Consider the following 126,710-nt stretch of genomic DNA (forward strand, 5'->3'; position numbering starts at 1 on the left):
ATGTTAAATGTATGTTTACAAGCTGTGATGGTGGGAGAAACCTTCGACACATGCCTGACAAATCACTGTGCTCCATTTCTGCAACTATTCAGGACACTTTGAAAAGTCCTGGGCATGACTGGTTCACGTTGCAGGCTTCCAGCAACTTCCCATCCCAGTCGTGGCAGGGACCCTGGAGGGCAGAAGGAAGCTGGTAAGCTGCCTGAGGTCATGGTGATACCTTACCTTACAACCACAGGTTAAGTTCAAGTCCTTGAACTGTGGAACACAGAAACAGCAAATTGTGCCAAAGCACAATCCATTTTATGGCTTGACAAGATGATCCTTGTTTGTCTTTCCCACTAGGCAAGCTGACACATTAGCCTCTCTGTTGCTTAATGACGCAGTTGTTATTGTTGCTTTCCAAAATGAAGCATCGCACAGATACACAGACACATGTGCGGAAAATATTTACGGCCTCTCCCAGTGAAATACACGTCAAGGCAAGCTCTTCCTCTGAATGCATTCACTTATAAGTGTCACTCCATCCCCCATTTGCTAAGAAATAAGGGCCCAGGAATGGCAACATAACCCCATAAAGATGTATAAAATGCACGCTGTGAATTAGTCCTTAAAGATGAAAGGCCGCGTACTTGGAAGTACTTAAATCTTTGTTCAAACTTCACATTTCTCCTGCTTGAACTATAGACGCTGAGTGTGATTCACCAGGGCCTCACTCTCGTTCAGGCTCCAGACATGCTGGGAAATGACCCAATAATCTGAGAGGAAGATGAGCCTAAGCTTCTCTGTATTTTCAGAAACTCAATACGTGTACCCGCTAATGGCACAGAGTTGGAATAGCTCCTCGTGGTGGCCCACAGTGTCAGGGGTTTCCAGCCCAGGACTTAGGGTCAATAGGCACTGTACCAACAACTTTGTCTATATATTGATCTGGGGCCTTGTCCCTCATGGAGCTTTATGTGAGCATCACAGAGCCCACACGGAACAAGGAGCTGTGCGCACGTATGCGTCTGTTCATGGGTATTTGTGTGTGTTCCTCCTCTGGTATGAAGCCCTTGCTTGCAAACCCTCCCAAGCATGAAGAGAATAGGGAATTTATTCAAACGGGACAATAAAGAACTCGAAAGTGCTTTGTAAACCGTAAACCACATGCTACTGATAGTCGTTAGTTGCCATTTTGTTATTAGTGCCCATTTGAATCGTTGCTTGTCACAAGTAGTTATCATCATCACCATAGAAAGAGGGGGATTTTTGATACTGAAGAAGCTCCAACTTGGGTTCCTCTTAGGACAAGAGAACTCTCTTTGTTCAAGAAAATCCTGGGAACTTTTAGTGCAGAAGGTAAAACCCAAGGACTTTGCCTTAAGCGCACAGAGAAACAAAGTTAAGGGAAGAGGCAGTCTGTAAAGAGATGGGGAGAGGGCTGGAGGCTGGGGACTGAGGAGTTTAAAGAACTTTTAAGAACGGGATGTCTTACATTTAAATCTAAGTTGTGTAGCACTGCATTATAAATCCCCTCCCCTGCCCTAACACTTCAGGAAGCCCTCTATAGCTACAACCTTACAGATCAGAGGCTGCTGGGGGAGTAAAGAGATCAGAGTGGCAGGCAGCACGGAGTGGCAGTGTAGAAAACAATCAGAGAGCATGAGATGGCAGGACAGTCCCTAGAACTGGACTCTTGTAGCTGCAGGAATCTGGAGCCATAGTTACTAGAAGAAAAGTAAACTCATCCACAAGGTTCTTCTCATGGGGCAGAGCTAATGGTAACACTGTGTACCTGGCCCCGTTATTAATGCTTTATTTGCAATACTTTATTGAATCATCATCCCAAATATATAAAGGTATTCTTACGCCTATTTTATAGACAAAAAAAAAAAAAAAAAAAAGAAAGAAAGAGAGAGGTCAAGTCATCTGCACAAAATCACACAGTAAGTAAAGAGAGTACATAGACGTGGGATCTGGGCAGACGGGATCTCATATCTTTTTCAGTATGCTTTAAAGCCGATGTCATTTGAATCTCAAAGGCACAAGGATCCTAGTTGACATCTGGGCTGCAAATTCCTTGTGACTGACTGTTTCAAACTAATGGATTCAGGGCCATTTGGATGGTATTGTGAGTCCGTTGGCACTCTTGGGAAGCAGATTATCAAGTCAGGGCTCACAAATAAGCCCCGGCAGCCCATGGAGGTGAGAGCCCGTTGGGATGGCCTTGGCATGGAGGGCACGCAGCATTTCTATTTGGGGGGACTAGAACAGCTCTGGCTAGAGCACGAGGTGGGGGGGAAGCAGAGGAACGGACCATGGTCTAGGAAAGACCAGAAAACTGGGGAAGCCAGTTCAAGTTCCAAGATCCAGGGATGATGAACTTGGGGAAGCTATAGGCCAACCAGAGCAGCCTGGGTCCATAGGAGCCTGGAGTGGTTGCTTGGCGGGAGGGCTCCTGTGTTTGGCCCCCAAGCACCAGGAGCAAGAAACACATTGCGTCAGAGAGGTACAACTGAGACAGGTGGGCAAAGCAATGAGGACCTGAGGAGGGAAGCGGAAAACAAGGGATGTAGGTGCGACACGGGAGAGAGAAGTGCGGGGGGCGTGGCGGTACGAGCTCTTGTCTGCCTGTTCCCAGCCCTTTGGCATGGGAAGTCTGGGCCAACCGAAAGGACTCAGGCCACAAATGACAATAAGGACTACATGACTGTGTTTGGTCCTTCAAGGCCCCCTTGAAGGCCTCTTGCGTGTGCAAGCTTTCTGGTTTAGACCTGTGGGTCCATAATCAGCCATTAGACAGGCCTGCTTCCAAAGGAAGTATCTTCTGAAAAAGAAAGGGAATTTTCTTTTTGGAAGGAGTTACCTTTATTTTTTTCTTAACTGCGTTGAGAATAGGAGGAGGGAAGCGCAGGGGTATCTGGCTTTGGGCCGTCCACTGCCCGTCCTGAAGTAAAACAGACTTGAACTGGCCCAGGGCGAGCCATCATGAGGGAGGGCTAGCAGACCGCACCCCAGATAAGAAGAGCCAGTCCTCTACGTAAAAGACTACGAGGCAAGACAAAACAGACCGCAAATTAAATCCGTGACACTTCGATGAGGAAACAACACAAAGCTATTTTAAAACAGAAATAAATACATGTAGCCATTTTCATCCAACAAATCCAGAGAACTGCTTCCAAACCCTTTGAAGAGTCCTGAGACACAGGAAATTGGGAGGATGGAATTAGAGTGAGGGGCGCCTGGTGGGGGCAGAAAGGCAGATGGGCAGCTTTACAAACGTGTCATTTCAGGGGCATGTAATGGCACAGCGCTTCCCCGATGCTCCATCTTTGCCACCGGTGGCTAAATTCACTCCATGAATAATGTATCTCCGTCCAAAGGCCTTCTCAGGACTCCAGCACGGAGGTTTCTCAAACGTGTCAATCCCCCTGCCCTGAACTTGTAGCCTTAGCTCGCTGGTTACACTGAAACGACTGGAGGACGTTGGGGTCCCGTGATTACTCAGCACTGGGGAGAAGGGGGGGTGGCAGAGTGGATTTGAGGTAATTTTCTCCTCCCTCCAATACTGCCGATACATCTTATCCTAGGGAACAATCAGATGCCATCAAATGAGCAATAGAAACTAATATGGGTTTAATGAAATGAGGACCTTGGATTGACAGTGCTTTGTTTTAAGGACTCTCTGGGGCTCTGGCAGCATAATTTATTCATAACTTGCAACTCCCCAGGAAGGGAAAAACAGATGGTTCATCTCTGTTTTCAAATTGGAGGTTGAAGGACTAAGATCAATAGGCATGATCCCATGGCAAACACTGTTGTCTGGCTCTTCTCCAAATCCCCCTTCCCTTTTGCCCTCCTCCCATTCTAGAGTGAAAACGCTAGAGGCTCATGTTCCAAGCCCCCTCTGCCACTGAGGCGGTGCTAACAGAACACTGCTGGGAGGTCTCTGGGAAGGAGTTTTCCTCCCTGATCGAAGGTGGGAGGCACACAAGCCAAACACGTGTATGTGACCCTCCTTCCTGCCTTTTGGTCGTGATATAGGGCCTGGAGCTGTGGCAACCATCTTGTGACCACGAGGAGAAGGCCAAACACTGAATGAGATGGCAGTCGTGTGTCTTGATGCCATAGAAACGCTAAATGTACCCAGGAACCACCTACCTCCAGGCGTCTTGTTGAGGAAATAAAAGCATACTTATTGTGTAAGCCCCTGCAATTCAGGTTTTCTGTTACTTGTAGCTGAACACGTTATTTTTACATTTAGTTGAAATAAACAGAGAGGCACAAGTAATATACCTGAAAATACAGAATGACAGAATCAAGGGGGCAGCACAGGGGCAGTGGGGACTTCCGTTAAAGGCTGGGATACTGGTAACACTTACTAGGTGGTGGGAAGACATTTGTTTCAGACTCTTAATTTTCATGCCTGAGATTCAAACTGAAACAGAGAAATTAAAGGGACCCTGTGTAAAACTTTTCATGCTTCCTACATCCCTGCCTGGGTGGCTCAGTCGGTTGAGCATCCAGCTTCGGCTCAGGTCATGATCTCACGGTTTGTGAGTTCAAGCCCCACGTCGGGCTCTGTGCTGACAGCTCAGAGCCTGGAGCCTGTTTTGGATTCTGTGTCTCCCTCTCTCTCTGCTCCTCCCCCACTCGTGCTCTGTCTCTCTCTCTCTCTCTCTCTCTCTGTCTCTGTCTCTCTCTGTCTATCAGAAGTAAATAAACATTAAAAAAAAAAAAACAACAACAACCCTACTCTCACTTCCTCTAGGCTCATGTTTGATTTCCATCCTGTGTGAAGCCAAGGGACCCTCATGGCTGGTCCTGTGGGTCTCTCTCTAGGTCCTCGGACCCAGCCAACCTGTATCAAAAGCACATGCCTACTGAGGCTATGGTGTTACAAGAAATGGTAAGAAGCATTTAGGATTTGGGGTTATGTTGGCTACTTTTTGCAGCTTCTGGCAAGGTCCTACAAGAAAAAGATAAACACAGGTTAGAGATCTGTCGTGACAAAGGGAAGAAAAAGACCTCTTCTGGGATGTTCTCTGCTGATAACCAGCGATCTAAACTGACGGAGCATTTCACAATTCGGAGACTTAACTGGAGTCAGAAGCAGGGAAGCGTGGACATAGCAAAGGCTAAGCTGGGCAAAGTTAGAGCCAAACCTCTCAAACTCCTCTCGTTCAGTTTTCTTCGTCTGTGGGCAAAGGTCTGATAAAAATGAAGCCTCCCCATCCAACACTCTCGTTCTTAACTTCTTCACAGCAGCCATCATTAACTGATAAAGAGAGAACACAAACAAAGCCGGTCAACTATACTGTTGGCCGTATCCTTGCACCTCCACAGCAGCCCCATTCAGGACCCCTTTAAGAAAGAAGGCGCAGTGAGAATGGTTAGCTGATAGCCTCTGGCTGTGAGCCCCTTTGAGATGCTGCTCAGCTGTAGATCAGAAGCCGCAGTCTTTCCGAGAAGCCTCTAGTCAGTGACTAGATAGGGCTGGCTATTTCTGCACAATGTGGGGATCTTCTAATGAACTATCTTTGCTCTGAAGCTCCCTTCTGAGTTAGCAAAGACTTTATCAGATCTGTAGCCAAGCCGGAGGCTTTTCCTGCCCAATCCGACTTCCTTCACCATTTTCTCTCACAGAAAATGGGACTGAAGGCTTTCCTTGCCTTGCATCGTATTTTCCTTGCCTTGTATTATAGTTCTTACTGTGTATCATAGGCTTCCAGATAGGTTAACTAAGAAATTGAATCCTCTTGCATTCTTACTGTTTATTAAAGATCAACAGGACTGGGTATGTGCTAAAAACCAGGGACTATTGTGTGTTTCCCATTATGCCTTTTCCAAATGCAAGATTTTATTAAATACCATTTCTTCGTTCTACATCACCGTGTTCGAAGCAGGTATGTTATCTTTCAGTTGTAGGCTGTTGCACTTTAAGAGTCTACATGGAGACATGATGGAGATTACCAACCACCCAGAGATTGGGGATTTGGCGGTAGCTGTAGTAACTGAGTGATTCTGTACGTTTGTCCTCCCATAGAAAATGGGTGACAGCATTCCATCCACAGTGGCTATTGGGGAGGAGTCATGTCTAGAGATGGTGAGTGGCCAAGGAGATGGATTCTGGTAAACACTCTGGCAGGCCATCCACAGGCATGCCCAACCTTCTTTTCCCTTGTATACCTTCCCAAGTAGAAGCTGAAAACAACAATGGATATTCTCTTTATCAGCTTCCTTTGCCACTGAGATACAAGGGAAGTCTGGAGGGAAGGCTTCTGGAAAAGTGATCTTTCCAATAAAAGAGGTACACAAGGAGAGGTCTATTCTGCTTCCTTCTTGTGGTTACAGTCATGTGGGGAGTTGATATCTGGAGCTACGGTGGCCATTCTACAACTGAAAAAGCAAGAAAATGGCACAGATAGAAACCCAGGCCCTGAGACTTGTTGGGAGAGCAAGAGGTGTTCTTATGATTTCAGTCATTGGGTTTTCAGTTAGCTGTGACTGAATGCGTGTAACTGATCTCATTTCAGACTTCTTTGAGACAAGCATCTACAGTGTCTCCAGTTGATTTGGTTACCTATGTTCATCTGTCTGAAATTAAAAACAACCCAATCTCTATCTTCATATAGATCATATAAAATATTGGAAAGTAAATAAAATTTATAAGACCGTGAGCTAATTATTTCCTTAAGGCTTCATAATTACTAAGTAAGAAATATATCATCTATTCACTCTCGTCAAACTCCAAATCACTGGTACAGTTGAAAATGCTAATAAAATAAATATCCAGCCTTATGCATTAGATTTAAGATAGTATGCTAGGCCTTGAGATGTTTTCCCAGCCTTATAGGTAATGGAAGTGGCCAAAGAATGGCAGCAGGACAAAGCCCTGAGGTGTTGGGAAAGGACCTCCCATTTAACCTAACTTTGCACTGGATTCTTCCAACATTTGCACCATGAGAGAGGACAGTGCTCTCTATAGGCACAAAACTAAAACAAAAACAATAAAACAATACTTTGCCTTCCTGCCAAAAGGCTCTAGTTACTGGGGAGGGTCATCTGGCTCAATGACTTTCTAATCTCTACTATTCTTTAGATATCATCCAGTCTGATGCCCTAATTTTATAGATAACAAACTGATGTCTTGAGCTGTGGGGAAGACTTGTTAAGTTTGCTTTGCTTCTTAGTGACAGAACAGGGGTGGGAATTAACCCCAGATCTCTTGCTGTCTGTGGGGTGCCTTATCTACTGAACTTTTCTTTCCAAATGGGCAAGGACAGCATGATCTCTTCTGTCTCACTCCTTCCAAAATATCTAATCCAGAGCTGTTACGACCATCTCTAAGAGATGTCCAACAACGCCTTATGGAAGAAAGGAAGGGATGGAGGGAAGAGGAAGGGCTACACAGTAAACTTGAGAGAATCACTTTGCGGATTGTTCCAGTTGGACTTGGGAGCCCAAACTTGTTCAGAGATTTTTTTTTTTAATCCCAAATCACCCCACTGAAATGAAGCACTGTACTCCTACACTATGAGCCTTGGACATCATAGGCACTCAATGAACACTTACTGAATTGAATTGAATGAATGGAATATACTCTTTACGAGGTCAAAAGTAGCACAGACATACATACTTAGATAAACTTCTTTGCTTTTGAATTACGTTATTAACAGGGCCAGTGGAAATGAAGCTTACTAAAAATATTATTAATGGGAGAAGATGAAGATTCTTACATTTATCAGAAATCCATGAAAAAAGTAAATGCTTTCAATAATCCTTTGAATATGACTCAGTTCAATAAACTTCATAGAGCACCTACTATCTACAAGAGCATGATGGGGCATTGTTGGGTACGCAAGGGTGAAATAGATACAATATCCTCCTGCTCTCAAAGAACTTAAGATCTGATATATGAATAAAACATTGATGTCTGTATCAACAAATAATTGTTTTATAAGCGTTATAGAGAGCAATAAAAGATATATATGTATTTGTGACTTCCCAAGAGAGGGCAGGGTCCTTGGAAGCTATGTTAACGATTGATCTTCATCAGAAGAGAGGCAGAGAGCTATTGACGAATTTTAATTAAATGGTGTTTTGATGTGTATTTTAAAATGCATATTAGTGAAGTAAGGCTGAGATTATTTATTTCACTACATTAGAAATCTACTAATAGCACTAGAATACTGGTGATAGACCTTGCAAACTGTTCTCAGATGAGATTCCTTCTCCAGATTTGATGGTTGTGAAAAACCTCAGGCCCCCTTTGCTGTTCATCATCAAAAAACACTTGAGGAGCACTGACAGTGATCTGGTTGCTGATCTGGGCTGGATAAAAGTCTAGGGCTGTGTTTGTATAATGATAGATTTAATATATGCTGGCTCACGGCATCAACGCTTTATCAGAGGAATAAATGGAAAGTTATTCTGGGCTGAGAGGGTAAAGAGATCAGTTTATGGAAAAGAGAGCCTCCTTATGCACATATTCTGTAAACTACAGATCAAAAGCCAGAAGAGGAGCGCCAGCCATGAATAATGAAATCATACATCCAAAGGTCTGGATGGAGTCAGACATCCTGATGATTTCTTTTTAAGGAAAAATCAAGACTTTTGCCTAGTGCTGAATGCTTTGAAGATAAGTGCTCTGAAGGCAGAGCAAGATAGCTATCATATTTAGTAGAGATAGGTGAACTTTCAAATTGGGTTCATTTAAATGGTGTGCCCTAGAGTATCCTACCAGACAAGAAAGGTCAGAGTGGCTTTCACTGAATTTGAGGGACACTCTGATCCCCAGTAATTTGGTTGTTCCATGATGTCAGGTGGTTAGAGACTAAGCTGACCTTACTGAAGATCTCACTTTGGACTAAAGCCCAAGCCCACATCCTAACCAGTGAAATTCCCAATCTAGTGAAATTGTCAGAAAAACACAGCACAACCACGAGAGCCACAATCATACCCACAGGAGTACATTTCTTGATTCCTACTCACTCCCCAACCCATTAAACTTTATCCCTGACTTCTCTCCATCCTCAGTTCCAAAAAACTGCTGATGCTGAGGTAGGAAACCGGCCATCTAGGTGGGCCTGGCATTGGGCTGCAAGGGCTGCATCCAAAGCAGCTCCCCACCCCCGCAGGCATGGGTAAACGAAGATGGTTGGTCACCCTACGGAGGTCACCACTACTTCCCAATGGACACATGCACTGACCTATTTGAATCCCTTGCACTTGACCTCTCAACAACTATGGATGTGGGTTAGTAATTGTGCTTCAAGAAGTCTCTTTACTCCTCTGGCTTCCTTGCTTCCCCGCTCTCACATTTTTACTTCCTCTATCTCTCCTCTCATTTCTCTGCTGACACTTCCCTTCTAACCTCCAGAATGTTAGTGCTTCTCAGGATTCTGCCCTTAGCTTTCTTTCATTCTTTTCTTTACCTTTATACTACATTGAATAATGCCTCGCCACACACAATTCATGTTCACTCAGAACTTCAGAATGTGAGCTTATCTGGGACTAGAGTCTTGGCAGGTGCAATTAATTAAGTTAAAATGGGGTCATACTGGATTAGGTTGGGTCCTGAATCCAGCACGACTGATGTCCTTATAAGAAAAGGGGAGGACCCACAAAGATAGACAGACGCAGAGGGAAGGCCATGTGACAACAGAGGCAGAGATTGGATTGATGCAGTTGGCAGCCAAGAAAGACCAAAAATTGCCAGCAACTATCAGAAGGTAGGAAGAGGCAAGGAAGGATTCTTCTCTAGAGCCTTCAGAGGGAGTGTGGTCCTGGCGAAAACCTGATTTCAGGCATCTAGCCTCCTGCACTATAAGAAGAGAAAACATTTCTGCCCTTTCATGCCACCAAGTTTGTGATAATTTATTCCAGAAGCCCTAGGAAACTAATGCAAGCATCTTGAAATATTTTATCCGGTCTTCATGGTCTCAGTTCTATCTCTTTGCCTGTGACATCTAGCCCTCTCCCAAGTTCTAGAGCTGTGTTCTAAGCATCTGCTAAAACAGCAGAACAGTGGATCCCTGGGTCTTTCATGCACTGTCTGTGGTTAAGTCCAACTCTGAATTTATCTTTTACATACCTGCACTCCCCCTCAATAGGTTTTCTATCTAGGCTTGTGGCCTCACCAAACACCTGCCTCCTCAACCTTAAATCCTGATGTGACCCTTCATTATTTCTCCTCCTTCTCCTCTTCCTCCTCCTCCTGCATTTATCTGGCCATTGAGACCTCATAAACCTCTCTATACAGTATTGAGTGAAGTAGACGGTGTGTCCAGCCAGAGCCCAAGTGATCTCCACGTTTTAGACATGTGTCTGAGCTTGTCTGATGCACTCGGGCACCAGCAGGTGGGAGAGATCCAGCCAAGAGCCAGTCTGGGTAAGAGATTTGAGTGAATTTGTGATAGTATAACCTACATGTTTCCAGGTTTCACACGCCTATGATTATAAAACAAGGTCACACTTCCCTTTTACAATCCAAATTATTATGGCAGGAGACCTCATCCTGCTTGCCTGCAGGAGGCAAGTCTTCCTCAAAGTGTCCTCATGTTATTTCCCAAAGTCCCCAGAGGGAGGTGTCATCTGTATTCCCAAATCACACTGGCACCTGCTGGCATCAGAAAGTGCATTAGTTGGGGCCATTTTGCCACTTGTGTCAGAGGGCATCACAAACGAGCTTATGCAAGACGAGAGAATAAATGGGTCTCATGGTTAAGAAAGATGCTGAAGGTTTTCATTTAATTGAGGTGGCAGTGGAGGGGACCAGGGCCCCAAGGACCAGAACCCATATTTGGTGCCTCCATAATACTTCTCTCTCCTCCTGTCTCTCACTTCTGCCATCTTTGTTCTTCTTTATGTACTGGCTTCATCTTCTGTCTTCACTCGCATGGCATAGACCATGCCTACGTGAATCAATCCCAGGGACAGACTCGGATGAACTCTATACGGGTCTCATGCCCATGCCTGGGCTCATCACTGTGGCCAGGGAAAGGGAAGCTATGGTTATTAGGCCTGGTCACTTCCCCATCTCTGCAGCTAGGGGACAAAGTCTGTCACTGGGAGAAAGAGAGTGTCAGGCAAAATCAGTCGCTACCCCAGGCCACTACCCGTGTGTCTTCCTTTGTCATCCTTTCCTGCATGTCTGTGTCCATTGCTTCCAAAGCCTCATGGTAAAACCTCATCACTACCAATGCCGTCATGAGACCCGGAACACAAGCAACACTATTTAAGGCCCAGTGACGAACTGCATCCCCAAGAAGAGAAGAAGGGCATTCTTTCATGTGAAAATTCATAGTCTGATACCCAAGGACTCCCAGTAAAGTCAGCAGTGCTATCTAGCATTGGATGAGGGAGGAAGTAGGATGACAACGGTGACAATATCCAGTGTGTGACTCTACAAGAAGAGGAGGTGAAAGTTTTAGAATCAAGGTCGGTGTCCCAGGATTGGCTTTATGGACAGCTGTTCAGTTAGCACCAAATGAGATAGAGATTTGTGAACTCAGAGATCAAACCAGCAGATGAAGACTTATTGGCCCAGGGGTTTCTTTGAAAGGTGTGTGTGTAGGGGGGTGTATCTGTCCTTACAGGGCCAACTAACCCAACGAACAAGCCAGTTATCCTACACAGGTTCAAGATTCAGTAACCTTAGCATCCCTGACTCTTTACGTCTTTCTCAAAACATCAGGTCACAGAGCTTCTCCGGGGGTCCCATTGCAAGCGTTTGCCTTTTGCCTTCAGGCCCCATTGCCACTTGTCCGGGTAATGACAGTGCAGCCAGATGCCCCCATGCGGATTAGGGACAGTAGAGAGCCAGGTGGGGCGGAAATGGAGGCGTGTGAGCAGCCCTGCCTGCTCCCGGAAGGGGAGCCCTGATTCGGCCCGCGGCCTGGGTCGGTGGCCACAGAATGTGAGGCAGGTGGTTCTGCCGCAGCCCATTCTGGTCTCGCCAGCCCACTGCAAGCCTTGCCGTGGCCTGAGCCTTGACTATAGACAAGTCAATGGAGCCAAAGTTAGCAGCCAAGGCTGATTTAAAGCTACCATTTAGACTGATTCTCACTTGCGGCGTGAAACACAAATGATCGTTCTTACCGAGAGTCGTTTGGGGAATCGAAGTTTGGGGCTTGACAGAGTGTAATTAACACATCATCGGCACAAAGCCCAAAGATGGACTCTGTAGCATCACCGTGATCACTCCCAGGAAACACACGGTAATTGTATCATCGCATCCAAATATACTGGGACAAGCATTTTGTGTCTGGATGAAAGTCAAGGCAGATTAAGAAGCGCTTATGCCAGAAGCAGCTTCCCTGACCAGCATGAAGAAGCAAGAGGGGAGAGGAACTAGGAGGGCCTGGTTAAGTAAATAATTCCACAGCCACACAATAGAATGTGCTGCATAATTAGGAATTACGTTGCAGGAGAACATGTAACAACATGGAAAATTTCCACAGTCCAATATAAAAAGGGAAGAATAAGAAAATTGAAGAAACCATATAATTGCAAGACCCTCAAATGTTTATTATTTTTGTGTGTTTTTTCTGTATTTCTACAAGTTTTCTTGAAACCAACTTTGAACCAACTTTCTTTGTATAAGGAGAACATCTCAATTGGCCTGATTTGAAAAACAACAGTGAAGGTCAGAAAAAACTTTCTCAAACTAGGAATTTTTCTTTTTCTTTCTTTCTTTCTTTCTTTCTTTTTTTTTTTTTTTTTTATTCCTGACCTTCTTCCCAAGTCCCTGGCCTGAATCCTACCCAGGAGTCTTGCCTGAGAGGTCAAGACCTCCTGTCCCCTTTTCTGCCCCTACTAATAGTTGGAGTCACCTGGGAGCAGAAAGTCCCAGGGTCTAATGTGATATGGGACACACACAGAGACAGTAAACAGACAGCCATTCCAATGGGGACTTGAAAAATAAACCCTTTCACTTAATGATGTTCTACAAAAACTGATTACTAAAGAAAATAAATGATAACAAAAGCAACACCACAAAGGATGGCCATCTGCTGTCAATGTCGTTAAGGGATTGTCTGCATGGGGAAGGAGGTTGAGCCAAATTATCTCTAAGGACTCTTCTGGATCTCAAATTCTATGAAATAAATGGTGAGCATAATAAAGAGAGGTACAGGGGAAAAAAAAGAGGAGCCACCCCATTCTGCTTTGGTATATATTCTGCGACTTCTGGCACCACTGCGTGCTCAGCCTCAGACTGGTCAACTGTCCCGTGTTTCAAAAACACTCCCCCATAGATGGTCTGTTTCCCCTAGAAGGAAACGTGGGCACCACCATGCTTTAGCCCACTCTCCCTCTCTGTCCCTGGGACAGTTCTGATGACAACCCCTCCTTTGTCTCCACCGTGTTCTGTCAACCACCAGGTGCCCAAAGGAGAGCGTCCTCTCTGCAAAGGGCTCAACTTCAATCCTTCTCATGCCTCTTCCCTCATCCCTCGGGCTGAGATATCAAATCCCAGAATGTGGCCGGGGTGGTTTCTCACCGCGCAGAGCAATGGCAAAGAAACAAGCACGGCTCACACCGGAAGGGCTTAGGCCTTCGTGTCACATGTTTTAGGCCAGTGCGTTTATGTATAGTGTATGTGGGTTTGTGGCATCATCAGATCTAAAATGGATTGGGGGGGGCCTGGGTGGCTCAGCTGGTTAAGCATCTGACTTCAGCTCAGGTCATGATCTCACGGTTCATGAGTTCCAGCCCCACGTTGGGCTTTGTGCTGACAGCCCAGAGCCTGGAGCCTGCCTTGGATTCTGTGTCTCCCTCCCTCTCTGCCCCTCCCCGCCTCCGTCTCTCTCAAAAATAAGTCAACATTAGGGGCGCCTGGGTGGCTCAGTCGGTTGAGCGTCCGACTTCAGCTCAGGTCACGATCTTGCGGTCCGTGAGTTTGAGCCCCGCGTCAGGCTCTGGGCTGATGGCCCAGAGCCTGGAGCCTGCTTCCGATTCTGTGTCTCCCTCTCTCTCTGCCCCTCCTCCGTTCATGCTCTGTCTCTCTCTGTCTCAAAAATAAAATAAATGTTAAAAAAAAATTTTTAAAAAAATAAATCAACATTAAAAATTTTTAAAGAAAGAAAGAGGGGCGCCTGGGTGGCTCAGTCGGTTAAGCGTCTGACTTTGGCTCAGGTCACGATCTCACTGTTCATGAGTTCGAGCCCCGCGTCGGGTTCTGTGCTGACAGCTCGGAGCCTGGAGCCTGTTTCAGATTCTGTGTCTCCCTCGCTCTCTGCCCCTGCCCCACTCGTGCTCTGTCTCTCTCTGTGTCAGAAATAAATAAACATTAAAAAAATTTTTTTAAATAAGAAAGAAAGAGAGAAAGAAAGAAAGAAAGAAAGAAAGAAAGAAAGGAAGGAAGGAAGAAAGAGAGAGAAAGGAAGGAAGGAAGGAGGGGAGGAAGGAAGGAAGGAAGGAAGGAAGGAAGGAAGGAAGGAAGGAAGGAAGAAGAAAGGAAAGAAGGAAGGAAGGAGGGAAAGAAGGAAGAAAAGAAGAAAGGAAGAAAGAAAGTGGATTTTGTCCCTGGCTCATTTGTGAGAAAGGAAGGATGAAGGGGGTGCTAACACTGGCTGACCGCCAGGGACACCTGTTAGGTGCTTATCTGAATTCATCTTGCTCTTCTCGAGAACTGCATTTTATGGAGCAGGAGCTGGAGATCCTCGAAGACTCAAGGATCTTGCCCAGAGGTACGCAGCCAATAAGTGGCAAAGCAAAGGTTAGAACTGAATTTGTCCAGTTCTTACGGTTTATGTAGCTGGTTGAAAACATACGATTTTGTTAAATTTTCCTGAGTGTCACGCCATTTGAAAAAAAAAAAATAACGCGTGGATGTAAAGGTTATGCTTGTACCTCAACAATATTTCAGTTTAAATTTCAAGTTACATGTAATTAAATTGTATAATTTAGAATATAATGATGCCACTGTATTAGCAAGATAGACACACTTAGTGATGCTTACTACTGAACACAAAAGAGCCATTTAATTTAAACAAGATAATTCAAACATTTGCTTTGCCTAAAGCTCATAAAATGCCATTTCATTAAATCATGTTTTCATTTCTGTAAGATGACTGTCATATCAAAGCTATTTTATTGTTATAGGAGTTAGAACAGTATGGCGTATTGTTATTAAATTATGAACATATAATGAAAAATACTTTTTAGAATAAAATACACTGGGCTATATTAATTTATTTAGTCACTTAGTAAATACCAGCTGAGTATCTGCTATGCTGTGGGCACAGTCCTAGGTGCCTGGGGCAAAGCAGATTGCTCCCACTGAGCAATCGAGGGAGACAAATTGCAGGAGGCAGGATAATGCCCCTCCCCCCCCCCAAAAAAAAAATCAGGCCCTAAATGTCTGGAACCTGTAAATGGCAGCTTGCAAGGAAAGAGGTTCTTTGTAGATGTGATTGAGTTAAGGGTCTTGGTATGGGAGATTATCCTTGATTATCAGAGGGGGCCTCAAATGCAATTATATGTATTCTTCTAAGAGGGAAGCAGAGGGAGGTTTTGACACAGACACACAGAGAGGAGGTGACGCGGCCGCGGAGCTGAGAGAGCCGGCCTTGGGGGCTGGAGGGGTGCAGCCGCAAGCCAAGGAATGCTGCTGGCCACCGGAAGGTGGAAAAGGCCAGACCAGGTTCTCCTCTAAGAGCCTCCATAGGGAGAATGACCCTGCGGACGGACACCTTGACTTTGGCCCAGGCCCAGCGCTGATTTCAGACTTCCGGCCTGAGTTAACTGTGGGAGAACAAATTGCTGTGGTTTCAAGTCAGCAAGCATGTGCTAATCGGTTTCTGCATCCCTAGGAGACGAATACGCACGTGTACAAGTAAACACGAGTACGTTGGTGGCGACTGACAGAACTGTGCATGTGACAGATGGGGACGAGAGGTGCCAGCTCAGGCGACACAGCCTAGGGGCAGGCCTCCTTTACCAGTGAGCATTTCGGCGGGAGCCCGTGAGCCTGGAAGGATGCTGAGCGAGAGCAGCTGGCACTCGGCGGGGGAGGCAGGGCTCCGTGGGTGTGGGGAGGTGGCAGCCAGGCCGACCAGGGCAGAGGGCTGTGACGCGGGGTCAGACAGACTGGCTGGAGCCACTGCGGGTAGGGTTTTGTCAGCCGGAGTCGGGAACCCAGATTTTTAGAGTGGTGAGCCGTGAAGACACTGAAGGATTTTACCGGGGAATAACACGATGCGCTTCCCATTATGTAGAGCTCCCCGGGGTAAAGGGTGGCTGGTAAGGGGCAGGTGAAAGAAGGCAAAGTAGTAAAAAGCCTCTTGCAGGATTCCAGCCCCAGGGATGCTGGTCCCGGCCACCAGTGCTCCACTTTGCTCTGGGTGCCCGCTCCCCGTCTGGGTGTCCCCATTCCAGCGACACCGCTGCTGTTGCCCGGGGTCTATGGCAACACGTTGGATGGGCCTTTTCACTTTTCCTTCTCCCAACCCCCCACCTCCGCCCCCACTGCCGTCACACAGGACCAGGTGGCCTCTGGGCCCACGGTATCGCAGCCCGCCTCTAGCGCTCCCCACTTTCGCTCAGGCCCTCATTGTGTTTTGCCTGAATAAACAGCTTAGAGCATCTGGCGGCACCCTGGGTCTTCCACCTCTTCGGCGGGTGACCCCGGACAAGTGACTTAACCTCTCTATCCCCCGGTTTTGTTATCTGTAAAATGGTGAAAATGGCAGTCTCCCTCCCAGTGGTGGTGTGGGCATTACCTTAAGGACGCGAGACGTGCCTGAAACAGTGCATGCCATTCTAAGGCTTACCTGCCATCCTCTCCCTCCTCCTCCTCCTCCTCACCATCCTCCTTCTCATGCCTGCCATCCCCGCCGGTCCCCCTTCTTCCTGGCCTTCTGTCCCCCAGTCCGTCAGACGCTGCTGTGGGACTTGTTTGCCGAAGCACTGCTCTGATCGGGCCGCTCTCCCCAGACACCTTCAATAACCGTGGGGTGTCTCTTGTAGGGCCTCTGCCATCCCTAGCCTGGCTTCCGGCCCCCTGCACGGTCCGGCTTCCCACGTCCCTACTTACTTCCGGCACCACAGCCTAAGGGTCAGCCCCACCTTTCCCGAACACGCCCTGGATCTGCCTTTTCACCTCCAGGCCTCTGCCCTCGCGTGGGTTGTTCCTCTGCCTGCACTTCCCTCCCCGAGAGCTGCCTCCAGGGTGCATCCTCTGGGGCCGGCCTACATTTAAGCTTTTTTCACCTTTGAAACCTTCAAAAGTTTCTCAGCATTTCCCACGGAGCCCTTACCCTCTATTCCTTGAATCGGTTCACTTATCTACATATCTATCTGGGGATGAACCAGGGACGCTGCTTCCGGCCTGCTTTTATCAGAAGACCTGGATCAAGACAGTTTAATCCGAGACAGTGCCCCAGGCCTGGCACCACGTCTCCATCTTCCTCTGCACCAGCGAGCACCTCCTGATGGCCTTGGAAGGGCACCGGGCCTGGGGGAGTGGGGGAGTGGGGGAGTGGGGCATGAGCTGTTCCAAAGAAGCAAGACCAAAAGGAGACAAATTGGAAACGCGCCCCTTTCTCCAGGTGGGTTCTAAGATCAGGCTGTGTGGTCTCTGAGGAAATCTTGCTAGGTGCGACATCATAGATGGCCTGGTAAGGCGGTCAGCCTGCCCACAGGTTCCCCCGGGCCAGTCAGCAGTCCCCAGCAGGAGACAGCACTGCACATGGAGGCAAAGCTCTAGGTTAGAGGATTCTTGAAGAAACCCTTTAGAAAGGCAGAGCATTTTCCCAGTGCACCTGCGGGGCCCCTGCACTGAGATCTGGGGAGGTGGCCGTAGGGTGGATGACCAGAGGGAAGAAATTCAAGACCAGCGGTGGGGAGGGGCCGACGTGAGGGGACAACCTCCATGTACAGCCCCAAGTCTGGAAGGTGTGGCAGAAGGACACGTCTACCTAGAATTTCAATTGTAATCCTCCCTACATATTTGCAAACGCTCATCGGAGATTTTGTCTGGCAGTTGTTTGTCTTGCCAGGAACATTCCCGGCTGCCTTTCCTGCCCCATGCACGTACACATGTTCGTGGAGGAAAGGGGATTTCCACCCCAAGATCAGAAAGGAGTACTGGAATGCCTATTTTGGTCCTCTTTCTCACCCTTTCTTCACAATTCCCAAAAGAGGAGGGATTGACCTGATTGATGAGTGGACAGAGGAAGAAATTCCCGGGATCCTGTCCCATATACCAGCGGGTAGGGGTACGTGGCCTTAAGAGTGGGGAACAGGCTCAGCCCCTCTCTTGCTCTCCTGGCCCCTCTTTGCTCAGGCCAAAGGGTCCTTTGTATTCCCAAGCTGCACAGGGATGAGGTCACAAACCAGACAGGCCTGCTGCTGGAAGGCCTGGCTAGGTGTCTGCCCTCCTAGTTCCTTTTCCTTCATCTGTGACTCAGTGGGGGGTCTGCTGGCCTTCACCGAAGACCTTATAACTTCAATTCTGGGAAAGGGGGTAAGAAAGCACAACTGGGCCCTGGGTGCCCCACAATGCTATAGCCCAGAGTTGCCCAGAGACCTATATTGTCAGGGTCATTGAGCACCTTCCGGACCCGCAATAAAGCAGATCCGACTTTTTACTTGCCAAGGTGGCAATGTGTACCATTTCTGGATTGATTAGAACCTGCAAACAAATAGCCATGCAGTAAAGAATTTCACATATCTACATTGTAGTCTGAAGGAGTGGACCTGGAAGAGGCTGAAGCATGGGTCTATCTCACCTTAGGTGAGACAGACCTGGTCTAGCCCTTTGGGTGGGTTCCTTCTTAGATAAACCATGGAGCCAGCTGCAGAGAAGAGACTCATGACCAGGAGATGCTGGATAAGACTCCAGATTTGGGAGGCAATATGATTAACCTCTTGACTGTCCTCCAAGGATTGGTAAAAATCCCCCTTACGAACAGAAAATGAAGGGACCCTACCACACCTATGCAATTTATCTAATCCCTCTCCATGTTATAACCCCCTCATCATTTGCAGCTATGTTTTACTTGTCTTTGTATTCAACTCTCAAGCACTGAGTCTGGCATAAGGTAGGAGATCATTCATATTTATTGGACTGAATTAAAGCCAGACTGAATAAGACGTACCTCTGGGCGATAGATTTAAGGATGAGGTTGAAGGGCATGGGCTCTGTCAGTATCAAAAAAAGAAGCCACTGCTCATCTCACTTCAGTAAGAAGTAAATGACACCACTAAATGGAAGTAGAATCTTTAAATACAAAGAACAAGGGGTTGTGAAAGGAGAAACAAAATCATTAAAGGAATTGAGAACCTCTCTAATTAGTTCAATTTTTCATTCTCTTGCCTTCAGTGTATTTTCTTATACATTCTCTAAAAGATTGCAGTGTGGGTCCTCCCCAGTCCTTCAGCTCTGCTGGCTCTGGTTCATGCATGAACACACACACACACACACACACACACACACACACAGGCAACTGGTCCTCTCAACTGAGTATCTGCTAAGTTGCTATTCAGAAAGGAATCCATGAAGAAATAAAGACCCAATGAGACTAACGTCACAAATCTCTTCCAAGGCACTGGGTCCCTCCTGTCATGGCCTCTTAGGTACACACCAGTCATCCAGATGCCAGCTATTTGCAAGCGATTAAGAACCAGGTAAGTTAAATTGATGATCTGAGATTCTGCCTTGGGGCATTAACTTCAGTCAATTATTGAAGTTACTGCTAGTTCTGAAATAGTGTTTGCTTTAAATCTCCAATAATGTAAATCTCACAGGCAGGAAGAGTCCCCCAGCAGCCATTCCAGCTCAGTGAGTAACCGGAAAAGATGCTGAGGAGTTAGGACGCGGTGCAGACCAGGGTCTCCCGTTTGACTAACACGATGGCCATCTTTGCCACCCAGAGAGGAGATGAAGACTTTTGTTTTGTAGCATTCGTGCTGCAGAGAGAAGCCACTGATGGGTTTCAGCTTACAGCACAATAATTCACTTCTGCAAATCATAAGTGAGATCATATCATGTCGTAATGAATAAAATATACACACCGATCCAATGCAGGCAGGCATCTCTCCCTTGTTAATTCTTGTATTATGTTTGTATTTAACATACCATTAAGTTCTAAACTTCTAAAATGTGTCCACTCAACCAATATTTACTTGCAAGCGCTGTGATCTGTGTCGGGGAGTGGGCTGTAGGGAATCTTTGAGCTTTCAGTCTACTGAGTGAGATCGGGTATGCTCACAAGCAAATGCAATTCACAGTCACGCTGTAAGGACCCTAAGAGGCTGGGTTGGTTTGCTAGGACTTTGACAGCACAGTACCACAATCTGGGTGGCTTAAAACAACAGTAATTTTTTCCCTTAGAATTCTAGAGGCTAGAAGTTTAAAATCAAGGTGTCAGTAGGGATCCGGCTTTCTCTGAAGACTCTAGGGGAGGATCCTTCTCTTTCTCTTCCTCGTTTCTTTTTGTCATCGGCAAGCTTTGGCACTCTTTAGCTTAGAAGCTGCATCGCTCCAACCTCTGCCTTTGTGGCCATATGGCATCGCTCCAACCTCTACCTTTGTGGCCACAGGGAGACCTGTGTGTTTCTGTGTATACGTAGCTTTCTTCTTACAAGGACCCCAGTCATATTGGGTTAGGGGCCCGCCCTATTCCAGTATGACCTCAGCTGAACTGATGACATCTGTAATGACCCTTTTTTCCTCGTAAGGTCATAACTGAGGTATGGACGTTAGGACTTCAACTCCCATCTTTTCGGGGTGGGGGGCACAATTCGACCCTTAACAGAGGGATCTCGAAAATGATGCCTTCTGGTGAATGACAGCGAAGCATTAAGGTTTAACTCTTACTCCACTTACAGGGCTCAAGCATGACTGTAACGTGGCTCATCTGGCCAAAGTGTCAGCAATTGACATCGGGCCCAGTCAGGCATCTGTACTGTGAGTGTCAGGGCTGTCCTAGGGGAGGGCTGACCAGGAGGAAGGAAGGAAACTGTTTATATCTTCCTTCCAGGTTTCTGAATCCGGCTGGAGCTAGAGAGAGGGGAGCAGTTTAAATACGGTGACAGATAACAATTTTGATATCAGATTGTGGTGGAGTTTTTAACGTCTGCTAATAAGAATGGCTATTGTCACCTGGAAATAACCAGAAAAGCTATGCACTCTGCCTTAGGTATCGTCCAAGGGCAGGGAACAGCGGGATTGAAAGAGAATGGTAAGAAACCATTAAGTGGCACCCCATTGTGTGCAGCTGAAACATGTATGGTAGTAAGAGGATTACGATGGAACTGGTAAAAAAGCCTTCAGTGAAGGGTCAGGTATAGTTCAGAGTAGCACTACCATGTTGGAGAAACAGACGTTCTCTGTAGATTTCATTTGAGCATTGGCTTGCCATGGAAGGAAGGACCACAGACTTGAGTCTGGGAAAGGTTCTGGTAGAACAGGTGCTTCCCATGGACACCCCCACCCCCGTCCCCCCGCCACCTTCCTTTCTCCCCTGTTCCTCACTCTCCCCGTTGCCCCCACACAGCCCCCTCCTTACAGTTCCCCAGTAAGGGGAACCCCCTCCCCCCCATTCCACCTTGGAAAACCCTACCCTTCCCCAAAGGTGTCTCAACCCTTTGGTTTCTTCCCTTGTGTTGCAAAAATGAGTAGCCAGGGTGCAGCCAGATCCCAGAGGAGATGCCCAGCTCAGTCCTGTTGACACCAGAAAGAGAGGTTGTGTTTATCTTCCTGCGTGAGGGAGACGGTGGGTCCTGGGTGTGCAGCCTGAGCACTGCCTGGGAGCTTGATGGTAAGGAAAAATCTTGAGTCTCACCTAAAAACCACTGAACCCAAATCTGCATTTTAACAAGATCCTGTGGGATTCATATGCAAATTAGCATTTGAGAAGCAAAAAAATCAAAAAGGCGCTAAAATCTTGTGTTAACAGACACCCCAGATGATGTCCGTGACATTAGGAGAGGAACCCTAAGCCAGACAGCACTTCCTATATCCCATATGTTGAGGGGGAGCCTGTGTATTCAAAAGCCTTGCCCTTCTGGGTCATTCTCTGAAAAGCAACTTCTCAAAATCCAGATGGTGATGATGACGATGATGATTTTTATGTATAATATATCTACATGTTTTTTTTAATTAAAATTGTTAAGGTTTCTGTAGTCACGTGCCTCCATCCACCTAGGAGGGCCCACAGCCCTTATCACCTCACAACAGGCTATCGAAATCCATTCTCTAGTAAAGTACTCACACACCACTCAGCCACCTTCTAAGCTCAGTGCGTCATTCGAAAATAGCAGGTTGTGAGGAAGAAAGTTCTGGGCACAGCTGGTGCCACCAAAGCAGTAGAAACTTGAAAATATCGATTGGATGTTTCTTCAACATTCCTCAGAGAATGCATTTCACAGAGTGACTAGTTTAAAAGAACAAAACAGAACCTCTGGAGGCCAATGTGACGTTCTCCCGAATTCAAAATGTGTACAAAATCTAAGTCTGACTTTAAGTTTTGGAGGTTCCCTCCCCCCACCACCCAGTAAATATCCATAAAGGTCTCAAGATAGGAATGGAGAACTGTTCTCCATTTCCTCCTAGCATATTTTAGCACTTTATTTTAAAATTCTGAACTTTGTTAGGATCTCCTCCCCAGCAACATACAGCATTAAATCAACAGAATCAGCGGTCCCAGCCTCAAACCCCTCATACAGGATGGGGAGCAAGATACATCCCAGATCTACTCCAAGATACATGACACACAAGAACCCCTTGAGTAGTCCATGCCCTCGCTCTCAAGATGGACTCTAACAAAATGCATGCCCAGACATAACGAGCTCATTTTTTCTCGGCCAAATTGCAATTCAAGTCTAAGAAGTGTATTCGTTTTGCATGAAATATTCTTTCCAAGAAGTTCCTCCCAGGTGAGGAATTTTAAATGCGCCTGCCTCGACTGAGAAGGCAGACAAATGGCTTTGGCTGGTCAAGGGTTATATTTCTCACAGCCAGGATATTCCAAATGGTTTCTTATTCCATGGGATCAATAAACAGCCAGGCTCATATGCATAAAACTGTCTTAACGTCGCCAATGTTAACACAGACCATTTCTTGAGCTTCTCCCAAGGTGGAGCCTTAAAAAAGCCTGACATCACTGAAATATGTACAGTAACAAAAACAATAAAAGGTTGAAGATGAGAGAGACAAACTCAGCTCTGGACATGCCCTCAAGACAGTTGTTCAGTGCAATTCAGGCTTTCTTCTTGTGCAGAAGGAACACAGGCCAAATTTAACTCTGTCAGCAAGAACAAGCCCAGATTTCTGTCACAGTCATCGTCGCCCCAGATAGGACCTATAAAAAACCAGCCGATGTGAAATGAATTAATGTGACAGGGCAATCACTGTTAGTCATAAAACTCCTGGAAGGACCTCGGGCCTGCAGAAGATCACAAAGATCAAAAATGTTTAAATGCCATGATCTCCATTTATAGACCTCACTAAGTGCTTGAGAGTCAGGTGGCTAGGCTCAAAATCCATGCCACCCCCTCAGCCACAGCCTGTCTGTGAACATCAACCATCAGCTCCACAGCCTGGCCCCTGAAGGGCCAGCGTGCACATGGGATACCACACTTCCTTTTATACACACATTTCCTTCTGGAAGCAGAACCATGAGAAAATTTTGTCCGTCTACTTCCTGGGAGGTTTTGTGGGAACATGTGCTCTTTTCAAATATAGGGTGACTTTTCCTATGAAGCTCCTGTGAGGAAATAGGATCAGAAATGATCTGTCATTCTCTTTCATTGTGTCTTCTAGCCCCTTCTCTTGGTATCCCATCCCTGTATCACCATGACCGAAAAGACATTGGCTTTAAGATCCTAAGTCTAGGAAGTTAGGCTTCCCGTCGGGTTTGCTTCCCTCCAAAACCTCCCAACAGATGGCAAAGAAGGACAACGGGCTTCTGCAAAGATAGCCATTTGTCCATAGTTTGACCGCGGAAGAACCTTCTCCCAGTATTGATATTGACCAGTCAGTTGAGCCCTCGGTAAGAACAAACACATATAAAACTCACTGTAAAAAAGTAGATTAAGAATGCAGAATACCAGCAGTCACAAATGAAACACACGAACATGACGGCATCCTTGGACATCACTGCACAAATGGGAAAAGACAATTGGAAATTATAACGGCATTCAGGGGCAGATACCTATTGAGTCTACCGTGCGCTGACCAATATCCGAGGCCATGCAGGTAGAAAGGGACACACTTGATAGAAAAACACTGATGCTGGCCTTGAGGACCTCAGGGATAAGTGGGAATACAGAAAAGCAAATGTTTCTGCGGCACAGCGGGGTGGCGGGAGCCAGGCGTTGTTTAACAACACAGGTGGGAAGGAAATCGTGCGAGCGCAGAGAGAGATACCTGATCATTTTCAAAGCAACCAGGAACGGTTTCTCAGAGGATGTTTATCACTTGGGAATTTTAGAGGACCGGTTAGTCTAACAAACCAGTCGCGTGTGTGGCATATCTGGCTCCATGAGCAGGAAGTAGTGTTAAAAGTCAAATCGGCCTGGGTTTGAACCCAGGCTCTGACCCACTAGCGGGATTTGCCCTGAGCAAATCACTTCGCCTTGCTGACTCTCTACTTCTAAATCTGTAGGATGGGCAGAGTACTGCATATCTCCTAGAATTCCTATGGGGATAAGATACCACCATACGTCCAAGATGCTCACTACCGTGCTCGGCACATTCTAGACTTCCAACACAACTTCTGTTCCGTTTCCCACTTTGCGCTTCGGTTCTTAAACTGAGTGGCGGACCAGATTCGCGAGAGACAGAGTCCTGAAGGAGAGGAGACTATTGATTTTCACTGCTGCTACCAGTCTGTTGGCAAAAGTCAGGGCTGCGGTGCTGAACTCCAGAAGGGCAGACTTGGGGAGCTGCAGCTGACCCTTGAGGGGACAGCTGGGGGTCCACCAGTTCTTCTAAGTAATTCAGACTGGAGTCATCAGAGTGCTGAGGGCCAGCACCCAAGGTGGCCAAGACAGAGCTCTCCAGGCCAGTTAGTGTCACCGGAGGGGGTTCGGCCCCAGCTGGAGTCCACAGCATCGAAAAGCAACACTTATTCAATACTACATACTAGGATTGCCAAACTTAGCACATAAAGACACCCGATGTCCAGTTACATTTGGACTTCGTAGAAACAATGCATGTTTTTTCAGTATAAGTATGTCCCAAATATCCCATGGGACATACTTCTATTAAAAAAAAAAAAGTCCATCGTTTATCTGAAATCCAAATTTACCTGGGTGTCCTGTTTTTATGTCCCAAATATTTCATGGAACATACTCAGGCCGAAAGATTATCTGTTGTTTATCTGAAGTCCAAATTTAACTGGGTTCCCTGTATTTTATAGCCTTGTAGGCAAGGCTACAACATACATATACACAGGCCTAAAGGAAAGAGATATGGTTCTGTCTGCTATAACCCTGCCGTCCAAAGCACAGAATCGCCCTGAGAAAAAGTCCAAACTTCTCCATCTGGCATTCCAGGATTTCCGCTGTCTGCCCTACTCTTTGCCAGCCCTTTTCCTACTCCTTCCCAGTAAAGCAATTCCATTCTAACCTGGGCAGTCTCCTTCCTGAGCCCTGAACATGTACAAAACAGCCTGCTGTCCCTCACACGGGGACATAAATTTGTAGCGTTCTCCCTCCTGCTCACGGGTCCACATCTCAGCCATGTGTCCCAACCTACTCAAATCTCCCCCTCCTCTATGTGTTCCAACATAATCCCTTCCCAACACTCCCTGCACTCCCCCCCACCGCCACCCTAAGGTCACCTTGAGGTCACCCTCTCCTGCGTGGAACCCAGGGAACATCTGCTTTCTTCCTCACTCATTTGGCCTTGGGTTGCTTTGCCAGGTAATTTTCCTATTCCTTTGTCAGCTATGAACTGGTGACTCTAACTCTACAGGGCAAGAAATGACTCATTCCCTTTTCTTCTACATCTGCTCTGAGCACCCCCCCAACCCCTTGCCCAGCTGGTGGGAAAAGTAATCTCAGTGACCTCGTGGATTTCCACCACAGGACCATACGTGATTCCCAGGCTTGTTAGCACAGACGCACTTGGGGACAGGGTGGGGCAGGGGTGGGGCAGGGGATAGATGCTGACTCCGGTCAGTCTTCCAGTCTGCAAACACACCCTGGTACACGCAAATGTCGCCTCCCAAACCACACGGTAGGTCTGGCAACACCTCTTTCCGTGGGAGAATGCATTAAGACTACTCAGCCTTTAAGACCAAGCTGATGAAGCATTTTCTGACTTCTTCAGAAAGAAGCCAACACCCACACAAGTGCCTGTAGACCCTCCCTGGTACCCCATCCTCCCTCCCTCCTTGCTGCATTGCCCATTGCTTCCGCTTTGCTCACTCTGCTCCAGCTACCCTGGCCTGTTTGCTCTTTTTCAAACATGCCGTGCATGCTCCCTCCTCATGGTCTCTACCCTTGCCGTTCCCTCCGACTGGAAGGTTCTCCGGCCTGTTATTCACACAGCGCCCTCTCTCTCCCCTGCCGGGTCATTGCTGGCAACGTTCACTCTTCAGCCAGGTCTGTGCTGACCTCCCTATTTATAATTGCAGCATCCTTCCCAGCCACCCCCATTCCTGTTCCTGCCTCACTGTTCTCCTTCACACTTGTCACCAGGTAACGCACATCAGCTTCTCTTATTTGTTGTTTATTGGACCCCCTACTGGACTATAAACTCCCTGAGAGCAGGAATTTTTCAATCTGTTTCGTTTCACTGCTGTAGCCCTAGTCCCAAGACATAAAGATAATCAACACATTTTGTTGAGTGAACAAATGATTTTTTTTTCAATATGTTCACAAAACATTATACAAAATCTGTAACCCCACTTAGTTTATTTTCTGGTGTCCGTAGGTTGTACCCCCTCCCCCCCCCCCCCCCCCCTCCCGCAACAGAGCCTTCAGTTTTCTCTAGTGAATGAACAACGAATGTGCCGGGGATTGAAGCAAAGGAAGTACGTCACGGTCCTTAATGTATGGCAAGTACTTGGCAAATACTTACTGATTAAATACAAAAGGAAAACGCCAAAAACACATGCACAATTAGAGAGGATCAAATAGGGAATCCTGGAGAAAACCAGCGTTGACCTTTGCAGAGGGCAAAGGCACCACAGGACGTAGCTACATTCTTCAGTAGAGGTGTAGACAGTGTGTTGAACCGTCTATCTCCTGCTGCTCCCTCCTTTCTGTTGGCGTGCCCTCCCCCTAGTGTCACACACACAGGCTCTAGCCAGAGTGGCTGGGTGCAGCCCCTGGCAGTGGAGGAGAGTGAAGTTAACTGGCCCCCAGGGGGATTGAACCCAGACTTTGGCCTCATTAGCACCAGCTGCAACCCACCAGTCGCACACAGACTCCGCAAAACAAAGAGAGATCACAGGATGGTTGGGCCAGGCCCATGAATAAACCAACACACCGGTAAAGAATGAAATATTTACACGAGCCACAGGATTTAGCAAGACTTTGTGAGGAGAGCATTGAGTGGGAAAGGGAGAGCATCAGGGTTCTTTCCTCTCAACCAGGAAAGGCAATGCCCCCGCTGTGTGTTTTGAAAGTAGGCACCAGGTCTCTTCAGTCTGATAGCCCCAGCAATTTGCGACGGGGTTTTGCTGCTGTTGGTGTTCTTTAGATTATTAAAATACATTTCTTTTCTGTTTTAAGAGAAACTGATTGCAAACACCTTGGGTGCAAAGACGCTTAATTTTCTCCTAGTTCAATACCTTTGTTGATGAATAAGAAAGGCCCATTATGCTATTTCTTTTCTTATTAAATTTTTTAAATGTTTATTTTTGAGAGACAGAGAGACAGAGTGCAAGTCAGGGAGGGGCAGAGAAAGAGGGAGACACAGAATCCGAAGCAGGCTCCAGGCTCCGAGCTGTCAGCACAGAGCCCGATGTGGGGCTTGAACTCACGGACCTCGAGATCATGACCTGAGCGGAAGTCGGACACTAAACAGGCTGAGCCACCCAGGCACCCCTCATTACACTATTTCTTAAGAGCAGTTAACCAACCCTTTCTCACACCTCGGCCTTTAGGAAACTTGCAGCTTCCAGAAATCACTGTAGAGTCAGGGATCCTGCAGCAAATGAAGGCGGGGTGGGCAGGTGGTCTATAGACTCACTGAAAGAGAAGGATTGCGCTTTTCCCCACCCATTTATTTGCCTGAAAGCTGTTTAGAGAACATTGCCACAGCCCTGATGACACTTCTAGGCGATTTTCTCAGTCACGTCCTCCTTGCAGAGCCTGAGACAAGGATTATAGTACAGCTATTTTCTTTGGGAAGTAAAACCCTAGAGAGGTGGGGGTGAGAAGAAAAGGGGAAGAAGGGCAGGGAAGACAAGAAGCAATGTGATGCCATGGCGCTGTCCCGACACTGCTTCTTGGTGGGTGGCCAAAGACACAGGCTGCTCTGTGGTGTGTCCCCTCAGCCTGAGGAACGGCTGTAGGTTTGCCAGGAGACGCCACCCCTCAGAGACAGAATAGGTTCCCCATCTCCAGTTACCTGAGTCCACGTTCACTCCCGGGGAGGCAACATCCTGCTCTTCTGGGTGTCTTCTGGTCCCTGAGCAGCCACTCTGGAAACCAGGTCCCATGCCCCTGGCTGTAGCATGACATCTAAATCCTGGAGTAGACGGCATCTGGAACGAATGTGCTCCACAGTGAGGCTGTGAGGCTTAGGGCCTCAGCTCGGCAAGGGGTCCATTCCAGAGCTTGGCAAAAACAGCGATGCCGTTGGTGGGGGATGTGGGGACGGGCGGCCTCTTCAGAAACAAGGTACTCCTGAAGGGCATCTGAGGGCGCCTCCGATGTTTGTGTCCCATACAGGGGGGATCTCAAAGAGTTCTTCCTACTTCCAAAGTGGGTGCACAGTTTCTTCACAGAACACTTTTTTGAAATCCGTCGTCATCTCTTTTGGCTAATTTGTTCGCTTAAATCCAAGTCGGGACACAGATTCACTTGGAACGATTCTGCTACCTTCCCCTTCTTAGGCCCACGTTGTTTCGCACTTTTTCAGTACCGTATTCCCAAATTCCTCTTGCTTTAGCCCAAGCGACACCTTGTTTTACTCTCCCACCCAGGCCCTTTCCTCAGCAGAGGACTAAAATTCTCCGAGACTACACCTGGGAACCTGGGTTTCAAGATGGTGACTTTGAACGATACACAAGCCTCAAGAAAGATCGTTCGGCCTGTCAAGGTAGCAGTTGCAATTAAGTTGGCTCCCATGGGAAACGATTCTGAGATGGGAGATGGGGAGAACGAGACTTGGAGGCGGCCCCTCCAGGTTCACGGTCTGTCTCTCGTCATCATTGTCCTAGTGTTCCTTGAGGCTTGAGTGCCCCACTTCTCACTTGCAGAGACTGGTGTCACAGGTAAGCACAGCACCTCTGCGAGGTGCTGGTGAGATGCTGCAGTGACATTTTAATCCACTGACATCCAAGGCTTCCAGAGAACTCGAGATGTAAGACGAGAAGCGGTTTGGATCCAGTTAGCAGTTTCTTTCAAAAAGGTGATAGAATATGCATATTTTCCCAGATGGAACACAGGCATGTTCCCACCATTTTCCACAGATCATTGATTATTTTGTACTTGAACGCAGCTAAGGTAAGGGTGTGGGGGGGGGGGGTGTACATGCACACGTGTATGAGGGGTTATGAGGCCACAGAATGAGGCAGGAATAAGATCTGAAAAAAGTCTCCACCCCAGCCCCGTGACAACACAAAGGAAATCAATGCAATGCAGTAGGCTATTTTAGAGGCAGCCGATGAATAGAAATCTCTCCGCCATCGCCCTGTGCTCAGAAGAGACAGGGACCCCTCCTGCCCTTTCGCTGTTCTGCCTCCAAGACCCATTGTCATGCTTTTTTTGGGAGAAGTTGAAAATTAATTTGGTTTCCCTGCATCTTGTCCTATTTTTGTCTAAGTGCGAACTGTTCACTCAAAAATAAAAATAAAGGATCACGCAAGATGCATGCAACTGCCTTTTCTACGTAAGGATGAAAAACTGGTTATGAAGGAGGTTAATGTTGTTATTCCAGAGAGATAACCCCGGTTGCTATGGCGAGGAATCTTCTGTCAATCACCCCGATGAAGTTGGCTCTTCTTGTAAGAACAGCCTCAATCAGAGCTACAGTTTGAATATATTTGCCGCTGAGCTTTGACTCAAATGTTTAACTTAGTGGACAGGTCTGTGTTTTAGCAATTGGAATATTGTAGACTTTAAACGTGATGCCTATAGAATGTGGCTGAGTGAAACCTCATGCTCTCAGAACGGGCCAATGTAACCACCAGGCCGGAAATTCTTCAATCTCTGAAAAAGTGTGTAAGGATTTGGGCAAGAATAGAGCTAACCGTTGACCAACGGAGGAAAAGACCCAAAGAATATGTTACGAGATGTGGTGTGATTTGGTTTGTAAAATGGGAGTTCTTCTTCATGGATTAGTTGATTGATTTTTTTTTTTTTTTAATTTCAATGGTTTTGATCTGTGGTGTTCACGGCTTAATGATCTGCCATTCCTGCTGAAATTTATTCAGGCAATAATCCACAAGAAATTGGTTGTTTTCAGCGGTTTATGACTTGTTATTTAACATTTAACAGAATGGCTATTTATTTTGGAAACAACCAATTGTGAGAGGTTTATTGCTATTGTAAACCATAATCAACTGCTTGTATCATTGCTAGTTTTGCACGAGATAAAATGGGCAGCTGCGAGGGGAAATTGTTGAGTAGCTTTAAAACATTTGCATCTCCCATCGTACAGGGGAGCCACTTCACCTTGGAGTTCGCCTTACATTCGCAGCAACTATGCACTTGCCTTTGGTGCGAAATGTTTGGCCTTCCGGTTAAAATCGGATCCAAAAAAGATAATGCTCCAGAAGGTCTCTGCGATGTTTTTTTTTTTTTTGCAATCACTTACATGGAAAAAGAAGATACGATTTGGATGAGCTAGGACAACGCAGTAGGTTACATTTTGTTTATCCCAGTATCATAGTAGGAATGAAGTTTCACGGCATCTTGAGAAACCCAAGCGTTTGAGTAATTTATTCCACCAAACCCTCAGAGAGCTCCTACTGCCACCAGGGTTTCTGCTTTGGCTCTTGCTGTTCCACTTGCTGTAGATTCACTGCAGTGACTAAAACTGCAGACCTGATTAGATCTCTGGGTGGCACTCAGTTTGGAGCCCTGGCCAGCGCATGTGGCCGTAGGTGACAATTTAGAGAGAACACTGTGTGCATTGAAGCCACCCAGACTCTCTGGGGCAAGTTTGGTCTGAGTTGTTTGGAATTTCTTTTTTTTTTTTTTTAATGTTTATTTATTTTGAGAGGGAGAGAGAGAGAGAAAGAGAGAGCATGTGCGTGAGAGCAAGCAGGGGAGGGGGGCGGGGAGAGAGAATCTTAAGCAGGCTCCACATTCAGCCTGAAGCTTGACCCAGGACTCAATCTCATGACCCTGAGATCATGACCCTCAGCCAAGATCAAGAGTCAGATGCTTAACCGACTGAGCCACTCAGGAGCCCCTTATTTGGAATTTCTGATGGGAACCAGAGAATCTGGGAGCTGGGGCCATGGAGGGGAGTGAGGGTCTCAAGGTCCCCAGCAGATGGGGGTCCTGGGGCAATGAAACTTCGTGAGGGTGAGCAAATCACGGCATCTCTCTGAGCCTCAATTCCCACCTTCAAAAATGGAGACAATAATAATACCACCTCTCCTACTATAAAAAGGTTATCCTAAGAAACAAAGAGTAGGGTAGTAGATCAAAAAATAGATTATGAAAGGGCTAGGATTTTAAATGCAATGCTATAATTATAAACATTTTATTTGTAGTTATTCTGCATGTTTCCAAGCAGACTAAATCAGTTAAACAGCCACAAAGATTTTGTTTCAATACAACTGATATATTTGAAAGTTTGTTTTGTGATGGGACCTCCTCACCCAGGAGGTTTTCCCAGCAAGAGCCCATGTACACTATTTCTCTTTAGGAAAAAGGGCTGTCAGAAGGAAGGGTGCATTTTTATCTCCTGCCTGGGAAAGAGGAACCATTTGCTGAGGGGCAGCCCCCTTCCTGCTCCTGCAGCAAATGTCTATCAAGGGTGTAGTGGAGGTTGGGGGGTGGCATGGGTTTTATTAGTAGTTCCAGACCACAGTCCCCAGAGGGGCTTTGAAGACTCCAGGGACACAAGGAGCCAAAGAGTGACAGGCAAGGGAGGAGGGAACAGAAAGAGATGCACGGAAAAAGACAAAAATACACAGAGAGAGAGAGAGAGAGAGAGAGAGAGAGAGAGAGAAGGAGAGGAGGCAGCTCTTTGGGTCCCCCCCAAGTTGCTGACTGAGGCCCTTATTAATAGCTGCTGGATGTGGGTGCACCTGGGTGGCTCAGTTGGTTAAGTGTCCAACTTTGGCTCAGGTCATGATCTCGTGGCTCATGGGTTCGAGCCCCACGCTGAGCTCTGTGCTGACAGCTCAGAGCCCGGAGCCTACTTCAAATTCTGTGTCTCCCTTGCTCTCTGCCCCTCCCTGCTTGCTGTCTCTCTCTCTCAAAAATAAATAAACATTAAAAAATTTTTTTAATAAAAAAAATAGCTGCTGGATGTGAAGGGAAAGGAGGAGACAGGGCAACGAAAAGAAAACTGGAGAGTGTGTTTGTTTTGAGTGGGATTGCTGTAAAAGACAAAATCATTTGCAAAAATGACAGACTTATAATTAAAAAAAAAAATCCCTCCAAACCTCCATAGCTTAAACCAAGAAGTGTAAAATGGTATGAGAAGCCTGGCAGCGTCCTCGTGCAGGGGGCACGCAACGGAGACTTAGCACAACTGCCCTGTGGGCAGAGGGCTGGGGCTTTCAGGATCCAGAAACCACCCCCAGGCCCAGCACCTTTTCATCCCTGTCCCACAGGAAAGGGGACCAAAGTCATAACACAACACGGATGCCAAGGCTCCTTGATCTTTTATTATCCTGAAGATTTCTAGAGCAAAATAACAGTAATTGCCATCTTGTATTAGCATATCTGATGTGCCGAGGACTGTCCTAAATATTTTTCATGCATTATCTCATTTATTCATCATACAACCCAGGGAGTAGGCACTATCACTGCTCTCATTTCACAGAAGGGATCACATCTGTCTGAACATATTCTTAACCACTCTGATACATATATATCAGATATATATAAATATATATATCTGTATAATATGTATGTGTATATATATCTGTATATAAATATATATATCAGATATATATAAATATACATATCTGTGTATAAATATATGTATATATCAGATATATAAAAAATATATATGTATATATTTAAGGAATTTTAGAAGAAAAAAATCCCGTAACTCTCTCTCTCTCTCTCTCAGGAATAAAGAAACATTAAAAAAAAAATTTTTTTTTAATTGGGGCGCCTGGGTGGCTCAGTCAGTTAAGTGTCTGAATTCGGGTCAGGTCATGATCTCGCAGTTCGTGAGTTCAAGCCCCGCGTCGGGCTCTGTGCTGACAGCTCGGAGCCTGGAGCCTGCTTGGGATTCTGTGTCTCTCTCTCTCTGCTCCTCCTCCACTCATGCTCTTTCTCCCTCTCTCTCTCAGAAATAAATAAACATTAAAAAAAAAATGAGAAAAAAAGTCCCCTAACTCACGCATGCAACCTATTTTTCCATAAGCCCAATGATAATAAGCTTATACCATATACTCCCATTTTCTTCATACATCATCATGTCATCATTATTACAGCGTCTCCCTCACCCCTAAATGAAAGATATTTGGCATGAACATTATTTGACTGTCCTACATAAAGTTCCTTGGGGTCTGCATTAGCTCTGTGCCAACCCAATGAATGTTGGCTGGGTACTTCCAATGTCAAGTACTGTGCCAGATCCTGGGTAAGCACAGGGGGCCCCACCGCTAACACATGTCTCTACATGAGGCAGCCTCTGCCCCTCCTGGGCTGCAGAGCACAGTCCAGGTCCTAGAACCGTGAGCATGATGGTCAGGACTAGATTGAAAGTTGCCTTACTTTTGTTTACCTAGGAAGCAGCCAACAACAAGCAGTACAAAGGACATAAACAAGACAAAAATGCAGGAGGTTAACTGGGGCTCCCCATACCTCTGCCTATTTCTCACAGGGCACACCCAGTGTTTCCGGATCCTGCCAGCCGGTATGGATTTGAAGTCCACCAGGATGAAGCAGCACAGAACTACTGCCTCACTGCCTTTGTAGTCCTAGCCTCATCAGCCACCAGAAAGATGGATGTGACCAAACAAGGCAGTAATCCTGACACTCAAGGGTTTTTTCAAGGGTTAGGCCAGCATGGTCCAATGGAACTTTCTGCAATGATGGAACTATTCTGTATCTTTCCTGTGCAAAATGGTAGCCACTAGGTGCAGGTGGCTATTGAACACTGGATATGTGGCTAGTGCACCTGAGAAAATAAATGTTTAGTTGTATTTAATGTTAAGTAACTTAAATTCATATTTTAACCACCACGTGTGGCCATTGGCTACCATGTTGGACTGTGCAATTCTAGGCTTTGAGATTTCAGGTGGGTCAGTGCTGGAATAGTCTTCCCTCTGTTCAATTCTTCTCTCCATGCCTCTTGGGGACCCTCTGTGGGCAGACGTGAATCGTGTCCTTATGTTTTTATACAATCCTGATTTTCATAGTAGGTCAACTTTCCTTCGCTCTGTGTGCAAGCAGCCAGGAGGCAGAGTCGAAGAGCTATGCAAATCAGGCAGGCCCTTTCATGCAAGCAACTGGAACGAACTCAGGCTGATTTAAGCAGAAAATAAACTCATTACGAGGATATCAAGAGGCACACAGAATCACCAGGAAGGCAGAGGAACTAGGTTCAGGGGCCTGCAGCCAGGACAGCGCCTTGGATCAAATGGGGAGGTCACAGTCTACATTACAGATACTGCTAACGTCAGTCACTGGGTGCCACCAGTCAGGGCCGTTACCAGCGCTTGCCCTCAAAAGGTCGTCCTTCCGCAGCTACTACCAGCACCTACGTTGTCATAACTCTGGGGCGAGTTAGAGGTCTGCCCACCTGCCAGTTGTAAAGAAGGCTGATGGAGCAAGTAGCTGCCATTTTCAGCTTCTCCAAGGGCAGGCAGGATTTGCCCGAGCTCAGGGAATTCAACAAGGCTAGGAAGGAGGCTCGGATGCTCGGTAACGAAGACAATGGATAGCCTTCACGACCACCACACGACACGTATCCAAATCTCCACTGAGGCCAGAAAGCCCTGCCGTCCCTCTGATTCGGTAAAGCCCATCTGTGAGTCTAGCCAGGCCAACAGAGCCCGTGTAGCCAGATCTGATTGTATCGGCCTCCCCGCAGAATCGCTTACCCTGAAGGGCACTCGGGTGTGATGTCATAGGGGGACAGTAAAGGATGTCGCATAACACAGCCCCTGAAACGTACTATGCCCGCTCTGAGGACACTGCTGAGGACACTGTTCGTGACCCCTAAAAGAGTTGGGTTGGCTGCTATAAGGCTTAGGGCTGAAGCCGTGGCCCATCTGAAGCCTGAGTAGAAGACCCCAGAGTATGTATTCTACGCATAAACCTCATTCTTCGTTTTTTTTTATTCCCTCTCTACCCCTTATTTCCTTGTGCCCTGATTTTGTCACCTAGTTTAAAGTATGTGGCTTATTTTACATTTTAATTGTATATTTGAAATCCACCTTACCTCCCTCTTAGAGGACGTCAAAATTAAAAATATACAATAATGAGAACTCACAATTATGTCAAGAGGTCATTTCAAAATGCTAAGGATACACAAAGAAGCACCAGCGGGCTCTGCCTGGTGGGGTGGGTGAAGGAGGGGCAGTGCTGGGGAAGGCTCCTGAGAGGGGATGACCTTTGAAGGATGGAGAGGTAGACATTTATTCGCAAAAAGGACGAGGCAAGGGAGAGCCTTCCAGGCATCATGAATAAAAACCAATATTTAATTTTGTTGTTCGGCCTTTTTTTTTCCTTTTAAAGAATTGCTGTTGCGGTCTGGAGGTAAGTTTGCAACGCACAGGCTCCTGGATGGTTTTCTCTGACTCAGGTTCTTGCCTTCCACGGTTTTCCTATTTCCAGAGGCCCTCGGAACAGAGTGGGAAAGGACTCTGAGGCTAAATTAAGAGGCTATCTGTTGGCCCTGTTTGGATTCCATCTGCCCCATTTGGCCGCCATCCTCTTGACAGGTGGGCCTGGCACGGCACTCAGGCCTTTTGGCTAATCGTGGGCAGCTCTGAAAAGGCCTGTTCACTCACTTCGGAAGGAAACACCCAAATAAATCCACCCTTTTGGGGAGATTTAGCAGCCAAAGTAGCTTTCCGGAGAGCAAGTGGTGCCAGACCTATTTAATTTCCTTGTCTGCTAGAATGAAAGGACACAGAGATAAGGAAGCAACAACAGATGCAATCTCCAAGGGCTGCAGGAGAGCTTTCAACTCGGCCCCATGGATACTCCCATCAGCAGAGCAAAATGGCAGGCGTGCAGCACAGTGAAATATGGAGCCGGGTCAAGTGGAGCTTGATGACCAACGTGCCTGAGGCCCACAGAGAGCCCGAGTTCCATGCCAAGATCAAAGTGGGATGTTTCAAAGACTCTCCTGAGACTGGAGGGCTCCTTTCTTTGACAACTTGGTGACCCTGATGGACCTCAAGCAGGCTACAGAGGGTCTCTCACAGGCGGGGTTGGTGTGGCTACAGGGGCCCATTGGTGGTAGGAAGCACCTTCCGTGGGAAGCAACACCTGTTTTAAAGAGCCTGGCCTTGGTTGTCCTGGGTGTCAGGCAGACCCATCAAAGTCTGGATGCCAACTGTGTTCCTTGTTGCTAGCTGGGTGACTGCCAGAAAGTCATTTACCCTCTCTAGCCTTCAGGGGTTTTTTTGGTCTGTGAAATGGGCAGAATTCTTTTCTGTAAATACCTTTTTGTGTATTAATAAGTAGAGGTTAAAGTGAATGTAAAATGCACTGTGCTGAGCACTCACTAAATGTTATTTCCTTTCCCTCCTAACCCCGGGCTTTCTCAGTGCTCCCTAAATGGTCTGTGCCCAGTAAACCAGCACAGTTTACGTTGGCCTAGTTAGACCATTGTTATGAAGGGTCTGTAATGAAATAAAAATCTCTCAGGGGCCTAGAATCCTGGAATCCCAGGCCAAGAACCACGGAATAAGACACAATCAAACAAAAGGTAAAGCCCATGGGTGCATAATCACGTGTGGATAGAGTCAATTGGACTTCATGATTTTCGTTGTTGGTTTTTGTTGTTATTGTTGGTCTGGCTTTGTTGAGATATAACTGACATACAACATTGTATATATTTAAGGTATATAAGCTGATAATTGGATCCTCTTATATACTGTCATTGCAGAATAATTACAATAGGCTTAATTAACACTTCCATCACCTCATATAATTACCGTTTTATATTTTTGTGGTAAGAATATTTAAGGTCTACTCTCCTAACAACTTGCATGTATACAACACAGTACTGCTAACTATGACCACCGTGCTGGACATTAGATCCCCAGAACTTATTCATCTTATAACTGAAAGCTTGTGCCCTTCGACCAACATCTCTCCGTTTATCCCATGCACCAGCCCATGGCAACCATTCTACTCTCTGTTTCTACGAGTTTGGTTTTTTAGATTCCACATATAAGTAAGATCATCCAGTATTTGTCTTTCTCTGACTTAGTTAACTTAGCAAAATGCCTTAAGGTCCATCTGTGCTGTTGCAAATGGCAGGATTTCCTACTTCCTCATAGTTGAATGATTTTCCATTATATATATATATATATATATATATATATATATATATATATAAACCATATCGTCTTAATCATTCATCTGTCGATAGACATTAAGGTTGTTTCTGTATCTTGGTTATTGTGAATAATGCTGTACTGAATAGAGGAGTGCAGATATTTCTTCAATATCCTGATTTCCTTTCCTTTGGATACCCTCCCAGAAACGGTATTTCTCGATCATATGGTAGTTCTATTTTAAATTTTTTGAGGAGTCTCCATATTGTTTTCCTTCACTGCACATTAATTCACACTCCCACCAATAGTGCTCAAGGATTTCCTTTTCTCTACATCCTTGCTGACGCTTGTTATCTCTTATCTTTCTATTAACAGGTGTAAGGTAATATATCATTGCGGTTTTGATTTGCATTTCCTTGATGAACCTGCTGGCCATCTGTCTTTTCTAGAAGAATATCTATTCAGATCCTCTGCCCATTTTTTAATCAAATTGTTTTTTTGTTTTTTTTTTTTTTTGTTTTTTTTTTGTTTTTTTTTTTTTTTTTTTTGCTATTGAGGTACATGAGTTCTTTCTATATTTGGGACAGTAACCTCTTCTCTGATAAATGATTTGCAAATATTTTCTCCAGTTTGGTAGGCTGCCTTTTCATTTTGTTGATGGTTTCCTTTGCTGTGTAGAAGCTCTTTAGTTTACGTAGTCCCACTTGTGTGTTTTTGCTTTTGTTGCATTTGCTTTTGGTGTCAAATCCAAAAAACCATCACCAAGAGCTTTCTCCCCATGCGTTTTCTATATATGTTCTATATATGTTCATTGAATGTATAAGAACTAAGAGATTATAGGTGTTTAGTGAGCCAGCTGATATCACTTCTGCTGCCTTCTTGAGCCAGGACGATGCAGGAGCCCTTAACCTATCCCCCTACACCTGGAGTACACATAGCGGTGTGAAGGTTGAATGCCTGCTTTCCCATTCCTGGCTAGGGTGAGTCTCGACAACTTTCCTTCACCTCTCTGACACAGAGCAGACCCTCAAAAAAGAATAATTTTCATTCCATAAAACCAGAATAAACCAGAAAGATGCCTGCAGGGAACGCTGACTAGACACAGTGTACAGGGAAAGGCTGGGGGATCCTTTGGTCCAAGTGTAGGACAAAGCATGATGATGCCAAGGAGGGCAATCAGGTTGCTTTCATTCACATCCCTGCTAAGCGTTAGACACATTGGATTTCCTTGTGTAATCATCAAACTTGCAAGGCAGGAGAGGGGTTTCTTAAGCTTTTCTTGTGCCCCGAACCATTAAACCCCTTTTCAGAATAAAGTTTTCAAACACATACATAAAATAAATAAATAAATAAATAAAATTCCAAAGGACACCAATTAGTTTAAAACACAATTTTCAAAAAGATAAAAACATTTACGACGGAGTAATGTAAGTGCCTCATTATAGTTTTAAAAAAAATTTTTTTTAAATGTTTATTTTTGAGAGACAAAGACCCACAGTGCGAATGGGGGAGGTGCAGAGAGAGAGGGAGACAGAATCTGAAACAGGCTCCAGGCTCTGAGCTGTCGGCACAGAGCCCGACTCAGGGCTAGAACTCATGAACTGCAAGATCATGACCTGAGCTGAAGTCGGAAGCTTAACCGAGCCACCCAGGCGCCCCAGTGCCTCATTATTAATTCATTAAATACTGAGAACTAGCAGTGAATCTAACAACTGTAATTTTGAAGTAGATGAAAACAAATGCATGTAGAGATATCTGCAGCAATGGTAATGTGAGATGTGAATCTCTGTGCCTTCTACTGCTGACAAAGTTGTCGATTGCTAAAACTCCTGTGGTTTGCTGCCTACATTCCTAGTTAAAAAGCATGCTAAATTTCAGGTATAGATTAGTGAAAATAAAAATGCTTTTGTTCCTACCCAAGTTCACAGGCCCCCTGGACTCCATCCACAATTCCCTTGGCAGTCCATTATTATGGTAAAAAATATTGACCACCAATTTTCAGATGAGGAAACTAGAGTTCAGAGAAGTTAACTTTTCAAAAATCACACAGTAAGTGACCGAACCAGGGTTCAAATTCAGAAGCACGTTCACCTCTAAAGCCTGTTTTATTTTTAGTGTAGCGGGGCTTCTCATTCTTTACTGAGCGCAAGACTCACTTGGGAACTTTGTTCAAATGCATAGTCCTAGGCCCCATCCCTAGAGATTCTGACTCAGGTTTGCCGAGGGATGCGGGTTTGAGAGTCTGCATTTCTGACTAGCTGCCCGGTGATACCTCTGGTCCTGCGACAGACCACACTGCACTTCCCAATAATGATTCGGAGAGACCCCATTCAGTGTAATGAGTCTATCAGCGGTCCTTGACTCCAGAGGAAGAAAGAGAGGGGAACTCTGGGCACCTTCCACTGAAAGTCAGAGTGCCTGTGATGTCAGGACCTGCGGGGAAAGGCTTGCTCTCACCATCTCCTTCTGCTGTCTCTTCTCCCTCTTTGCATGCCATCTCCCCTTAAGCAGTCTGCTTTGGCCCTGATTCTTTTCCAAGATGCCCTCAAATTCCATGTGAAGCTGGTCTCACTTGGATAAAAGTGCTGTGGGGGAAGGAGAGGCCCCAGGGTGATTAACCTCCACCAGGCCCTGGGGACAGCTCTGCCCACAGCCCCCAGGGAGAGCAGAGTCCCTCCCACACTGCACTGCGGCCCTCAGGCCCCACACCTGCTGGATCTGTGTTCCTACAGAGCCTGGGCACATGCTGGGTCACTCGTACTGTACCCAGCCCCGGGATGCCCAACCTTGGCTGGACAAGGAAATACCAGAAGAGCTTTAAAGAAACTGTTGCCTGGCTCCCATCCCAGAAAGTCTGATCCGGGGTGCTGCCTGGGCATTAAGGGTTGTAAAAGCTACAGACGTGATTCCAAGGGACAGCCCAAATAGAGGAGCCCTGGCTTCGTGAAAGGAAATCGATGATGTGCAGTTAGGGAGTGCTGGCTGTGCACCAGGAGGTTTTGCTCGCATCACTTTCTTTCATCCTCATGGCAATTGTGTGAAGTGGTGACACGATCCCCATTTTACAGATAAGGAAACTGAGGGCTCAGAGAAGTTAAGTAAAGTCTTATTATGATGAGCCCTGAGTAATGTATAGAAGTGTTGAATCACTATATATTGTACACCTGAAACTAATATAACACTGGGTGTTAACGACGCTGGAATTAACATTTTTTAAATAAATAAAGACCTTGTCAAAAAAACAAGAGTGATATAATGGCATATAGCAATAATTTGTGATCTCCTTTTACTTTAAAAGAAATAATTCCTTAAAACTGTAGACCTGCATCTTTAAACAAGAAAGAAAAAAAATAAAGAAGTAGTTAAATAACTTGTCCAAAGCCACACAGCAAGGAAGTGTATGAGCCAGAATTTAAAACCACGTTAGTCTGTCTCCGAAGCCTGAGTTCTTGGAAGCCTGCCGTTTCCCAAAGGAGGGGACTTAAAAGGGGTACCACTCTCTTTTGCCCCCAGGCCTGATGCTATCCCTTTTAACTCACAATGTTTATCCTCTTTGCTGTGATCAAGTGCTTAGAAAATGCCATGGATCTGGAAATCCATCAGACGGCGCCTGGAGGAGGCCGGCAGATCTACAAGGTCTTTTCCGGCTCCAGCTTCAGCTCCTTAAGTCTATTTGTCACAAAAGGGCCTCCGTTCATTTCGCTGGATGCCTCCTCTGGCATCCTGAACGCAACATGACAAGTGACAGATGTCTTCAGAGGTAGGGAGGCCCTTGGACTGTGATCATGTTGGAATGAATGACCACCCCGAGGAGACTTCATAAAATCCCCAGCCTCCTCTCTAACCCAGGAGTGAAGTTTTCGGGAACTCAGGCTAAAAGTCTTGAGGGCGAGTTTTGTACTTGGCTGGGAATGCTTCCTGGGAGGCAGCTGGACAAGGGAAAGAGGACGGACTTCGGGGTTAGTTGGATTGGAAGCAGAGGCAACGCCATTCCTTCCTAACTGGGATCCTGAGCAAGTGCTTAAGCTCTTGAACCCCCCTATTTATGGATGAAATGGGGATAAAAATACCTAGTTGAGTGGGTTGTTGTAAGGATTAAAGACATCATGTATATAGCATGTTTTGGGGGTGCTTGGGTGGCTCAGTCGGTTAAGTATCAGACTTCAGCTCAGGTCATGATCTCACAGTTCATGGGTTCGAGCCCACATCGGGCTCTGTGCTGACAGCTCAGAGCCTGGAGCCTGCTTTGCATTCTGTGTGTGTGTGTGTCTCTCTCTCTGCCTCTCCCCTGCTCACGCTCTCTCTCTCTGTCTCTCTCGAAAATAAATAAACACTAAAAAAAAAAAAAAATTTTTTTAAATACTGTCTGGCACAAATATCAGGCACTCAGTAATTACCAGTTGTCATACCTGGCTCTGCCGTAAAGCTGGCCAAAGGACTGTTTTTTTCTCTAAATTCTCTTGGATCGATTTTTCAGCTGTTAAATAAATAAGAATAAATATTCTTATTTAGTCACAATTATTGATAATCAGTTATTCATTTCAATAAAAACATTCTAATTTTATTACAATGTCATTGTAAAATATAGTTTGATTTCCCATCTAGAGATCTGTGTATTTGTCCACAGGGGTTTTCTAGAAGATAAATTCCTAAGGCTCTATATTAAGATGCACTCGAAGGGGCCCCAGAAAAAAGAAAATGGTTGATGTTCAGATGTTGGAATTATTGGTAATTTGCTATTCATTCTTTTATTCTTTTATTTTTTGTTTGTTTGTTTGTTTGTTTGTTAAGAGAAAGAGAAAGTGCAAGCAGGGGAGGGGCACAGAGAGAGGGAGACAGAATCCCAAGCAGACTCCACGAAATAAAAAAAACTAGTAAAGTCAAAGAGACAAGCAGTAAAGACGAACATTTGTGGAAAAGCTACCATGCACAGGCGCTAACAAGCACGCACATCCGTATCTATGAAATCTTTAAACTCTGGAAATAACCCTCTGAGGTACATAATATTATACCCATTCTATGGGTCAGGAAACAGAACTTCCACAAGATCACTCTACTAACAGAAGGTGGAGCAGAGATTTAAACTTAGGTCTGTGTGACTCGGGAACAAGTGCTTCTCCAGGTTGCATGCATCTGAGAAAGCAGCGCATTCAAGTATTTCGAAAAGGCTGCGTCCTGCCCAAAGTCACACAGCTCATTAGCTGCGGAACCAGGGCAATTAGAACCCAAGTCTTCAGTCCTCAACGTTACAGGAACTCAGGTGTGTTCTTTTCTTTGAGGAAAACCGCCATCTTCAAACACATTGTCCAAAAAGAACACAAAATCCTCAAATAAATCCTTATTGGGTAATTTAGGTCAGACCTACAGGATTATCAGAAAATGCCTTGATAATTAACATAAGGATTTGTCGTCCTGTCCCCTCTGAAAGCACTTTGGATGGGCAGATAGTTTTCCAAGAGGCATCTACAGAAATACTAGCATCAGGAAGAGAAATTCGAGGCACCATCCTCGTCTGAAAGCAAATCAAATCAGCAACATGTGTAGGTGCGTCTGCTTAATGGAGTGGGTGGAGAACAAGACCAAAGATGACTCAGTGTCAAGTGAAAAACATCTTCATATAGGGCTGAACATATGCAGATCCCATCAGAGCCACGCGAGTCACTTACAGATGTTACCTGGCAGCTTTGCACCTGGCTCTGTGAAAAATACTAATTGGCTTCCAGGTATAGTTGGACACCTGACTGGCTGGGTTGCAAGGACAATTTTAAATCCTTGCGCCTGGTGAGTTTGCAGCATAGATGCACAGAGCATCCTGTGCACAACGGTGTATGTGCTCGACATCAGCTCACACACCCAGCCCTAGGTAGAAAACTTAAAATAATGCAGTATTATCTCCCGGCCACCCACAAAATGGAGCAAAGATTCATGCCTGAAGCTGGAAATAAAAAATAGCAACTTCAAAGTCTGTGCTATTAGGCGGTGGGCCTAATAGGTACTTCGCCCATTTATAAGAGAAAGGTTCAATTCAACATTCCAACTCTGTACACATGCAAAATGGTTCTCAGATGAAAAAAAATCAATGTTGCCATACTTTGCAAAAAATATTAATAATGACTTAAATAAACATCTCTCTTCAAGGTGTCAGAACATTCAACGTGTCTCTCATTATTTCCCACTCGTTTCTCATTGGTCTCACCGTCTCACTCTGTGGGCAGGTAGGTGGATGGTATTCCAGCAGGAGCAAACGCGGCGAGGCAGGCTGGGGAGCTGGGCTGTGGGCCCAGAGCTCACCGACGGCCCAGCAGGAATCACGCCCCGGTGCCCCGATGCCGGATGCTGCGGCGGCTCCCAGCCTGATGCAAGCGTGACTGGCACGAAGGTGAAAAAGAGGCCAAGAGTAGGAGATGACAAAGGCAGTTTGGTTTATTAGGAGAAAGAAAAACTCTGACTGCCGCGTTGTGGATGTGTAACTCCCAGACAGCAAAGACCAAAAGCTCGGATTCAGGCTAGGCAGCCTAAGAACCAGAAACGGATGCTACTGGGGGAACACAGGGGGAACACAAAACCTGAAGTCAAGCAGTCAACTGCTATGCATTTCCTTACTGAATCCAGAAAGTCGAAACCGTTACTGTAACACCAACACTGAAAAGCTTTAAACCTCTTTCGGTTGATCAATATGTCCCCTAAAGTCACATTATTCTGATAATTCCACCACCGCCAATGAATGGGGCTCTGGACAATTACTGCCTAAACTCCTGCTGATCTCCACTAACTAGGTTGTTTGTGGCTCCAGATAATTCCTTCAAACGGGTGACAGATTCGTCAGCCAAGTTCTTCTTCTTCCCCCAAGAGTAACTTTCAGCCAGGCTTTGGGGGAAAGCACACTATTCCCTGGATAGTAGGAAGTAGGAGAGACCCTCAGACCTCCTGACACCACACTTTACTCACAGCCCTACGGGAAGAAGCTGTTAACAAACTGAGAGTGTTACTGAGCCATACACCAGACCCTAGGAACTGCCCGTTAGGCATTCTTGCTCTGCGAAAAAATTCAACCCCAAAAGGAAGATGGTAACATATTAAAATAATGTATTTGTCTTTGTATTTCTGCATAGAACATACGTACTTCACACGTGTTCTGAGCAAAAAAATTCAAGTTAATGTTATCAGTTGCGTTGTTTTCAGGTTTCTCTGATTTTCCCCTTCGTTACATTTCTTAAAACTTAACATCCCACACACCATACGTATTCTTGCAGTTCTCATACCATGGTAATATGTACTCAATTATGTCTGTTCAGAAAATTGATGTTCCATACATAAATCCTATCGGCAGAGCCAAATATAACGCGTTCACCGTATGATTCTGTATACTGTTCTTAATTCACCAGACTGCTGTGAGAAACATCCCTCCCCGACGAAACAAAATTCAAGCTTGTATTGTATGACAGACACACCCTATGTTAGCTCAATACCTTCAGTCCTGGTTCCTCCACCGATCTGAAGAACAGATCACAGGATGGGGCCTCGGGACAACACGAGACCCTCCCAGAACACTTAAGTGACTGCTGCACGCTCTGGCCGTGGGAGGTAATTACGAAGCGACCACTTTATGGGGCATGGCATGTGGGGGGGTGGTGGGATGATGAAGGGCGAGATTGGAGAAACAGAGGGTCCACACCTATCTGGACTCCCCTCCTGTCAGAAGCTGGAAACTGAACAAACAGTAGGAGCCTTATCCTTCACTTACACTAAGTACGGAATCAGGCATCTGTGCCCACATACTCGGTAATACATTCTAGGGGTAACAGTTCGGGTTGTGTCCGCATTTCCACTACCAATGCCTCCGTTTCGAGTTGTTTAGGCAGTTAGAAGTGCCGCAGACCAAAAACTGCTAGGGATACACCCGAGGCAAGGAAGAAGTAAACCAAGGGAACAGGCATTCTCTTTGGTATTTGCATTACAAGATACTACAAAAATAAAATTTAAAGTATTACTGGGCTGATTTCTATTTTTTTTCCCCCCTTGCTTATTTTGGTATGCAGGGTAAAAACCCAAGTTTCACTAACGGCTTCTAAGAAAATCCGCACGTTCACAATTTTGGTGCCTGACAGTTATCCTTAGAAGTAAACCAATCAATACCGTGTCCTGAGGGACACCCGGCCAGGCATCTCCTGAAGTAGAAATAAAAGAAATAAAAGCAGCGCCTGCATGAAAGCTCAGTATAGACGAAGTTACGTTACATATAAGATTAGTGCCTTTTCTACAAGGGTTGTACGACAGAAAAAAATTGAGTGTAAATTCAATTTTAGCAAGTCAGACTTCATTTTTAACTGTGCTGGGAAAATGAGACAGCTAAAAGTATCCTACAGTTTATCCTTTACAATGTTAAAGCGAAACAAACACAAGTGTGTATGTATATATGTATGTATGTATTTAATTTTTACATATTAGGTTAAAAAATCTGCTTGCAAGGGGAGAAAAGCCCAAACAAGTATATAGTATGTAAGCGTAAACCAGAACAGAATCAAGTGCTAACTGAATACCTATGTCCCAAGAAGCTGAGGAACAAGGCATAAAATCAGACCCAAGCAGGGTTAATTAGGGAAGGTTGCATTTCTGTGTGTACATGCGGCTTTCTGCAACACTGTACTACAGAAATGTGCCGGCACAACTTGAAAGATAGAGACCACGCAGATACAGTGTGGCATCTCACCATCACAGGACAAACACTATTAGATTTCATCCTACTCCAGAGGCAGAGAAGCCAAAACGTAAACACTTCTGAAGTCGACTCCTGATTATCCACATTAACAGAAGGAAAGAACAAAGGCAAGGGTAATCTAAGAGTAAATAGATGGAAGATGCTGGAGTTGGCTTTGGAATGTACTTATTCTTGAATACATGTGTATCTAACATTCAAGGAACGCACAAATCTCCTATGAATAGGAGAGTCGTGCATAGTTATAAATCTCTGGAAGTTTGAAACCTTTTCACCATTTGATTAGAGCACCTTTCTGAAAGCATAGAAAATTAAGTGATAATCTCAAGACACATTCTTAGATTGGCGACTAAAGATCTATGGGTCCTACTAGACAAGCCTATAACTGTGCAAAATGTAATTTTGGAATTTGGCATAAAAGCGTGGCATGAACAAATAACCCAGTCCACAGCTGGGAATATTGGAAAATGATTTTGAAATGTTCTTCTGAGCACTGGCAATTCTCTTTCAAATGCTGTAAGTGATCTCTTCTTGGTTCAGTTGTCTCTCTTGTTAACCTTAATTTTTTCACTACCTCTCTGTTCCTTTCAATAAATTCAGCTTTCTTATTCTCATCTTTATTATACCGAACAATTTCTTCATTTCTCCCCCAAGGTCTGCTGATTCAATTTCACAAGCCATCTTCTGAACGTTGCTCTAGATGTTTTCGTAGGAAACTTCTGCCCATGAAAGTTTCAAATAAAATCTCATCCCCACTGAAGTCAGAAACTCACGCTGCTAAACTCCTTAAGTGAACTTTCGGTATGTGCAGTTGGATGGATATCACAAGCTTCCAGGGTAGAATAAAAGACCTTAGGCACTCCTTGTTCATAACGCCAAATGACACGACCCTTCCCATAAGCCTTTCACAATCTATAACCCAAGGTTCACAAGCAAAGAATGAGTAAAGTCCCTCCATTTTACAATGATTCCCATGTGTCCAGAATTAGTTTAATACAATAGAGCATGGAAAGAGCATGTGCTTCAGAGTCAAGCCAAACTGGATTTGGATCCCAGTTTCACTGCTTACTAACTATGGAATTTTTGGCAAGGTTCCTAAACTCCTCTGACCTTACCTCTCTTTCTCCATCTGTGAAATGGGGGATACAGATAGTAACTATCTCTTAGGGGTACTGTGAAAATTAAAAGAGAAAATGTAGGTAGGAGGCTTGACACATGGTGTTCAACAAATACTTGTTATTATTAATAAAATCTCTTAAACTTACACTAACAAGCCGATTCTAATTTCTTAGTCTTTAGCACTACTGCTTAGATGTCAATACTGAACCAATATCTCAATGTGATTTCCATCTTGTCAAAATCGAATTAAGTTTCCCACTGTTCATTTAAATTTCCAGGGGCATCTTCCCCACCTTAAGTTGAGGAACTAATGTGAAATTTATGGCCAATTTTAGCCTGAGTGATCATACTCTGCCCATCTGAAATAAAACTCTTTCTTGATGTTGGAGATTGCATATCTATATTATATAATAGTCTGTTCAGACTTAAAGTGTTGACCAGTGCGGCTAGGCTCTATTGAATTGAGCAGAGGGGGACAGGGGGTTATTATGGCAGGAAGAGAAATGAATAGTACTTAATGAACTTGCATTTCAATTGAGCAGGGTTTTTAATAAAAAAAAAAAAAAGCTTTTTATAAATTCTTTTGCTCAGCAACAATAAAAAAAGGAAAAGAGCACTCAACTGGGAACAATAGCTGCTCAGCTCATAAAAATCATTAGAAGGAACATTTTCTTTGTCTACCATGCCCAGCAATTTTACTGGTGGGCAATGATCCAAATCACTTAGATTCTACCTAAAAAAATGAGTCCAGAGAACTTCTCAACTTTTCCAGCTAATAAGTTAAAATTCTAATTTCCTAATGTGTATAACTCTGCCATAAATAAAATTCAGCTGGTAATTGACGGAATGCTTTTGACAAGTAGATGATACTGATCTAGTGTTAACGGGATATGCTCTTTGGGTTGCCTGTTAGGAGGGAAGCACAATGCTGACACATTCACTTTGCTACCATCAAATCCTCCTTGGAGCCAGAGGCCTTTAAGGAGGTGACTGTGGGCAAGAGGCTGAGTGCCTGTGGATGGCGTGGTTGCCAATGTGCAAAATGAGCCGATCTACTTAGATATTTAACTTTGCATCACGGCCCCTGTAGTTCATTCTAAGTGAGTTGAGTCAGGGAAACTTCAGTATTTTTGACATTAAGGGCCTAGCTGATTCATCTTCTCCTACGTATGTCATTAAACCACCTTAAGCTAATTGCCAAATGTGTCCGAAATATGTCATTGAAGGCTCTTTTCTGTGTTCAAGGTTCCCCATGACAACAAAAGAATTTCTGCCCTTGGATATGATACGTTATTTCTAATGACCATGCTGGTCATCACAAGCATGACTGGTAATACGACTCTTAATATTTCTTATTTCAAAAGTATCAGGCAAAAAAAAAAAAAAGGTCTCTGTTTTTAAGAATCTGTTTTTCTATTTAGTTTGAGCATATTACACATTTTAAGAATAAATGTATTTTATAAATTTACTGCCTGACATAATTTTCAAACCAAATAAAGGAAATGGTTTGAAGACTAAAACAATGTCTTCCAAAATCACTATCCTTTTTTTTTTCCCTTACTAGACTTCTCTCCACTTTTGACTTTAGGCTGGAGATTGCACCACCAATTATAGTCTAAGTGGCATTCTATGCTCCCTTTAATTAACTGTCCATTTGACTTACACTTTCTCTGGAATCTGGGAAGTAATTGTTTTTTTTTTTAAAAGGTCTTTCCCGCTTCCTCAGATTGCATCTAAGATGTTAAGAATAAACAGAAACTGCAGTATCAACAAAGAACCTAATTAAGAAGAATATGCAATGACAGCAAATATGTAAAAGCCATCTTTACTGAGGATAAGTTGACGATTCAAATAAGCTTTTTAGATAATAAGGAGTTGAGGGTGGGTAGCTTTTAAAATTCTATTCCGTAAGTACAATGCCATTTGCAGAATGACTACTAAGTTAATATCTACCTAAAGTAGTAGTTGTGTCACCTGAAACTACTCTAGCTAGTTTACTTGAATTCTACACTCCTGACAACATTCTGAAAGCAATGCCTTAACTGACTTGAGTAAGGAGAGGAAAATCTAAACCCTGCCCTGCTACATATTAAAAATGGCCACTAATCCACTAATTCTTTCACTATCCTCTATATCCTCTCCCTTGGAGACTTGGCATTCTCTGTGCCTATCGGAACCACTGCCGGTTTTCAGACCCGGCCTCAGTTTGCAGCTTCTACTTCCTGTCCCTTCACTTTCTTTGTAACACGGCCACCAGAATGTGATGATGCTTCTCTCCACAGCTCCATGGAGAAGCCTATTTGGACAGCGACTGAGGCTCCTGGCTGACTTGTCCTGGTGGACTTCCCAGCCAAAGCCGGTCCCGGCTTGCCAGCCACGTGAAGTGGCTCCTCCAGAGACAGCTGATGCTGCACGGAATAGAGACGAACTGTCTCCACCATGTACCCAAACTGCAGATTCAAGAGTAAAATTAATGATTACTGGAACACACCTTCAAACCTTAATTCAAGGTATTCTGAAAGATTTTAAATTAAATGGGCAGTGAACAACGCAATAATTCTATTTTTTGAGCATTTGCTATGTGACTAAATGCTTTACATATCCTTATTTCCTACAATAACCTTATTAAATAGGATTATTTTCTCTATTTTACAAATGAGGTCACTACAGACTTGCAGATTAACTGCCCAAGATCACGTAACAGAAGGAGAGTATTCAAAACTGTATCTTGTCAGACTCTTAGGCACATGCTTAGCAGGAAAATGGGATGAAGGAAATTCCAAGCTAATGCTACAGGCTCAAATTCCCATAAAATACAGTATGGATTAGAAAACAGAATGTCAATTAAAACGTATATCCTGAGGGGCGCCCGGGTGGCTCAGTTGGTTGGGCGTTCGACTTCGGCTCACGTCACGATCTCGCAGTTGGTGGGTTCGAGCCCCGCGTTGAGCTCTGTGCTGACAGCTCAGAGCCTGAAGCCTGCTTCAAATTCTGTGTCTCCTCCTCTCTTTGCCCCTCCCATGCTCATGCTCTGTCTCGCTCTGTCTCTCAATAATAAATAAACGTTAAAAAAAAATAATTTTTTTTAAAAAAGTGTGTCCTGAGAACACCCCAATATTGCTTAAGATAACTTTTCAAATCAGTGGTAGCATTTTTTAAAGCACACTATTTGGAAAACAACATTTTCTCAGTGCTCACAACTTCGTATCTGCTGTGTGCAAGTGCTCCATACTAAAAAGAGGTTATGAAGATGAACGACAAGATTCTTGCTCCAACGGTTCTTGCATTTTTGAGAAATAAGGCATGTTACACAAAGAGTTTTTTTCCACAAGGTACCAAGTTGTAACTATCATGCGTGAGGAATAAAGTGCTATGGGAATTTATTCATTCATTCAACAAATATTTATTGAAGGCCAACGCAGCAGTGAACAGATAGATATAGTCCCTGCTCTCAGAGAACTGACAATTCGTGGTATTTCTTTTGCTGGAAACGCCAGAAAGACAGGGATACATTTTAGCTTGGCCTTGAATATTCCTGGGCTTTTGGCAGGTGGAGATGCAGGGATTAGGGCATTCAAGGTACAGGGATAACAATGACCAGAAAAACGAAAAACCCTAATGCACAAGAAAATTAGGACATCCATGGGGACTTTAAAGTGAGAACAATATTTTAGTGATCCTAAGATTCAACTGATTTTCAGTGAGATCATTATTTTATGTCCCAAAGGAAAAAAATACTTAAAATTTACAGCAGTGGCTCTCAACCAGGGGCGATTTTCCCTCCAAGGAACATTTGGCAATGTCTGCAAACATGTCTGGTTGTCACCCTGAGGGGGTGCTATTGGCCTTTAGCAGTTAAGGGCAGGGATGTTGCTAATTATCCCACAATGCACAGAAGAGAGGAATTACTCAACTCAAGATGTCAATATTGCGAATATTGAGAGCCATCAAACTATATAGGATGTCATAAATTGAGAGATGCAACTAGAATATTAAAAAAGTATTTGAAGATAGATGAAGTATAGTGGCTCAGTTTACCTGGGATGACCCAGGATTTATAAAGGATTACAAGGGGGCGCCTGGGTGGCTCAGTCGGTTAAGCGTCCGACTTCGGCTCAGGTCACAATCTCGCGGTATGTGAGTTCGAGCCCCGAGTCGGGCTCTGTGCTGACTGCTCAGAGCCTGGAGCCTGTTTCAGATTCTGTGTCTCCCTCTCTCTCTGACCCTCCCCCGTTCATGCTCTGTCTCTCTCTGTCTCAAAAATAAATAAACGTTAAAAAAAAAAAATTTTTTTTTAAAAAATAAAGGATTACAGGAAAATATTGCTGGTACCCTGTATCTGAATCCGTTTTCTCAATGTTGGGATAGTAAAGTGATGATGACTGGGGCTCTATGAGATAATAATTCCAGGCAGTATAAAAGGCTGGCCCTTCATGATCATGCGTCCATCTATCACTTTTGAGAAACCTTGTACTGTAATCACACTAATAAATCTTATTTCTGCTAATTGTGACTGATCTCAGGGGAAACAACACTGACTCACCAATCATGTGGTATATTTCTTACTAACTGTATTTAAAGCCCAGCTCTTAAGCCACTTATTCTCTGAGGCTCCTCCTTATGCTCTCAGCTTAAAATATTCTCTTTTTCTTGGAACTTCTTTAGCATATCACCTGTACTTCCCTAATAGTGTTCCTGTGATTTATCTTTCCTCTAAATCTAATTTTTGGGGGGTCAAGATCCATGGTTAGTTCACACCTGTAACTCTCAGAGGACCCACTATAGTGCCTTCACATCATAGGTGGTCAATAAATACTTGCAAAATGAATAACTGAATAAATATACAGTACTGGAAGGCTATAATTAAAGACAAATTCCTCAGACTTTTCCTACATCTTTTCAGCCTTTCCTCACAGGGCTCATTTTGCAAATCTTTAATCATTTTAGTAGCTCTCCAAGTTCTCATGCTTCACTTATAGGGTCTCAGAGAGAACAGAGTTCTTTAACAAGTCCTAACCACTACTTTACAAAACACCATTTAGTAAATTCGATTGAGTTTCCGATCATTTCCCCATGGGATGGCAGTCAGTGTTTGATCTCAAAACATGTAAAGCACCTTACACAGGCAGAGTACTAAAGTCCTCTGAGGAAACAAGGGACAGTGTGAATATAAATAGAAGCAGCAAGAAAATCTCTACTAATTGCTCACAAATCCCACATTACTGATGATGACACTTGAGTGAGGGAGGGGAGATGGGGGACCTTAGGACTAATGAACAAAAATCTTACACTGTGTAACTACCACAGAGAAAGGAGGAAAATAAGCAAAGTGTTCCTTTAAAAGATAATAAACAGATAGATTATTAATATTTTATTATCATATACCTTAATATTGAAATAAATGATTGCGGTCAATACATGTACGGAAATTGTGAAGGTCATGGCTTAGATTAATTTGCAGGACTTTCTTGCTTTAAATTCCCCCTTCTCTTCCTTCAGAGTGCTTCTTGGGCATCAATCAATGTTTGGTGGTTGCTTCCAGCAAGTCTTTTGCTTCATTTATTTTGGTTGCTAAGTAAGGAGATCCACCTAGGAGGACAAAGAAAAAACAAATGGATTAAAACTTCATCACTGACGTTTTTAAAAGTCTCAAATAAAGAAAAACACTCGTAATTGGAATCCTCTGATATTTTCCCACACATTCATCCTGTTGACAAATTATTTTACCAGCTAAGTAGAAATCATAACAGCATAAATTAAATTTGTTTAGTGAAGCACTACAGATACCCAACAATCAAAGATAACCTCTGAGGAAAATAATGAAAGAAAGCTATGATCAGGAATAATTTGAAAAACACTCAAACATTTCATTGGTCAGACACTGCCATTCAAATATTTGATCACAGAATTTTCTGAAATTAAGTGGATGGTTAGGTAAATAAAATAATGGTCTCTGTCCAAGACTTTTTTTCTGTAAAGAGAAGAATATTCATCTATGAAGGAAGGTATCTTTCTGAAGGAGGTAAAGCAATCCACAGGAACTTTCAGAGATGTATCAAACCATACATTCCCACAAAAATGAAAAACATGTTAGAAAATCAACTATGTACTATCCAATCCTAAAAATCATATTTCCTAATGTAGATGAATGAACTAATAGATGAGTGGTAATAAAAATAATGTTTAAAGGAAATGCTCTCTGTTCTCCAAAATAATCCTATTAGGATACTTATGTATACTTGAGTATACATAAGATTAGATTACATACATTAGATTCACTGTACCCTAAAATGAAATTACATCAGTTCTTTTTTTTAGAATTCTTTCTAATGCAAATAATAAGAAGGAAATTGAGCTGATTTTCAAACTCAGAATCATTATAAATCACAAACAGAACCTAACTGACATACAAAAATACGAGCCCCAAACAGTCACATTAGGCTATTTAAGCATTATATGCCTTCTCATTTCTACCCCTGAACATTTTTACTGCTTAATGCTTGAGCTAACAATCATATTATGGTTCACCTATCTCTCTGTTTGTTTTTATTTTTTTATTCTCCCCTTGAGTACAAACCATCTACGGCTTTTGAAAACCTCATAAGACCTCACTAGCTTACAAAAAAACAAAATACACCTAGATAGCATTGGTGTGTAAATTGCCCAGGTTTTATCCAAGCCTTTTATTAATATGATACCACCCACTTATATAGGAATAAAAAAGCAGGGAAACAAATCAACAAACATGGTTATAGCAGAAAGGGCAATGCTGGAGGAAGCTATATTTAGCTTTTTGCCCTTGAGGATAATAATGACATTTTTACATCAAGATTTGAACTGCTATAAACACTCATAGAATATATCAAGGAGTGTCCTTGAATATACAGTAAGAATTACAAGCAACGTTGATGAAAGTTTCCATATGCACTTGGTTATGAAATAAACTGATTTCATGATTATCTTTGAAAATGATCTTAACTTAGGTAATGTCAATCTTGGAAAGCTGTTTAAATGTTTAGAGTTACCAAGGCAATGCCAGGCATTCTGCATGTCCTCAACAAATATTAAAATATTAATTGAATTCAAATATAACCTGTAATTGATTGATATGCACTCTGGATATTGAAATCGTAACATGCTCATTTAGCAATTAGCAGACAGAAAAAAAGCCCACACTGGGCTCTGCACAGGGCGTGGAGCCTACTTAAAAACAAACTGAAACTTTCCCCTTATCTCACACCATATACAAAAATTGATTCCAGTTTATTACAAATACAATTATGTCAGGTAAAAGATTTCAGAAATTATCTTCATGACCTTGAGACAGGCAAAAATTTCGTAAACAGATAAAAAATGCACTAGGTATAAAGGAAAAATCTGACAAACTGGACTTTATTAACATTGATGTTTTTTTCTTAAGTTTATTTAATTATTTTGAGAGAGAGAGAATGTGTGCAGGTGTGCATGAGTTGGGGAGGGACAGAGAGAGAGGGAGAGAGAGAATCCCAAGCAGGCTCTGTGGTGTCAGTGCAGAGCCTGACACGGGGCTCAATCTCACAAACCAGGAGATCATGACCTGAGCTGAAATCAAGAGTCAGATGCTTAGCCAACTGAACCACCCACACACCCCTAAAATTAAGAATTTCTGTTCAATAAATGGACACCATTAAGAGGCAAAAGCAAGACACAGAGAGAAGATACTTACAACACAAAAGACTCATGTCTAGAATGTTAGAATATATAATGTTCTCAAACGTCAATAAGAAAAGGAGACAACACAACAAAAAATGAATAAATGGAGAATATATATTCGTACCATGGAATACTATACAGCAATACAAATGAATGAATCATTTCTATAACATTCACTGCTACATAAATGAATCTCACAAAGATAATAAATGAAAGAAGATGAATACGGAAGACTGCACACTACAGGATTCCACTTACATGACATTCAAAAAAAGGCAAAGCTAATCTATGGCTATAAAAGCCTGACAGTGGTCACCTCTGAGGAGTGGGGAATGACAGGAAAAGTACCTGAGGAGAGATTTGTATGGTTTTATTTCTTAATCTGGGTAATAGCTGCATAAATGAATTCATTTTGTGACAATTCATTGAGTTGTATACTTATCATCTATGTACTTTCATGAATGTATATTTCAATTTTGAAAAGCTTATTGAAAAATTTACTGAGGTATGTCGACCTCCTGCAGTCTGATGACACTACAAACTCATACTGTCCAAAAATCACTAGGTTCAACAAACCTATGATCAAGACCATGATGATGAGGGTAGTGACTAGGCATTATTTGGTGTTTCCAATTCTATTTTCATAAATTAAAGAGTCTAAATCACAAAACAAAGTGTAGTAAGTTGCCCAACACCAGCCACAGAGTTCATATGAAGTGGAACCAGGATTCCTAGGAAGCCTGGCTCCTGAGCTGCCCATATTCTTTTAAAATATTTTAAAGTAATCTCTCTACCCAACGTGGGGTCAAACCGACAACCCCAAGATCAAGAGTCATACACTCCACTGACTGGGCCAGCCAGGTACCCCAAGCTGGCAATCTTCTTGATCACCATACCACACCATTTTGTTTACAAGATTTCTTGGGTTTTAAATTCCTATCGTATCGAACATGTGGTTGTTGTAGACCTTTTCTGCTTTCTTCAAGCCCATAATCCCATCCTAGGCCATCCCCTTCCTTCTAGAGAAGATTGAAATCGTGAGTGTGATTTATCACTTGAAGTATATATCTAATGTATCCATTAGATAATAAATACCTTGAAGGACAACCTTATATCTCTGTATTATCAACACAGCTCTGAGTACACCGATGGGGTTTGAGGTACTCTTTGTGGAGGAGTAGAAAAAGTGATGAGTTACTATCTATTATTTTCTTAAAAGTTTTTCTTTAAGTTTATTAATTTTGAGAGAAAGAGACAACAAGGGAGTGACAGAGAGAGGCAGAAAGAGAACCTCAAGCAACCTTCACATTGTCAGCATAGAGCTAGACACGGGGCTCAAACTCACGAACGTGTGAGATCATGACCTGAGCTGAAATCAAGAGTCAAACACTTAACTGACCAAGCCCATCCAGGTACCCCATATTATTTTTCTTGCATCAGGTACCAGCTTCATAGAAGAAAAACCACTCCAAAGACCCAAAGATATGGAAAACAGTAACAAGAGTGTCACGAGTAGGTGCTTTAAAAAATAAATATCTGCAAAACAGCAGAGTAAGAAATCCTAACAAGTACAAAAGAAAATAAATATTCTATAATTAGTAAGTGTTTCAAAGTTAGGTATAATTATTAATAATTATATATAACTAATAATATTAGTTATAACTTAATAACTATACCTAATTAAGTAGAATAATTGTTACTAATGTGAGTTTCATAATTAGCACACCAATCTGAGGATTAAGAAAATACAAGTTCCCTTATATCCTTGGGCTTTCCTTAGGTAGATCTTTTCATGGGTTTTTACATATTCTTTAACCTTCATTAAAACTTATGAATGTCTACATTCCAAACCTGTTAAGACAGAAGTAAAAAGTATTACCATCTGCTGATTTGAAGGATCCTTAAAGGCTACCCACAATTCTTAAAAGAAAGATGTTAAAATCATGCGGAGACAGATGGACTTCTGGCATGAGGAGTTCCACTGATCTGCTCCCCAGTGGAACCGGTGAAAACTATGTAAATAACCCCAGCCACTTAAAACCTCTGAAAATGGTCTTAAAAGCAAAAGTAAAAAAGAAACATCTATTCAAGAAAATCTGTGACAATTCAGTAAGAAAGGCAGGAAACTGGTATTTGAACCAAAACAGCTTCCCTCCTCTCCTCTCGGCTCAGCCAGACAAACACTTCTGCTGGATTGATGCAGCCAAAAACACAGGGCTCCCCTCTCTCCCTACCTCCTGGACAAAGGGTTTTCTTTCTGGGAGGAGCATGATCTCCATTATTTCTCTTCCTTCCCCCAGCTGCCTGCTGCTGAGGCTAAGTGCTAAGCAAGTGATACAGAAGCTCTACCTTAAGTGTGGCTCCTTTAGAATACTGGGCCTCAAGAGTCCTTCTCCAGTCCATAAAGCGTGGTGGTTCCACACAAGAGAGGCAAGCCAAGAAGACCTCAGGCTACTGCTCCCTGTGTTGCATGCTTAGATCCTACAGCGGGGGTTTCATTTGGAGAGAAGACTGCCATAGTTCCCAGTCTCAACTCCAGAGCCCTGGCAGATATTTTTCCTATCAAGTAAACAGGCCATGAAACAGAGAGCCCCAAACCTCTTTCCAAAGGAACTGACTTCATTTACAACAGGGCATGGAGGGTGCTCTCAAGGACGGTACAGGGAGGGACAGCAGAGGTTCTGAAAAGCAACTGGGAGAAGATTCATGAATCTAGTGAACATACACAGTGACTGTATGTTCACAGGACAGAAACAGGGAACAAACAGCAGAGAGGAGCCCTCCTAGGTTCAGAACAAACATCAGACACTGACTCCAGAAACTGTTTCATCAAAGATGCAACTAGTTGATTGCATTCATTCGTAGAGAAATTTGTGTCCCAGGGCATTATTGAGAACAACTGAGCAACTGGTCAGCAATTAGTGGAGTTTACAATTGGGTGTGATCAAGAAAAGAGAGGAAGAGTGCCCGACCAATACCACTGTCATCCCACAGTGGCTGAGTTGCATACCCAAAACTATGCCGCCTTGAGGAACAGTGTCAAAAGCTTAACAAGGGGAGGGGGGGGGGTGAGGGTATCGACTTCACTAAAATAATCCAGTTACTAAACAAATAAATAAAAACAATAAGCCCTCCCTGGGGTGGACAAATACCCTGAGCTGCTACAATACATAATCTAAAATGTTCAGTTTCCAACAAAATACTATGAGGCATACAAATTAACAGGTCATGACAGTATGACCCACACACATACACAATGAAAAAGCAGCAACAGAAACTACCTGTGAAAATAATCAGATGTTGGATTTATAGGAAAAGATTCCCAAGAAGCCATTATACATCCACAGAACAAAATTGAAAAATCACTAGAGGTGCTCAAGAGTAGACTTGAACTGGCCTAAGAAAGAAGTAGTGAACTTGAAGATAGAGCAATTGAGATTACTCAAACCAAAGATCAAAAAGAAAAAAGAATGAGAAAAAAAAGAACAGTCTCAGACAAATGTGGGACATCATTAAAACCACAAATATACATGTAATGTGAGTACCAGAAGATGAGGAAAAAGAAAATGGAAAAAAAAAAAATCTTTAAAAAAAATAATGGTTAAAAATGTCCAAAGTTTCCCGAAAAACAATAACCTACTCACCGAAAGAGCTCAAACAAACTCCAAGAAGGATAAATAAAAAGAGATCTAAACACAGACACATCACAGTAAAAATGCTGAAAGTCAAAGGCAAGGAGAAAATCTATAAAGCAGTGTTAAATTAATTAAGTAAGGTGGCCATTGTATGGAAGTGGCTTTAATGCCTCAGTAGCCTACATAACCAAACCAAAACCTAAGCCTGTAAATCCCTCAACATTAAGAAATTGAAACCTGAGGGCAACTAATCACCAACAGCCAACCAGATTCTTCCAAATAAAGCAAATGCTTAAGTTGTAGTCAATCAAACAATTTCTTTGTTTTGCTTCTGCCTCTTCTCTATACAAGTATTTCCCCTAGCTCCTGTCAGTGGCGTGTTCCTAACCAATTGCAGTTTGGTGCTACCCAATTCAAACAGATTTTTGCTCAAATAAACCTTTTTAATATGCCTAGGTTTATCTTTTAATTTTTTTTTTAACGTTTATTTATTTTTGAGACAGAGAGAGACAGAGCATGAACGGGGGAGGGTCAGAGAGAGAGGGAGACACAGAATCTGAAGCAGGCTCCAGGCTCTGAAGTGTCAGCACAGAGCCCGACGCGGGGCTCAAACTCACGGACCACGAGATCATGACCTGAGCCGAAGTCAGACTGACCCACCCAGGCGCCGGCCTAGGTTTATCTTTTAAAAGTAGCAACAGGAAAACAATGTGTCACTTATTTAAAAAACCCTCCAATAAGACTGATAGCTGACTTAACAGAAACAATGGTGGCCAGAAGCAGTGGGATACATAATCAAAGTCCTCAAAGAAAAAAACGGTAGGCCAAGAATCCTAAATGCAGCAAGGCCTTCATTCAGAAACGAAGGCAAAACAAACACTATCCCATATACACAAAACTGAAAGAATTTGTTGTTAGCAGACCACTTGACAAGAAATACTAGAGGAATTTCTTTAGGCTGTGAGCAAATGACCATAGACAGCAATCTGAATTCACACGCACAAAGAACACTAGGTAAAGATCACCATAATTATAGAAGACAATATAAACACATATTTTTCTTTCTTCTCTTAATTCACTGAAAAGGCAATGAATGGTAGAAGATAATACATACAGAATGTATTGTTGAACCTATAACATTTAGAAACATATGCAAAATATATTTGCTAGTAATAGTACAAAGGAGATCTGTGAGAACAAAGCTAATATGGACTAAGGAAATAACATGAGATGATGAAGTAGTAATACCAAGCGTACTGTTGGGTTTGTAACATTAGTAGATATAATACGTGTAACAATAATACCACAAAAAGGGTACACAAGGAATAGAGCTATGTAAGACTAATGTTTCTAAATATTACTGGAATCTAGTACAAATATGAAACAGAGTCTGATAAAGGAAGGGTACATATGAGAAACCCTACAGCAATCACTTTTTAAAAACCTCAGAAACAGTGAAAAAATAATTAATGAAATTAAAATGCTAGAAAATATTCACTCCACGTAAAAGAAAAAAGTAAAGGAGGAACAGAGGAGTAAAAAAAAAAAAAAAAAAAAAAAAAGACATGAAACATAGAAAACAAAAAGTAAATCAGACATAAATCCAACTATATTATTAGTAATAATACATGTGAATGGGTTAAACAATCCAATTAATCAAAATGTTGTCAGATTTTATTTAAAAAAACATGACCCAACTATATGCTGTTTGCCAGACACAAAAACACAGATTGAAAGTAAAAGGATGAAAAAAGATATATCATGAAAAAACCAACCATAGAAAAGCTAGAGTGCATATTCTCAAAATAGACTTTAAAAATGTAAATGAGATTTTTAAAAGGAACACCTAATAGGATCAAATTCATTAAGAAGATATAACAATTATAAACACGTATGCATCTAACAACAGAGGACCAAAATATATGAAACAGAAACTAACAGCATGAAGAAAGAAGCAGACAATTCAACAACAAAATTTAATGCCCCACTTTCAATAATGGATATAACAACTAGAAAAAAGATCAAGAAAACAGAAGAATTGCACAACACTTATACCAACTAGATCTAACAGACATCTACAGAACAAAACACTCCGCCCCCCCAAAAAGCAGAATATACATTCTTCTCAAGTGCACATGGAACATTCTCCAGGAGAGACCATATGCTAGGCCATTAAACAAGCCTCAATAGGCTAAAAGGATAGAAATAATCACATTATGTTTTCCAAACACAATGGTATGAAATTAGAAATCAATAAGGACAGATTTAGGAAATAAATATGTGGAAATTAAACAACATACTCTTGAACAATCAATGAGTCAAATGAGTCAAAAAAGGGAAATTAGAAAGTACTTGAAGATAAATGAAAATGAAGACACAACATACTCAAACTTATGGAGCACAACTAAAGCAGTGCTTACAAGGCAATTATAGCTATAAATGCCCATGTTAAAAAAAGAAAATCTTAAATCAACGACCTAACCTTCAACCTGAAGACAATGTAAGGAGAAGAATAAACTAAACCCAAAGCAATTATAAGGAAGAAAACAGTAAAAATTAAAACAGAAATTAATGAAAGAGAGAACAGAAAAAAAAGAATTACAGAAAAATCAATGAACCCAAAAGCTGGTTCTTTGAAAAGAAACCTTTAACTTGTTGATCAGCAATAAAAACCTTTTTCTTGTTCGACCAAGAAAAAGAGAACAGATTCAAATTATTGGAATTAGAAACCAGTATTACTATCAACCTTAGAGAAATAAAAAAAAGGTTATAAAAGAATACTATGAACAGTTGCATTTCAACAAATTGGATTACTTAGATAAAATGGACGAATTCCTTGGAAGACACAAATTACTGAAACCTGACTCAAGAAGGAATAGACAATCGAATAGACCTATAACAACTTAAGAGATTGAATCAGTAATCAAAAAACTATGCACAAAGAAAAGCCCAGGCCTAGACAGTTTATAGAAGAGGAGGAAACACTTCCTAACTCATTTTATAAGGCCCACATTATCTTGATACTAAAACCAAAGACATCACAATAAAACTACAGATCTATATTTCTTATGAATATGTATTCCAAAAACCCAAGAAAATACTAGCAAACTGAATATAGCAACATATAAAAAAAATATACGCTAGACCAGGTGAAATTTATCCCAGGGATCTGAGGTTGGTTTAACAACTGAAAATCAATTAATGGAATCCATTACATCTATAGAATAAAAAACAAAAATAGAAGGGAATTTCCTAACCTGATAAAGGGCATCCATAAAAAAAAACCTACAGATAATACCATACTAATGTGGTAAAGACTGGATGTTTTCCCCTAAGATCAAAAACAAGACAAAAATGTCTGTTCTCACAACTTCTTTTCAATGTATATAAATATATATATTCAAACATCAATAAGTACATTAAACATAAAAGAACTAAATACTTGTATTAAAAGTCAAAACCTGTTAGATCTCATTAAAAAACTAAAACCTGCTGCTTAGAAGCGTCAAACTTCAAAAGTTAAAAAAGGCTGAAACAAAAAGACAGGAAAGGATATACCATGTAAACGTTAACCAAAAGAAAGCTGGGGAAGCTACAGTTTCAAATAAAGCAGACTTTATGGCAAGGAGCAATACTAGATATAAAGAAGGATATTTCAAAACGAGGAGTCAATCCACAAGGAAAATATAACAATTCTAAATTATCTGTCCCCAAGATACCATATAACCATACCATCACAGTAAGTGAAGCAAAGTATATAACCATACCATCACAGTAAGTGAAGCAAAACAAACAAAACCTAAATGGAGAAATAAACAAATACACAACCATAGTAGGTAAACAAGAAAACAGCAAGGATATAGAAGATCTAATCGACAAAACAATTTACCTTACTCATATATGTTTAATATTGAATTCAAGAATTACAGACTATACAATGTGTTCACAGATTACTTACCAAAAATTAACCATATATATGCTGGATTATAAAGTAAGGTTCAAACAACTTCTAAAGAACTGAAACCAGAGTATGTTCTCTTCCCAAGTGGAATGAAGACAGAAATCACTAACACAGATAACTAGAAAATATTCGGTCACTAGGAAATTAGGCAATATATGTTAACACATGAGTGAAAGAAAAAAACTTTGAACTAATGTTAGCTAAAACCAATGATCTGAATATTCAGTTTAAAAAACAGAAAAAGAACAGCAGGGTGCCTGCGTGGCTCAGTGGGTTAAGCATATGACTTTGGCTCAGGTCGCAGTCTCATGGTCTATGGGTTTGGGTCCCGTGTCGGGCTCTGCACTGATAGTGCAGAGCCTTCTTGGGATTCCCTCTCCCTCTCCCTCTCTCTCCCTCTCTCTCTCTGCCCCTCCCCTGCTTGCTCTCTCTCAAAATAAATAAACTTAAAAAAAAAAAGAAAAAAGAAAACGAACAGCAAATTAAAACCAAAGTTAGAAGAAATAAAAATAACAATTCATGATACAGAAAATTAACTTACAAATGCAGAATAACAAAATACGACCATAAGTTTTTAAAAGACTAATACACATATATTGACCTTTAGCATGACCTGTCAAGAGAACAAAGGGGATGATACCAATGAACAAATTACGTTAACACTGAGAATGAAAAAGTAGTGAAAACCACAGCTACTACAAACATTAAAAAGGTATTAAGGGCAGGGGTGCCTGGGTGGCTCAGTCAGCTGAGTGTCTGACTCTTCAATTCTCTCAGGTATGATCTCACCGTTTGTGAGTCGGGCCCTGAGCTGATAGTGCTGAGCCTGCTTGGGATTCTCTCTCTCTCTGCCCCTCCATCGCTCTCATTCTCTTGTTCTCTCAAAATAAATAAATAAACTTTAAAAGACAAAAAAGGGTAATAAGGGGATATTATAAACAACCTTGTGCCAATCTGAAATTTTAGGTGAACTGGAAAAACTCCTATAAAAAAGTTACCCAAAACTAGGGATAAGGAGAAACAGAAAATCTGAAGAGATGTATATTTTTTAAATGCTGAATCTGTAATTTTAAACCTTCGCACAAAGAAGTCTTCAAGCCCAGATGGCTTCATTGGTGAATTCTTACAAATATTAAAACAAGAAGTAACACATCTTACACAAACTCATTCAGAGAACAAAGGAGAACACTGCCAATTCCTTTAAGAGGCTAGAGTGACCCTGATAGCAAAATCTATTAACTTTCTAAAAAAGCAAAACTACAGGCTAATTTTTCTCACAAAGGCACATTTTTCCTTGTAAATACCTTAAGTACTATTTATGCCTTATTTAAGAAATCTTTACCTACTCTGTGTTTTGAAATATAGAGATGTATTGCTGTTTCGTATCACACATTTACATTAAAATCCATTAAGAATTAACTTTCTATATGATGTGAGATGGAGTCAACATGCATTTTTCTCATATGGGTGTACAGACACTTTGGTGCCATTGCCTTTACTGGTGCTAGGGCACTAGCAGTTTACACACCAATGATGTTTTTGCAACATCATTACAAATGTCCACACAGTAAAAGGAAAACAGTTTCACCTAAGAGCTCCTGAAAGGGTCTCAGGAACCCCTGGTGGCCCACAGAGCCCACCTTGCTAAGGCTGCTATATATCAGTGAGAATGAACACACTATTGCTTCACATTACAATATGGATAATTCTCACAAGGATAAATACTGAACGAAAGCAGCCAGGTGCAAATGACTACACACATTCAAAAGAGGCAAGATGAATTTGTGATACTATGAATCAAGACAGTGGTTCTTTTTAAGAGTGAAGTAGAACTGGAAGGGCTCATGAAGGGGTTTCAGGGGTGTGGTGACGTTCTAGTTTTTGATGTAGGGGATGGTTATATAGGTGTGTTTGTAAAAATTTATGTAGATATATACTTATGATTTGTGTACTTTTCTGCTTGCATACTTCAAAACGGAGTATATTCAAAAAAAGAAAAAGAAGCAGAGATTGAGGAGAAAAATTTCTTAAGAAGTAAATTACATCACTCTACTGCTTAAAAGCTGACAGAAACTTCCCACTGTGTTTAGAATCAAGTATTACACACCACCTACAGCATTTCATTATCATAAAGCACACCTGCAGTTTTCAAAATGTGGACACCACCTCATCTCCTGCTCTCTCTCCCCTTGCATATTACACCCCTATCATTCTAGTCTTCTTCCAAGTAATTAAACACCCTTAGAGCCTTTGCTTATGCTAGTTCCCTGGCCTTGCAAGCATTCTTCACACAGCTGGCTTCTTTTCATCCTTCAGGTCTCCTCACGGAGGCCTTCCCAGTCACTGTATGTAAAGCTGCCTCTTTCTCACACCCTTTACTACACTAACCACAATGTGAAATAGGTTTACTTCTTTTTTGTCTGTCTCTCCAGTAGAATTCATGCTCCATGAAGCCAAAGATCCAGTTGTCCTGTTTTACAGTTAAAGCCCCAAGATTTACCGCATCTGGCACATTGCAGAAGTTAAATAAATACTTTCTGAATGACTGAAAGAATAGTTACAGATGGTTTCATATCAATCAATAAGTATGTAAAATATTTCATATGATCATTATGTATTATCAATCCCAATTCTATTTTACCTGTAAATTTTATTTGTATGCTTGCTTTTTATCCATTTTCTTATTCATTACTCATGAAAAAAAAAGTTCAAGTGTCAGCTATACAGACTATAAAGATGAATAACCCATGTTCTTTATGTTTTAAAGATCACATCATCTATTTACCAAGGAAAATCAATGTGGATAAAACAAAATCATACATTTACTAAAAAAGTTATTAACTCAAATACACAGCCTTAAATCTAACTAAAATTGTTGAAATAAGGGGAAGAAAAGAAGAGCCCTTTGAAACAAGTATGAGTCTAGTACATCTATCAAAAAAGGAAATCAAGCTAATTAAGCACCACTTTTTCTTAGTGAATCCATTTTGACTCTTGGTGATCATGTCTTTTTTATAAATGTTTGCAGTACATGTTCTAAGTGTAACATATTGTAATAAATTGCAATATCTTATTACTAGGGCTATTTGTCAAATTTAGCTTCTTCTACAATGAGAGTAATTAGGGGAAATCCATTCAATGGTATACTTTGATTTGTCTGTAGCCCCAATATTTAATTTTTATTGAAACACTGTGAAAGAAGAGTGACAATAAACAATGTTTATTGAAAGAGGGCATAAATGAGAAAAGACGGAGAATCTCTGCTGCAGGCAGGTAAACTGCAGCTAAATGTAAGAACTTTCTAGTAGTTAGAGCTGCCTACCTACAGGCTGCTTGTAAAGCAGAAAGCTCTCCATCACTAAAAATCTTTCAGGAGAGCTAACAGGCCATTTTCCCCAGGATGAGCAGGAACAGTCCTGACTTAGGAGGCAACATTGATCAGATCAGTGTCTTTCAAACTATGGTAAAAACGCACCTTTTAAAATATTTCCAATTTGTAGTGGACCGATACTTTCACAAATTACAAAAGTATCACACATTTGGATGCCACCACAATGTCAAATTGCTACAGAGGCTTCTAAATGCTTACTTTGATTTTTGTTTGAAACTCACTGCATACAGGTGACAAGCCGGCCTGCATGCACAAGCAAACTATCCTCTGAGTAGCACTGGATTAGAGAGTTTGTAAGAGATCGTTGAGGTTCTACAGTTTTTCAAATTTACCTAGTCTGTCTTCCTTTCTATATTCATTCATGAGGCATAATATCAAACTACTTATTTCCAAACATCTAGCCTCTCCAGCAATTTCAAAAAAAACATAATCTAATCTGAATACATTAGATCAACTGAGATTTTATCTCCCTAAATTGAATAGCAAAATTTACTTTTTACCAAAGCACATCTGAATGCTTATTTAAAACTGGTTACAAAAAATGTATTTTCAGCCATTACCACACCTACTTTTCTGGTGTCACTTTCTTTGCATAATCTGATAATGAAATGTGTGACAAATTATAGTTGATCACACATCTGAAGTTCTAACTTTGTTTTACTAGCTGGCAGTAAAAGTGACTTGGGGATAAAGTGGGGGTACATTCATGAATTTCAGAAGCATGGAGTAGAGGATTTAAGTTTTTTCAACTACCTATGTAACAGTCAGTGCTGATCTGGCCAAAGCAATATGGTGAAGAATTAGAAAAAGAGGAGACAAAATTAAGAGTTGCCCATTCTCGTATTTCCCCCAATACTTCTGGCTTTCTCTGAGGACAGTGAGACATTTTTGTTTAAAATCTGTTATCTTCTTCTCATTCAGAACAAAACAAAACAAAAAAATAAAATAAAACAACCTTCCTTCTCAAGAGACAATTTCAGGATTTATGGACTATTATCTCCCAACTCCATCATCTATGAATATTCTCCCTTCAGTAATTCCAGTATTCCTTAATTCACACTACTTGTACTAGAGCAGGAGTTCTTTTTTATGTTTATTTATTTGAGAGAGAGAGAGAATGTATGTGCATGTATGCAGAAGAGGGTCGGGGGTGTGGGGTGGTACAGAGGATACAAAGCAGGCTCTGTGCTGATAGCACAGAGCCCGATGTGGGGCTTAAACTCAGGAATTGTGAGATCATGACCTGAGCCAAAGTCAGATGCTTAACCAAGTAAGCCACCCAGGTGTCCCTAGAACAGGAGTTCTTAACTGTGAGCATATGGCTGGGTGTTGAGAGGTCTATGAACTCTCTGAAACTCCAAATGTTTTTTAAAATTGTGGGTGAATGAGCAATTATATGGACAAAATGTACACAGTTGCCAACATATTCTTAAAGGGTACAATAATCCAAAATGATTAAAAGTATCTTTCTTAAAAATGTGATCTGGGGGCACCTGGGTGGCTCAGTCGGTTAAGCGTCCAACTCTTGATTTCAGCTCAGGTCATGATCTCACGGTTTGTGAGTGTAAGCCCCACATCAGGCTCTGTGCTGACATCATGGAGCCTACTTGGGATTCTCTTTCTCTCCCTCTGTCTGCCTCTCCCCATTCTTTCTCTCAAATATGAATAAACTTAAAAAAAAAAAAAAGTGATCCGAATAGAAATACAGAGTACAAGGGCACCTGGGTGGCTCAGTCGGTTAAACGTCCGACTTCAGCTCAGGTCATGATCTCACAGTTTGTGGGTTCAAGCCCTGTGTTGGGCTCTGTGCTGACAGTTCAGAGCCTGGAGCCTGCCTTGGATTCTGTGTCTCCCTCTCTCTCTGCTCCTCCCTCATTCATGCTCTGTCTCTATCCCTCAAAAATAAATAAAAGTTAAAAAAAGAAAGAAAGAAAAATACAGACTACAGGTTTTTCATTAATTGAATAGGTATATAAAGACATTACATTCTATAACCAAAAGGACTTTAGAAATAAATCCCTTCATCTTCCAGAACATAAAATTGACATTTGGATAGTTTAAGGAAGTGTTCAAGGCCATAATGCTGGCTGGAAGGCAGAAGCCAGAGAAAAACACCAGCCTCCTGCTTCCAGGTCCCTTCCCTAACATCCTGCCTCCTACACAGGGCCAGACAGGATTATCAGTAAGCAGGCTACAGGCAATCAACAATCCCACCTCTGATAAATATATGACCTCAACACAAATCAAGTAATTTTTTGAATACTACTGTATAAGATACACATTTTCTTTTTTCTTTCACTACAGGTAGCTAAAAATAGATGTTCTCTTAGATCCATTTTAGAACTGGTTTCCTTGCCAGTAGGCACCGTCAACAACTTGTCAATCGTCTGAAAGACCTGAGTGCCTGATCCCACTGCAATCAATCAGAGAAGGGCACACACTTGACCTGGAAGGGACAAAGGATGTTTAGGAGAAAGAGGGCTTTAAGGAGGCACTTTAAACACATTTCTGCCTGAGTCGATTACCTCAGAAACCCCACAATACAAAGTAATAGTTGAGTAGATCTTTCAGTAACTGTTAAAGCTATTTGGAAATTTTAAGCAAAACCTCTTTTCAAAGTTTATTTTCTGTTTATTCATACTAAAGAATAGCAAATGCAAAAATCAATGATGATGTTTAGTGAAAAGAATTTTTATAGGAAATAATTAAGTAAGAAAACTCAAAAAGAATGCCCTACTTTGGTGTGAGTTAGGATGTGTAGAAATCCAAAATTTGTTTTTAATTTTTTTCAAAATAATTAGAAAACTGAAATCCTGTAACTAAGAATCCAAAAAACCCTTCACTCCCCCCCGCCACCCTTGACTTCTGAAATACAGTGCAACTTTCTACCATCTGTTATTTTAGAGAAGAAACAGTAATGAACATATGGGCTTTCTCTCTCAAGCAGCTGTAGTGTAGTTAAAGTTATAATAATTGTCTTTCTGTAAGATAAATTTACATTAAAAACCTGGCCAGTTAAAAACAAATGGCTCAGCCTCAGAGCCTTCCAGAATAAAATTAAGAAATACAGAATTATCTATGACATATTACAGAGATTTAGAGGATATCCTCTAAATCTTATGTTTTTATGTTTAAGGTTAAACCAACATAACTCATGATGCCCAAATCAGTTTATACAGAGTCTACAATTCATGTTTTCTCTTTCCCAATCAAAATGCTAGGAGCCTCAAACAGTAGTTAGGTACACATATATAAAAATCAGTAACTAAATTCTTGAAAGCTTATGATATAAACCCAGCACTTCTGTGGGTCAATGAACTCTAATCCAAAAGCATATTTATTTATAAGAAAAATCACAATACATGTGGCACATAATCTTCCATTTCAAATATATGTATGTATGTGTGTGTGTGTGTGTGTGTGTGTGTATACATATATCACTTATAATGAGTTTAAGTAAACTGAAAAGAAATTCAAAGCAGATTCACATCCACATATTTTGAAAATTAGGAATTTTGCCTACCTTTATCTGGGTGATTCAAAATCATAATTCTCCTATGAGCTGTTCTAATCTTGGCTTTGCCAGCAGATGGGCTGTAAAAAGAAATTAAAGTGCTTATAATAAATAGTGTCAAATGCAGATTATAAATTAACAGTTTATATGGGTTTTAAGGAATTAAAAACTAATGAGAATTTCACCATCTTGTGGATAAATATGAAATTACAGCTTGTCACTTAATTTTACTATCAAAATAAACCGTTGATTCAATGTCACATGCATTTTTCTTCCTTTGTAATGCCAATCTCTATTCTTAATCACTTTAAAAAATAAAACACAATATATAGGGTAGGACAGTCACAGTCTATAGATTATACTCAGTTTGAAAACTTATGCTTCAAGTTATCTGAGGAGAAGGTATTTTATTTAGTGTAAAAGACACATATTCAGACTCCAGAGCTCCTAGACTACCAGATTTTAATCCCATTCCTATTTAGGATAGGGGTAACCTTGGTGAAATTTTTTAACCTCCCTGTATTTCAGTTTTCTCATTGTAAAACAGGGCTCAGAAAGACATATGCCTCACAGAGCAACTGTAAGGACTGAATCAGTTAAAGCCAACAAAGTGCTAGATCAAGTGTTCCAAACTAGTTAGCTTTTATTATTATTACATTTCAACAAAGCATCTCAAAACTCTTCATAACTCATAATTTTTTTAATATAATTTATTATCAAATTGGTTTCCATACAACACCCAGTGCTGATCCCAAGTGCCCTCTTCCATGCCCATCACCCACTTTCCCCTCTCTCCTACCCGCCATCAACCCTCAGTTTGTTCTCAGTCCTTAAGAGTCTCTAATGGTTTGCCCCCCTCCGTCTCTGTAACTTTTTTCCCCCCCTTCTCCTCCCCCATGGTCTTCTGTTAAATTTCATAGCTCATAATTTATTTAGCTTGGGAGAAACCTATGGGAAAAGCCTAGCTGTTAGAGCCTATGCTGTAAACAAAAATTAAAGGAGAAAGTTAAATAAACCTAAAATTATTTCAGTAAAAACTAATCTATCCAGTATTGGAAATGTTTCTCACTAGCACATTCTCCAGGCAAGGAAACAAAATTAACACTAACAACAACAAAATTCTGGTATTGCTTATTAATAGCTATATTATCTTATCTAAGCTACTTAGTATTTATGGGTCTCAAATGGGGATAATAGCAACTGACTTAAAGTATAGCATGGCTGTTGCAAAACTCAAAGTAATTTAATTCATATGAATGAACCACACTGCAATAGCTAAAAAGTAGGTACTTTTAGAGAGATATTCAGACATAGGTTTAACATCCAGATTCCACCACTCATTAGCTACAAAACTCTGTCTTGCTCACTTAAACTCTCCTAAGTAAAAGGGACATAATAAACCACCTCCCAGGATTATTCTAAGGATAAATCAGATAATGCAAGTAAAAGGATTAGCATAACATCATATACAGTGTTCAAAGTGTTCAAAAATAAATAGTTTTTAGTAATTATTATGAAGACAAAGGATGGTTATGAAAGTACATTACATATTTCCTTTCAAAACTGGGGTATAAATAACCTAATTTGACATCTCTTGAAGGACTCAAAAGTATTATCATGAGTATAAATTAAGTGCAAAGAAATTCTTAAGGTCTGCAGAGATTTGCTTACCCTTGTTTTAAAGAGTTCTAGAATGCTTTCCATTTAAGTTTTTCTATTTACTTTTAGAACTGCCTCCTTTGCTATCAGCTGTCAAGCCTTGATTCTGCCATTGTTCCAGTCTCTAGCTATTCCTTGACCATTACTTACTACTTCTAATCTTCTGAGGTTAAATACCAGATCACCAAACATATTAAAGCAATAAGCATATAAAACATTCTTCTATGAATAAAAAATGTCTTGAGTCAAAGACGAAATCAAAAGAGAAAAAATATTTTGAGACAAAAAAATGGAAATATAACGTAACAAATTTATAGGATGCAGCAAAAGCAGTTTTAAGAGGAAAGTTTATAGTAATAAATGCCTATATTAAGAAAAAGGAAAGAGCTCAAATAAATAACCTCCTTTATCCCCAAGGGAACTAGAAAAAAAGGAAAAACTAAGACCAAACTTAGCTGAAGGAAGGAAATAACAAGGATTAGAGTAAAAATAAATGAAATAGTGACTAAAAAGATGACAAAAGATCAATGAAACTAAGTTATTTTTTTAAAGATAATCAAAATAGACAAACCATTAGCTATACTCACCAAGAAAAAAGAAGACAGTACTCAAAATCAGAAATGAAAGAGAAGACATTAAAAGTGATACCACAGAAATACAAAGGATCATTAGAGACTATATTAACAATTATACATCCACAAAATGGAAATGTAGAAGAAACAGATAAATCCCAGAAACATACAACCTACCAAGATTGAATCAGGATGAAACAGAAAAGCTGAACAGAACAATTATTAATAATGAGATTAAATCATTAATCAAAAACCTCCCAACAAAGAAAAGCTCAGGACCTATGGCTTAAATGAAATCTACCAAACATTTAAAGAATACCAATTCCCCTCAAACTTTTCAAAAAAAAAAGAAGAAACATTTCCAAATTCATTTTATGAGACCAGTATTATCCCGACACCACAAGCGGACAAGGACACTATAGAAAAGAAAATTATAGGTCAATATCCCTGATGAACATAGATGCAAAAGTCCTCAACAAAATATTAGTAAAAGGATCATACATCATGAACAAGTAGGATTATTCCAGGGACGAAAGGATGGTTCAACATCCACCTATCGATGTGAAACACCATAAATGTGAAACGAAATACAGGATAAAAATCATATGATCTCCCCAAAGACACAGAAAAACCATTTGACAAAATTCAACACCCACTCATGATAAAAACTCTCAACAAAAAAAAAACAAAACAAAAAAAAAACAAAAACAAAAACAAAAAAAAACAAAACTCTCAACAAAATGGGTATAGAGGGAACATATTTCAACATGATAAAGGCCATATGACAAATGCATAGCAAATATCGCACTCAATGGTGAAAAGCTCAAAGTTTTTCCCCTAAGATCAGATACAACACAAGGTTGCCTGCTCTCACCACTTTTATCCAACATAGTACTAGAAGTCATAGAGCAATTAGGCAAGATAAAGAAATGAAAGGCATCCAAATTGGAAACCAAGAAGTAAAACTGCAGATTACATGATATTATATAAAGAAAACCCTGAAACTTAGAACTGATCAACAAATTCAATAAAGTTGGAGGATATAAAATCAATATACAAAAATCTGTTACCTTTCTATATACTAATAACAAATAATCAGAAAGAGAAATTAAGAAAACAACCCCACTGGTGCCTGGATGACTCAATCAGTTAAGTATCTGACTCTTGATTTTGACTCGGGTCATGATCTCAGGGTCGTGAGATTAAGCCCCGTATCAGGCTCTGTGCTGGATGTGGAGCCTGCTTAAGATTTTCTCTCTTCCTCTCCCTTTGCTCCTACCCCTGCTCACATGTACACACACACTCTCTCTCTCTCTCTCTCTCTCCAAAAAAAGAAAAAAAGAAAATGATACCTTTTACAATTGCATCAAGAATAAAATACCTAGTAATAAACTTAATCAATGAAGTTAAGACCTGTACAATGAAAACTATAAAATTCTGATGAAAGAAATTGAAAACACTAATAAATAGAAGACATTCCATGCTCATAAGTTGGATGAAATTTGTTAAAATGTCCATACTATTCAAAGCAATCTATAGATTCAATGAAAGACCTATGAAAATTCCAAAGGCATTTTTCACAAAAATAGAACAAACAATCTTAAAATTTGTATGGAACCACAAAAGACTCCAAACAGCCAAAGATCTTGGTAAATAACAAAGCTGGAGGCATCACCCTTCCTGCGTTCAAAGTATATTACAAAGCTATAAAAATCAAAACAGTATAATATTAACTTAAAAAGAAACACACAGATCAATGAAACAGTTCTGAGAGACCTCAGAAATAAACCCATGTATATATGGTCAATTAGTTTATGACAAAGGAGCCAAAAATGTAAAACAAGTAAAAGATAGTCTTGTCAATATGGCGTTGGGAAATTTGGACAGCTGACATGCAAAGGAATAAAACTGGACCCTTATCTTATACCATACACAAAATCAACCCAAAATAGATTAAAGCCTTGAACTAAAGACCTGAAACCATAAAACTCCTAGAATAAAACACAGGGGGTAAACCCCTTGACATCGTTCTTGGCAGTAATTTTTAAAATCTGAAATCAAAAACTAGGCAACAAAATTAAAACAATGGGACTCCATCAAAGTTTAAGAAGTTTCTACACAGAAAGGAAAACCATCAACAAAGTGAAAAAACAACCTATGGAATAAGACAAAATATTTGCAAATCATATATCTGATAAGAGGTTATATACAAAATATATAAAGAACTCATACAATTCAATAGCAAAGATAGATAGACGGACAGACAGATGATAGATAGATCTCATTTTAAAATGAGTGGAGGATGGGGCACCTGGGTGGCTCAGTCGGTTAAGCGTCCGACTTCAGCTCAGGTCACGATCTCACGGTCCGTGAGTTCGAGCCCCGCATCGGACTCTGGGCTGATGGCTCAGAGCCTGGAGCCTGCTTCCGATTCTGTGTCTCCCTCTCTCTCTGTCCCTCCCCCGTTCATGTTCTGTCTCTCTCTGTCTCAAAAATAAATAAACGTTAAAAAAAAAAAAAAAAATGAGTGGAGGATCTCACTAGACATTTTTCCAAAAACATAAAATGGCAAACAGGTACACGCGAAGGTGATCAGCATCACTGGTCATCAGGGAAAATGCAAATCAAAACAACAATGAAATATCACATCACACCTTCTAGAATGACTACCATCAAAAAGACAAGAGACAAACAAGTGTTAGAAAGACGTGAAGGGAACCCCTGTACACTGTTGGTGGAAATGTAGACTGGTACAGCTACTATGGAACAGTATGGAGGTTCTGAAAAAATTAAAAATAAAACTACCATATGATCCAGCAATTCTACTTCTAGGTATGTATCTGAAGGAAATAAAATCACTCTCAGGACGCCTGGGTGGTTCAGTCGGTTCACTGTCCAACTCTTGGTTTCAGCTCGGGTCACGATGTCTTGGTTTTGTGAGTTTGAGCCCCTCATTGGGCTCTGTGCTGACAGTGTGGAGCCTGCTCGGAATTCTCTCTCCCTCTCTCTGCCCCTCCTTCACTCATGCTGTCTCTGTCTCTCTCAAAAATAAATGAATAAACTTAAAAAAAAGTATCAGTCTCTCAAAGAGATATCAGCACCCCCATGTTCACTGTAGCAAGACACGGAAACAACCTGTGTCCATCAGCAGATGAATGAGTGAAAAATGTCACACACACACACATATACAACAGAATATTTTTCAGTCATTAAAAAGAAGAAAATCTTGCTACTTGGTGACAACATGAATTGACCCTGACAGCATTATGCTAGGTAAAAAATCAGTCAAAGACAGACAAATACTGTATGATCTCATTTATATGTGGAATCTAAAAAAGCCAAACTCCCAAAAACAGAACAGACTGGTGGTTGCCAGAGGCAAGAGGAGAAGGGTGGGGGAAATGAGTGAAGGCAGTCAAAAGGTACAACTTACAGTTATAAGATAAGTGAGTCCTGGGGATGGAATATACAGCATGGTGACTACAGTCAACAATGCTGTAGTTTATATTTGAAAGGTGATAGAACAGTAGATCTTAAAAGTTCTCATCACAAGAAAAAATACATCTGTAACTATGTGAGGTGAAGGATGTTAACTAAAGTTGTTATGGTAACCATTTTGCAATCTGTACATATTATACATGTCAAATCATTATGTTATACGTCTTAAACTAACATACAATGTTATATGTCAATTATATCTCAATGAAACAAGAGGGAAATTTTTTAAATTAAAAAAACCTTTTTAATAATAAAAAAGTCTTTTAGTATAAGGACTTTAGGGTATTCCTCTTGGCTTATGAAAGTCCTTTGGGGGACCATTTCAAACTTAACTTTTTGGTTTGTAGATACTTCCCAGATAATCAAGACAGTGTCTGATTCTAAAGACTACTAAGTTTTGAAAAATAAGTCACTAAAATTACATCATGGCTGTGAATACTTTATTAATTGCCTATTAAGAAATGAAACACACATTATTTTTTTTAATTCCAGTATGGTTAGTTTCCTGCCGCAAACTTACATTTCTCATTCTCTTTTGTGGTGCTCTACAACCCTTCTTTCCTTTATTAGTTATACTTTCTAGTTGTTCTGCAAGTATTTAACATGTCTTCTTAAGGTAGATACTAAAGAGCAGAAGCTATGATTTGTATCTTAAAATAGCATCCAGTATTGAATATGCAATATGTGCTTAATGCATTTTATATAGTCCTCCAAAACAAAATGGCTCTAAAAGGTAAACTCCTTCAAATAATGGCTCTATATTAGCAAACACTGACACTATAAAGGATTACTGTATTGCAGAAAATCTTAAAATGGAAAAAGAGGCGCTTTAAAAAACATTTCATAAAACAAATCAAATGTGAACCACTAGATAATGAAGATGTAAGTTGGGTAAAATCCAAATGTACATTCTATGTTCTTTGGGGGGGCGTATAAATGGTAAGTTGCATCTTATTCTGGATATTAAACTTTAATTTAGCATGTAGGACAAAATCTGAAAATTATCCTTGATAATTATATCTCATAGATTATCGTTCATAATCACTTACATTGCCTTTAACACTTGGTTTTGTACATAAAAGTCCATAAAGCATTATGTACAATGTAGTCTGCCAACCACTGAACTATACTGAAGGAAGTAAGAAACGCAAGGAAAGTTTCTATGTACAAGTACGGCCATTCAAAACATTATGCCTTTAAGATAATAATGATCAGAGTCCTAGTGGTGAGCTCTGGGGATAAGGGAAATATTCTTGTGTGCCTGCAGAATTTATTCCCTTTTCCTGACTGCTATATTAAGGCTCTAGGAATCTAATACACTTTAGTACCTTTATTTGTTAGTCTAAAGATTAAACGGGATGGGAGAATCCTAGCTCTTAAACAGTACAAAAATTAAATAAAGCTCGGATATATCTCCAGTACGGACAATTTCACCGTGAAATTGAAATATAACTTTAAATATCACGTTGCCTACATCAAGGAATACAAACTGTTCCCAGGAATGCATGTGACTGGGACTTGGGAAGTGGGGTTCACGGGACCGAGTGGTGTTCTCTAATCTCGTGGCAAATGGAGCAGTTTTGGTTTCATCACTTTTACTATTGGTCTTCTGAATAACATTTAGCTTAACATAATTCCACAGAAGTGTTCAGAAAGTATGAAAATCTCAAATGTGCATCATTTCAGAAAGTAACAAGTATGAACAATAGTTTTCCTGGGCCGCTTGGTAAAATATTTTAGGCTTCGAGAAATCAATAAAAATGCATAGACTCATCTAATAGCATATAGAGTATTTTTTTAATAGGTCATCAACAGTCAGCTCCACTGTGCCTTTACCTACTTGTTACATAGTCTAAGTAGTTTAGATTCAATGATCACAGAGAAGGGAGCCACAGCGACGTATTCACATCTTGAAGAGTCTTCTCAAAAACAACACTACCTGACTGAAAGAAAAGGCTAGAGGAAAGCAAATAAGGGTTACCTTTCTGTTTAATATGTAAAGGGCAAATATTTAGCTTCTGCATTTGTGATACAAACGGGAAGAAAGAGGAGCCAACATTTATTTAGCATCTGTTATTTGGTAGGCACTATTATAAAAAGGTATCGTCATATCATTTTATATTATTTCAACAAGCCTAAATATTACTAACTCCATTCAAAAATGAAGAAACTGAAGGGCAGAAAAGCTAAAAATAACTTGACTTGGATCCTATAATGCAGTGCTTCAGTGACAGAAGCAGGATAAGAATCTGTTTGGCTCAGCTGGTATTTGTTGTTATTTGTTAATACATAAGACATTTATTTGTTATTCTAAAGATTAAACAGGATGGGAGAATCCTAGTTCTTAAACACAGTACAAAAATTAAATAAAGCTCGGATGGATCTCCAGTACAGACAATTTCACCATGAAATTGAAATATAACTTTAAATATCATGTTGCCTACATCAAGGAATACAAACTGTTCCCTGGAATGCACGTGACTGGGACTTGGGAAGTGGGGTTCACGGGACCGAGTGGCGTTCTCTAATCTTGTGGCACTAAGTGCTGTGTTTACGTGCAGAATTATCTATGTATCGGTCTTCACAACAACCCTACCAGACAGAAACTATTACTATCTCTATTTTACAAATGAGGACACATTCACCTGTTAAGAGCATATACTTTTCAGTTTACATTGTGAGAGAGAGCACATGTGCATGCAAGTGAGCAGGGGAGGAGCAGAGAGAGAGAGGGAGTGAGAGAATCCCAAGCAGGCTCCACACTGTCAGCGCAGAGCCAGATCTGGGACTCACTCTCATAAACTGTCAGATCATGGCCTGAGCTGAAATCAGGAGTTTGACACTTAACCAAATGAGCCACCCAGACTCCCTGAGAGTATATACGCTTAACCAGCAAATCATCTTTGTGAAATTTTCTACAGTTTCTAGGTTAACAAGATAAACCTTTAAAAACAGAAATCTTAAGTCAACTCCTAATTATCTGTTGTAACAACAGGAATGCTTTGGATGATATCGACTGACAGTCTCAAAAACCTTTGTGTTTGGTTTTATAGTAAGTTCCATATTCACATTTCAAGACTATGAATGGGATGCTATGGGGGTCCAATAATAGTTCCAGAAAAATAACAAGGCCATCCTGAATAATATTAAAGCAAAGAATGGTCAGAAATAGAGCCAACTTCCTAATTTGGTTCCCTCCCCTACCTAAAACCTATTCTCAGTAAGAAACTTCATCTCTTATATTTAAATAAAGCACCAAGCTCAACCGAACCATTTCCTTTGCTCCCTACCCCTTATCTTTTCTTGCTAAGTCAAAAGAAATAATAACATGTTTTGGCCTTAAAAATGTGCAAATCTACAAGAGATCCAAAAAACTGTATCAATACAGGACTTTATGACCTATTCTGCTTAATGATGTTGATTAAATCATCAGAAGATCTGCTGCAGATGACATACTGTAACCAACCCCCACAAAAATTTGAGTGGGCTCTAAGGGAACATAAGGTAAACAAATGAATATAGCGACTAGCAACTAAATGGCAGGGGGCATATTCTTAACTTTAAGTGTTAAATGTTATCACAGAGCAATCACACAACATCATTAGCTTTCTCCTATGTGGTCCAAAGTCACACAATAGATACTAGGGTGAAACAATTATAATAAAATATGCTAGATGTCAAATTGTGGAAATAGAAAAGAACTGTGAAATAGATCCTATATTATAACAGAAAATATGATAGATAATAAATCATAAAACTGAGTTCAGAAAGAATGGGGTATCACAGTAAGGGAGATTTTGACAATTGCTTTGAAATTTTAGTACTGTATTCCAACATAAGAGCTCAGAGCCCCTTGTTAAGGAATAAGGACACATCACATCTTTGCCTGATATTTTTAGGGATTTGGGCTTTTAAAATGTAAAAATTTTGTATTTTTTCCTCTGCTTCCTATTCATAATTTAAAATATAAGGAAAACTTTACTGTAACATTTTCTCCCTTTTTCAAGACAAGCTTGGCCACAGAATAAAATAAGACTTATGTAGCTCACCTACCTTATACCCAAAATAAGACTAGCTTCTCGCCTACTCATTTTCTGTTCAAATCCTCCTTTATAGTAGGATGAAAGGCTCTGTACAGGAAAGAAAGAGCATGAAATAATTAGTTGCATGTATGAGGCGGCAGGACCTCAAACCTATCATAGCGGCAATAAGAGTAATGCATTTTACTACAAGGCAACCTGAAACTGTAGGGGGGGAGGGCACTAAACAAGGATCCTTTACAAGAAACTATGACCAAGACGAACTTAAAAAACATTAACAATTTTTTCACATTCAAATACATTGATTTTTCTACACTAAGATAAAACAGAATCAAAGAAATCAACAGAAGCAAAGGCTTGAAGTCTTCCTAAGCTCTGCAATAATTTTCTCATTGGGTAACCTTGACAAGTCATTTAATATTGATATGACACACATCTTTTTTACCCACTGGACTGGTTGATAGAGAAGGAAGAGGAAGAGGAGGAACTGACAAAGTGGGGAGGACGTCAGAAGAGCAGACAGCAAGGCCAAGAGAGAGCACAAAACTGGACTGAAAGGTCACTGAAAGGTGGCTGGAAATGCATGAGCAAGGAAGACCGTAGTATCAGAGAGGCAACTAGGGGCCAGATTGTGGGGGGCCCTGTAAGTGGCAGCAATCTTTAGGATTCTATTCTCAATGGTAGGAGAAACCAGGGCACTGGAGTCATGTCATTTGGCTTTCGTTTGAAAGGATTACTCTAAATACCACGTGAAGAATAGGAAGAAAGGTGCAGGAGGGAATCAGGAGACCAGTTAAGACGAGATAACAATAACCTAGGCAAGAGATGATGGTGGTATGGGCCAACGTGGTAATAGAGGAGGTAGTTTGAAACTGGTCACATTCTAGATGTATTCTGAAAGGAAAACTAATAATTTGCTTGGCAGATTACATAAGGGATATGAAAAAGGGATTAAAGATGATGCAGTAAACACTGCTATACACGTGCAGCTCCCCCTTCAGACGTGAAGGACTTACTTCGTGGACGTTGGGGCTGTTGCTGGCAGACAGCACTCAGCTGTCAGACTCGTTAGAGGAGTTGCCTTGGCTAAAGAAAGTCAAGCTCAGGCCCCCTTCCCAGGGCAGTTTTCTATTTAATGACTGGTTGATATGGGGGTATAAACATTGTAGTTCATTGAGTTCAGTCCTTAAACTTCCTATCTATATTCACTTATCGAGTGACATCATTCAGTCTTGTGGCTCCTTGCCCCAACCTGGGACAACCACAATGAGCTACCCGTGCTTCAGAGCTCACTATGGGGTTGGCTGAGGCCTACTGCAGCCTAAATTGTCCTTCTGTCCTTCCTTCTCTTCCCTTCTGGAGCTGTTGATCCTAAAAGCACTCCCTGATGAACTACCAGCTTGCTAATTTCTGTCTGTCTGCTTTGTCTCAGTTCCAAGGAACTTAAACTGCAAATGACTTTAAGGTTTCTGGCCTAAATTGCCAAACTGCCACTAAATGACTTAGAGAGGGAGCAGTTGTTTATTGAGGGTAATAGGTATCAGGAGACTGGTTTTGGATATATTGAGTTTGAAATGTCTGTTAAATATCTAAATGGAAAAGTCTGACCTGGAGATAACATTTAGGAGTCACGAGTATATATAGACAGTATGTAAAGCCATGAGACTGAATGAGATCACCTAAGGAGTAAGAGTAGGTAAGAAGTCCAAACAGTGAGCCCTAGAGATTGCAGGTTTTAGGGGCACACAAAAGGAGAGGAATCCGTAAGCAGACTGAGTAGGACCAGCAGTAAGGCTGAAGGAAAAGCAGCCCAAAGTAAGGAAGGAAAAAAGTTTCAAACACTTCTGTAGGTCAAATCAGATGTGAGCTGAGAACTGACTGCTAGATTTATCAAAGAGGTCAAAGTCTTTGACAAGAGTCGCAGGGAGTAGGAGTGAGAGTCTGATGAGACTGGGTTTGAGAGAGAACAGGAGAGAAGGAATGGGAGACAGCTCTTTAGGAGCTCGTAACAAAGCAACAGGATGCACGAACTCAACTTTAGAAGGAAAAAAAAAATGCATCGATGACTGTATTGTATACATGTTTCTAAAACATGAAACTCTATTTTTGTAAGGAAAGATAAATAAGTGTATGTTTACATAAAACAAACTCTGAAAGTATATATACTCTAAAATGTTACTTCTGGTTGGTGATGTTATGAATAATTTTTTTCTTCTTTATTTTTATTTCCTAAGTTTTCAACAATGAACACAGACTATTCGTATAATTTTTTTAAAAAGGAGGACTAAATAAAAGACCAAGAAAACAAACTTAAAAATTAAAAATGAGTCCCAGGGAGCCAGATCTGGTCATTTATATAAGCTGCTCTCTTTGAACAGCTTGATATAAATTTCCACCTGGGAATAATTCCCTGGCAATTAATTCATTTCACAAACACTTCAGCACCTATTACATGCCAGCAACATTTCAAAAGAGACAGGTCAAGTTCCATCCTTATCACATAGATGCTAATGTATCAATGCACCAGTGCCGTGAGGGATATGACGTACTATTTCAAGTTTCAAGTAATTTACAATCTAGAAAGAAAACTAAAAATACCCGTCTCTAAGTTGTAAGGGGAGCAAAAGAATCAAATTATGGAAGTACACATAGTAACCTGGACAAATTATACACACACATGCACATGGAGATTATATAAAGAACAAGGGGACTTCACAGAGGAATAACAGCTAGTTTTAAGTTTTCTCTCAACAGATCAAAATTTTTACTAGATACGTACCTTACTCCCTGACATTTCTGTAAGTATTTATTTACCTTAGGGAACTCCAAAATCTCAGCATAATAAACATGATAAACTGATGTTTCATGAAGTGTCACCCCACGAGTCAGAAACTCATTAGCCCTAACAGCAGGTATTGTATCAGAGCAATTGATTTACTTTCTGGTTTGCCCAGGTAGAAAAGGAGACACAGAAAAAACTACTTAAATTTTTTTTAAATTCTTTGTAATGTTTATTTATTTTTGAGAGAAACAGAGACACAGCAGAGTGAGTCAGGGAGGGGCAGAGAGAGACAGAATTCGGATTCCACAGAATCCGAAGCAGGCTCCAGGCTCTGAGCTGTCAGCACAGAGCCTGACACAGAGCTCGAACCCATGGACCGTGAGATCAGGACTTCTGCTGATTTTGGATGCTTAACCGACTGAGCCACCCAGGGGCCCTAGAAAAAGCTACTTAAAATATAGCATCTAGATGAGACTCATACCCTAAAACACTGACCTTCTTATGAGTAAGTTAATCTCTGCATATCCATAAGGAACAGTTTAACTATACAAAAACTCCATCAAATAGAGTAAATGGTTATATTTTTCTAACAGAATTTCCAAGAACAGAAACAGGATGCCACGACTTTTATGCTGCCATTTGAAATATATCCTGCACCTTACAAATTATTATTTTGTGTTATTCTATCTATAAAGCATACACATAAACAACATACCTCAAAATCATTTTCGTTCTGAAATTAGCATTAAATGCTATGGTGTCACATATTATCAAAGGAGATATGAAATGAACCAAGTTCAACAAAACTTTGTTAGTTGGCTCAGCCAAGAGCTTGAAATACAAAAGCCCTCCACACAACCAAAGAAGAACTATATCATTCCATAATCTTAAGAAGAAATAAATTTACCATAAACTATAATCTCCTATTATTTACAATAATCTATTTCGTTTATAGAGCCACAGAGGTACGATTTTAATTTGCGTTGTTTCCATGAAATTCACTTAACCATAAAACAAAAGAAGTCCAATTTTTAAAAACTGTATTCAAATAAAGGGACATTTTCACAAATAGAAAAATAAAAGCCTCGGGGTGCCTGGGTGGCCAAGTCGGTTAGATGTCCAACTTGGGCTCAAGTCATGATTGCACAGTTCGTGAGTTCGAGCCCCGCATCAGGCTCTGTGCTGACAGCTCGGAGCCTGGAGCCTGCTTTGGATTCTGTGTCTCCCTCTCTCTCTGCCCCTCCCCTGCTCATGCTCTGTCTCTCTGTGTCTCAAAAATAAATAAAAACATTTTAAAAAATTAAAAAGAAAAAGAAAAGCCTCAGAAGAAGATGAGTGACTTGGGTTTCTTCCCCAGGAAAAAAAATTAGGGGTAAACACTGACTGAGTTTATAACAGACACTAACATATGAAAGGTCAAGCAAAAAAACTACTGGTTCAAAACAGAAGATTGAATAAAAAAACGTCTTTTGCTTCCTAAAGTGCCTCTGAAATAAGAAGAGAGATATTTTTAAACAGAAAAGTCCATATGAGGCCTAGAAAACAAGAAATGAGACAAAGAGAAAACCAGAGAGCTGAAAACAGGTAAGATTACAATTAAAGACACAAAAACATCACTGCAGCTTCAAACACCAGAGGAAAGTGGAAAAGCCTTCCCAGGAAATAAAGAAAGCACTAACTTTAGAGTCCACAAATATAATAATGACATCAGGATAATTAATTAAACCAGAACAGCAGAGATGACCATTTCTAACTCCATTAACACAGAGCATAAGGGGCCTACCACCTGCCATTTTTGCCCTCTGGCTAAGAAAAACAACTACTAGCCTGAGATGTATCTCATTGTGGGTGGTAGGTCCCAACAGAAGCAAAGGAGAGTACTAGCAGATCACACTACAGAACCCAGGAGGCCAGTGAGGGGGACAGTTATGCCAAGGAATGAAATATACACAGTGCTTAATCTTTCCTCAACCTCTCTCTGGAGGTCTCAAGCCTGCCTCTGGGTGCCTTGCTTTGGAAAACATGCCTGTTGACATAAACCACCTTTGTATTCACAGCCCACTATCAACACTCTTGTTCAATTAAAGTGAATGTACAGGGGCGACCTGGGTGGCTCAGTCCATTAAAGTGTACAACTTTGGCTCAGGTCATGATCTCATGGTCTGTGAGTCCGAGCCCCATGTCAGGCTCTGTGCTGACAGCTCAGAGCCTGGAGCCTGCTTCGGATTCTATGTCTCCCTCTCTCTCTGCCCCTCCCCTGCTTGTGCTCTGTCTCTCAAAAATAAATAAACATTAAAAAAATTTTTTTTAATAAAGTGAGTTTACCAAACTGTTATACTATTATAACACTTACATTATTCAACTCAGTCCTCACAAACATACACCAATAACCAAGGATTGTCAGACATTTGAACAAATCCAATACCACGGGGGGCAATAAAACAGAACAAAGATGAACAAGTAACAACTGGCTTTTGGAGGAAGGAGGTAAATCAGAAAGCAGAAGAGGACTTGACAATTTTCAAATTAGTATCTTATATCCATAAAAGAGTAAATTGCTATGAAAAGAGATATTAAATATTACTGAAGTAAAACATTTAGTGATGGATTAAATAACAGACTGGCCATTGCTAAAACCCAATCTGGTGATCTGGAAGATAAGCTATGGAAATACTGTGGAATGTAAAACAAAAAGATAAGAAGATGAAAAATAAGAAAGAAACTGTTCAGTGACATAAAGGATAGACTCAGAGGTCCAATGTGTCTCTAGTAAGAGTTCCAGGAACAGAAAAGAGAGAAAATGTAAAAGAAAAAATAATTAAAGAAAAAGTATAGGAGAATCTTCCAGAATAAAAGATAGGGAATTTTCACTTAAATTTCACTGAGAATACCTGTGAAATTTCAGAACATCAGTAATAAAGAAAAAAAAAACCCAAAACTTCCAGAGTTAAAAAACAAATAAAAATTACCAAAAAACTAAAAACCTAAAACACAAACAACAAAAGAAAACCGAAACAGGCTGCTTACAAAGGAGTAAGAATAAGAACACAAGAATATCTGGCTAAGAGTCTCAGTTACCAGAAAATGTGGCTGAGAGTATACAGGAAAGCATGTATGTGGGCACTGAGGTTCAGTCTGAGCAGAGATTTTTTTTTTTAAGTAATCTACACTCAATATGGGGCTCAGACTCATGAGCCTAGAGTTGTAGGCTCCACTGACTGAGCCAGCCAGTTGGCCCCTGAGCAGAAACTTCTGTTCTTCCCTCATACTGGCTCACCAGATTTCCAAGGAGCCAGCAGCTGATGACTAACAATGAGAGAAAAGAAACAAACCGTTTAGTAGAGAAGAACTTAAAACATTTACCATCCACGCATTCCATATGAAAAAATTACTCCAGGTAGTATTCAAGAAAAATGGGGGGAAAAAAAGGTATGAAAATACAAAGATGAGATTTAAGGACAAAATGATGTTAAATAAAGTACAGAGAAAACAAACTTCAAGAAGAAATTTAAAAAGAACCCATAGAGGGGCGCCTGGGTGGCTCAGTCGGTTAAGCATCTGACTTTGGTTCAGGTGATGATCTAGCAGTTCCTGTGTTTGAGCCTCACGGGGGTGGGGGGGATGGGGGGGGTGGGGCGGCTCTGTGCTGACAGCTCAGAGCCTGGAGCCTGCTTCAGATTCTGTCTCTCTCTCTCTCACTGCCCTTCCCCCGCTCACACTCTGTCTCTGTCTCAAAAATAAACATTAAAAAAAATTTTTTTTTATTTTTTTAAATTTACTTTTGAGACACAGAGAGACAGAGCATGAGCAGGGGAGGGGCAAAGAGAGAGGGAGACATAGAATCCTAAGCAGGCTCCAGGTTCTGAGCTGTCAGCACAGAGCCCGAGGCGGGGCTCTAACTCACGGAGTGTGAGATCATGACCTGAGCTGAAGTCGGATGCTTAACCAACTGAGCCACCCAGGCTCCCTTAAAAAAAATTTTTTTTTAAAAATATAGAAACTTGAACCTTGAATGCTTTCCAGGTTCTCTTGAGCGACAGAGATTTAGTGGCACACAGTTACAAATTCCTATTTTTTTTAACAACCCTATTTGGTTTAATAATGAATCATATTAATAACATCAAAACATTGTAAATGCTGTGTTTTATGAAGTTTGACTTTTTGGAATCATTAGTGCCAAGAGAAAGCATGCACATATTTAATTTCTCAGTTTCCCTAGAATTATTAATATTTAAAGAATTGTTTAAAACACCCTTATCTTCACAGAGGTATAATTATGATGACAGTGATGATGATAAAGATGTTCTAAAAAATATTTTCACTGCAAACTGCAACAGTAGTATTTTGTGGGGGAAAACAGGGCCAGATTTATCAAAAACTGTTTCTTAACTCAAGCCCACAAAGGAAAAGGAAAGAGGGACACATTATTTCTCTATTTAGTATACCCATGACAATCTCTTAAATTATTCTACCTTATCCGTGAGCCTCCACGGAGCAGTGAAAATTTTCTCATTTTCTTGCTCTCTCTTCCTTTACAATGGTAAATAATGCCGTTCTACAAAACTTGGGAGTCCTTTATTTATAATATAAATATATCTACTGAATATCACCTTAACAGAAGAGAAATAATTTCTGAAATTCTCTCCATTCATTATTTATAAACATATGGAAAGACATAAGTAACACTGAATTAAGGAATTATGCCACTATTTTCATTCCTGTATTTCAAGCCACCATTATCTATTACCTGAAGTATCTCAATACCCTCTTAACTGGATTGAGAGCTTTTACTCTGGCTTGTTCTTGTTGACCCTCCATGCAGCAAAGTGATCATCTAAAATGCAAATCACGGGCACCTGGGTGGCTCAGTTGGTTAAGTGTCTGACTTCGGCTCAGGTCATGATCTCATGGTTCGGGAGTTCGAGCCCCGCATCGGGCTCTGTGCTGACAGCTCAGAGCCTGGATAGAGCCTGCTTTGGATCCTGTGTCTCCCTCTCTCTCTGCTCCTGCGCCGCTCACATTCTGTCTCTCAAAAATAAATAAACATTAAAAATAAAATAAAATGCAAATCACGTTGCCCCCATGCTCAAAACCTTCCAAAAGCTTTCCATTATACTTGAAGTAAAATTCGCAGTTTTGATCATAGTCTATGGGGCCTCAAATGATCTGGTCCCTATCCTACCACTATTCCCTTTGCATATTTCACTGGAGTTATTCTTGCTGCAAAGCTCATTTCCACTTCAGGACCTCTGCAGTGTTTCAGTCCCTAGATAGCTCTTTCTTCAGAGATTCACATCTGCTCTCTCATCTTCTCAGTGAGGCCTTCCCTGACCCATCTAGTATCAATTCCTCTCTGCTGTTATTCTTTAAACTCTTAGCCTGATTTAGTTTTCTTATAAGCAGTCAACACTTCTACATAGTATATACTTTACTTATTCATTCACTTGTTAATTGTCTGTGTCCACTAAAATATACACTCCTAAGGTCAATATCTTTATATGGTCCTTGACTATACCCCACTCTCCACAGTAATGTCTGGCATGTAGAATGAATAATTACTGAACGAATGCTAAATACCTATTAATACTGTAGCCAAATAAAATATAAATAGGAACACAGAAAAAAAAAAAAAAACAAAACACACATGCTCCCTCTAATCACAGACATACATTTATAGGTCTGCAAAATCACTTGCAGTTCTTTTGGACCTGAGTTTAATTATTTGTCAGTATGTCATCCTTTGAAAGTGTGGTCATTGTTCACGGCTAACTAAGCCTCACAAGCCTGTAATGCCTTTGCTAAAACAAGTCATTCATTCTCCAATTGCTGCAAGCCAAGTTGATCTATCCCATATCTGCTTCTATTTCCCAGAAGTCAACGATTATGCTGCAACGCTTCAGTGAGTTTTCTTTGCATTGTGTCCAGTAGTTACAAACCAGTCCACTACGCAGTAGCTTTTAAGTATCTACTATCATTCATTCTTCACTTACATTTAGCTCAGCAGAGTAGCTACAATGCCTATAGATGAATGTATAAGCCCTATAGGATTTCAGGATTGGAATCTTATAATTTTATGTTTGAAATGATCAGGCGGTGGTACACGGGGATCAGTTTCAAATTTTATGATGAAATAAACTCTTGGGTAAGCTCCATCAGGGCAAGGAACTTGTCTGTTTTATTCATCAACTATATCCAGCTTCTACCACAAGAATTAATATAGACAATCACTAAAAGAATTAATATTAATTAAACAAGGAAGATAAATTACCTCAAAGTTGGTGTAATACTACTAAGAGAGATATAATAATTAGATGTCAAAAGCAGGAATAAGATTAGAAATAAAAATAACGTGACTAAGAGACTGAAACAAATCAATAAATAAACACCCCAAGGGTATCATGAAGAAAGTAAACTACAAATGTTGAAAAATCTAAGACATTTTCTAAATTACTATCAAATATGGCATATAAACAAAAATCAAAACAAGCCTTCTAACTAAAGCCATCTTTAACTCACAGGAGTGGAAATCTTCTTTGCTGTTTCTGTGATTACTTGTTCTAGAGGTTTCCAGATCTGAAATGCATAGCGACCTAAAAAACAACAGGAATAAGAGCAAACATATTTTCCATAATATGGAAAGACAATACCCACAAGGTAGTAACTATAATATTTATTGATAGTTTCTTTTCTATGTATTATTTCAATAACTATTTCAAAATTTACCAGAAAGTTCTATTTTTCCAAATGTCTAATTTATTGAATGGAGGAAGCATTTCATTTTAACATAATTAAAATAGTTATTAGATTGAGGGATGTCTGGGTGGCTCAGCTGGTTCAGCATCCAACTCTTGCAGGTCAGGTCATGATCCCAGGGTTGTGGGATCGAGCTCCTGCATTGGGCTCTGTGCTGAGCATAAAACCTGTCTGGGATTCTCTCTTTCTCCCTCTGCCCCTCTCCCCAGCTCACACATTCTGTCTCTCTCGAAAATAAAAAATAAAATAAAAATAAAGTTATTATTTATCAAGTTCTAATTAATGATTATAAAATTAGAAAATGTCAATGTTTATGTATATCTTCTATTTATACCATATGATAGGTAACAAAAAAAAAAAAAAAAAACATCCTAGTACTCTAACACAAACTATAGATAAAGTCCTTTTATGTATGTGTAGATTCACACATCTGGTTATTTGTACTGATTTTCCCAGTGATAATCACTTTGAAATACTTAAGAGAACAAATACTATCTAGGATCTGTAAAACATAGGAACAATTTTAATGGAACTATCTACAAAGTAAAAAGCAACTATGTAAGAAATATTCACCAAAGATATTTACTGTCAATTTCTCATCAAATTTAACTATTCTCCTAAAAGCATAATTTATTTTGGTGCTTTCTTTTCTTAGGTATCCTAATAATTAAAACTCCTGAGTCATCAATAGCAAAACAGGTCCCAAACTATTTTGAGGGCATAGAACAAGAATAAAATATTACCTGATTAATTTACCTTTTATACCCTAATCAGCATTATGTACCGATCAACAGTAGTGTCTCTCTTCCCAAAAGTCTTACTAGAAAACCCACTATGATACTCTGGATTTTATTCAATTTCCAACCATAACCTTCTTTGCAAATCAAGATTTCCACTGGGAAAGCTCAATTACATACACCTCTTAGAAATTTCCTGTCTAGGGGCGCCTGGGTGGCTCAGTCGGTTAGGCGTCAGACTTTGGCCCAGGTCATGATACCGCGCTTCATGGGTTCAAGCCCCACGTCGGGCTACGTGCTGACAGCTCAGAGCGTGGAGCCGGCTTCAGATTCTGTGTCTCCCTCTCTCTCTGCCCCTCTCCTGCTTGCACTCTGTCTCCCAAAAGTAAATAAATATTAAAAAAAGAAAACATTTAAAAAAAAAAAAAAGAAGTAGTTACCTGTCTAAACACACTATTATTCCTGTGCAAACAACATGTGAAAAATAGGATGCTAGGTATGGGAGATGGGAAATAGTCAATCCACATAGAAGAGAAAAAGTTCTTGACCTCAAGGAGAGCATTAAATAAAGGGAAATTAAGTTAAATAAGTGACACTGAAAAAGTGAGAGCCTAACTCATCCAAACCTCTTGTCCTATAGATGTCAATTTCCATCTGATTCTACAATAGTACACAGTATAGCTCTTAAATTACCTCAAAATTTAAAATATAAAAGCACATATAATCAGGCAGTCTTGATGAAAAAAGTAGGTAAAGTCTTCAACAAGTGACATCTGAAGGTTTACTTTAACCATAAACCAGAAGACCTAGTTCCAACAAGTCTAAGTGTACTTTCTCCTAAATTCCATTATTCAGTTGCATTTGGCTCTGGAAGAGAGCTGCCTGCTATTAACATTCTAGTTAGTAATAAGAACTTGGCAAAAGTGTGGTATGTACACAATTCACACACCAATTCTTCTCATTTTAGAAAGAAAACCCTGGCAAAAGTACAGCATCTGTCTTTAATTTCAAATAAAAATCTTCCATTTGAATTTCAAAATAACTATACCAATTCTGCTAAAATAGTTGATACTAAAATTCACGTTTCATGTTTAGGGCCAAGTTTGTCAGAATTCCTTTTTGGACGATAGTCTTCTCAGAAAACCTCAGTGTAGTCATCACGATGAGACACAAGACGTTGATGGCACAAAGACCAAGAGAATCTGAACCACTGATCTTGATTTTTAAGTGTTTATGCTTAAGGTGCTTTAAGAGAACTGCATGAAATTAAGTATCATATAAAACAAAACAAAACAACAATCTTTTATGTCCCATTTTGCAATTGGATCTTACCAACTCCATATAACCACAATGGAATGTAGCTTCACTTAAAGAGAAGATCCAACAAACAAAATCAAATCCACGAAACTTAAGAGACACAAATGCTAAAACAAAAAATGTAACGAGAGATGCTCTCAGATCAACATCTGATTAGGAAATAGCTATCCAATTTACAACTGGAAGAGATAACAATTTTGCTTTAAATTTTTATAACTATTTGGTGATTTGGACAGTAAAAGAAATTCTCCCAGGTTTTCAGAAGAAATTACACCAATGTGTTAAAAAAAAATGAAGTAATTAATACATTACAGGGAGTAACTATACTCATCAAAAAAAGTGACTACAGGGGCGCCTGGGTGGCTCAGTCAGTTAAGCGTCCGACTTCGGCTCAGGTCACGATCTCGCGGTCCGTGAGTTCGAGCCCCGCATCGGGCTCTGGGCTGAGGGCTCAGAGCCTGGAGCCTGCTTCCGATTCTGTGTCTCCCTCTCTCTCTGCCCCTCCCCCGTTCATGCTCTGTCTCTCTCTGTCTCAAAAATAAATAAAACGTTAAAAAAAATTAAAAAAAAACAAAAAAAACCAAAAAAAAACAAAAAAAAACAAAAAAAGTGACTACTCAGGAAATGTGACATCTTACTGCAAGAAAAAAACAAGAATAAACAAACAAAAAAACAAGGGAGAACAGAGGAACCCCATATCAGTTACATTGCTTCATACTGAACAATGTTTTTATTTTTTATTTTTATTTATTTATTTTTTTAATGTTTTATTTATTTTTGAGACAGAGAGAGACAGAGCATGAACGGGGGAGGGTCAGAGAGAGGGAGACACAGAATCTGAAACAGGCTCCAGGCTCTGAGCTGTCAGCACAGAGCCTGATGCGGGGCTTGAACTCATGGACCGCGAGATCGTGACCCGAGCCGAAGTCGGCCGCTTAACCGACTGAGCCACCCAGGCGCCCCTGAACAATGTTTTTAAAGTACATTATAGTTCAAGCTAAAAAAAAATACTATGAAGATCAACTATTATTGGGGCTAGTTTTCCTAGCTTCTTATTGTTAATTTTCTTCACTACACAGTTATCTAGCTTTTGCTACACTGACAAATGTTCAGGGACTATAAATGGAGAAACAAATGAGAATGTATAATGTCTTAAAACCCAAACCTCAGAATACAGAGGGTATCCTCATGAATCACTATAGAAGCTATCTGGAAATATTTCTCCTGCAACATTTATTGAGAAGTATGCTTTACTTATCTTACCTGCAAAGGCAAGAGTTGCAACACCCAGTCCAACAGCTATCAAACTTCTTGCCTATAAAGGAAAAAAATGATTATCACTTACAGTCTTACACTGGCTTTTTTTTTTTCTTCAAGTAAACCATTTAAAATAATGAGAATAATTATGTTAAATACAACATTTTACTCAAGCTCTGCTGTGAAAAACAGAATTTTTTTTAAATCTGCAGTGTCTATGGGATTCTACCTGCTGTGTACCATATTAGCTAATTTTCAGTAAACTTGGGGCACCTGGGTGGCTCAGTCGGTTAAGCATCCGACTTCGACTCAGGTCATGATCTCATGGCTCGTGAGTCCAAGCCCCGCGTCAGGCTCTGTGCTGACAGCTAACAGCCTGTAGCCCACTTCAGATTCTCTGTCTCCCTCTCTGTCTGCCCCTCCCCTGCTCATGCTCTATATCTCTGTCCTTCTAAGTAAATAAACATTAAAAAAAATTAATTTTCAGTAAACTAAAATTATTCTAGATTTCACTTAATTTCTGTATATATGAATTCATTCTACCCAAGATCTTTTATGCTAAAATATTTTCTATAGGTTATTCTTAATAGTGGTTAAATATATTTATCTTCTACAAAAATAGAAGGAACATATTTCCTTTATATTTGCAATAGCATTTGCTATTATTTTAAATTTTGATAAAACATTAGATCTATGTTTAGTAAAGAAGTCAAACTGCCAAAAATTAGTAAGAATTATGAATAATTTAAAAGTTAGTTTATTTCTACCTTTACAGACCAATGTAAAGTTTTTTAAATAAGAGCCAAGAATTTAGAATCCATAAAGTTATGAGCTCATTCTGATAAAAATCTAATTTAAATTGGTTATATTCTATGCTTTTCTCCTTTACCATCTCAGAAAAATATTTAAATCAAAACAGATAAGGTTTACATAACAGAGCTCAATAGCTCCCCCACCCCAACATCCATTCCCCCTTTCTTCTCTAGGATCGGGAATTCCTATTTTTAGTCAGACATATTTCCAAGCCTCCCTTAGACTATGACTATGTTAACTAAATACTGGCTTATAAGATATAAGCAGGGTGGTATATGCAACTTCTGAGAAGTCCTTTGGGGGATGGAAGAAATGTCCTTCTCCTTTTCTATTCCTCCTTCTTACCGGCTAGAAATGTAGATATTCTACAGCTAGAGCAGCCATGTTGGATAAAGAAGGAAAAACAATGAGATGAAAGGAGACTGTGCCCCAGATGATCAGGGAGACGCCATAGCACCCCAGGACTGCCTCTATTTACACAAGATAAAAATAAAATTCTATCTTTGTAAGCGCTTGCAGCCAAATCAAATTTTGATGGATACAGAATTCAGAAGAGACACGATAGAAATGTTTTTCTCTAATGGTGAGAGGTAAATCTGTTAAGATCCAGGAAAGACTAAAAAATACATCTAGAAAAAAAATTTCCTCAGTAGGGAACAGAATGGATTCATTTCACACTGGTGCAGAAGTAGTAAGACAGAGGTTGAGCCTGGAGGGATGTTATGAAAGTGGTCTAACTTTAATATCCAGCATCTGTCTCTTAGAAATCTAGAGCTCTTCATAGACAAGATGAAGGAAGTTCATCTATGGTTCTCCTCCTCAGTTCTCATGCTAAGATATACTTTTTTTACCAGGCAGTAACACTGGACACCCTAGTAAAGAAAGATCTTTTTCCCCCAGCAGAGCAGAGGAAGTCTAGAGCTAGCTACCCAGAGAGGCAAAACAGTTTCCAAAGTTCCCTTCAGGTTGTCTAGACAGGTTGTCTGTCCTGAACAGAAGGGAGGTATAGATTTAAAGAGTATAGATTTAAAGAGGATATTCTGTTGAGGTATATGTTTACCATTTTCTAAAGCTTCCCTGAGGCTGTATGGTTTGAAATTTCCAGTCTTCCACTGGTTCACTTTAATGAACCTCAGTCCTAACAAACTACTCAACTGTTTCATGTGTGAATTTATTCCTTCTTTATAACCTTGTTTAGTCTTTCATCTGTCTAGAAATATTTATCTTTGCCTACCAGATATGTCCTGTTCTTAACACTTTAGTCTAAATCTGCCACAGAATTGGAGAAGTCATTTGTAACACATAATTGACAATGAGCATATATCCAAAGACATGTACAGAATTCCTCCATATTACTAGTAAGGGAGACAATCCAACAGAACCATGGGCAAAAAGGTCAGGGACTTTATAGAAAAAAATCTAAATGGCTAATAAACATATGAAAAGGTACTCAACTAAAAGAATACCTAGGGAATGCTAACAACAAAATGCTGCAGAAATATTAATACCAGCACATAAAGACCTCTGGCCTTTGTGGAACTTCTGTCCGTTGAGCCATCTCAAGCGCGAAACAACAGTATCTATAATTCCTAAGGTTATTGTGAGGATAAAATGTAATTATGTATGTAAAGGACTTAACACAGTGGGTTGGCACATAGTAAGCAGTCAGTAAATGTGAACTGCTTTTAATATTATCAATAAAATAACTACTATTAATTGAATATAAGTGGTATAGCAGAAAAAAGAACAGTGTTCTGCAAACACTTAAATTTGTCTAAGGGAAGATTCATAGAAGTAATTTTTGAGGTAGGCCCTAGAAAATGAGTTGGTCTTCTCTAAATTAAATAATCCAAATTCTCACATTTCAAAAAACCATATTTGAAAAATACAGTCTTAAAAAGTTGTGTTATTCTAATTTCACATTTTTATAGATTAATAATTGTGTCACTTTTACTATTTTAACTACTCAAAATACAAATTGTTGCCTCTACAATTCCAAAGAGATTTTCATTTGGAGGTATTTATATCAGAAACATTAAACCATTAGGCATCCGGTCATTTTTCCCTTTAATATGTAAATCTAAAATGTTTAACAATATTCAATTGAATTCAACAAATAAGTATTAAGCACTCTGCTGTCATTCTCCATCTGTCCTTCTAGATTCATTCTCCACCCTTCTCTGACTTGCTCTGTACTTCTGCATCCCCTTATCCACATTATCCAAGTCCTCACTTGCCCACTAGTTTCTGTCTGGGCTTTACCAAAGAGAGGAAGTGTCAAAAAGAACACCAGGCACAGGTGACCAATCCCAGGAGAGGACTCCAAACACTTCTGCCTGTTGCATCTTGGTATCAAAGTTGCCAAGGAAAACATTACACAGTCAAGCACTGGATAATGCTTTCCTTACACGAAAGAAGACAAAGTTCAGCTCCAGCTGTATGCATCAGTCCGTTAAGGCTAATGGGTTCCCCCTCCCCCACCCCCAGTGCTAGCTAACTAAGGGAAATGGGCCTACAAACACCCACCCCTCTGGTGGCGCAACAGAAGGACTCACCCCTCCCCACCCCACACCATCCCTGGAGTCTGAAATACTGAAAGCTGAGGGCATATGTGAGAGCCATTGACTATGCTTCAGCAGAACAAATCCCACAAAGGTGGTAATCCCAGCACAAGGTATGTGAACTCCTCATCTCTTGCTAGGGAAGTATTCTGAGCCCAGCACCCACTCTTATGTGGCCAAGTGGGATTGATGACTGTGCACAAAAGACCGACTTCTTAAACAAGAAGCATCAGCAGAAAAGCAAAAGGTGGAAAAAGATAGAAGTAATGGTACAATTTACTTCCTGTTATGTTTCCTTTTCAGCCACAGCTCCTGTTAAAGGGCTCCTCTTCCATGCCCACGACTCTCATTGGGTTCTGGAACATACATAATCCCATTCTCTTGCCCCTTTCTCTGGGTGGATAACAGTCTCCAACCATTGCTAGCCCCTGGATGATTCATCACCCATTTCTGGTTACCTTAAACCATGCCTCCCTGTGCAAATAATCTCTTCATTAAACTATCTTCAAAAAAAAAAAACATCCATTACTGCCAGGACCCTCACTGACACAAAAATTACTGTACATCAGTCACTATATTATGCACAACAGACATAGCATGTAGCAAGGCAAAGGTCCATATCAAATGAGTCCTATGTAGGACCTGAAACGTGATGGGCCTCCAACGTTTAATCTCCCAAAGACCTTTATTTTTACCCTTATTACAACATTTACTACACTAGTTTATAGTTAGATGTGCTCTGTCTCCTTTAGCTTTTCTACATATAAATAACTTTTTAAAAATCTGGTTAAATCTATGGGTCACACCAGAAAACCACAGATATATACACACAGCAAATTTTTTATACATAATTTGAAGGGATCCAAAGGCTTCTCTGAAGCCCTTTAGTTCACAAGCCCAACATGAGAACCTCCATAACAAATATATAAATAAATAAGCTCGCTAAAGTCAAAAAGGGTGTTATCATTTACCTTCGTGGTCCTAGAGCACATGAGAAGACCTGCCACATATATTTCACTTTACATTCATTCAACAATACAAGAAAAGTATTAATACAATAATATATCAAATACCAGAAAAATAACACTGACGACAGAGTTAACCTCTGTTTCTCAAGACTAACTTTATAGAAAGATAAACATGAAAGGCCTTACAACCTTTAAAGTCAAAAAGAAACCAAACTCAAATTAGGTAGATCACTGGCGCAAATAAGAATGTTCAATATATGACCAAAAGCTGCAGTCAAATCTTATTTACCCACAGTGAATGGACAAAGTTATGCACAGCTTTCATCAAAAACTCATCTTTCTGGGGCACCTAGGTGGCTCAGTCGGTTGAGCGTCCGGCTTCAGCTCAGGTCATGATCTCATGGTTTGTGAGTTTGAGCACAGCATCAGGCTCTGTGCTGACAGCTCAGAACCTGGAGCCTGCTTTGGATTCTCCCTCTTTCTTTACCCATCCTCCACTCAGGCTTGGTCTCTCTCTCTCTCTCTCAAAAATAAATAAATATTAAAAAAAAAAACAATCTCATTTTCCTTATTGGAAGGGACCTATAACTGATTTACCTCTTTAATTATATTTTAATTAATTGATATTAAAATAGTTTACACTTTTTAAGCATAAACCATTTATAACAAATAAAAATATATTATTTGGAAATTGAACTCCACTTGAGATTTTCAAAAAATACCATGTATCTTACACAATCAGATCTTAGACTCTGAAATAAGAACATACGTCTTTCTCATAAAGTTTTCTATGGAAATACTAAAACTGTTAGATATAAAGCAATTAAGTTAAAACTTTAACATTAACTGGTCCAAAATAAGAATATGATCAATTTCCTAGAAAAAACACATTTATCTGCTATGTAACAGTTTTTCATGCACTAAAACATCATTGGTATTTTTTTTTTCAGACACAAATTGAGAGAGCTCTAAGGCAACAATAAATTCCCCCAGCCCTCCACATATCTGAATGACCCCAAAGGGGAAAAGAAACTATCTAATTGCAAATGTAGAAAACAGGAAGTACAGGAGATTGAATCTGAAATCTCAGCAAGTAGTTCAGACAGAATTCTTGACAATACCTTTATTCGACTTTAATTTTTAAAAGTAAAATAACATCTAAAACATACTGGGGCGTTTAAATAGCCCATGGTTCATTTGGCCTAACTCTGTAAATATCAGAGAATTCCATCAACATCTCTAATTTACCACTATTCAAAAAAAATTTCACATATGCTCTATCACTATGCTATTTCACATTTACTTAAATTTCAGTATTATATCCTCAGGCTAACAGGATCTAATTTCTTTCTTTTATATAAGCAACATCATATCTGATCCAGTGTCAAGCACACGATATACTTCAATTTTTATTTTGAATGTGTTTTAAATAATGATTCTTTAAAACTAAATTGCCAGTAACAGAACAACAAAAACGACACTGAAAAGACAATTTAAAAGCAAAATGGTGAATGAGGCACAGCATTACTACCACAAAGACAGTCATTTTCTAACAACTAGGCAATAACCAGGTTAAATGTCTAAAATTGCTCATGCGACTAGACATGGTACATCTGTGATTTCACAGAAAACTACAGAAATGTTATTTCTTTGACTTAGGAAAATTACAATAGGTGCTGAAAATAGAAGAAATCAGGCAGTGTTCTTTACAAAGAAAGATGTTGGCACAAAAACAGACACATAGACCAATGGAATAGAATAGAAACCCCAGAATTAGACCCACAAACGTATGGCCAACTAATCTTTGACAAAGCAGGAAAGAACATCCAATGGAAAAAAGACAGTCTCTTTAACAAATGGTGCTGGGAGAACTGGACGGCAACATGCAGAAGGTTGAAACTAGACCACTTTCTCACACCATTCACAAAAATAAAATCAAAATGGATAAAGGACCTGAATGTGAGACAGGAAACCATCAAAACCCTAGAGGAGAAAGCAGGAAAAGACCTCTCTGACCTCAGCCAACTAATTCTTTACAACCGGTCCAGACTAGTGTTTGGGAACAGTGGTCTATATATAAGGAAAACAGAAAATCTTCTACTTGCACCAAATTTGGAAATTCAGCTCTTAACAATTTCATTATGGTCACCATGGAAAACAAAGACTATATGTATACACATAATAAATGTATGTGATATTGGCCAACGGTATTTAATTAAGTCTTAAAAATTCATGACAATTTTAGATTATATCTGTGAAAAATGCCACAAAGCGGTTTTCACTTTTCATAAAGCATTACCTTTGACCATACACAAAGTATGAGTATTTTAAATTTTAAAATGTCCAGGCATATGCATAATAGCATATGCAGAAACCAATGAATGGTAACTTCTCAATGAAATCATTGATTGGTTTCAAAATGGTTAGAGAGTTACCATAGACAATCTTTTCCCTAGACTGCTAAGTCTGGCTGAAGAAAAGTTTTATGTCCACACTAAATGGCATCAGTAGAAAATTATGGCTTCTGATGTCTGCTGACCTTCAAATCTGTTCAGTATCATCATCATCCTCAACCCAAATTCATACCGTTCCTCTTTGCCTTTACTATTCTAAATATTTACTTTTTAAATAAGACTTCATTCATGTTTTTCATCCATGCAGCAGGTATGAACTCTCTCAATCTTCCACCCTGATTATCCATACATTCCACTCCTGAATGTATAGATAAACATGGGCTTCAAAGTTAATCAGGTTCAAAATCCAAACCAACATTTACCAGTTCTGTTACCCTAAGCTGATCTGTCTGGGCCCATTTCCTCATCAATAAAATGGCAATGTGAATGCCTACGTCATAGGATGCTCAAAACGATTTATGAGACAAAATTATAAAAAATGACCAGCACACTGTGCAAACAATAGCAGATCTCTGCTAGTCCTTCTTTACTTTTACTCCTTTCTATTCCTCTCTGCTCAGTCCACCTGGAAAATCCCTACTTACTCCTCAACAAATAGCTTTAAGTCATCTCCCAATGAAGCTTTCCCCATTCACCTCCTCACCCAAGCAAACCTCTTTAGTGCCCTCACTAGTGCTCTCACGGTATTTAACAGATCTATTATAATACATGATACATTATTAATAATGGTTTTATCTGTCTACTTCAACCCCTCCTAAAAGGTGAGCTTTCTGGAAGTAGGGACTGTTTATCTCTGCATTTCCAAAATCTAACGAAGTATCCAGTACATAATAGGTTTTCAAAAACTTGTATAATGAGATAAAAATGACCTTAAGAAGGTTCCCCACTTATCCAGATGCCTTTTGGAGTTTGTATGATTTGTGTACTACATTGGTGTCTGCTACTGAACAGAATTTTATTTGAAATAGGAAAATAAAACGGACAAGGACAGTCACATTTAATTAAGAAAATAACACATAATCATGTCTCTAAACATCCTGGACCAGATAAATACATATCCAAAAGTCTCATGGATGACCAAGAAAATGAAGTAAAAAGTCGTACGTCAGTAAATTTCATTACGTAAGTGAAGATAATCCACAGGTCCATATAGGAAAACATGAAGAAATGATTGAGTTGTTATACAAAGAAAAATAAAGAAACTCCCAATAAAAGAGTTAGATATTTTTCAAGTAGCTATTTGGAGGCCATCTCTCATCTCTGACTGGTTGACTGATTTCAATAAATACTCAGTGAGTGCCTACGATATTATATGCCAGTCACAATTCTAAGTCCTAATGATTTATCAGACAAAATCCTTATCCTTCTGAAGCTACATTTTAGCACAAGAAATAGACATTAAACAATATAAATCAGGAAAAGAGACAATAGAAAGTGTTATGTGCTATGGAGAATATTAAGCAGGTAAAGACAAGGATGTGTATTTATATACTGAGAACAGCAAATTTAGATAGAATAAGCAGGGAAAGATTCACTGAAAACGTGATTTTTGGAAAAAAACAAAAATAAAGCTGAAGGAAGTCAAGAAGCCATGCCAATATTTAAGGAAGATAGATCACTGGGCAGGTGGAACAAGTTTGAAGGCCCCAAAGCAGGGATATACCTAGTGTGCCTGAGGAATACCCAGAAGGCCAGGGTACACAGAGCAGAACGTGGGAGGGGGCAGGGGGGGAGGAAAAAGGTAATGAGATCAGAAGATAACATGGGGAACAGCTCATGTCAGGCCTTAAGGATCAACATAAAAACTTTAACTTCTCTCTGAGTGATAGGAGACATGATTGTTTTGAGAAGAGGCCTAACATTATCTTAGTTAGAACTGTAAAATGACCACTAGTTGTCATGTTAAGAATAGAATGTCGGGGCGCCTGGGTGGCTCCGTCAGTTAAGCGTCCGACCTCGGCTCAGGTCACAATCTCGCGGTCCATGAGTTCGAGCCCCACGTCGGGCTCTGTGCTGACAGCTCAGAGCCTGGAGCCTGTTTCAGATTCTGTGTCTCCCTCTCTCTGACCCTCCCCCGTTCATGCTGTCTCTGTCTGTCTCAAAAATAAATAAACGTTAAAAAAAAAAAAAAAGAATAGAATGTCAAGGCCGTAGGTATGGAGATGCGTCAGGAGCCTATTAAAATAATCCAAGAGATAATGGTAGCTGGGACCAAAGTGATTAGTGACGGAGATGGGGGGGGGGTCAGATTCTGGATACACTTTCAAGATAAAGGCATTAAGATTTGTTGAGAGACTGTATGAAAGAAACAGTGTCTACTGACAGATGAATGGATAAAGAAAATATGTATATATACAAAGGATATTATTCACCCACAAAAAAGAAGGAAATTCTAACATTTGCCAACAATGTGGATGGGCCTTAAGGGCATTATGCAAAGTGAAATAAGCCAGACACAGAAAGACAAAACTGTATGATCTCACAGAAGCAGAGTAGAACAGTGATTGCCAGGCTGGGGGTAGGAGAAATGGGGATGATGTTGGTCAAATTTTTAGTTATAAGATGAGTTAAGTTTTACACTTGACTTTGCTAAGAGTAGGTCTTTGAGTGTCTCACCAGACATATCCACACACACAATGTGAGGTGATGTATGTGTTAATTAGTTTGACTGTGGTAATCATTTCACAATGTGTATCAAATTGCAAGTATACCTTACATGTAAACAATTTTTATGTGTCAATTATACCTCAATAAAGCTGGGGGGTAAGAAGAGATGTCAAGGTTATTTGCCTTAAACAACTGGAAAATGAGTTCCCTTTTTGTTGAGAGTAAAGTCTGTGACAGGACTGCAGTCAGAGGAAAGGGAGGCCATAAGCTCTCTTTTGGTACTTATTTTTCTAAAACCATGCCATGATAAGTATAATACATAAAGCCCAACCAAAGCACTATGTGAATTCATAACAACTGGAGAGAAAAAAAAAAAGGTCTCGTCTACGATTGGAAAAGAAGAATGAGCAAGTTGTATCAAAAAACACTCTTTCTTTGTTATCTTGCAGTGACTCTCAATTCTCAAGGGTTAATCACAAGCAAATCACTTTCTGCTGAACTCAGAGTTTTATGCTGCCTTATTATTTGGTTCAATTTCTACAAAGAAAGCTCTTTGAATTTAGACAACATAAGTGGAAAAGAAAAAAGGAAACAAGAAAGACTGCTGGCAAATCAGCAGAATTTGGGAAAGAAAAGTATTGCACATTCAGATCAAAAGAAAGAGAGGAAGAGAACTGACATTCAAGAAAAAATGTCAGACATGATAAAATGACATTAGGAAGATAATTTTTACAATTACCCTTCCCTAAAATCTTCAAGCTGGCATGAATTTCACAGACTATCATATCTAAATTGGACTAGTCCACATTAATCTACCTGCCTTTACCAGCCATTGCCAAAAACAAACACACTTGAACCTCTCTCAAAATACCAATTCCCCTGAAAATCTTAAATTACGTAAAAAGTGAAGGCAATACTGACTACATCTGTATTTCCTCCACTTTAAGGTCACTTGAGGGGCGCATGGGTGGCTCAGTCGGTTAAGCATCCAACTTCAGCTCAGGTCATGATCTCGCGGTTCATGGGTTCAAGACCCGCATCCGGCTCTGTGCTGAGAGCTCAGAGCCTGGAGCCTGCTTCAGATTCTGTGTCTCCCTCTCTCTCTGACCCTCCTTTCCTCTCTTTTTCTCTCTCTCTCTCTCAAAACTAAAATAAAAACATATTTTGGGGCGCCTGGGTGGCTCAGTCAGTTGAGTGTCCGACTTCGGCTCAGGTTATGATCTCGCAGTCCGTAAGTTCGAGCCCTGCATAGGGCTCTGTGCTGACAGCTCAGAGCCTGGAGCCTGTTTCAGATTCTGTGTCTCCCTCTCTCTCTGACCCTCCCCCATTCATGCTCTGTCTCTCTCTGTCTCAAAAATAAATAAACGTTAAAAATAAATAAAATAAAAACATTAAAAAATTTTTAAGTCACTTGATTTATTTTTAACTATAGACAAGCATTAATTTATACAAGACTAGACAGTAAATAAAAGGGTAAAACAAAAACAAAGCAAAACAATAAAACAAAACAAAGCCAAAAGTCAAACATAGTTAAGAAACAAAACTCAGGCATGGCCCAATTGAGTATTTCTCCACTTTCTAATATAATTAAAATCCCCAAACTGAAATTCTTGCTGTAAACAGTGATTTCTTAAGAATAGTCTTCAAGTACTATTTTGCATTTCTTCAGTGACCCACTGATGTAAACCTTGTCTCCCCTTTTCCTAATAAGATAAGCAGCTTTCTTTGTTCACATTCAACACAGCTTGTCAAAATCCTGCCCCAGTATCAACCTAGCTCTGGATGCCTCAGAGAGCACAAAGAGCTCCTGGGCTCATCACAGGTTTGCCAAACCAGGCTGTACATTTGGTTTCATGTCCTTAAACCTGAAGACACTGTGATGGTTCATTTCATATGTCCATTTGGCTACATCAGTCATTTAAACACTACTGTGTAGGTATTTCATACCTGTGGCTAGTGCGTATTATCTTTAAAGAAATTTATCTTTGATAATATTGGTGGGCCTCACACAATCAGCTGAAAGGCGCTAAGAACAAAACCGAAGTTTCCCTAAGGAAGCAGAAATTCTGCCTCAAGAATAAGCTGCTGTCTGAAAGTTTCCAGCCTGCAGGCCCGCCCTACAAATTTTAGACTTGCCAGTCCACATAACTATTTAAGCCAAATCATCAAAATAAATAGATAAATAATACATACTACTTGGTTCTGTTTTCTGGAAAATCCTGACTGATACAGATTTCTGCTTTAGGACCAGAAAATAAAGCTTTTAGGCATATGCCCTTGATTCATATATTATTCACTAATTAAATCAACATTTAAACATTTAATCTGGGTGCCTACTACAGACCAGACACTGCAGTAGGGATAGAGAAACAGATCAGTAAGATGACCTCACAAAGGTTACAAACTGATTCACAATCTTAAACCATGCATGCCTTCAAATTTTACTAGTTTGCTTTCATTATTTTATTTATCCATAAGCATATTTAATTCCTTTTAAAACTTACTAGATTTTTAGCTAGAAATACTTCTTGGATAATAAAGGTATGCTAATACTAGTTGTCAATGATTCTCAAAAGTTGACATATTGGACACTTTCATTCTTAGGCTCAGATTTTAAGTCAGATTATGGACCACATATAAAGCATGCTCTAGGCTACTTGCAAAAGCACATGGTTGTAAACCCCATCCATTCTCTCGTGTTGCTATATTAATATGTGGGAACATCGAAGTTAAGATCCACCACTTTATACGATTATACTGAGATAACCAGAGCGCTAAGAATAATCCAGTACACATACTTTGCTAGTGTTAACACAGTTCATCAGTAAATTTTGGAACAAGGATGCACTAACTAAAAACTATTCTATGCGTATAAAATTATAATCATATAGTAATTGGAATTAGAAATTTTGTGAAAACTTTCACTTTAACACTAGATATAACTTGAGAGGGGAAGACTTCATTTTAATATCTTTATTTCATTTTCGTTGATGTAGTAGGGAGCAATGGAATTGACAGGCTGAAAGAGGGCTTTTGCAGATATTTGACAGAGGCTGCCAATAAGAAACCTGTACCTACTCTTACACATTTTCCGTAGGAGCTGGTCCCAACCCTGTATCCGGAACACGGCACTTTTTATCAAAATAAGTTCTCTCTCCTCTGAAGCTGCTGGCTGTGAGCAAGGGAGCAGAGGTACCTGAGTCATATCCCCACTACCCTCACTGACTCCACTAGTCCCTGCCCTTCTATGTCACCACCCTTCACGAAAAGGTGATATGATCAATCCTTATCCCTAACAGAGAAGAGTGTTGCGAACATGGCTTTTCAGCTACTAAACAGGAAAGAAGAAAAATGGAACTACTCTAGACAGGCAGCAAGATCAAGTAAACTCTCAAATATGAAAGAAATCAATGTCATTGGAATCTCCCCTATTCCAACATCAATACCACCTATCTCCCAGTTTATTTCTCCATTGTGATCCCAGAGTTGTCTCCCTTACTAAATCATGAGCCTCTACAGAGCAAAAAGTAGGCTTTATTCATCTTTATATTCCCAAAATATATTATGGGCTAAATAAGCTAGTAGTTAGTTGACAGGATGGATGTATATGGGGACAGATGGTTCGACAGACAGATGGCCAGCTGATTGAGTACTCTGCTTCTGGGCAATAGATGGCTTCTGAGAAGAGTCCAGATAAAGCTGAAGGACACAGTCAAGGTTAGGCCAAAGAGGAAAAAGGGAAGGTATAGGGACAAAATAAAGGTTAGAAGCTGGGAAACCTGACTTCTGACTAGGGTTCTGCCCTTAACTCATTGTGACCTTTGGTCATCCCAAGTGAATGTGTATGTGTGATAGAGGGCAGGGATCATCTATAGAATATATTAAAAATCTATAAAATGTTAAATACAGATTAGACTAGTTACCTATGGAATATTTTAAACAGATTAGATCAGACAACTCATAAAACATAAAGTCAACCTTCCATCTATTTAACAATACGGAATCATCTCAAGATTAAGCAGACAGACCAAAAACAGACAAGATTTTTGAAGCAAAATTCTGATCAGAAAGCTAACTCAGAATGATACTGAAAAATAACCACAGCATTTGGAAAATACCTATTAAAAAGTAATAACTATCATAGGCTCTGTATTCTTCCTTTGTAGCTCTTGATGTTAAACACATCAAATCTATAAATACAACTTCTGAAATGTGTTCTTTGATCTGAAGCTTCAGATATACCTCTTCTCAAAAGCTGGGTCTTCTGGGCACTTCAAGGTTCATTTAGGTCTAAGAGTTACTTTAACTTGTTCATCACTGCTATTTAATTTGCTGGCCCTAAATTGATCTCTTTTATGTTTAAGGAGTATCCTCAGTTCTGTTTTCCAAAATTTGGAGGAAAGAGACTTTTTTACCCAATGGATATCCTTTACCATTTTATTACTGTACTTTTATTAAACTATTTCCATGTCCAGTGATGTCCTGAATTAAGAGTTCTAAACTATCCTTGAATTACAGTTCTAAACAAATTTCGCCTTTCTTCAAATGAGCTTTCCCTTCCCCACACCTCCACACTCAATACATACTTCTCCCCTCAATACATCTCTTTCTGGAAAGTTTCCATTTCTCTTTAAAAATGTGTTTTTCAACTGAGAACAAACTGAGGGTTGATGGGGGGTGGGAGGGAGGGGAGAGTGGGTAATGGGTATTGAGGAGGGCACCTTTTGGGATGAGCACTGGGTGTTGTATGGAAATCAATTTGACAATAAATTTCATATATTGAAAATAAATAAATAAACAAATAAATAAATATTTAAAAAGAAAAAAATCAAAACTTTTTTTCATGCTTATTATTTATTTTTGAGAGCAAGAGAGAGCACAAGTGGGGGATGGGCAGAGAGAGAGAAGACACAGAATCTGAAGCAGCTTCCAGGCTCTGAGCTGTCAGCCCAGAACCTGATGTGGGGCTCAAACCCACAAACTGTAAGATCATGACCTGAGCCGAAGTCAGACACTTTACTCACTGAGCCACCCAGGCACCCCTGGAAAATTTCCATTTCTATTTGACTGTTTTAAAAGGTACAAGCAGAAATACACAAATTATTCTAGATATAGAGACACCATACTTTTATACAAAAAGATATGTTTCTGTTTTGCTTTATTTCCAACAGCTTCCATAGGGTGTCCAATGTTTTGTTGTCGTTTCTGACTAATACAGTAAGTCAGTGTCACAATCATAGAGCTGAAAGGAATTACAGAAAACATCTAGCATAGAAAAACCCACATTTTATAGAGGAAGACACTGATGTCCTAAAAAGTGACATTCCTTGTCCAAGGTTTAGCATTGGTCATTAGTGTCTGCACCTAGACTAAAATACAAGTATCCTAATTCCAGACCAGACCCTATGTCTTCAAGCAACAATTTAAAATTATTGCCATGCCCTCTCCTGCTTGCACTCTATCTCTCTCAAAAATAAACATTAAAAAAAATTTTTTTTTAAAAATGGGGCACCTGCGTGGCTCAGTTGGTTAAGCATCCAACTTCGGCTCGTGTTTCATGGGTTCGACCCCCGCCTTGGGCTCTGTGCTGATAACTCAGAGCCTGACACCTGCTTCGGATTCTGTGTCTCCCTTTCTCTCTGCCCCTCTCCTGTTGGCACTCTGTCTCTCTATTTCTCCCAAAAATAAATAATAAACATTAAAAAAAATTTAAATTATTGCCATGCTCTTTTAAAAGATTATAAAAATTCGTCAATCTTTCCAGTGTGAGCTGATAGGCAATGAAACATCCCTATCTGACTTCAACACCCATTCACAAACACCTTATAATGTCTTATCCTATTTATTAGTTTTTTAATGACCTAGAGAATATAATGTCATTTAATTATTTCATGCCAAACTAGATTCTAGCACCAGTCCTTGATGCCCTTACTCCTCATAATTCCCTATTTTTTCACAAAATTTTATATTCCCTCACCCACTCCCAATAAGTTGTATTTTCAATACTCTCACATTTAATATAAAATCATTCAGTTTTTAAGTATGGAAGCGGATAAAACTGACCACTTCAATAAGCAAATAAGTGGAATTACTCATATTTCCTTCAACTTTTCTTCTGGATGGGAACATGTGGCACTCTGTCATTCTTTCAGTATAAAGACCAGTACTAATGAAAGGCACACAATTTAGCCAACAACTGAAAGTCTTACAAGTTGTTGAGGGAGTAACTCAATGAACAATCTCATGAACTGATGCTGGGAATGCAAATTGGGACAATCTGTCTTGAAAGTAATTTCAGCATAGGAATCAACATCCTTAAATATATGCAAGACACTAGGCTCAGTAACTACAATTAGAAAAAATTACACTAAGAAAATAATCAGAGAGGTGCATAAAAGCTTATATATGAGAATATTTATAACTGCACTATTCATAATATAAAAAGTTGGAAACAATTAGAATACCCAACAACAGGGGATAATTAAATAAATTAGTGCATATGTGAAACATGCACTGACCTATCTACTTACAAATAAACTTTAAAAACAAATTCTTCCTGGCACTCTCCAATAAAAACAAATGCACTGATCTCTGGCATCTCCCTTTTTATCCTTGCACTTAAGTTTGCACCCTGAGCATAAGAATGATCTTGCTGAATCTCTAGCTGGCCTCTTCTCTATCATGTACTCCTACAAGCTTTTATTACGCTGACTTTAGAGGCCCTGGGCAAGTACTCCCTAAACTCTCTTAGATTACATCTGATGTACACCCTACCTGCAACACTCTGTAGCTTTGCTTATTCTTCTTGCTTGGCAAATCATGCCACTTTCTAAAAGCTACTTTTACTCCCTTACAAGAACCTATTTTACTTTAGGCAACAATTTCTTAGAGTGGTAATACTCACAGCTTAAATTTCATTACACAGTATTCTTTTCTTCCTTTCTGAGTTAAGGTGAGATAAAATTAACTCTGCTTCAAGGTTTAAGAATTTTAAACTATCTTGAAGCATCTGAAGACTCTGAAAATTACCACAAATATCAGGGCTATAAATCATTTCTTGGAGCTGGATTTCATCAATTTCCGATATCTAAATGACGAAGCAGCAATATAATTTAGTGAAAAAGTCAAGGACTTCCAAAGTCAAAATTGGTTTCATGTTCTAGTCCTGCCACTTACTAGCTATATGACCTTGAGAACTCTTTGGTCCTCGGTTTTCTTATATGTAAGAAAAGAAGCATCTAACTTCACAGGGTTAAGATGAGAAATGGGACAATGTAATCACAGTGTTTGGTACTTAGCAGACATTAACTGTTAGTTTACTTCCTCCTTAACCATTTGCATGCACATCATGCACTCAGTACATTCATGCATATCATACAGTTTTATCTTCTTTTCATACACGCAATGAATAAAAATAGAAAATATTACTAATATTATGGAAGCAGGAGGAGACAGGTATGAAATTTTTCATTTTATAAAAGAACTTACATTTGAAAAGATTAAGAGGCAGTGTTTTGGGGCAAACAAATCTGGAAAAAACTTGTACTGGCCAAAAGTGAATTAAAAAAAAAAAAACTCCTTTATTTATTTTTAATGTTTATTTTTGAGAGAGAGAGACAGAGTGTGAGTGGGGGTGGGACAGAGAGAGAGGGAGACACAGAATCCGAAGCAAGCTCCAGGCTCTGAGCTGTTAGCACAGAGCCCAACACAGGGCTCAAACTCACGAAATATGAGATCACGACCTGAGCTGAAGTCGGTTGCTTAACAACTGAACCACCCAGGCGCCCCCAAAAGTGAAAAAGTAATCCTCTACAAAATCTGAGTCAAAAACTCTATGATACCAATATAGACAACTTTAGTATCAGAAATAGATGTGTTAGGGGCACCTGGGTGGCTCCGTTGGTTAAGCATCCAACTTTAGCTCAGGTCATGATCTCACGGTTTTTGAGTTCAAGCCCTGCATTGGGCTCTGTGCTGACAGCTCACAGCCTGGAGCCTGCTTCAGATTCTGTGTCTCCCTCTCTCTCTGCCCCTACCCTTCTCTCTCTCTCTCTCTCTCTCTCTCTCTCTCTCTCTCTGTCTCTCTCTCTCAAAAATAAATATTTTTTAAAAATTAAAAAAAAAGAAATAGATGTGTTGACACTTAGAAATGAGAATGAATGAGTCAACAGTTCTAAACTACATGATATTCCATGTAGTTTAAATAGAATAGTACAAGTTTTCTAGAATGGAGGGAAAGGCTGAAACGGGCTACCCTGAATCAGTTAAAGGAATATACAAACTGGGTATCAATTCAGAGCCTTTTTTAAAACTTCTATTTAAAATTCTTCACAGGGGTGCCTGGGTGGCTCAGTCGCTTAAGCGTCCGACTCTTGATCTCAGCTCAGGTCTTGATCTCAGGGTCATGAGTTCAAGCCACACATTGGAAAAGGGGTGTCAGTTGAGTGTCTGACTCTTGATTTCAGCTCAGGTCATGATTGCAGGGTTGTAGGATCGAGCCCTGCATCAGACTCCATGCTGAGTGTGGAGCCTGCTTAAGATTCTCTCTCTCCATCTGCCCCTCTCCCCTACTTGCATGCTCTCTCTTTAAAATAAAAAAATAAATAAAAATAAAAGATTCTCTCTCTCTCTCTCTCCCTCCCTCTGTCCCTCTCCCCTGCTCATGTTCTCTCTCTAAAAAAAATAAATAAATAAATCTACTCTTTAAAAATCTACTAATTTTACAAAAACCATATATTTAGAAATATTATTAAATACTATATAGTAATAAAGTTTTTGGTGAATAAAACTGTAACATCATTGTATGTAGGCAGTATTTGAGGGGAAAAGTGCTGTTTGTAGTACCATCTGTAACTGATTTCATGGCTGGCTTAGTTCTTATCTCCTCAGTTCTATATGCCTGCTATACAAAACTAATTTTTTAATGTTTATTTATTTTTGAGGGAGAGAGACAGCATGACGGGGGAAAGGGTAGAGAGAGGAGGACAGAAGATCCAAAGTGGGCCGTGCGCTGACAGCAAAAGTCGGATGTGGGCTCGAACTAACAAACCAGGAGAGTATGACCTGAGCAGAAGTCGGGCGTTTTAACCGACTGAGCCACCCAGGCACCCCCAAAACTATTTTTTCAGTTGTGATGGTGATGACAGTTATTGTGAAATTCCAGAGATACCAAAAGGAAGTGGAATTATTCTCTGGAAGACCATAATAAATTACTTAGAGGAATATGTGATATTTTACCATATCCCTGGACATAGGCACTTCTGTTCACTGACCTGGTAAAACTATAACAAACTTGAAATATAATGATAAATACAGAACAATTGATGAATCTCTCTCTCTCTCTCTCTCTCTCTCTCTGATTTCACAATCCCCTGACACTCTCTGTTGGCAGATATTGAAAAACAAAAATAAAGCCAAACCAACAAAACAAAAAAGTGCATTGCTGAAGCTGTAGGAGAAATGCCACATTCTCTAGTGGACTAAAAGCAAAGCCACTTACTCCAAGACAAGGAAATCTTTTAGTATCATACTTCATCAGCTACACAAGAGGAAGATAAGGAAAATGGGGACAAGTTGGGTAAGAGGATAAAAATGAAACTATTAGGATCCAGAGTTGTGACCCAGAATGAAGTTTCCCATGAGATAAAATGTTATACACACAAGGCTTCTTAGAGAAATGGCTGATTCTAGGACAGGAGCAAGAAATATACAAAATAAGCCTAGAATGCCTTATAGTGCCAGAAGTAAGGAAGTGCTCAAAAAAACTCCACAATAATGGGGTATGTCAAAGGTATATGGGAACCAACTGAAAGAGATACCAAGGCCGAAGGAAGAATAATTTAAACAACAAAATAAACAATACTGTTATAACCCAAAGTATAAATATCCATGAATCCAGGCCAATATAAATACATGATGGAATAAATAAATGGGGGAGAAGAGACAAATCTCCTGTGCAGAAAAATTCCAAATACTTTCATAAAGAACTCCACCCTCAAGGAGGGGAAGCATAACTCCCTACTCCTTAAATGTACGCCATACATAGTGACTTCCTTTCAAAAAGTACAGTAGGGAAAGGGAAAGGGGAAAAAACAGCTAACTTTACAGTGGAGAAACCAGACAAATACTACGTCATCAGATTAGTTCAAGGAGAACCTAAATAGTGAGAAATCATGTTTCTAGTACGTGCCTTCCATATGGACAAATTCCAGTGGAGAAGCACTACAAAATATCGGAATAGCATTCCTCAAATCTGTCAGGCGCATCAAAAACAAGGCAAGTCTGAGAAACTGTCGGCCAAGAGGAGCCAAAAGAGACATGAAAACTACGTGTAATGTGATCTCCTGGATGAGATCCTGGAATACATTAGAAGGGCTGTAGGTAAAAACCAAGAGATTCTGAATAAAGTAGGGACTCTGGTTAATAATGTATGAAGCAACAATCGTTTGTTAATTATAAGAAATGTACCATACTAACACAAGATGTTAAAAGGGGAAACTGAGTGTGGGTACATGGAGATTCTGTGTGCTCTCTTCTCACTTTTCTGTAAATCTAAAACTGTAGTTGAAAAAACATCTAATTTTAAAAGAAAAAAAATGTTATATGTGATTAGATTTTCACGAAAGCTAATAATGTTTATTGAATCCCTAACAGCATTTAGATAACATTCAGAGCACATAAGACAGTGAAAATGGAGTTCCTGAAATACTCTGTCTTATGCTGTGAGTTACATAGACCTGTGGGCTAAGGGAATACACACCATTTATAAACTAGTGTTTGGTAACACTGCTTGTAGGAGACTATGCTTTCAAATTTCTCACATCTGTGAAATTCAAATCATCTTACAGCTGAAAATAGATAAAAGTGAGTGTGTTGGTCCCAGACCTGTTTGCATTCACTGATCCATTTCCCGGCTTTTCCCTACTCTGTTCTTTTGGGAGGAGAGCTGAGTCCTGCAGGCTCCTGTGTCACCTGGCTCCAGTTGAGTCTGATGAATGGGGCTCAATGGTGGGAGACAGGAGGGTGGGGAAAAAAGGGAAGTCCACGGTACGTCTCCCCTTTCCTCTGCCTTGTAGCAGCTCTCACAGCAGCAGCGTCCCGAGGCTCCAGCTCCCTCCTGCACAGACCCCCACGGTCTAGTTACAGAACAGTGGTTATGAAAACACCTCTTCCTTTTCACCCTGCAGCCGGAGAGCGCTAGTGGCTTTTTCCTGTTCTCAGCCTCTGCACTGCCTCACAATCCCATCTTCTCAACAACTCCTTCACCTGTAAAACCAACTCTCTACATTCCATTTCCTTTGTTTTACATAATTTAAATGTGTCTGTTTTCCTAGTTAGACCTTGAGGACACAGACAGGTTGAAGGGCAATGGAGATGGAATATATTTTGAGTAAAGGCAGAGTAAAGAAAACAGAATTCCGGGGTGCCTGGGTGGCTCAGTTGGTTAAGTGACCGACTTCGGCTCATGTCATGGTCTTGCAGCTCGTGAGTTCGAGCCTCATGTCGGGCTCCATGCTGACAGCTCAGAGCCTGGAGACTGCTTCGGATTCTGTGTCTCCCTCGCTCTCTGCCCCCCTCCTGCTCATGCTCTGGCTCTCTCTCAAAAATAAATAAGCATTAAAAGAAAAAAAACTGAAAAAAAAAAAAAGAAAGAAAAGAAAGCAGAACACCTTTGGAGCTCATCCACACATCAACTGTGTGGCCCTGGGCAAATTATTTCACTGCTTTAAGCTTTGATTCGTTCATCCATCAGTGGGGGATTATAACAGTATCTACGTTTCACAGGGTTATTACATGGACTAAATTACTTCATGCATTTAAAGAACTAGCCTAATGCCTGGTACAAAACATTTAGCTACCACCACTATTACAGCTGCCATTATGGCTTCTAGACTCCAGAGGACTGTCCACTGTAATACAATCTTAACTGGTCTTGCCCTCTTCTGCTTCTCTATCCTCTACCCTTCTTGAACAATGTCCTAGGCTTTATCTTCCTGAAGCCCACTACTGATCACACAGCTCCTACAAAACTGCAACAGCCTATAGATAAGGTACTCGTTCCTTAACCTGCCACTCAGGTATATCCACAATCTTATCCCAACATATTTTCCCTTATTTTTTCCCCCTTAATATAAGCTACAGTTGGTTTTCTCTCTTTCTAGCTTCTCTCGAAAAATGAGATATTTTTCAAGGCTCTTGAGGAGAAACCCATGTTTGATTCATCTTTGTACTTACTACAGCACTTAGCCTCAGTACTTTACCTAATAAAATGGGACTCCATATCTCACATTTAGGTAGTTTTGCTTTTGTCTCTCTTGCCCGAAGAGACATATCTAAAACATGTTGCTAAGGCCAATATCAAAGAAATTGCTGCCCATGTTTTCTCTTCTAGGAGGTTTAAAGTAGGACAGTACTTAATAGAATCGGTCTTGCATTAGGTATTTAAATTTGATCCAATTTACCTTCTCAAGCAGTGACAGGAAAACTTAAAGCCCACAGGCCAAATGCGGCCCTCCAACTATTTTGTTGGATAAAGTTTTATTGGAATAAATATTTTTTGGAATACAGCCATATTTATGGATTATCTATGGCTACTTTTGGCTTTACAATGGCAGAGTTCAGTAGTGTAGTAGCGACCCTATGGCTGCAAAGCCTAAAATACTACTTAGCCCTCTACAAAATAAATTTGCTGACATCCGTCCTTGAGAGTGGCAATCCTGGTTTATCCATATCCTCCCCACAGACATCTAGTATATAGCTTCCATATATTTGGTGTTCAAAAAAAATTTTTTTTTAATTTTTTTTTAACGTTTATTTATTTTTGAGACAGAGAGAGACAGAGCATGAACGGGGGAGGGGCAGAGAGAGAGGGAGACACAGAATGGGAAGCAGGCTCCAGGCTCTGAGCCATCAGCCCAGAGCCCGACGCGGGGCTCGAACTCACGGACCGCGAGATCGTGACCTGAGCTGAAGTCGGACACTTAACTGACTGAGCCACCCAGGCGCCCCCCAAATTTTTTTAATTAAACTGAATTGACAAACTTTAAAAACAGAGTTGGAGACTGTGTTATTGGAGGTAATAAGCAATAAAATAAATAATAAAATATAATAAAATAATATTATAAATAAATAAAAATATATAAAATAAATATAAAATAAAATATAAAATAATTTATTTCTTTTAATAATAAAATATTAAAAAATATAAAAATAAAAAAATAAAAATATAAATAAATAAAATAATAAAATAAAATAAAATAAAATAAATAAATAAATAAAATAAAATAAAAGCAAAACCTGGAAAAGCACATCAGAAGTCAGAGTATTATGTATACTCTGACTACACATACTATTACTTATATTTTAGCCCTCTCTTTACCATTAAAAAGTGAAACAAGAGAGTCTCATTTATCTTATTCTTTTTTATTCCTTAGGGCTATCAGTTCATAATTCTATAAAACATTTCTCTCATCTTCTATTTTTTTCCTATCCAGTTGTTTTCATTCAATTGCTAATTTAAACATTCAATAAAAATTCATGGAGCAGTAACCAGGTTACTGGTACTATGTTGAGAGCTGAGAGAATGAGGATCCTTAAAACTTGGTCCCTGCCTATGAAGGCTATCTAATCTTAGTTTAAAAGACATATTTCAAAAAGGAGAAGCACTATTTAAACACCAGCAAATCAACAAGTGGGTCAAGTCTGGTATCTGTTACTGTCACCTAATTTCAAATCTTCACCATAAAAAAACAAAAAAAACAAACAAACCAAAAAAATTAAATGTTCCACTACTATGAATCCAAGTATTTCTGAAAATTGGGAAAACAGCTCACTCCATCACAGCTGCCACTGCTGGGGGAGGGGAAAAAGAGCATCAAATTTGTTTACTAATTCCCTAAGGCATTTTATTCTTCCAAAACAGCATAAGCAGTAAATAACCTTCTCAATAAATATAAGTTGCCTGAAAGTGTTATAAAATGCTGAAACTTCTATGGAGACTATAACACTTAAGTTCAAGTTAGACAACAGCTGTACCAGTGGGAAATTAAGAAGGAAAAAAATCATTCTGCCTCAGAAAGAGGCAGAACTGGCGATGCAGAGAGTAAAGATGGAGACTATTCACTCATACCACAAATATTTATTTAGCATTTACCATATACATATACAAACATTTACTCAGCATGCACCAGGCCCAGTGCTAAGTAAGACAAAGACTCCTGTTCTCCCTCAGAGGCTAACATAAAGGAGAAATCCTACAGAAAAAACACATTCATCAATGTCAGAATCAAACATTCATGTTTAAGTCACTCAACAGTAATAAAGTTAATAGCTGTTATTTAATAAACAATTAAGTGACTACCCTGGGTCAATTACAGTGCAATCACAGAAGCATAAAAAAGTTCTTGCTCAGAAGACTTCACAGCCTGGGTGCTTATACAAAGATGAGTAACTTTTTAAAGTTTATTTATGTATTTTGAGAGAGAGAGTGCACATGCAGAGAGAAGGGGCATAGAAAGAGAGGGAGAGAGAGAAGCCCAAGCAGGCTCTGCACTGTCAGCATAGAGTCCGACACAGGGCTTGAACTCAAACTGTGAGGTCATGACCTGAGCCGAAATCAAGAGTCAGATGCTTAACTGACTGAGCCACCCTAGCACCCCAACGATGAATAATTTTGATAGATGAAATATTTCAAAAAACTGTACAACTTTCTGAGGAAGTACACAAGAGGAAACATTACTAGGGAAAGGGAACTTGAGTCAGGCAAGGCTTCACATCAGTAACCTGAGTCTTACAAAATGAACAGGAGTTTGCCAGGCAAAGAATTTCAGACAGGAGAAAACCACAAGTGAAGTCAGAGCACAGGGTACAGTGCAGTGTGGGGAATGGAAAATAGGGTTGGGGTAAGTTGTTTGGGGGTCAGTTGATAGAAAGCCCTGTATACCACCCTGAGGAAAGTTTGGACCATGGTACACTTATAAAAGGTTATAAAAATAACTGATGGCAGTGTGAAGTTTAAAAAGGATAAAGTACCAGAAGCCAAGAGGACTGTTTTTTAAAGGCTATTACAATAGGCCAGGGGAGAGATGATAAAGACTAACAGAATAGCAGTGGCAAGGTCAGAGGAAGAAATCAGAGATCAGGATAACGGACTAACAGAAGAAACCTGGAGATAGAGAAGAAACCAGAAATGATAATGGCATTGTTCACGATAGGGGAAAGAAGAGAATCAGCTCGTATGGGGAGAGGACATAATAAGCTACATTTTAGGCAGCTGAAGTTTGTATTTTGGTTTGTAGGACTCAGTGGTGAGACAAGTGGAAATTCGTATTAACTCCATTCACTGAGAGAATAGTTCCCATTCCTTCCCATTCCAGAATAACATTTATTCATTCAGCAATTTCTTTTTGGAAAGCTTATCACATATCAGGCACCATTATAAATGCTGGAAAAACACAGACAGCAAGCAAAGTCCCTGCCCATGGAGCTTAGATTTCAGCCTCCTCTTATCATATAAAGTTAACCTCCGCTTATGATAACAGTGAGGGAAAAAATCAGATAAAATTAAAAATATGGATATACAATATGTAAGTCATGTGATTTCTTCAAAGGGAAGCTTCAAGGTAAACATTTTAATCAAATTGCGATGAAAAATACTAGAAGTGATTTGTTTTGGTAATAAGTAGTTAATGACTTACATGTTTGATAGGTTTTCGTTTCCAAGCTGGCCTATACTGAAATGTGTATGTGGCTAATTACATGTTACACTATGCTACTGACACTAGGAGTTACGCTTTTTGGGAAAGTACTGAAAACTGAAGGCTATCATTTCATACAAACTGGGTTTTTTTCAAAATGCTTTAAAAATTGGTAATATTCTCTTCCTAACATTCAAGTTCCTTCTCTACTTTTTCATAAGAATCAGTTTTGCTACACAGCAAAATCTGACCATGACCTCTATTAAAGAATTAATTTTAAGCTACTATTTTATTCAAGGTATGACATGGGTATTTTTGCCTATATTTTTATCTTTTTAATCTCCTAAACTGGTTATTGCACATTAATTCCTAGTCTCTAAAGGGAAGTTTACCTGAGAAAGAGTTATTTAACATCTACAGCTGCTTTAGTATATTTCAACAACTTTAAAATAAATTGGATCTTTTTAAGAAACAATGTAAAAAATTTCTTCTTCAACTCCTTGATATTTTATTTTTTACTACTTTATTTCCTAAGATTACCCATATGTCCCACTCCTGGGTTGTTTCTTTTTTCCTAACACTTACTCTTTGTCAGCTTCCCATCACTTTCAGTACTTCCAAGCTCTCCCAAAATTATTACTATCAGTTCTCTTATCTTCGAACACATCATTGGTCACTACCTGGACCAATGATTCCAACAGAAGCAGAACAGATCCTTAGGGACATTTTGAAAATCTGTGAGGACCTTTTGGTTGTCACAATCATTTGGATAGGACGGAGGGTATTTGGTGGATGGGGAACTATTCATCCTAGAAGTCCTAAAATGTGTAAGACAACCCTGTATAACAGAGAACTGTCTGCATCCCTCAGGATTTTAAAAGATCTGCTGGGCATTAAGTAGGTGAAAAGTTTATTTATGATCATCTTAGTCTAAACTTTTATAATATAGTATATATAAAACATATCGTTTTTGTGCTATTTTAAAGAAGACCAAATTTTTCAGAAGTGCAACTATTATTTATGTAAATTGAGGGAAGCATCCACTTTGTTGTGTTCAAAATTTTACCAAACATTGTTAACAATTTGGGAAAAATCAGTTTGTCAAGGATGATGGCCCTTACGGTATCTGAAATGCCAGAATGCATGTGAAATCAGTCTGCATATATAGTTGTCACATTCATAGTGATTCTTTGCAATATGCCAGCAATTGATTACTTCATTTTATCTTCTAATATAATCATGTCTGAGCATTTACATACCTAAATAGCAAACCTGTTATTTTCTAATAAAATATTTCACCTTTATGTTTCAATTAAAGGACTACATTGGTTGTTTTTTTTTTTTAATTGATTTATTTTGAGAGACGGGGAGGGAGGAAAGGAGAAGGAGAGAGAGCGAAGACCGAATCCCAAGCGGGGCTTGATCTCACGAACCCGTGCAATCATGACCTAATCTGAAAACAAGAGTCAGACGCCACTTAGCCAACTGAGCCACCCAGGTGCCCTGCATTGCGTTGACTTTTAAAAGTTATTTTTATGAGTATATTTCATTGTCTATGATGATCATTTTAGGATATTACAGAAGACTTTACAAAATATTTATTATAAAAAAGGGGGCACTAGGTAGGACAGGAATCACTTTAGAATCACTGGCCCACACTTTAGCCTTCATGTGCCTGGACTACTGAAGACATCTAACTGATATCTTAAATTCTACACATACCCTCCTCCAAATGAAGTACCTACAGATGTGAAAGATCACCAATATTACTTCTATCTTCAAAATACCAGAGCTGCCAACTGCCTTGCAAGTCGGTCCAGTACTGAGATTTCCACAATTCTCCATAAAGAGATTCCTCTACCTAAGAACTTACCCGGTCTACATCACAGACTGAATATTACCCTCAAAAAGCCTTATTTCTAAGAAGTCAGCAAGTCACAGTGGAAGGGTAGAGGGAATCCTAGGTCTGCCCCTTACTTACTATGACAATGATCCTTGGGTAAGTTACCACTTTTTTAATGTTTTTATTTATTTTTGAGACAGAGAGAGACAGAGCATGAGCAGGGGAGGGGCAGACACAGAATCTGAAGCAGGCTCCAGGCTCTGAGCTGTCAGCACAGAGCCCGACGCGGGGCTCGAACTCACAAACCATGAGATCATGACCTGAGCTGAAGTCGGACGCTTAACCGACTGAGCCACCCAGGCGCCCCTACTTACCACTTTCTGAATCTCCTCATTTCTTAAATGAGAAAAAGAACCTTCCTCCCAAGGTTCTGGTATGAAATGACTCAAACAAGTAAGAGCTCAGAGCTTACTACTTCAAACTTTCACCTGTTTTGTTTACTCACCTATCCCAAGGCCTTAGAATAATAACTGGCACCTAGCAGTGTTCAAGAAGTGTCTGTTGAATGAAAACACATTGCTTCCGGAAACCTTCCCAGGCAAGCCCAATCTGACCGCTCCAGAAATGTATCAGTTAATCAAGTAAGGATAACTGAGTGCCCACAAAGTGAGCGGTTACTAGAAGAAAATCCCCAGTCCCTGCTCTTAGGAAACTTAGAAAAATACCGGAAAACGACAGGTCAACATAAAAAATGTCATAGTACAGTAGTCAACAAATGGTATGGGACAGTTAAGTGCTGTGCATCTAAAGGCAAGGTCTACATCACGGCAGGCTGGCACAGCATGGAATGCCACGTGAAAAAGAAAACAAAACAGCCATGTTTCTAGACTTCTTCCACTCTTCTTACACAAAGCCTGAGAGAACTCTCCAACAGCCAAACCTGTCACTTCTCTGCTTAAAGCTCATCAAAATGGTATCACTGCCCTCAGGATATCCTAACTTGTTCACGTGTTTTATCAGATACTTCGCATGTTCTAGCCCCCACTTATATCTGGCAACTGCACGGATTGATAACGTAGCCACTAGCTACATGTGGCTGAGCGCTTGAAACGTGGCTAGTCTCAGGTAAGATGTGCCATTAGTGTAAAATACACACTGGATTTCAACGACTTGGTACAATAAAAAAAGGATACAAATAAAAAATACCTCAACAATTTTATATTGATTACATGTCAAAATATCAATGTGGATACACGGGGCTAAATAAAATACATTGTTAAAACTAAATTCACCTGGGGCACCTGGGTAGCTCAGTCTGTTAAACATCCGACTTCCGCTCAGGTCATGATCTCCCGGTTTGTGAGTTCGAGCCCCATATCAGGCTCTGTGTTGACAGCTCACAGCCTTGAGCCTACTTCCGATTCTGTGTCTCCCTCTCTCTCTGCCCCTCCACCGCTCTCTCTCTCACTCTCTCAAAAATAAACATTAAAAAGATAATTAAATTAACTTCACCTGTTTTTCACGTTTTAAAAATGGCTACAGAAAACTTAAAGATCTGTATGTGACTTGCATTATGCTTCTACTGGACACTTAACTTTTCCCAGCTCTGCATTTTAGCCTGAAGAAACCACTTGCAATTTCCAACTGGGCCCTGTTTCTCTGGCTTACGACTCTGTAGACACTACTACTGGTGCCTGAAACACTTTTTCCTCTTCCTTTCGCTGAGTTATCTGCCACTCATTCTTCAGATCTTAGTTTTTAACCGTCTTTCTCCAAGAAGCCTCCTCTGACTTCATCCCTTACCCCCGCAAGGCTGGAGTGGGGTCCACTCTAGGCGATAGGTGAATCCATCCTACCTAGGATGATAGGGGATCGGCGAATCCATCCTACCGTACTTACCACGCGGTATCTGCAACTGCCTGTCTCCTGGTCTATCTCCCCGCAAGACTGTAAGCTCCTTGAGGGAACAGAGACTACACACGCCTACTCGTCCACGCCCGGCACGGAGCACAGCTCGGCGCACGAAAGAGGGGGTGGGACAAGGACGTGAACGCCGGGACTACCACCGTCGGAAGGGAGAGAGGGGTGAGGAGTGACGCACGGCCTACAGGAGTCCGCGGGGTGCCAGCAGGCAGGCCCGGAGACGGGCGGGAACGGCCGGCGGGACTCACCAGTCCGTGGTCGATGTCCGCATCGGCCCTTTTGGTCGCCGGCGGCGAATACTCGGCGTAACGCAGACCTTCGCCGGCAGGAGCGACGCCGCCACCGGCAGCCATGGCAATGGGAGGCGGGGAGGACTCCGGGCGCCGGGGCGTCGCCTACGAGACGGCCTCAGGGACAAACTAGTTAGGGCGGTTCACTCGCGGGTTTAGTTGGCACCGCCCCCCCGCTGCCCCAAAGGAGGGCGTGGCCCCAGAAGATCTCGTTCTCACCCAGGCTGGGACCGTTTCGTCCCAGCGAAACCTGGGGTCAGACTCCGAGCTGAGACCCCCTAGGACGTGTAGGGTTTTTTGTTTGACGGAGATTAGGAGGCCCAAAGTCAAGGTTGGGCCTCTTGGGCATTGTGTGGTGGAGCTGGCTCTTCCCCAACCCTCCTTCCTACCAGGGGCCATAAGCCCTATGGTCTGATGTTATTCTCATCAAATTGCTATTCAAGGGAGACCCGGAGGCTCCAACTGCAATGCCTATAGGTCTCTGACCCACACCAGACCTTTCTTCCCACCCGCAACTACTGATCATACTTCTGTTTAATGCCGCAATTCTCCAACCCATGAAAGCAATAGAAGTGGTAATTTGCATATTCTACACTTCGCTCCGCATGGACGGTTATATTTAAGATTAAATTACAAAGAAGAAACATAAGCAAGGAAATAAACCTCACTCCCCACAAATGGTTTTGTGCTGACTTGGATGTAGAAAGACCCAGTTTATTATTAATGTTTAAGTGAAGCCTTTTGGTGCAAAAATTAACCAACAGATGAAGCCAGTGAAGGGTTTTCCAACTCCTGAACCCACTTGGCCCCTCTTTTGCCGTTTGTAACCATTGGAAGAGGTGTGAGTTCTAGTGTATGGTCTATCATTTTTCTGGGCTTGTGTCCCTGAAATACCCATTTACCTCTCCAAATCTCTCCTCTGTGGAAGGGGAATGACATTGCCCAACATTCAGACTCAGGGAAGTTGCAAGGATAAAATGAATAAAGGCGGGGGGGGGGGGGGGGGGGGGGGGAGAGAAGGATATGGAGGCAGTTTGTACATGCAGTTACCGTATACTACACACAGTTACTACCATAATGCTGTTGGTATTTATGGGAGGGCATAGTCACTTTTAACAGGGATCTTCAGAGAAGGGTCTGATGACTCCAATTTTATTATTTTATTTTATTTTTTTTAATTTTAATGTTTATTTTTGAGACAGAGAGAGACAGAGCATGAACAGGGGAGGGGCAGAGAGAGAGGGAGACACAGAATCTGAAACAGGCTCCAGGCTCTGAGCGGTTAGCACAGAGCCGGACGCGGGGCTCGAATTCACGGACCGTGAGATCATGACCTGAGCCGAAGTCGGATGCTTAACCAACCGAGCCACCCAGGCGCCCCAGATGACTCCAATTTTAAAGAAAAACCTTCCACAGAGACTATCAGTTCTCAGCTTTTGGTTCGTTGCTAAGGTCACCCTCACCCCCAAGGAAAGGGTGGAAATGAACAATTAAGTCCCCTCTCACCTCACACAGATGTCTTGAGCTAAATTCACTTCTCTGGTTTTCCCGAGAACGAAAAGGAATGTTTTTTGTGAAACCCAAAAAGGAAGGCACATTAAATTTTCATCAGCCCGTTTTTATTAGTTACACCATTTTAAAGACAGGTTACATTATGTTTAATAGACTTTGTAAAAGAAAGGCGGGTGCTGGTAATATATCTTAGAAACATTTTGGTAAAAGATGTCTTAAACATTTGTTGCTTAAGAATACTTTTAGCAAAAAAAAAAAAAAAAAAAAAGACCTCTGTGTGCCTCAGTCTCCTCATCAGGAAAATGGGAGATGATCAGTGAGCCCAACATGGGGCTTGAACTCACTAACTGAGAGATCATGACCTGAGCTGAAGTCAGACGCTCATCCCTCTGAGGCACCCAGGTGCCCCGGCTTTTGTAAAGCTCTTAAAACAGTGCTGGATGCCTTGTAAATTCTATGAAAGTGTTAGTTACTATTTTCTGTTTATTACTTCTTTCACCTATTTGTTTCCTATGTATTTTCTCATTGATGCCCCCTGCCCCCGCCAGCGATTGTGTTTGATCTCCAAGTGATTGTCCTGTCTTTGAAATGATAAAATGTGATTAAACATTATATATAGTGAGAAAGTGTAAGTGTGGGGAGAGAAAAATTTATTTTTATGAAAATGAAATTAAATGCATTAGAAATACTTCATAAAAAGCAACTTATACATATATATTTTTTTAAAAAACAACTCAGGGGTGCCTGGGTGGCTCTGTCAGTTAAGCCTCCAACTCTTTTTTTTTTAACGTTTTATTTATTTTTGAGACAGAGAGAGACAGAGCATGAATGGGGGAGGGGCAGAGAGAGAGGGAGACACAGAATCTGAAGCAGGCTCCAGGCTCTGAGCCATCAGCCCAGAGCCCAACGCGGGGCTGGAACTCATGGACCGCGAGATCGTGCCCTGAGCTGAAGTCAGACACTTAACCGACTGAGCCACCCAGGTGCCCCAAGCCTCCAACTCTTAATTTCAGCTCAGGTCATGATGTGGTTTGTGGGATCCAGCCAGATGTTGGGCTCTGTGCTGACAGCGGGGAGTCTGCTTTGGATTCTCTCTCTGCCCCTCCCCCACGAAAATAAATAAATGAACATTAAAAAAATAAAAATAAAATAATAGGGGTGCCTAGGTGGCTCAATCAGTTAAGTGTCTGACTTCTGCTTAGGTCATGATCTCACAGTTTGTGAGTTCAAGCCCTGTGTCTGGGTCTGTGCTGACAGCTCAGAGCCTGGAGCCTGTTTAGGATTCTGTGTCTCCCTCACTCTCTGCTCCTACCCCGCTACTGCTCTCTCTCGCTCTCTCTCAAAAATAATAAACATTTAAAAATAAAGTAAAATAAAATGCTGTTAAATGGTAGGCACGGGGTGAGAATCGTAACAATGGAGCATGATTCTACATTCAGTTTGTTTTTCAAATGTTTTGTTCCCCCTCTATTTTAAAGGAACCCAAATTAGGAATCATATCAGAAGATTATCTATGCGGAAGAAATCTGAGGCAGAGGACCCGCATCCATATAAAAGGCCTTAACCCTGAAGATAGACATGGAGCACATGAATAGATACAGTGTGTGTCTGTTGTGTTATCAAAATTTCATAGGCAATGGGAGGAAGGATGCTTTTAGGATAAAAATAAAAGTCTGAAAAAGCTCTTTAGTGAGGGGTGCCTGGCTGGCTCAGTTGGTAAAGCATGAGACCCTTGATCTCAGGGTGGTGAGTTCAAGCTTCACGATAAACATAGAGGTTACTTAGGAAAAGAAGAAGAAGAAGAAGAAGAAGAAGAAGAAGAAGAAGAAGAAAGCTCCTTAGTGAGAAATAGTGATTTATAAGGGATCTTTAAAAAATAATGTTTAGGGGCACCTGGATGGCTCAGTCAGTTAAGCAGCCAACTCTTGATTTAGGCTTAGGTCATGATCACAGGGTCATAGGATCAAGCCCCGTGTTGGGCTCCACACTCAGCAGGGAGATTCCCTCTCTCTCTCTCTCTCTCTCTCTCTGCCCCTCACCCCAGCTTGCACTCTCTCCTTGTCTCTCTAAAAATAAAATAAAATAAAATAAAATAAAATAAAATAAAATAAAATAAAATAAAACAAAATATTAATAATAATGTTTAAAGCATATGTCATTATCGTTATGATCCCTGATTTATTTAGTTTTTCAATTAACCCATCAACCACTATCCTGGTCTGGTCAGAAAAGAGGGCTCTCCCGTGTGGCAAGTGCAGCAAGCATAAAGGAGGATGGGTCTAAAAAAAGAGGAAAGGATTCACAGAATCCTTTAGACAGCGTTCAAGCTGACTATGGGAGAATGAATACAGATTTGCTGGATTGATAAGACTGAGACAGGCTTGGGGGAACAAGGTATGAGAAAGCAATGTGTATGAACGGTACTACAAGTAATTCAGTTCTGCTAAAGCTTAAAGTATAGACAAGAGAATATAGGTAGATGAGAGTGGACAGATAACCAGAGGAGGGCCAGATATTAAACAGCTTTACTTAGTAAGAAAAGGCATTTGGAATTGACCTTATAGGTAAAGCCAAGACATCAAAAAATGTAGACTGTGGCAGTGACACGATCAGATCTACACGCTAAGAAGACCATTCTGGTAGTGGTGTGGGATTGATGGGTCAAAACAAAAGGAGGGAAATCTGCAAGAACGTTATTTCAAAAGTCTCAGTAAGAAATGTCGGGTGCTGAACTAGGAACGTGGGCAGACACGGCAAGGAGGGATATGGTGACCTTTATTAGTTTCCTCCCCACTTCAATCCCTCTTGGCCCCACCCAAAGGGACCCAAGGATTGACTCTGCCCCCAACTGTCAGGGTCGGTCCTGAGTAACCTAAGCCAACCAAGGTATCACATCATTCTAAGCATATGTTTGTTTCATGGATGGCACATATCTCTTCTAGGACATTGGGGTTATAGAAAATATTTGCTGGGTGCTTCTGGGAGAGCAGCTTTTTCTCTCTTCTGCTAGACATGAACAGAGAAGCGTAAAGACCTAACTGTGGTTGGCAATCATGGGACAACCATGAGCTACAGTGACCATTTTACTTCCCATCTCAAACTAGGTTACAGGTGAATGAAAGTCAATGCTATAAATAATTACGTTAGGACTTTAGGATGAAGCAAACACCGTTGAAAGCCACAAGGAGATTAAAAAGAAACTGAGGCCCTCATGATATTAACTACTATTTCAAGCTTCAGTTAAAGTCTACCTCATCTCTGAACTTCTTAGTTTAAAGTAAAAATTCCCTTTGTTTTAATTTCTCTTTAAGTATTTAAAAAGCATAAAGATAATAGAATGAACCCTCATATTCCGCAAATCCAGATTCAACAATTGTCAAGATTCTGCTGCAATTCTTCATCTATTTTCCTTTTCTGATGAAGTATTTTAAAGAAAATCAAGGTATCACGTCATTTCTGATTATTTCTGATTATTTCAGTAGGCGTTTCAGTGTGGACATGTTCTAATGTCACGTCATTGTGAACCTAACAAAAATTGTTGATAGCCTTTTGTGTTGTCGGGGAGGAAGACTGTCCTCTGCCTTTCACAGTTCTTCTAGCTGGACTTGGCATCAAATTGACATGAGACGGATTAAGAGGAGAAAATCAAATTTAATAGGTGTACGTATGAGG

At 40.5% G+C, this 126,710-nt stretch overlaps 1 protein-coding gene across 1 annotated transcript; it reads right to left on the reverse strand.

The window, feature by feature from the left end:
* Positions 1-52,962: 52,962 nt before the first annotated feature.
* DNAJC15 (DnaJ heat shock protein family (Hsp40) member C15) lies at positions 52,963-121,677 on the reverse strand. The gene is made up of 6 exons (XM_007085371.2): positions 121,485-121,677; positions 92,419-92,470; positions 88,865-88,938; positions 79,580-79,656; positions 69,807-69,877; positions 52,963-53,193 (listed from the first exon to the last, which is right to left on the reverse strand). The coding sequence occupies exons 1-6, from the start codon at positions 121,587-121,589 to the stop codon at positions 53,123-53,125; spliced, it is 450 nt and encodes a 149-aa protein (XP_007085433.1). The 5' UTR covers positions 121,590-121,677; the 3' UTR covers positions 52,963-53,122.
* Positions 121,678-126,710: the final 5,033 nt, after the last annotated feature.

Source organism: Panthera tigris, chromosome A1 (genome assembly GCF_018350195.1).
Source record: "Panthera tigris isolate Pti1 chromosome A1, P.tigris_Pti1_mat1.1, whole genome shotgun sequence".
In the NCBI taxonomy this organism is placed as follows: Eukaryota; Metazoa; Chordata; class Mammalia; order Carnivora; family Felidae; genus Panthera; species Panthera tigris.

What these genes read in the sequence shown, in the direction of transcription:
- DNAJC15 (XM_007085371.2), bottom strand. Translation starts at nt 121,589, where the DNA reads ATGGCTGCCGGTGGCGGCGTCGCTCCTGCCGGCGAAGGTCTGCGTTAC. An exon ending in TGCAACTCTTGCCTTTGCAG is followed by an intron (nt 88,939 to 92,418) that starts GTAAGATAAGTA and finishes GTTGTTTTTTAG; the next exon opens with GTCGCTATGCATTTCAGATC. An exon ending in CAAAGAAGATTTCCACTCCT is followed by an intron (nt 79,657 to 88,864) that starts GTGAGTTAAAGA and finishes TTTCCTGTACAG; the next exon opens with AGCCTTTCATCCTACTATAA.